Source organism: Carassius auratus, chromosome 17 (assembly GCF_003368295.1).
Source record: "Carassius auratus strain Wakin chromosome 17, ASM336829v1, whole genome shotgun sequence".
NCBI classification, from domain to species: Eukaryota; Metazoa; Chordata; class Actinopteri; order Cypriniformes; family Cyprinidae; genus Carassius; species Carassius auratus.
Window position 1 is genome coordinate 18,336,644 of NC_039259.1, and position 124,000 is coordinate 18,460,643.

At 36.9% G+C, this 124,000-nt stretch overlaps 15 protein-coding genes, 1 long non-coding RNA gene and 3 other non-coding genes across 24 annotated transcripts; 14 read left to right on the top strand and 5 right to left on the bottom strand.

Annotated features, from left to right (window-relative positions):
* Window positions 1–1,239: 1,239 nt before the first annotated feature.
* Window positions 1,240–11,295, top strand: rlf (RLF zinc finger). Its single transcript, XM_026286200.1, has 8 exons — window positions 1,240–1,549; window positions 3,705–3,859; window positions 4,033–4,114; window positions 4,959–5,094; window positions 5,368–5,570; window positions 5,666–5,802; window positions 5,935–6,076; window positions 6,168–11,295. The coding sequence occupies exons 1-8, from the start codon at window positions 1,334–1,336 to the stop codon at window positions 11,103–11,105; spliced, it is 6,009 nt and encodes a 2,002-aa protein (XP_026141985.1). The 5' UTR covers window positions 1,240–1,333; the 3' UTR covers window positions 11,106–11,295.
* Window positions 11,296–11,545: 250 nt separating this feature from the next.
* dynlt1a (dynein light chain Tctex-type 1a) lies at window positions 11,546–12,613 on the bottom strand. The gene is made up of 6 exons (XM_026286790.1): window positions 12,602–12,613; window positions 12,479–12,538; window positions 12,313–12,354; window positions 12,036–12,159; window positions 11,860–11,937; window positions 11,546–11,746 (listed from the first exon to the last, which is right to left on the bottom strand). The coding sequence occupies exons 1-6, from the start codon at window positions 12,611–12,613 to the stop codon at window positions 11,676–11,678; spliced, it is 387 nt and encodes a 128-aa protein (XP_026142575.1). The 3' UTR covers window positions 11,546–11,675.
* Window positions 12,614–13,140: 527 nt separating this feature from the next.
* Window positions 13,141–18,397, top strand: zmpste24 (zinc metallopeptidase, STE24 homolog). The gene is made up of 10 exons (XM_026286201.1): window positions 13,141–13,514; window positions 13,747–13,893; window positions 13,975–14,053; window positions 14,988–15,115; window positions 15,212–15,364; window positions 15,451–15,592; window positions 15,705–15,883; window positions 15,964–16,068; window positions 16,248–16,391; window positions 16,977–18,397. The coding sequence occupies exons 1-10, from the start codon at window positions 13,407–13,409 to the stop codon at window positions 17,199–17,201; spliced, it is 1,410 nt and encodes a 469-aa protein (XP_026141986.1). The 5' UTR covers window positions 13,141–13,406; the 3' UTR covers window positions 17,202–18,397.
* A 1,096-nt stretch (window positions 18,398–19,493) lies between these two features.
* On the top strand, window positions 19,494–21,367 carry atp5if1b (ATP synthase inhibitory factor subunit 1b). Its single transcript, XM_026286202.1, has 3 exons — window positions 19,494–19,641; window positions 20,124–20,236; window positions 20,867–21,367. Exons 1-3 carry the CDS (start codon window positions 19,573–19,575, stop codon window positions 21,006–21,008), a joined length of 324 nt encoding a protein of 107 aa, XP_026141987.1. The 5' UTR covers window positions 19,494–19,572; the 3' UTR covers window positions 21,009–21,367.
* A 460-nt stretch (window positions 21,368–21,827) lies between these two features.
* Window positions 21,828–24,084, top strand: rpl13a (ribosomal protein L13a). The gene is made up of 7 exons (XM_026286204.1): window positions 21,828–21,917; window positions 22,583–22,655; window positions 22,806–22,871; window positions 22,978–23,079; window positions 23,288–23,373; window positions 23,548–23,607; window positions 23,832–24,084. Exons 1-7 carry the CDS (start codon window positions 21,897–21,899, stop codon window positions 24,039–24,041), a joined length of 618 nt encoding a protein of 205 aa, XP_026141989.1. The 5' UTR covers window positions 21,828–21,896; the 3' UTR covers window positions 24,042–24,084.
* LOC113117967 (small nucleolar RNA Z195/SNORD33/SNORD32 family) lies at window positions 22,417–22,504 on the top strand. The gene has a single exon (XR_003294263.1). It is a non-coding gene; the product is annotated as a small nucleolar RNA Z195/SNORD33/SNORD32 family (small nucleolar RNA).
* On the top strand, window positions 23,128–23,203 carry LOC113117972 (small nucleolar RNA SNORD50). The gene has a single exon (XR_003294268.1). It is a non-coding gene; the product is annotated as a small nucleolar RNA SNORD50 (small nucleolar RNA).
* LOC113117969 (small nucleolar RNA Z195/SNORD33/SNORD32 family) lies at window positions 23,649–23,727 on the top strand. Its single transcript, XR_003294265.1, has one exon. It is a non-coding gene; the product is annotated as a small nucleolar RNA Z195/SNORD33/SNORD32 family (small nucleolar RNA).
* A 738-nt stretch (window positions 24,085–24,822) lies between the features above and the next one.
* On the top strand, window positions 24,823–26,624 carry commd9 (COMM domain containing 9). Its single transcript, XM_026286205.1, has 6 exons — window positions 24,823–24,937; window positions 25,045–25,170; window positions 25,495–25,634; window positions 25,717–25,751; window positions 25,877–25,980; window positions 26,166–26,624. Exons 1-6 carry the CDS (start codon window positions 24,887–24,889, stop codon window positions 26,301–26,303), a joined length of 594 nt encoding a protein of 197 aa, XP_026141990.1. The 5' UTR covers window positions 24,823–24,886; the 3' UTR covers window positions 26,304–26,624.
* A 525-nt stretch (window positions 26,625–27,149) lies between these two features.
* On the top strand, window positions 27,150–31,752 carry thumpd2 (THUMP domain containing 2). Its single transcript, XM_026286206.1, has 10 exons — window positions 27,150–27,401; window positions 27,588–27,720; window positions 28,065–28,282; window positions 28,569–28,646; window positions 28,831–28,883; window positions 28,955–29,042; window positions 29,429–29,503; window positions 29,601–29,715; window positions 31,107–31,227; window positions 31,319–31,752. The coding sequence occupies exons 1-10, from the start codon at window positions 27,204–27,206 to the stop codon at window positions 31,644–31,646; spliced, it is 1,407 nt and encodes a 468-aa protein (XP_026141991.1). The 5' UTR covers window positions 27,150–27,203; the 3' UTR covers window positions 31,647–31,752.
* A 910-nt stretch (window positions 31,753–32,662) lies between these two features.
* map4k3b (mitogen-activated protein kinase kinase kinase kinase 3b) lies at window positions 32,663–49,481 on the top strand. 3 transcript variants are annotated; one of them, XM_026286207.1, is made up of 33 exons: window positions 32,663–32,917; window positions 35,348–35,405; window positions 35,663–35,753; window positions 37,077–37,141; window positions 37,243–37,298; window positions 37,394–37,441; window positions 37,714–37,756; window positions 37,829–37,901; window positions 37,996–38,127; window positions 38,325–38,387; window positions 39,032–39,113; window positions 39,212–39,328; window positions 39,712–39,790; window positions 39,905–39,963; window positions 40,048–40,088; window positions 40,887–40,925; window positions 41,116–41,169; window positions 42,002–42,056; window positions 42,142–42,415; window positions 43,402–43,472; window positions 43,630–43,671; window positions 43,852–43,936; window positions 44,052–44,131; window positions 44,406–44,466; window positions 44,578–44,695; window positions 45,189–45,247; window positions 45,406–45,509; window positions 45,597–45,768; window positions 45,865–45,933; window positions 46,466–46,558; window positions 46,643–46,713; window positions 46,948–47,003; window positions 47,081–49,481. In XM_026286207.1, exons 1-33 carry the CDS (start codon window positions 32,822–32,824, stop codon window positions 47,166–47,168), a joined length of 2,694 nt encoding a protein of 897 aa, XP_026141992.1. In that variant the 5' UTR covers window positions 32,663–32,821; the 3' UTR covers window positions 47,169–49,481. The 3 variants fall into 3 exon arrangements, with proteins under 3 accessions (XP_026141992.1, XP_026141994.1, XP_026141993.1); XM_026286209.1 differs by having other exon boundaries at window positions 42,142–42,316; XM_026286208.1 differs by lacking the exon at window positions 41,116–41,169.
* A 342-nt stretch (window positions 49,482–49,823) lies between these two features.
* On the bottom strand, window positions 49,824–56,823 carry arhgef33 (Rho guanine nucleotide exchange factor (GEF) 33). Of its 2 annotated transcripts, XM_026286210.1 has the most exons (15): window positions 55,719–56,823; window positions 55,462–55,496; window positions 54,921–55,085; window positions 54,199–54,296; window positions 53,691–53,797; window positions 53,507–53,596; window positions 53,262–53,388; window positions 52,849–52,981; window positions 52,658–52,759; window positions 52,256–52,348; window positions 51,912–52,123; window positions 51,776–51,841; window positions 50,802–51,408; window positions 50,442–50,578; window positions 49,824–50,351 (listed from the first exon to the last, which is right to left on the bottom strand). In XM_026286210.1, the coding sequence occupies exons 1-15, from the start codon at window positions 55,738–55,740 to the stop codon at window positions 50,234–50,236; spliced, it is 2,112 nt and encodes a 703-aa protein (XP_026141995.1). In that variant the 5' UTR covers window positions 55,741–56,823; the 3' UTR covers window positions 49,824–50,233. The 2 variants fall into 2 exon arrangements, with proteins under 2 accessions (XP_026141995.1, XP_026141996.1); XM_026286211.1 differs by lacking the exon at window positions 51,776–51,841.
* A 132-nt stretch (window positions 56,824–56,955) lies between these two features.
* On the bottom strand, window positions 56,956–58,189 carry LOC113117500 (MORN repeat-containing protein 2-like). The gene is made up of 5 exons (XM_026286218.1): window positions 58,103–58,189; window positions 57,923–57,973; window positions 57,715–57,821; window positions 57,204–57,340; window positions 56,956–57,100 (listed from the first exon to the last, which is right to left on the bottom strand). The coding sequence occupies exons 1-5, from the start codon at window positions 58,107–58,109 to the stop codon at window positions 56,998–57,000; spliced, it is 405 nt and encodes a 134-aa protein (XP_026142003.1). The 5' UTR covers window positions 58,110–58,189; the 3' UTR covers window positions 56,956–56,997.
* Window positions 58,190–58,224: 35 nt separating this feature from the next.
* znf593 (zinc finger protein 593) lies at window positions 58,225–60,948 on the top strand. Of its 2 annotated transcripts, none has more exons than XM_026286216.1 (4): window positions 58,225–58,345; window positions 58,868–59,070; window positions 59,195–59,257; window positions 60,562–60,945. In XM_026286216.1, the coding sequence occupies exons 2-4, from the start codon at window positions 58,871–58,873 to the stop codon at window positions 60,686–60,688; spliced, it is 390 nt and encodes a 129-aa protein (XP_026142001.1). In that variant the 5' UTR covers window positions 58,225–58,345; window positions 58,868–58,870; the 3' UTR covers window positions 60,689–60,945. The 2 variants fall into 2 exon arrangements, with proteins under 2 accessions (XP_026142001.1, XP_026142002.1); XM_026286217.1 differs by having other exon boundaries at window positions 58,264–58,340; window positions 60,562–60,948.
* A 2,566-nt stretch (window positions 60,949–63,514) lies between these two features.
* selenon (selenoprotein N) lies at window positions 63,515–69,941 on the top strand. The gene is made up of 12 exons (XM_026286215.1): window positions 63,515–63,906; window positions 64,819–64,936; window positions 65,120–65,250; window positions 65,490–65,702; window positions 65,925–66,049; window positions 66,244–66,381; window positions 66,795–66,876; window positions 67,058–67,246; window positions 67,586–67,691; window positions 67,887–67,999; window positions 68,103–68,204; window positions 68,289–69,941. Exons 1-12 carry the CDS (start codon window positions 63,715–63,717, stop codon window positions 68,457–68,459), a joined length of 1,680 nt encoding a protein of 559 aa, XP_026142000.1. The 5' UTR covers window positions 63,515–63,714; the 3' UTR covers window positions 68,460–69,941.
* A 3-nt stretch (window positions 69,942–69,944) lies between these two features.
* Window positions 69,945–81,965, bottom strand: LOC113117497 (oxidation resistance protein 1). Of its 2 annotated transcripts, XM_026286213.1 has the most exons (15): window positions 81,725–81,965; window positions 80,622–80,842; window positions 80,360–80,523; window positions 79,781–79,848; window positions 77,922–78,074; window positions 77,617–77,748; window positions 77,334–77,515; window positions 76,772–77,091; window positions 76,513–76,660; window positions 76,205–76,373; window positions 71,781–71,891; window positions 71,534–71,686; window positions 71,252–71,347; window positions 71,080–71,153; window positions 69,945–70,985 (listed from the first exon to the last, which is right to left on the bottom strand). In XM_026286213.1, the coding sequence occupies exons 2-15, from the start codon at window positions 80,681–80,683 to the stop codon at window positions 70,850–70,852; spliced, it is 1,968 nt and encodes a 655-aa protein (XP_026141998.1). In that variant the 5' UTR covers window positions 80,684–80,842; window positions 81,725–81,965; the 3' UTR covers window positions 69,945–70,849. The 2 variants fall into 2 exon arrangements, with proteins under 2 accessions (XP_026141998.1, XP_026141999.1); XM_026286214.1 differs by lacking the exons at window positions 79,781–79,848; window positions 80,360–80,523; window positions 80,622–80,842; window positions 81,725–81,965 and adding an exon at window positions 79,509–79,609.
* A 271-nt stretch (window positions 81,966–82,236) lies between these two features.
* On the top strand, window positions 82,237–86,984 carry LOC113117501 (mitochondrial fission regulator 1-like). Its single transcript, XM_026286219.1, is given in 9 exon segments — window positions 82,237–82,409; window positions 82,964–83,093; window positions 83,190–83,297; window positions 83,543–83,652; window positions 83,774–83,985; window positions 84,167–84,292; window positions 84,295–84,318; window positions 84,321–84,528; window positions 85,082–86,984. Coding segments are annotated over 8 exon segments (915 nt in total). The 5' UTR covers window positions 82,237–82,409; window positions 82,964–83,078; the 3' UTR covers window positions 85,194–86,984.
* A 10,255-nt stretch (window positions 86,985–97,239) lies between these two features.
* On the top strand, window positions 97,240–123,953 carry LOC113117870 (SH3 and cysteine-rich domain-containing protein-like). Its single transcript, XM_026286791.1, has 10 exons — window positions 97,240–97,544; window positions 101,337–101,691; window positions 106,482–106,511; window positions 113,503–113,603; window positions 119,414–119,512; window positions 120,098–120,166; window positions 121,067–121,161; window positions 122,097–122,148; window positions 123,361–123,498; window positions 123,579–123,953. The coding sequence occupies exons 1-10, from the start codon at window positions 97,437–97,439 to the stop codon at window positions 123,675–123,677; spliced, it is 1,146 nt and encodes a 381-aa protein (XP_026142576.1). The 5' UTR covers window positions 97,240–97,436; the 3' UTR covers window positions 123,678–123,953.
* On the bottom strand, window positions 108,102–111,781 carry LOC113117502 (uncharacterized). Its single transcript, XR_003294169.1, has 5 exons — window positions 111,526–111,781; window positions 110,353–110,511; window positions 110,119–110,196; window positions 108,544–108,595; window positions 108,102–108,464 (listed from the first exon to the last, which is right to left on the bottom strand). It is a non-coding gene; the product is annotated as an uncharacterized LOC113117502 (long non-coding RNA).
* Window positions 123,954–124,000: the final 47 nt, after the last annotated feature.

The window sequence follows — 124,000 nt, forward strand, 5'->3', positions numbered from 1 at the left end:
GCTGGATTAATTTGATGTGTATAGGGATATACTGTCTGGCTTCCTAGTAAAAATGGATGAAAAAGCAACCCAAGAGTTTTTGAAAGTAAAAAGTGAAATATTCTGCAGTTGGCCAGGTTAATCTCCTGATCTCAACCCAGTTGTGGATTATTTCCACTTGCTGAAGACAAAACTAAAGGCATAAAAACCCACAAACAGACACTGGGGAATGTGTATAGAAACGGTATTAATTTTTGTTGTTGTTGTTCTGTTCTGGTGGCATACAGAACCGGAATTATGAAAATTGTGTCAGTGTCCAAATATATGCTTCTGTGTAATAAACAATTATAGAAGTAATTATTATGGAAGCCTACATGACTGTAGCTAACTGTGATTTAAGGTGATTTCCATTTCCCACACAACAACAGATGGGTGATGGGGATAGTGAAAGTAAAATTGGTTTCACTTTCAATTTGATCGTCCCTTTAACACATTCTCTTAGCTATAAGTAACATCAGAGTATTAGAAGTGTATTAGAATGGTAGGGTTAGAAGAAGTTTCACATGTACTTGCAAAATTATATTTAGTAGAATGTCTGTTGGGAGACAATCACAATAAAAAGTTATATAAGCAGACAGTCTACTAATACTCTGAGTAAAGGTTTAAAAATACAGGTTGTTTTTTTAGTCGCCAAATGAAACTCCACAATTAAACTAAAGACAAATGGGAGTGGTATTTAATTGTGAAAAGTATGAGGAGTAAAATTTACAAAAAAAACTACAGGCTATACAATAATTTGTCAGCTATTGATTAGAAAAAGATGGAGTTCTGAACAAGGGCAATTCATATGGGTCTGCTGTCTTCTCTGCTTTGCTGCTTTGTCCAATAAATTATTTCTGCAAGATAGAGAAGACTTTTCTTCAACATTTGGCCCCAAATTTCCTATCCTACTAAATGTACTCATTCTGGGTAAAATAAATTATGTTTTAGTGTACTACTACTACTAAACAATCCAAAAACTTTTTTATTTTGATTACCGTTTTAAGAGATAGATAGATAGATAGATAGAATCTAAAATCAGAAATTTACAGAAAATTGTTTATATTTTGCTAATTTTGTGAATTTCATAATTACTCTGAAAAATGTGTTTGAGGAAGTTAGTCTATTCATGCATTCCTTTGTCTTAAAGTAAATATAAATTCAGCTCCTTTTGTATAAATCCACTTGTTTTGTGCAGAATAAATCTTCAGAGCAGCGGGGTCAGCGTGTTGTGTGAGAGTGCACGTTTGCAGGGGGAGTTCCTCTCTTCAATCCACCTGGAGCAGAAGGCCCTTCTTCACTATCACATGACTGCATGTGTGCGTACGCGCCGTGGATGCCAGTGAACATGGCGGATGAGAGCGCAGAAGCGGAGCTCGACTGGAGCGGCCGACAGAGCCTGCTGCTCGACGAGGACACATTTTTTGCTATGGAGGCTCTGCAAGCCACCTTTCAGCAACTCGAAGCCGAGCTTCGGCAGCAAGACGTTTCTGAAGATTCGTCCACGGAGTACTGCAATAACTTCTGCCAGGTACGCGCTGCCGAAAACGCTGCATGCATGCGAATTGTTTATATGCAACGTTTCATAGCTGTGGTGGCTAGCATTAGCTGACAAAGATGCAAGTTGTGGCTGAAACCAACCATGCGTGATGCTATCTCAACGCGTGGGCCGTTTAGAGAGCCATGTAAACGCAGAACTACCACAAGCTAATTGTGTTGGCATGCACGCCCAATAACTAGCTAATTTGGAGGCGTTGCAAGCTTTAAATTAATCAATTCAAGTAGCAAGCTGTATTCGGTTGTCGGTAACATTAGCTAGCTGATACTGCATATAGCGTGTTGCACGGCTTCCCCTTTCCCTTGGTATTTGCGGCGGATTTAATCTTATTTAAAATTGCTTATTTGTGGTCTATAAAATTACATATATGAGATTTGGCCCATACGGCCTGCTTGGAACGGCATTTCCATGCATTATGGGAACTATCTTGAACTGGGAGGGGTCCAGCACGATAGTGAGGTGGGGCTCGGATGTGTTTATCTCATGCATGTATTCGGTCTCTAATAACTTTGATACCTCTGTCATGTGTCACTTCTAATCAACCTGGGCAGTGTTTGCATGCTTGAGTTCAAACTCAGACCCATTTGAAGAGGTCCAGTTCTCTTTGCATTCACACTCCGATCTATTTTTAGTTATGATTTGGTTTGATTTCCATTTCACACTGTTTTTGTGGAATCAGCCCACTTGAATATATTTGTTATGTATTATTATTGATGGTGAGTAGAGCTGTTTTTAGCCAAGGTAACAGTAGGCCTACTTGTTTGCTTTCAGTAATATGGTTGGCATCAATAAAAGATTGTTGATTTAATTAAACTACACAAACTAGGTTTATGTAGAGTCAAATTTCAGTGCTGCATTGTAAACTCTTTGCTACAAAAATATTAATACTTTTTTAGTCTACTCCAATTTTTGAGTATTTCAACAAAGTTCTGTTGAAACCCTCAAATCTTCATTTTGTCTGCTGGGTGCACACTGAGTTGTATATAAGTGTAGTAGTACAATAGTTTTTTTTACACTACTGTTAAAAAGTTTGGGGTCAGCAATATTTTTTTATTTTGAAAGAAATGTATACTTTTATTCCGCAAGGCACATTAAATTGATCAAAAGTGACAGTAAAAACTTTTAAACTCAAAAAAGATTTCGATTTAAATATATTTTGAACTTTCTATTAATCAAAGAATTCTTAAAAACACAAATGTGGTAAAGCAGCACAACTGTTTTCAGCAGTGATGATGATACATTTTTCTGAGCACCAAATTAATGATATCATCAAGATAATGAAAAGTCTCAGAAGGAAGCACCCAGTTGGTCTGGGGTGAGTCTGGATTAACAGGGCTATACCCAGTTATCCAAAAGAAGCTCTCCTAACCTTAGATTTATAGGTTAAATATGGCATGTTTCCTCACTCATTCTTTGTAATAAATATTAGCTGGGATTTAAAATCCCATAGGCTTGAGTTTTGTTAAAGGGTTGTTTGCATGTGTATGAATTATGAAGAACAAGGAGGTTATTTGGAGTTGCTCTATGCTCCAGTTATACCTGCTTCCATCCCTACGGTCCAATCAGAGCGCCTCAGCACAGATGGAGTGCTGTGAAAGTGTTGTATCAGGGGTTTCTCCTCAAATCCTCCCTTGTGTGTTGGACCGCGTGTTGGAGCCAGGCTCTCCAAAGACCCTTGTTGGCTCTCTGAAGAAGTCAAAACTCTTCCATCTTTGTCTTGTTTCTTGATCATAAAGCGCTAACGCTCAGATGTTTAGGGTTGAGAAGTTTTTTTTTTTTAAATGTTTTTGACCGAAATCTCTAATGCTCACAAAAGCTGCATGTAGGCTATTTGACCAAAAATGGCACAAGTTATACTGCTTAATATTTTTGTGGAAGCACTGATACATTGTCATGATTTAATGAATGAAAAGTTCAAAGAAGAGGATTTTGAACGGTTGTGTCCATCTGCACAGACTTTGTAAAATGGATTAGGATATACAGACTTTTATTGTTATTAGTGAATTTTAATAGGCCTATATGTTGGATATCTGAAGAGCAGTTGACTCTTAAATTGTATCTGTGTGGTGTTTAAATAGCTTAATGTATTGTTTTTTAAAGATCTTGTTAATTTCACTTATTCTTGTAGGCTTTAATGCATTACGCTGGGAGCAGGAATTCAGTGGAACACGGATTACCTCTTTTGGAGGTCTACTGTCTGTCAATCAACTGTTTTGCTGCTGCCCGGCCACATCTCACAGGCGACTCCCCCAACGTTGCCCTTGTGCTCAAAAGACTTGCATTGTAAGTGCAACTTTAAGGATGCTAATATATAAAGGTAGCCTATAACATAATACCCATAATTTGTCTCAGCAGATACTTCATTCTTTTCTCAATTGAAACAATTAAAATCCTGACCTGATCAAAGAGCATTAAATCCATATTGATTTTTTCCCAAATGTTGTGATCATCTGCAGGAGTTGCCTTGAATTGCTGTTATCAGTGCCTCAAAATGAAATACCTTTGGAAGCATGGCTGCAGTTCCATGGTTCAGTTCAGGTAAGATCAAATTATTGGGTTTTTATGTGCCAAACTAAATTTATTGTGTGAAATAGAACAAAAGTTAATTTTTTTTCTCAACAAAAGAGGAAAATTTAAATTTTCTGGATCCTAAAATAATTTTTATTGTGAAGATTAGAGGAACCTATTTTTAGGGGTCAAACCATAATTGCCAGACGCTTGTCACAGATGATGGTCAGTCTGTACTGTTGTTCAAGGACATTAGATTAGGCATGTACTCTTGGTGTATTAAACAGAAAGAGCGACATGCTATATAGATTCCCAATGTGAAATTAAATTTACAATCACTCTAAACAATACTGAAAAACTGTAGTGGCATTTTGCCTAACAATCAGTGTGCTTGCTGCACATGAAATGCAAGCAGTATACAGATGTGTCTCTATATATGTGACCATGGAACACAAAACCAGTCAGTTTTATAAATAAGCTTTCCATTGAAGTGTGGTTTGTAAGGATAGGACAATATTTGGTTGAGATACAAATATATGAAAATCTGGAATCTGAGAGTGCAAACAAATAAAAAATATTAAGGAAAATTGCCTTTCGAGTTGTCCAAATGAATCCCTTAGCAATGCATATTACGATTTAAAAAATTTTGAGATATTTATTGTTGGAAATAAAAAAAATGTCTTTATTGAACATGATTTTTACTTAATATCCTAATGATTTTTGCCGTAAAAGAAACATTTATCATTTTAACCCATTGTTGTTGGCTTTTGCTACAAATATGTCCATGCTACGACTGGTGTTGCGGACCAGTTTCACATATAAGATTTTTGATGTACATATCATTTTACTTAGTGTGGTTTGACTCTTTGTACAGGCGGCCCATGAGGCCATGCTGCAGTATGGCAGTACAGATTTGCATGCCCTACTGAACATTACAGGTGAAGGTGGAGCTTGGAATAATCCTGTCCTGGTTTCGCTTCTGACCGGCCAGTCAACAGATCAAGAAGAAGGTAACACTCCATTAATATAATTTTGTCCATTATACTCACAATAAATGTAAACAAACAAGCATTTCACTGCTTTCATGTAGAGAGTGGTTGAACAGTTTGTTGTTATTCATCTGTGTGGACAGGCTGACATTTTATTACAAAATATATTATGTTTTGTAAAATTAAGTTTTGACAGATAACATGTGATATCTAAAGTCAGACCTTAAGAAAGAGTTGATATCTGCAGATAAACAAATTCAGCTGGTTACTTATGATTGTCTTTCTTTGGAACAGTGAATGCCTATCTTGCTTTGGAGGGAGAAGGTTTCATGGAAATGCGCATCAAACACCTGGAGAAAGTAGGGGAGGTAGAGAAAGCGCTGATCCTCAACAAAGCCTGTGCTAACTGTAGCCTCCTGCCTAACCAAGCTACTTTTCGCCAAACCTTTGTCACCCAACTTTGCCAGCTGCTGCCTAGTGAGGAAGCAATTTTAGAGGTAAAGTACCCAGTTTTCTCTAGTTATTGACTCTGATCATGTTATGTTTTAATAATAAACTAAATTATTTCACTATCTCTCCCTTTGTCTTTTAGATTTCTAGAATAGATGCAAAAGATGTCTTGGACATTATTTGCAACATGGATGCTGAGGGGGAAGAGAGCACAGCTTTCATCCTGTGCACAACGTATTTTACACAGCAGCTACAGCAAGACAACTTGGATTGTTCCTGGTGAGGACCTGTTATATTCAAAATACATTGGATGTCTTTGTACTTGTATTTAGCTTTGTTCACTTGTGAAGGGATCACAGGAGATAATGCTAATACCAGATATTCCTGTGGTTTAATTCCTTTGTTTGTCAGGGAGTTAACCCTGCTTTGGAGCAAACTGCAGAGAAGAATTGATGTGTCCATTGAATCATTTATTGAACGGTGCCTTCAGTTTGGAGCCATTGCCAGGACTATCTACCATCTTCTATTCCTCATTCGTGTAATTCAGACAGAGGTGAATAGACCTGTTTTCTCCTGTGTTACTTGTTTAGTTCTTTTAACGTATGCTATGCTGTTCCTGACTTTGTCTTTTTGATTTTTTTCAGGCAGTGCAGCTTGGTTTAGCAGTTTCAGTTGAACTGTGTGTGAAGGCTCTTCGGCTTCCAAATCAAGATGTAGACTCAAAAACAATGGTCTGCAAAGCTGTTGCCTGTCTCCTCCCTGAGGATTTGGAGGTTATACGGGCTTGTCAGCTTACACAATTCCTCTTATGTCCTGCTCAGGAAGCCTTTGATGTCCTTGAGGAGCTCTACACCCGTCCTGATCAAAAATATGATGAGGAAAATGCCATTATACCAAATTCCCTGCGTTGCGAGCTGCTACTTTCTCTGAAAGCACATTGGCCCTTTGATCCTGAATTCTGGGACTGGAAGACATTGAAGCGCTACTGCAGTCAGTTACTGGGGCTGGAACTGGAGGAAGAAGTAGAAGATGAAGCAGTATCAGAGGAGCTGTGTAATGTTGGAGCAGTTTTGAATGAAGAGGCTTGGAAAGAGGAAGAAGGTGAAAGTGAAATTAATGTATTTAGCAGCACGGCGCAAGAGCAGACAGTGGAAAAAACAGAAACCGAAATGGGCCAAAAAGTCTTAAAGAAAAAAGACTCTGTGGATGTCTCTAGGAGATTCGACAAGCAAGAGAAGAATAAATTTTTCTGTCAGATATGCCATAAAGAAGTGGTTGAGACACGAATCTGTCACCATGCCAGAAAACACATGGAAGATGATGTGTGGACATGCCCTGTGTGTCTACAAAGGTTTAAAAGTAAAAAGGAGTTTGAGCCACACACAAAAACACACATTCAGATTCCTGCAGAGGGTCACTGGAAAAAGAAAAAAGTGAAAGAGAAGGTGGACCCAAAACAGTATTTCAAGGAGGATAGTATTGATGAGTTAGAGCCAGGTCAAATTCCTTTAGATCCTTCTCTTGCTATGTATTATCAGTCCACCCATGACCCTGTAGTATTAGAACATATATTAGAGAAAGCTGCTAGTGTGCCAGATAAGCAAGTAGAAAATGACTATATTACATTTGACTACATTAAAACACACTATAAGTTACAGAATCGTGATGTTTACCAGTGTCCAGCCAGTAACTGCTCAAAAAATTTTAAACTTTTCAAATATTTGGGTGTGCACATCAAAAATGAACATGATAGTGAAGATCCCAACATGAAACATTATCTGGAGATGAAAGACCGTCGGGAGAAGTGCACATTCTGTCGGAAGACCTTCATGACTGCCTTTCACCATCGCCAGCACCGTTGGGTCCATTATGGAGATAATCCCTTCATGTGTCTGGTCACAGGATGCGGTGCCCGTTTTGAGACCACCAATGGACTTATAGCACATAAGCATAGTCATGGGTTCCGTTTGTCCTATGGCTGTGAGCTGAAAGGCTGCAGTTTCTCCTATTGTGACCTCGGGCAGCTCTACCACCATGAGGCGCAGCACTTCCGCGATGCTGCTTACACTTGCACCAGTCCAGGGTGCAAGAACTTTTTCTACTCTCGCAAAGAATTTCTTCAGCACATGGCAACCCATGACATCACCTTTACAGAGAAAGACTTTGAGACACAGAGAAAAATGAAAAGGAAACTCTTGCTCCCAGTTGTGGAAAGCTCTGAGTCAAAGGCAGAAGTAGAAAATGGTGTCCAAAAAGGTTCAGGTTCTTCACAGCTGTTGGCCAACAGGGAATCTAAGGTCTCATTGACATGTGTTGCTGTCTGCTTTGATGGTAGGAAGTTTACGTGTGGCTTAAAAAGGTGTGGAAGGACATTTACTACTGTAAGAGAACTTCAGAAGCACTTGAGAATTGCTCATCCAGACAAATTTAATGAGGAGCAATTATGCAAGAAGAAAGTACAAGCCAAGCATTCTAAGACTCAAGCCAATGAATTAAGTAAAAGTGGTCAGGATAACACCGTAAGAAGGTCATCAACGGAGGAATCGAATCACGAAAAAGCTCCCTCACCTGCTCCTGAGTCCAAAGACTGTGACACAACCCTTTCAAGCGTGGAAATTGGTGCAGCACTAAGTGAGATCATGCTTGGATTGAGTCAACTAAGCCTTAATTCTCCCAGCACCAGATATGCTACGCGTAATTCACAGAGCATTTGCATGCCTACCTTGAAAGAAAGGTCACCTGCCAAAGCATCGAACAACAAAAATGAGATGAGATCTCGTGTATCGAGTAGTGATTCAAAAAAGCTGCCAGACAAGCCAGAATCACCACAAAAACGTGACAACAGTAAAGACCCTGAGAAAAAGCAACTGCAAAGCAAGCTCTCAACCAAGCCTTACACCTGCGAAGCCAAAAGCTGCCGCTACCAGAGTGTTACCACTTGTGCTTTAATGCAGCACTACATTAACATTCATGGCTACTCTGAGGAAAAGGTTAAACAGATGGAAGTGTTCCAGTCTCAAACATTCAAACCTTCCAAAATGCTTGACAGCACTGGAAACTCAGTCTTGGAGGACGATCAACCACACAGCGAGTTCCTTGTGCAGGCCACAACGAAACCTTACACCTGCGAAGCTAAAAGTTGCCACTACCAGAGTGTTACTAGTTATGCTTTAATGAAGCACTATATTAAGATTCATGCTTACTCTGAGGAAGAGGTGAAAGAGATGGAGGTGTTTCAGTCTCAAAAATTCAAGCCTTTCAAGTGCCATCTCTGCTCCAAGAGCTACAAAAACAAAAAAGCATTGAGGGTCCACTATATACGTATGCATCACATAAATAAAGCCGTTGTTGAACAGATGAGCTGCTCTTTTAAAAGAAAGCTAGCTGAAAAAGCACCTGTGGTGTCATCATCTAAGGTAAGGACCAGGAAGAAGTCGCAGTCTTTGAAGAGGGATGATGTTAAAACCCAAAGACGAGAAAAACACCCGTGGCAACAAAAATGTCAAAAACAAGATTATCGGTTGTGGAAGCGCAAGCTTCATAGAAAAAATGGACAAGCTGAAGAGAAGAGCCAAGTCCCTTCTAAAACTGATGCGCATGTAAACCACTCAAATGTTGATGTAAGGGGAAGTCGCCGCTTGGTTGCTAAAGGGAATCTGAGCTATATCCTCAGTAAATACAATAAACCCTTTCATTGCGTGCATAAAAACTGTAGTGCTGCATTCAATACTCAGAATGCACTTGTTGGCCATCTTCAGCTGGTGCATCACTATAACCGCTCACAGTTGTGCTTCCCATGTGAACACAAAGGATGCGATAAGCAGTTTAACAACTTGTCTAGTCTTACTAAACATTACCATAGAGAGCACAACAAGAAAATCACATCGAAAATGCCTTGCAAGTCTAAGAACATAGCAAAAAGACAAATGACTTCATCAGAGGAGCCCATACCGAGGTTCAAGTGTACATATGCGAACTGCAATGAGTCCTACCATCTCAACAGCAGCCTCTTGCGTCACACAAGTCAGTTTCACCAGAACCAGACTCCCCTGAATCCAGTTGCTACATCTGTGAACAGAGAGTTTAAATCAAGCTATAAAAAGCATGTTTTCTATAGGCACTGTGATCCATCTGATTCCCTTGTGGTACGTCTCCAGAGTACACCTAAAAAAGATGAGTCCAATAGTGGATGCCAAACCAAGTTAATCATCTCACCTTCTTCCCAGTTGTCGAAAGATTCCCAAAAGCTGCCTTTGAGGTGCTGCCTCAAAGATCAGGAAATTTCTCGCTCAGACAAGAACTTTGAGTCAATGGAAGAAACCGCAGAGGAGGAGCTGGAAGAAGTACCTAAGAAACCAAAAATCAAACTAAAAAGAGGATTTGACAGGATTGTCTTCCGAACGCATGAGGAGGCTTTGCAGATGTGCCAGGACCGCTGCTTTCCTGTGGCCTTCCCTTGCATGGTACAAAATTGTGACTCTGTAGTCATGAGCATGCGTAGTTTAAATCGACATTATATTAGTGTTCACAAAGTAAGACGCAAACAGTTGACTGAGCATGAGGACAAATTATGTTACACAGCTGAAAAGTTAGAGGAGATAATACAAAAGAAATCTGCTGTGTCTGCTATCCCTGATTTAACACGAATTCCAAATGGTGTCCTTAAAATGGAGTATCAGTCTGAGCCTGCGACCCCAGGTGGCCCATCACTGCCAATGAGCCTCCATTCAATCAAAACTGAATCAAAGGGGCAGGAAGTGATCGAGTTTTCTGGGGAGCCACTCCCTGACAGAAGTTTGCTTATTGCTGCTGAGGATTTGCTCTATGGCTCCCCGAAGTCAAGCGGGCACCCCGAAGAGTCAGTTACCGAGGAGAGTCAAAGGCACAAAGACAGTTCAGAGTTGGAGTCAACTGCACCTCCCCTAATTCGCCCTCCACCGCTTGACCTCTCTCCACCATCTACCCTCAGAATTGCTGTGGATGAAAGTTCATTTGAACCCTCTGGTAAAGACAGTAAATCTATTAACATTCCTTCTACCATTTCCATATCAGCTCCCACCCCAACTCGGCAGCCCCTCAGACGGAAGAATGAACTCTCTGAACCACCACCTCCTGTCCCTCTTTTACCAATCTCAAAGGATCCTGTAACTCACAGTCTAGCCCCACGGGCTTTTGACATCGCAACTTACAAACCTATGGGCTTTGAGTCGTCATTCTTGAAGTTCATTAAAGAGAAGGATGAGATCCAAATTGAAAAGCCGTGGACTGCTGTAGTTAATAAACCTGATCCTCCTCGACGGCGTGATTGTTTCCGACGAAACTGCTCGGTTAAGGAAAATACTCAGAGAGGAGCCCCAATCTCCCGAAGCCGCAAGTTTCACTCATCCCCTCTGAGGCACTTGATCTCTAAAGGAGAGTGTACCTCTATCCAGAATCTCCGTCTGATTTTGGAGAGAGCTTTAGGGGGCTGTGGGGACCAAGCTATAAAACAACTTCAGTTCTTGAAGCCTGTGGTGGTTCTAGAGAGGCCAAAGTCCTTTGCCTCCATTCTCGATCTCTTACCCTCTGAAACTAAAGCATAAGCTTCTGCTTTGCGCCAAGGCAGTTAAAACTGGCCCAGTTTTTTTATTTGAGAGACTTTCATAGTATTTTTTATATCGATGATACAATTTTGGTTCTTTGATGCCAGGGTTAGGTACCTTGATTGTGAAGTTGTGAATGTTTATATCTGTACATAAGGTAAAATAAAAAAATGACAAATGATTTTGAAAATTCATATTCTATTAATTGTGTTGTATACACATCAGAGAAATCACTGTAAATGACACCACAAGATCTATGTTATATATATATATATATATATATATCTATCTATCTATCTATATCTATATAGATATAGATAGATAGATATATACATATATATATATATATATATATATATATATATATATATATATATATATATATATAGATATAGATATAGATATATACATACACACACTAAGAAAATGCATATGCAGAATTAGAATTTCAGATAAATTTATTCAAGTTTTATTCAAATTAAACAGCGACATCATTGCTTGTTTATGAGGCTTACAAAAATGTTTGGAAACCACTGAACAGGAGACAGGCCTGCATGCTGATATTCATCCTCAAATGGCAAGCCCGAAAACACTAACTATGCAGTATATGGTTTTATTCTCCCATCGTATCGTGCAACTCCCTGTAGAAAAACAAACACTCATTCAAAGCAATTTCTCGATTATGCTTGGATTTGGGCCATTTTGTAAGAAAATGAAATCAGAAATACTTGCCCAGTCTTACAATATGTCTTACCATCTGTACTGTTGTCCCAGAAACACGAGCTGGCAGTGTGCAAACCTGCCCCATTTTTTTGGAGTATGATGCATGTCACTGGGTGAACAAACATAAGAGATTAAATCTGGGGGGAAATTACAGGTACTGTACCTTTTGCATAAATATTATTGTAGTTTAACAGCCTCTTACCATACCTATGTACTTGAAAGGCTTTCCTAATTTAGTTAGCTGGCTTAGACTTGACTCTACAATGCTTGACATCCACTGGTTGATTTGACTGTGCTGGTAAGAGCTGTTACCTATGGTGCTTTCAACAGCCTATTGTCAAAATAACCCATAAAACAAAAGTGATTATTGCAAAGTAAAATATTGATCATTTACAAGTATTTACTCCTGAAATTAAAGTAATTTAATTTACTGTCGAAGACTGATTCCATGTCTACACAATGTGGTGATGTAGTAGATTCTTACTTCTTTGATAACTGTGGTAATCTCATCCACAACAAATGTAGTCTGTGAATGAAAAGTAATTTATGTCGCAGCTTTGCAGTATGTTTGAAAAAAATTGAGTATCTCTACTGCGTACATTTAGAAGTGGGAATCACAAGTTACTATTATAATTTAGGTGCGAGTTTACCTCCTCAGCAGACGGAATCCTCGTCCATTGCTCGGTTTTATCCAGAGTGTTTTGTAGTGTCTATGGAAACAGACCAGGGTCACTCACTGGATAGTAAATCACGGCCACAGACTCGCTCCTCACACTGTTCTTCATTGTTTTTGTCTAACAAAGCAACGACGTTTTTGTCGAGGATGTGGAAGCAAATTCAACAGTTTTGAACTGAACGCTTTGACGTTTGCAACACATTGCAAAACTGGAAAATATTGGAAATACTTTTATTTAGCTTTCGTACATGAATGATACTGTAAACTAACAGATAACTCATACAAATTGCATCAAAGTTTAGTGATAGTTGAAGAAACAAACAAAATAAGTATAAAAACCTGGTTGCATAAAAGTGCCCAAAGATAAAAGGAACACACTCGTGCATTTATATTTCGAAAGTGTCTGAGAAATGTTCTTTTTATGATTACTCTTAATAATTTCTGTGTATTTATTATTTAGCCATGACTATCAATCTTGTACTGTATTAGAATAGTTTAATTATATAAACATAGGATTTGATTAATATTTGCTTGTGTAAATTGAGTTTATCTATAATTATTACCGGTATCTCATAAAAGGTGAATTTTAAATCTCTGAACCGTGCATTTCAGGAACGCGTTTCGTTCTGATGTTGTTTCGGTCGAACACAGTTTCTGGTTACACCTTATTTCCCATGAATGGGAAAGGAAGTAATAGAGCATGAGTTATCATTATTTGTGAATTACTGTTTGTAGTTGTTCAATATATGGACTTATCACATACACACTCTCGTAAGGTTCAAGTCTCGTTTTGGATTAGAATAGGTACGAAGATTATCTGTTGCCTTGAATGACAGCGGAATCACTGGATATCCCGGATCTAGTTAACGGTGCCAAAAAATAATAAACACCAAGTCGTAATAATGCTGATGGAAATTCTTAAATTACCAGTTGAAGACAAAATCTTTTACGCTGTCCTGGTCTTCTCATGGACGGTGTATATTTGGGAGGCCTACCTCGCATATAGACAGGTGAGAATATCGTTATTGTTTATCTTGGTTGTGTTTGCGAAAAGCATTTAAAGGCAGATGCTCATTTATGATTTTCTATTCTAATTTGTAGACTTTTTGTAAAAATCCAAATTTATATATCAAAACCCATCTCATCTTAGAGCTTTTTGCAAATGAAGAGTAATGTACTGCAATGATGCACTACTCTATGTACTATACTCTTGTATAAACAGACATATTTTACTTTTCACAGAGGAAAATCTACAGGACTACAATGCATGTGCCCACTGAGCTGGGCAAGATAATGGATTCAGAGACCTTTGAAAAGTCTCGCCTCTATCAGTTGGACAAGAGCAACTTTGGCTTCTGGTCTGGACTCTACTCCGAGGCAGAGGGCACGGTGAGCTTCATGTCAAATTAAATGTTTCAATTAAAATTAAACTGTTGCTTCCTCTTGTTTAATTTATTTCTGTTTTGATAGCTTATTTTGCTCCTGGGAGGAATCCGTTCCTCTGGAAAGTGGTCAGGGATTTCTCACCGCTCCATTTTTGGTTTTGGTCGCAGAGTATGAGGTATGTTATTCTCTGGAAACATTTTGGTGAAAAATACTCTTCTTGTGTGTGTGTTTAGATAATCTATCTAGAATTTGTGTCAAATTTTGGCCACCCCAAATTTTTCCTGTTCAATGTCCTACTTCTAACTGGTAATCCGTTTTGTTCAGTAATGCTTTTTTCTCATGTCTAATGTGGTGCTTTTACTCCTCTTCATGTAACTTCAGCTAAATTAGGCTCTGTGAAAACTGAAAGCTGCAATATCACTAAACCACTTTGAACAAGTTTAAAAAACATTATGCATGTTACGCTTGTCAACTTTGCAAATGGTGACAGAAAAATCTAGGCATCATCACACACCTCCAGACTTTCAAGTTATTCCAAACACAACAGACTCATGCAGAAACATGTGACTTGTTGCTAACTGATGCATAGCAAATGAAAATAACGTGTCCTTAAACTGGCTCAAAACATGTTTGATACTCTCCAACTGGATGGAATCGTAGATTGGAGCTAATCATACAATATGCAGGTTTCTGTCTAGGCCAAATCTGCATACCTGCTCTGATTTTCAGCAAATGGCATTGACTTCTCCAGATTGCACAAATCTAGGTAAAAGTCATGTTATGTATGTTTGGAATGAAACCCCATCATACTACATGCTGAATAGTGTACAGTATACACTGTGAAGCAGTAGGTATTATCCTATTATCACATGACCTCATCATTCAGCTTGTGATTGGTGTCCTGTTAACATTTTGAAAACAATAGTGGTTGTTTTCATTTTTAAGGCTTTTGTGTGTAAATGTCTTGCTTTTTGGCAGTCCAATCAAATTATTAGTCAAAAAAAAAAAAATAGATTGTTCGCTGCACTTTAGGAGTATTATACTAGCATACTATTCTGAACATTTTCAGAAGGTACTGCATTATTTCAGATGGTTTTCTTTCCTTCAGATCTCCCAGTCTTTGGTTTTCCTGATGTTGGCGACTCTCTTCAGTGCTCTCACTGGCCTTCCCTGGAGCCTCTACAGCACTTTTGTTATTGAGGAGAAGCATGGATTCAACCAGCAGGTAGATAAAAGCTTGCTCATATATATTTTCTGTCATAGCTGGAATAAAACTAATGGCAAGATGTACTGAAATGTCTCTATTGTCCCTACTTTATAGACAGTGGGTTTCTTCCTGAAAGACGCTCTCAAGAAGTTTGCTGTGACTCAGTGTATTTTGTTGCCAGTGACATCATTGCTCCTTTACATCATCAAGATCGGTGGTGATTACTTCTTCATCTATGCCTGGCTCTTCACACTCATCGTCTCCCTGGTCAGTTCTCCTGGCTTTTGCTGAATGTGTTATCCGTGAGAAAAATTAAAAGAGATTTACACTGTCCTTCTCATTTTGCTCTACAGATTCTGGTGACTATCTATGCAGACTACATCGCCCCTCTGTTTGATAAATTCACTCCGCTGCCAGATGGAGAGTTGAAGAGTGAGATTGAGAGCATGTCAAAGTCCATCTACTTCCCCCTCACCAAGATCTATGTAGTGGAAGGTACAGCAAACTATACTCGTCTTTTCATTTGTATTACTTTCTATAGAACTATAAATGTATGTGAATATAATCACCCTTTTACTAATATATCTGTGCTCTTTTTTTTTTCTAGGTTCAAAGAGATCTTCCCATAGTAATGCGTACTTCTATGGTTTCTTCAAAAACAAGCGCATTGTGCTATTCGACACTCTTTTGGAAGATTACTCTCCTTTAAATAAATCTGGAGAGAAAGAGCCAGGAACGGGAGAGGAGAATGAAGCAGCAGGCAATGAGAGCAAGTCCAAACCAAAGGTCAGAGGGTCAGAGCCAGAACACTAACAAATTAGATTAAACGTTTTATTTATTTTTTTACATTTTTTGTCTGTATTCAGATCAAGAAACAGGGCTGCAGTAACCCTGAGGTTCTGGCAGTTCTTGGACATGAACTGGGGCATTGGAAACTAGGCCATACAGTCAAGAACATTGTCATCAGCCAGGTGAGCTGCTATATCAGTAGTTTTGTCACTGCACATTTCTGCAATGTTGTCCAAGTAGAATCTTATCAGGTTGACAGTTGCTGATAATAAACATAACACACCGAAGGCACAGAACTTTAAGGGCGCGTGATCCGAAGACCAAAATTTGAGGATGTTAACGGCTCCCTGTTTCTTTACAGATGAACTCCTTCCTGTGTTTCTTCCTTTTTGCTGTCCTGATTGGTCGTAAAGAGCTCTTCATTGCATTTGGCTTTCATGACACCCAACCAACTCTTATCGGGCTGATGATCATCTTTCAGTTTATCTTCTCACCTTACAATGAGGTACATCTTGCATTTCTGTCCTTTCTTCTGTCTCTCTGAAAAATGCATGAGGATTTGTTTGCTAAGAATGCTTATTCTAACTTCTATGTGAATATCTTTGCTTAGAATTACATGCAGGACATTACAGTACGTTTGCAAATGACACGGTCAGTGTTTAGGGTAATCAAGTAGTGTATACAAGGTGTCGTATAGATATACTAGATTAAATCTAGGAGATTGGCATTTATTAAAAGTACAAAATATAATTTTGTAGCACTAGCTTGTCAGTAAAACTTGTCATGAGACAAAGAATTTTATCAAGACAAACTTTGAAGTACTTATTGTCTAAAATGGGTTCAGAAAAAAACAAAGTATTTATCACAAGTACATTTAAAGAATAATTGATAAAGTTGGATATATAAAATGTAGTCTTTTTTTCCTCCAAGTAAATATCTGTACTTATTTTATCATTTGTTCAATCTGTATCTGCCTGCCATGTAATAGCTGTGATGCTGATATGGTAATAAATGTAAAGAAACTAAATACAACCCTTTTCTGGGTATTCAGATGTGTCTGATCCAATTCACCTTCTTTTTCCCTCTTCAGCTGCTGTCGTTCTGTTTGACGGTGTTGAGCCGGAGGTTTGAATTTCAGGCAGATGCATTTGCGCGCAATATGGGCCGATCGTCTGAGCTGTACTCTGCTCTCATCAAGCTCAATAAGGACAACCTAGGCTTCCCTGTAGCAGATTGGCTCTTCTCTATGTGGCATTACTCCCATCCTCCCCTGCTGGAGCGGCTCAGAGCCCTCACTGGACCCAAGCAAGACTGACGGCTTTACAAGGGGGCGCCACTCACTCCCCCGAGAAAGGGTCTCTGTCGGCCTCTAATGGCCCTCTGATATCAATGCCTATTGCTCTCTCCTTCTCTCTCTTTTATTTCCATTCCTCTTCTTAAATATTTGGGTTTTGCCGTTTGTTTGTTATCGTCTCCTGGAAAGAAGTCTAAATTGATTTAAGATGGCTTCAGATTATCAAGATGTTAATGATTTTTGAGTCTTTTGAAGTTGTTCTTGATATAGTTTTGATTGTTTTAATTTGTTTATACATTTTAACTGTGAATTACCCCCTCCGGTTCTTTAGATCCATGCATTTTTACTTTAATTTTGTGTCATCCGATTGAACCGTGAGAGAGGGGAGGTTAAACATCTCAGAGGGGCTTTTAGTAATGTATGAAACCAAGAGATTCTTACCAAGAGGTTTAATACTGAGTGCCAGCTGGTGTACTTTAATGTCTGAAACTGGAATGAAGACTGTCCAGAATATAGTGAAGTGAAATGGATCAGATGACAGATGTTATGGACTACCCAATTAGACTTCTATTCTGAACTCACTTGGCTCAGTTAGGCCAATTAAAATGTCTATTTCAATTTGAGTTCTTTCAAACTTTTGAAATTATTTTGTACTTTTTTTTTTACCAATTAAAGGTGTTTGAACGTTTGTGTATATATTAATTTTTGTGAAATATAAGCAACATGCAAGGGCCAGGTTATAATATTTAATAAGTGGTTAGAAATGTTTGATTTAGTTAATTTTATTTCTGTGCCTGTATGTGCAAGATGTTGCTATGAGAATATGTGTAGAAAAATTATACTGTCACATTTTCCTCAGAGAATTGAAGCCCTTAATAGTAACAGCTCTACTAGCGGAAACTGCATTTATGAGGATTCTGTGAGTTTTCACATTAAGAATGTTACATTTGGCATGCAATCCTGTCAAAATGTTGAACTCTCACAGCTTTTAATGTGACTGATATGTAAATGGATTAATGTGGAGTAGAAGTGGCTTGAATAGTCCATAGAATGCCCACCTGTTGAAAATATGCCCTAAACCATAATAAATCCTTAGAGAGAGTTATATTGGCTGTATATGTTCAAACTTTCTCCACAAGGAATATGTCTTGTGACATATGGAATGTTTGGACTGGAAAGATTAACTTTTGTCACTATGAATAAAACGGATCACAATAGCTTTGCTTTAAGCTTGTTTATGTTTCCATTTAATCTTTCTTTTTTATCCGCAGGCTCTTTAATTGCTCTATTCACATCTTTTAGGGGTACAAAATTATCTAAGAGAAAAACATTTGTACATTTACATTGCAAATATGAATGTTGATTTACATAATTTTGTTTTTCAACAGAGATATTTGCTTTTTATTAATCTGCATAGAAAGATACATACAACTGCAATACAACATTAAACCCTGAGACTAATATTTTACAAATCTTAGCTTTTCTGATCATCCTTTTTTTTCTTCTTGCATTTATAACAGCATAGTTGTATATTAAAAGTGATATTGTCAATGTTTTCGAGTGGCTGTTAGGTCTTCAGAGATTTAAAACTCGTTAAAATATTTGGTTGGAGGCACGGTTTATTGTAGGTTATCAAGAATAAAAGATTATATACAAAATTTAATGTTCGGGGAATTAATACGTTTGTACGTAAGTGTTTGAATATTTTTGGTTACTCCGAATCACTCAGATGGTATTAATAAACTTCCTAATATAGTTTTCTAATGCCTTGTTTAAATTGTTTTCATTTTTTATTTGTATTTGATTTTTTTTTTTTTTCATGCCAGAATGTCTTGCAGGTCAAAGGGGTTGAATATGTTTGATTGCAACTGTACATGCTTGCGAAGTTGCATAGACATATAGGGCAAGCCATTTTTGCTTAAATGATTCCAAGGTTCACTTGTAGTTGCATTTTTACCAGCAATTGCATTATTACTAACAGCTGAATTAGAGAGCTCTCTAATAGGAATTGCGACGAGTAACGCTGGGAGTATTTTAGGCTAAAACGGCTTGCCAGTTGCTATATATATATATATACATACATATAGAACAATGTGAAATTCCTGTTTGCGGTTGTACTCTTGTCTGTCAGCGCACGTCAGCGCGCATTCAGCGGTTATGGACTGTACCATTGTCAGTTCCTGTAAAGAAATATAATGTATAAGCTTTTGTACAGTATTAAAAAAATAGAATAAACAAACTTTATTAATAACACCATAATACCATTGTATGTTAGTGTTTTTCCCCAGCGTTCACTTATTTTCCATAATAATGGTACGGTCCTGTTTTGAGCCAGTTACAGTGACAGGAGCGCACACTCATGTCACTACATGCATGATCGCCTGAAGAGAGAATGGCTAGATTTCTAAACCGTAATGTAAGGACTTTTTTGGCCACACAGATCAGGATGTCGTCCGACCAGGTAGATATTAATTTTTTGAACATTTTTGTCTTTCTTTAGCCTACAAAAGTTAAAATATAATTATTTTACCTGTACCGCGCAATGCCAGTCTGTTACCAATGTATTTCGTCACACGTGTTTGTTTTTAAACACGTTATATGTTTTTTTAACCTACAGCGTCGATTACAAGTAGCTATCAACCGTTTTTACCTGTTTTTATAATATAGTCTATGGTTTTAACGCAATAACACAACTGGAGCGCTTTCAGTATGCCCTTGTGTTATGACCCCTCTGTTTACATTCAGGATAATTATCCATTCTTTGAGATTGCACACTTTTTGGAGCAGTAGAGTCAGCATATACTTTACACACACACACACACACACACACACACACAAATATAGCTCAAAGAATGTATTAATTTCTGAAGGTCAATCAATGAACTAGTTACTATTTAGTAATAAACTATTCTATCTTGTGCAATTTCTCTCCCTCTGATGAAGCTAGGAGAACTGGGTAAAGGTGCTGGGAAAGGAGGTGGCGGTGGAGGTGCGGTGAGGGAGGCAGGAGGTGCCTTTGGCAAGAAACAAGCAGCTGAAGAGGAGATGTACTTCAAGTGAGTGGTTTTGCTTGAGCTCATTGTGAATTGTATCATACTAGATCTCTACTGCTGATATGGCTATTTTACGGTGGCCGAGAGAGCTCAAAGCGCTGCAACTTCAGAAAACACATGCAAATAGAAAAAGGACCAGCAAATCAAGAAAACATCTTTATCAATTTGACAACACACACGCTGCAAATGCTCACAATAATAATAAAAAAAAGAAATGCACTGCAAATAAATAAAGCACCTACAAATTAATTAAACAACTTCATCAATTTGACAACATGCGCACTGCAAATGGTCACAAGAAAACCAAATAAAACAATTTTTTACGTGTATTTTGAAGTGGTTTATTTGGTTGTGTTGTGAGCATTTGCAGTGCACATGTTGTCAAATTGATGAAGATAGTTTCTTAATTTGCAGGTGTTTTTTTCTATTTGCAGTGTGTTGAGCTCTCTCGGCCAGCGTACTATTAGCAAAATCAGCCCTCAATATTTGATTCTCCTATGTGCAGATTAAAAGCTCAAACAGTGTTGTATGCACTTTTTTACTTAAGAAGGTTTTATTTGGAGTTATTTAACAATTTGAAAGCTGCTTTAAAGTTTATTGCATGTCTTATTCCCCCCTCTATCACCCTCATAGGAAAAAAGAGCAAGAACAATTGGCTGCTCTAAGAAAACACCACCGGGAAGAAATCGACCACCACCAAAAGGAAATTGAGAGATTACAACAGGAAATCAGTCGCCATGAGGGCAAAATCAGAAAACTTAAACAAGACGACTGAGATCGGCGAATCGTTACATTACATTTCATAGACAAATATCCCACACATGTTTGAAATGTGATTAAATAATTATAGATGCTTTATTTTTATTAAGCATTTGTGATCTCTGCTCTCACGTATGAAAGCATGTTATTATACAGATATGGCTGGAACACTGAAAATATACATTTGTATTAAATCAGTACATTTTCTCCTCTTGACAATAAACATGAAATGGTGTCTCATATGAAATATGTTTTGGTATGAATAATGTTTACTGAACAAATATTCATTTAAGTACCAATAATAAATATAAGATACTTATAGTTTACACTGTATTTAGAGCAAACTGTACCAAATAAAATAATGTTCATCCCCTATTCCTGGAGGTCTCCTGCAATATATATTTTAGATCGGGGTCTCCAAACTCGGTCCTGGAGGGCTGGTGTCCTGCAGACCTTATCAACACCTGCCTAAACATTCAAGTGTACCTAGTAAGATATAGATTTGCTGGTTCAGAGGTGTTTGATTAGGGTTTGAGTTAAACTCCGCAGGACATTGGCCCTCCAAGGCCAAGTTTGGTGACACCTGTTTTAGATATTTGTATTTCTGATAGACCCATATCATGTATTTATGCTAATGAGCCAGTTAGGCTTAGTTAGGTGTGTTAAATTATAGGAACATCCAAAACATGCAGTATTATTGGTCCTTTTTTAATTTTGCTCCATTTGAAGAGCCATTGTAGCACATATGCCATCCAGCTGATGGCAGTAGAAATAAATAATCGGATTACAAACGTCCTCTGAAGAGCAGAGAGTCTGTTGCGTCATTTCCGATGACGCGTGAAGCCCCGCCCACGCCCCTGTCTTTTAGATCGGGCGGCCCCGCGTGTCTTTCTTTTCCCACATCATGGCGGACCGGTTCAATAAGGTGCGTTCGAGCGGTGCGATTTATATTATGATATCTCGCTTTTATTTAGTGAGCAATGTACTATTTGAGGGATAATGTGTAGGTAACGTTACCTGAAGCTATATGCGTTATAGTGTTACTCCATTAGACCCGGTAGAGCTATTATTTTTGGGAGAGAATTGCGTGTGTAATCGCGCATGCTGTCTTGCTGGAAGTTACAGGCCTGTAGTGAGCGTAACACTCGTGGTTCTACTAAAACAGCACTTGAGTTGCTGTCCATACTCCGGTACTCCTAAAAACAAACTGCGTGTGTCCTCAGAACATGTTACGTTAATTAAGTAACGTTAGGGATTCATGAAATCGTTTAGGCCTAATTAAATAGACGCCCGTTTTACCGTAGTGGGCTGAATTACTGCACCTTTGAGCGAAGCTCACAGCCTGCTGTATTAACACGAAATTACCACAATGTTTAAAAAAATTGTTGATTGCGTTAAATTGATAACGCATGTCAGATGTGCTTCTTGTCGGTGACGAGTTCGCAACCACAGTTTAGTATTCGAGTTTAACGACCATGAGAATACTTTACGTGCACTACCATCTGAGACAAAAAGCAACGTTGTGATGAACGCATATGGAGTTATGAATTTAACCCCTACTAATAAGAGAAATGTGGTTTAATTTCTTAGGTTCTGATCCTTGATGGCAGAGGCCATCTACTCGGTCGTCTTGCCGCTATTGTGGCCAAGCAAGTGCTGCTGGGTAAGTTTATGCTTTTTAAGAGGTTAATGGTCTAGTGTTTAAAAAGCCATATCGCATAAATAAGAACAGTTCATCATTGTTTTGAATCGGTTAACATTAGATGGAATGTTTTAAGAATTTTTAATTTTTTTTATAATGTTCTCCTTACAGGCCACAAAATTGTGGTGGTGAGGTGTGAGGGTATCAACATCTCTGGCAACTTCTACCGCAACAAACGTAAGTTTGTTGACCACCTATAAGTATGTTGTGTTTTCAATGCACTGACTTTATGAATGTGAAACCATTGAAAATTGGTGGTAAACAAGGTGTTTTGTTTGCACAGTGAAGTACTTGGCCTTCGTCCGCAAGAGGATGAACACCAACCCTTCCCGTGGACCGTATCACTTTAGAGCTCCCAGCAGAATCTTCTGGAGGACCGTAAGAGGTGAGATCTTTTTTTTGTTTATCACACACTTTGCAGTGGTGACACTTTAAACAATGATGAATACCGTTATCCCGAATCTGACTCCAGTTTGATGATAGCAATCTACGGATCTGACTACTGAGTTTGAATGTCACAAATCATCAGTTATAATTTTCACCCTTTCAGCTGATGGGTAGATGATTGAATATTGACTTTTTATGGTATGCAGGTATGCTTCCACATAAAACCAAGAGGGGTCAGGCTGCTCTGGACAGGCTGAAGGTGTTTGATGGCATCCCTCCTCCTTATGACAAGGTAGCTTATTCTGACTTTACTTATTTCACAAATAAATACTGTCGATGATGACTATAAACCGCCTTGTTTGACTGTTGGCTGAGAACAAATTCTATTCAAAACTGAGACCTCTTTGCTTCTTGAGTTGAGAACTTGTCCTTTTTCTTGCATCTCATCTGCATCTGTGTTCCACAGAGAAAGCGTATGGTCGTCCCAGCTGCTCTCAAGATTGTGCGTCTGAAGCCAACACGCAGAGTGAGTCTTTGTGGAATTTTCTTCAATATTTGAAACTGCTTTTTGTCAGTGATGTTTTTCTACAATAATTATGAGTTTAACGACCATGAGTCCACTTCATGCACTACCAGCTGAGACAAAAAGCATCAGATTCCTTTTATCCTGCTTAAATGCTTAAAACCTGTAGATTTCTGCATTGTTTTTGGTTTAAAAACATTGTATTTCCGATCTCTCGTTCATTGTAGTTTGCCGTGCTTGGACGTTTGGCCCATGAAGTTGGCTGGAAGTACCAGGCCATCACCGCCACTCTGGAGGAGAAGAGAAAGGAGAAGGCCAAGCTGCGCTACACAAAGAAGAAAGTTGAGATCAAGCTAACCAAGCAGGCTGAAAAGAATGTGGAGAGCAAGATTGCAAAATATACTGAAGTTCTTAAACAGTATGGTGTCCTTGTTTGAGCTGTCCATGCAGTCAGTCAAAATAAATGTTTATAGAAACTATTGTCTTGAGTTGGTTGTTTCATTGGATTAACAATTTAGAAGTGCTGTTTTTTTTCTATAAATTGGTGTCATGATTAAATATTTGTGGCTCCTTTTATATAAGATATTTGTATTCAATGATTTTTTTTTTTTTTTTTATAAAAGATCAATTCCTTTGAAAATGGTTCAGTATTTACTCAAATTCTATTCTTCTAAAAGTTGATACAACATCCATGTTGAGTATTTGGTTTATTTACACCAGAGGTGCCCAAACTCTGTTCTGGAGGGCTGCTGTCCTGCAGAGTTTAGATCCATCTTCAGTTAGACACCTGAACCAGCTGATCAAGCTCTTACTAGGCATACTAGAAACCTCCAGGCAGGTTGGAGCTAAACTCTGCAGGACCTTGGCCCTCCAGGACTGAGTTTGGGCATTACTATGCATGTGTATACTATAAAAATATTTAATGCCTATGATGAATGTGCTAGTTCATAATATCACCTCTCTATTTGTGTTGTATGTTTGTGCATTGTAACTAAAAAGGTTTTTATTTTTACGCCGTCACGACTAGTTGCACAATGTTTCTATTACTTAATTTTAAAATCTTTTCAGTCAGGGGGAAACTTCTGGAGCATTTGTGCCCCTCGAGGACATTAGAAAGCTATGAAAGGATATGTTAAAAGCCTGACAGAAAATCTAGCTCTAAATTAGTATTGGTAATGACATGAGCGTCAACAAATTACTAGGTATTTCCGTGTAGTGGGTCTTTTATTTTGACACTGGGTTCTGTCGTGAATTCACGTGACAGCGACTTTCAGACGGAAACATGGCTTTTCTTACAGAGGATCAGTTCACTGCTTTACAGCTGCTTTTAAAGGTATGCAATATAATACATTATCAGTTACTTATCCATATAGATTGTGTAAATGTCCGTTAACTAGACTGAGCTTTAGTGTATTCTGTCATTATTTACTCTTCATTCAGGCTCCGTCTAAAGATGCAGTTCGGCAGATCTGCATAGAGAGTTACCCAGCCGGAGCCTCCAAGTGTCAGTCTACAGTAGAAAAAACTGCGAATGCTCTCTCTGTGTCCAATAGTGAAGCGATGCAGGTGGGTTCGTGTCATTTAGTCTATTGATTACAAATATTCCAGCTCCGAGACAACAGTAAACAGCTCTGTTTGTTTACAATTGTTATCGGTTGTATTTTGGTTCAAGAAGTGTCCAATAATCAAAGTGTATGTGTGTTTTATGTTACTCAATTAGTTATCTATTCAACATATTTACTGGTCATGAATTTAACCTAACTCAAAAGTAAATTTTAGTCACAAATGTTACTGATGGTGGGATTGAATGGATTAATGTTAATGTAAAGCATACAAATTCATTTAAATGTTGCTTGTGCTAATATTTCCTTTATTTTTATTAATCTACAGTTGCTGACAGCTTTTCACATGCTCTCGCATCATGTTGTGTACCAGAATTTAACCTCTCCAGAACAGATCTTGCCAATTTTCCCAGAATCATTCCACTCGAACCTGAAGAATCTGATCACCAAAATTCTTTTGGAAAACAGGTGGATATATCTGTAATATTTTTACAGAAATCTGCTTGAGTAATTTACCCTGCTAACTGATTTTTGGTGTTAATATTTTTAGTGTCACATGGAGAAATGAAGCTTTGTCCAGTCAAAGTGAGTGAGATGATAATACAGTTCATCGTATCACAAGATGGTTGATGACATTTATTCTTTGCATCTGATCCATAATGAAAGCATTTTGGTGCTGTGAAGTTATAACATATGTATTTTTTTTATAGTTTCACTGCCAAAGCTGGTGGATTTGGAGTGGCGAGTGGACATGAAAACGGCTTCAGACTCCTTGAGTCGTATGGCTGTGCCAACTTGTCTGTTGCAAATGAAAGTAAGATACAGCCATATTATATGCTGTAATTTACATTTATGCTAATCGGATATGTATAAAGATAGTTATCTGTAATAAGAATAAAATATTGTTTTTTTCAACTGATATTAAATATTTTATTTAAGTTTTAAAGTAATGTTTTAATAAAACTTCAAAATCACTCTCACAACTCTGTTTATGTGTAGCTCCAGGACACTCCTTGCATTAGCGGCGGTCCAAGTGAGTCCACAGTTACAATGGAGCTGAGCAAAGAGACACTGGACACCATGATAGACGGTTTGGGTCGCATCAGGGACCAGCTGAGTACAGTGGCAAGGAAGTAGATCTGAATAAAAGATGTTGCCCGGACACCTGTCTGTGGACATACAGACTGATGGACATGGGAAAGATGTCAAAACAAAACAAAATGGACGTAAATAAAAAAAGAAATGTATACTAGGTTAACTGATTCAGTATGTAAATGAGTTTGCTCGTTTTGATTTGTGGTTTGTTTTTCATTTATTAAACATTGTTATATGAAAATTGTCCCTACTAGACATTTTTCCATTGCAAAACTACTTTTTATGGTCATGGAAAATATTCACAGCAATAAACTGAACAAAATCCTTATCATGTTTCTTTGTTTAATAAATTTACTCGATGAACCTGCTTGTTCTTTTACTTTACTTGCACGACATACCGCTGGGGGCTAATAGCTTGAGTGGGTTCGCATATATGTGAAAGGTTGGTGTGTTTTTAGCATATTTACCACCGAGGTACATTAAATACTGTTTCTGTTACATGTGAGTTAAAAGAGATGATCTAGTCTACGACATGGGAAGTCATTCTCGGTGTTATCTGACAACTGTGTGCATGGCCATGAGAGGCGCTGTATACTTAGTAGCTTCCCTGAAAGTGAGAAATGTGACAAAATAAAAGTGTAGGGTGGCAATACCACAAAACCCTTTACAATATTGTTTTTGAAATGAAGACTAGGCTGAATTCTTTAAATACGATAAATAAAATGTAAATAAAAACAAGTGGGGACAATAAAAAATAAGTAACTAAATAATAAGAGCGAAAAATGAATTGCAACATCAAGACACTTAGAAAAATTACATTGTGTTAAGAATATGGCTTGATGTCAAAGTTTCATACGTTAAGACATTAAGAAAGTCAGGAACAGGAGGTTTAATTTTGACACGCGGGTGAACCCGGAAGAGCAAATTAGTGTTTACAGTCGCATGCCGCTTGTATTTATTGTGTTATTTTTTATAAAAACTGACTATAAGATTCAACCCGCAATTAAATCCATAGAAAAAGAAGAAGAAAGTGACTATAACGCTCTCGTGGTGATGATGAGACGGCTGTACTGCACTGCAGGAGCGGGGATGGAGGAGCTGCTGGCCGAGGAGCTACAGCACAAACTCTGCGCCACTCAAGTACGTTATACGGCATTTTATTGAGGTTATTCACTATTTCACACCAAGAATGAAATGCAGAAGTAAATAACTAGATAATTTACTGTAAAGATGTTCTGCATGTGTATTTTCATCCACCTGTTATATCTCAACTTTCCCATGATGATGTGTTATTTGTGTTTTTGTCATGTGCTTTGTTTGTGTCAGGTGGAGCAGATTCCAGGTAGAGTTTTTTTCTGCAGCAATGCTGATCTACAAACCGTGACACAACTCAAGTCTGCAGAGAGGCTGTTTATCCTCCTACGCAAATCCGAAGCCCTCTCACTCCCCAACAACCCAGGTGTGAATCAAGGAGAATTCACTGTTCTGATTGGTTTAAAACAGGTGACATAGTAAAGAGAAAAAAAAAACCCAGCAACTTTTATTTAGTGTACAAAAATCTACTTGTGCAAATAATCACTGCCCATGCTGTCATGAAAACATTTTAGTGAATGTACTGTGAACCTTCGATTAAGTCTTATTTGTTTAATGGAAATCACACTTCATTCAGCAGGTTGTGAGAGACTTTCAGTAGATCATTTGCCTATTTACTGTAGGCATTCAAGAGATCAGAACCAGTGTACTACATTATACTGACATGCAGCCCATTTTACTGACTGATCTTCCCTTTTCTTCTTTTAATAGCAAAGGCAGCTGCTGTTATAAAGCAGAGAGTTGTGGGAGATCCAGACATTTGGAGGCAGACCTTCTTAACCTGGACAGCCCTGCAACAAGAGCTTCAGAGCAGCAAGCAGCGTGGACAGAAGAGAAAGAGAGAGGATGAAGAAGAGTGTATGAACACACCATCCTTCAGAGTGAGCTGCCGATGTAGTGGAGTCATTGCCCGCTCTTATACCTCTCAGGTGTTTATTTTGTAATATTTTTTCATGGTATGTTTTAATGTGCTCTGTATAATGCAATCTAAAATGCAGTCTAATTTAAACCTTGTAATAAACAGACATCATAAAGGATTTAAGCTAATTTTTACATGCAAATTGTTATGCAATATCAATGATATCAATTATAAAATGTAAAAACAAATGCTAAAAATAAGCATTTTCGTCAGTGGTCTCAAATTTGATTATATATTGATGAAAATATTAATCCATTTATAATCCTGACTTATTCAGTTTCTGTGTGTATGTGTAGAGACTGAGTCGTATCATTGGGATGGCCATCAAAGAAGATCTTGGGTGGAAGGTGGACCTAAGAGATCCTGTTTTTGAGGTATGCACACTTACATAATAAAATATAAAACACAATAAGTGCATAAACACACTGAACCATGGCATTCAAATGTTTATGCATAAATGCATGCAAACAAATACTACATATGCACTAATATGTTTACAATTACTTTAGCTGTGGTGGTTTAAATGCTACTATTTTGGTTGTCTCTTTGTTTAACTAGGTAAATGTGTATTTAAGCGATGACCACTGCATTGTAGGCATCCCTCTCTTGAAGTAAGTAACTGCCCATATAACATTTGGAAGTCTGTCAATTTAAAATCTAATGCAGTGTGTGGTTTCTTCAGGCATCCTCTGTCTAGTCGATCTTATATGAAACACAACGGGTTACGTTCTACGATAGCCTGGGCCATGAGCTCTCTTTGCCCTAAAAAGGTGAGGTCTAGAATGAACTTGTAGTAGGCAAATGCGCACATACACAGTAGAATCATTAAATCAGCAGCATTAGCACAGTAATCTCTAGTTCCTTAGAGTGAAAGTGGAAATGTGTTCATACCTGACAAGTCCTTATCTTGACTAGCATATTAAGAATAAACATTACCATTCAAAAGCTCAAAACACTTGTGCTGCTTTATATTTTTGTGGAAACAATGATACATTTTGATGAAAGGAAACTTCAAAAGAACAGAGTTTATTTGAAAAATAAATCTTTTGTAACATATGAATATCTCTTTAGTGTCGAATCGATTTGTTGAATTAAAGCTATGAAACTTTAGCATTTCATAGTTTCAGTGCTCTTCTCTCTCACTCTCTCTCCACAGCTGAATGATTGTGTGATTTTAGACCCAATGTGTGGAGTTGGTTCTGTGTTGTTAGAAGCAGCTCAGGAGTATTCAGTATGTAAACACAAATCACATACTCTAAATATCACATGCAAATTCTCACACACATCATTCACATCTGACTAACTTTATACATTGTGTTTGGCTTCAGAATGCTGTATTTCTAGGCATGGATACAGACTTGTTGCAGTTGCAGAAAGCTGCAGATAACGTCAAATCATCTGGAATGGAAGGAAGAGTGCAGCTACTTCAGTCTTCTGCCATGGGTTTGGACAAATTCTCTCCCCTTTCATCATCTCTGACCCTGTTTAGCCTACTTAAATTTGTGTCGGCTTTCAGGTGTTGTGCACATGTAAACAGTAATAAAATCAGCTGTAAACAGGTTTGAAAACATTTTGTGATCAGTTCAGAAATTTGTGTGACTATATTATAATGTTCATGCTATTGCATCCTGATGCCGTCTGGATAACAGGAAAGCACCGCCTAGCTGCACTAAAACTAGAGCTTTAAAGGAGTAGCTCATCCAAAAGGGATTATTTGATGAAAATTTACCCACCTCCAGGCCATCCAAGATGTATGTAAGTTTCTTTATTAATCAGAACAGATTTGGAGAAATGTAGCATTACATCACTTGGTCACCGATGCTTCCTCTGCAGTGAATGGGTGGAGTCAGAATAAGAGTCCAAACAGCTGATAAAAAACATCACAATAATCCACCAGTAATCCACACATCCTCTAGTCCATCAGTTTATGTCTGGTGAAGTGAAAAGCTGTGTATTTCTAAGAAACAAATCCATCATTAAGGAGCATTATTTTAATCCTTCGCTTCTGGCCGAAACACCAGTCCATAATCCTTAGTAATGCCTCCCCCAGTGAAAATACATCCTCTGGTGTTCTCTCACATCAAAATCCACCTTCATATTCATTTAGAATGGTTCTGTATTGTTTTGACTTGTAAACAGTGCTTGATCTGTATTTCTCTCTTAATTCAGACAATATGTGAACTTGGACTACCATAAATGTATCAAAACTTAATTTTTGATTAGTAATATACATTGCTAAGAATTCATTTAGACAACTTCAAAGGTGATTTTCTCAGTATTTGATTTTTTTGCTCACTCAGATTCCAGATTTTCAAATAGTTGTATCTCAGCCAAACATTGTCCGATCCTAATAAACCATACATCAATGGAAAACTTATTTATTTGAAAAATTTACGTTTAAGACTGGTTTTGTGGTCCAGGGTCACATATGACTTTTTCCCTGGAGAAAACAGTGTTATCTTGTTTTGGCCAGACACACCTGTTTGAAGTTACAGTAAAACATCTTAATGATGGATTTGTTCATTACAAACATTTTGCTTTTCACTTCACAAGACATTAGTTGATGGACTGGAGTCAAGTTGTGGATTATTGTGATGTTTTCATCAGTTGTTTGGACTCTCATTCTGACGGCACCCACTCATGCTAAACTGATCTATTAGTGAGCAACTGATGTTATGTTCAATTTCTCCAAATCTGTTCCAGTGAAGAAACAAACACATTTACATATTGGATGGCATGAGGGTGAGTAAATTTTCAGCATTTTTGGGACACCAATGTGTGCATGTAACTGTATATAAACTAAAATGGACTTGTCTCCTTTTTCTGTTTCTCAGATATCCCTCTTGCAGATGGGGCAGTTGATGCAGTGCTGTGTGATGTTCCTTTTGGCAGGAAGTTCAGCTGCAGCTCTGACATGCGAACTGCACTGCCACGCATACTAAGAGAGATGGAGAGGTCTCTTTTATGATCATATGTCTATAACTTCTCTGCAAATACCCGTGTTTTTGGCTGTAGTTGTATAGTCAGTGTGTTTTTCTTTTTTCAGGGTACTTCGTGTTGGTGGACATCTTGTTCTGTTACTGAGTTTGCAGCTTTCTGCACAGCTTAAGAAGACAATTTGCACACATGAACACAAACAAAATGTAAATTCCTCAGACACAAATAATCTTCACACTGACGCCTCAAATACACACAACGAAAGCACAGAAACACCAAAACCCTTAATGTTTCACAAATCAAGCTCTGAAATGTCAAATTCACTGTTATTAATTAGCTTATTACAAGCACAGAGGACACACAGGGTTAGTCTGGGCAGCACAGACGCATTTATACACACCTACACCAAAATAAAAACTCAAACACTCTCACACTGAAATAAGATAACCCTGATACGCTTTTGTGGACAATCAGAGAATTAACAACAAATGAGCAAGGTGCTAATAAAATCTATTTAAAAGATCCTCATATTGTCTTTCATTAAAAATAACTTTGTTATTAATAAAAATTACAAGTTTAAGTGATTATGATATGGTTGTGGTTTGTATAGATGAGAGAGTCTGGTTCACACTGTACTTTAATCAAGTGAAGTTTTTTTTGAGGTTATGATGATGATTAACAAAAATCGTATTCCTTCAAAATTAACAGTGCCTTTTTAAACACCTTCATTGCAGCTTTTACGCATAATTGTTATAGATCATTGGTTATTCAAAAAGTCTGTTTTTCATTGCTGATGATTATCTTTATATTTCACAAGTTTGATTTTTTATCTTTGTTTCTAATAATTGCCATTGAGTTTATAATATTGCAATATCAATTTAGCATCAAAAGTCTTTATATAAGTAGACTTTATAAACTGTTATTTTATCATTATTTATATACTATAGTATTAATTATTATTGTGAATTAGCTTTTCCTTTTATAAGTAAATTAGCTTTTTTTATATAAATTTGATTTTGATTTAGTTTTTATTGTTTTTTACATTTCCATATAGGTTTAATTAATTTAGAAGTTTAGTATTTAGTTTTTTTCCATGTAATATTTACTGCACATTGTTTTCATCTTTATTTAAATTACTATTATTATTTGGTTTTATTTATGTATAATTTAGTTAAAAATAACAACAGTCCTCTACCTTGACAACTCTGGACTCACTTTTCGTCCAAATTTATACTACGGGCTAATCTATTTCATTATAATTCAAACTGTTATGTTTTGTTTTAAATGTTTTGCCTGAAAAGAAAGCTTGTTAATTTTTTTTTTTTTTTTGCCGTCTATTGAAATTAAATCGACACATTTTAGCGTGGTTTACGTTTTCAAGCTGTTTCTGTTATATTATGCGTAATTTCTCCATCCTCGGGTCCTCGGCGTGTTTGTTGTTGTCAGGTAATCGCATTGCGCGTGCGCACAGGAGGCCATGTTGTTGTAGTTCTGTGGGACTGGACCGTCATATCCCTCCGTTACTGTATGTTTCTGCGATCATCACTCCCCTCCCGTTTTTGACATCGGGGACAAGTAAATAAACCGGAGTGCTCAAACGGTGACTGGCACAATGAATTTAAGCCTGGATCTGTCGCGCAGAAACCCTCAGGAGGATTTTGAGCTGATTCAGAGGATCGGGAGCGGAACCTATGGGGATGTGTACAAGGTAAACATCAACTGGGTCTCAGAACCTAGCAGGCTACCTACCTAGACTGCATTTTTGAGCATCACATAGGCTTTTCGAAACGTCAGAATACGCATATGGTGTACAAAAATGCTGTCTAGGTAGACATCTCACTAGGGATTAAGACACAGCCAATTAACTGAACGATGTAACCAGTGAATGCGGGAGACAACAGATGTATATTTATTCTAAACCCGAGTGTATCTATGTTTTGCTGCGAGTTTGCCACTCGGATATGGTGTAATATCCTGAAAGGGTGTACAGATCTTTGTTTTCTTACAGCACAGGGCCTAGCAGATCTGTTTCACCAGAGAGAGCCAGTGCAGCAGGGATGTCACACTCAAAGTCCTGCATCTCTTTATGTGACATAAACAAAGGCAAGAATAGACCAATATGTCGTAGAGCGCTTGTGCACTGGCAGACGGTCACTACTGAGGGCTGTTGCAAGGTGTTTAGTATCTAAGGGGGAGGAAGGTTGCAATTATGGTCTTAAGAAATATTAAATGTGTCCTACTTCCTTTGGTGACAGGAAGTGGCTAAACTTTAAGCTGCAAGTGTGTCTGTGTGAGCGTGTTTGCCCACAGCTATGTCCATCCTGTTTGTTCGTAATTGTTCCCTCTTCCTGGGGTTTTAGTGGAGTGTTGCGTGGGTGAGAGTGTGTGTTGGGTGAATGCCATGTAATTCACACACGGTCACTCAATCAGAGCCTTGATGTAGGTGGAGAATTGAATGGGTTCATCTTGACCTGTCTGAAATGTAGGACCTTAATAACTAAACCAACAAGCAAAATGTTTTTCTGCCAACTCTACTGAAACTAGACCTGAAGTTGGGCCTTAGCTCTACCCAAAGGTGTGAAAATATGATGTGGTTTCACAAATTCCCTGGCAGCGTATGCCCAGGTTTACCTCTGTAGTAGTCAGTTATGAAATCTGGTTGATTCTTGCAATATAATTTTGATTGCTTACAGTCCTCCTGATTAGATTGATCAGTTAGCTATTTTAATAAAGTAGAAACAACCCTGAGCTTATTTATTACAGGACAGTGAAATGCCTCACTGCGATCAGAGAGGCACTGTGTGAGTGTGTGTGTGAGTGTGTGTGTGTGTGTGTGTGCAGGCATGTGAAATTTATTTGATGTTCTCCTTGTCCTACTTTTGACAGCCATCACAGCAGTGTGAACATCAATGCACATATTTCACCAGCTGCTTCTGTTCTGTATTACTTGGAATGCTGAATGGAATTCCATATAAAACTGAGATAAAGTGTTGGAAATCTTTCTCTTTCTCTTTTGTGTCTCTGATGACATCATCCTCACTTCTGTTTGGCAGACAGATGTCTCTCAGTTCGGTCTTATAGATGAAGCCTTTGTGAGTGTGTTTGTGCTTTAACTTGTGAGAGAACATGCAAAATAGTGTGTGCGCGTGTGTGTGTGTGTGTGTGTGTGTAAGTGTGAGTGTGTTTCTAGAAAATTCTAGAAAGCTGAATTTTCAGCAGCCATTACTCTAGTCTTCAGTGTCACATGATCCTTCAAAAATCATTTTAATATGCTGATTTGATGCTTAAAATACATTTCTTTCTTGAGCACCAAAGTTGTGCTCCATGATATTTGGTATGTCTTAATATCTTGGAAACTGTGAAGGAAAAGTGGAAAATTAGAAAGAAAAGCATTTATTTGAAATAAAAATAGTTTGTAACATTTTATTAGTCACTTTTCATTAATTTGATGTGTACTTGCTGAATTAAAGTATTCATTTCTTTAATGGATAAAAAGAAAATCTTTCTGATCTTTGATCTGACAACAGTAGTGCATGTATTTGCATATAACAAGCATATCTCTTTTTTTGTAATTAAATTGAATAGATATATGTCGATCATGTGCTTTAATCTGGAAATATATTTGGGCATCTTTCTTATCTTTCTACTAGTCTGTGACAGACATATCATTGTATATTGAACTATTTCTGTTCTATGTTCTTTGAGGCAGTCAACATTTTCTAAAATAAGTGCTTTTTTCGTTTAAACAATCTCATTTGCTGTCTTTACATGTAATTTTGTATGTCAGCCACTGGATTGGTAGCATTTGAAGCATTAGTCCACTCTGGTAATTACCAGTTCAATGTGCATAGACATCTGTATGTATGGCACGTGGGTTAATTTTTCCAAAAAGTCTAAACAACAACATTGCTTTCAACATTGGTTTTTTTTTTTGCGGTCAATATTAACCAACTAGTGGTGTTCATTTAGGGTGAGACTGTCTGTGCTTTTGGAAACCTGTTTGATATCTCTTAGCTTTAATGATTGGCTGAAACAGATACATCTTTATAGTGAGTCAGATCTATATAACAAGTATAATCATGTTATTGCACAACTTTTGTGCTTATGTACTCACAACTCTTATGCTTTCCATTTCCAGGCGCGTAATGTCAACACTGGAGAACTGGCTGCTATCAAAGTCATCAAACTAGAGCCAGGTAAGCCATCCTAATGCTGCTGCACACACACACTACCTCTAGATAGTGCCCTATCACTGTCAATCTGTACCTGAATAGTTAAATATTACAATCGTGGTGTGTTGATGCATTGTAATGGTCTGACTGTGCATGCATTTTAAATACAGGCAGCATGTTCACACTCTTTTTAGTGCAGAATCAAAGTTTCCATGTTTGGGTCTATTTGCACTTGACATATTTCTTTATCTAATTATTTTTTTTTCAATTGATTTTTGCAGGAGAGGACTTTGACGTGGTGCAGCAGGAGATTATTATGATGAAAGATTGTAAACACTCAAACATTGTTGCATATTTTGGCAGTTACCTCAGGTACATGTACACACATGCAGGTTTTTTAAATATGTTTTATACATTTTAAATGTAGTACAAGCTTTTGGTTGTACATTTCAGCAGTCGTTTTTTAGTCGCAGTGAAGATTTTGTAATCTTACAAAAGATTTCTGTCTTTTTTTATTGAGAGAAGAAAAAAAGAAACACTATTTCCATTCACAAATACAATTTATCCCTTTTCCTCTTTCCCCCCTCCTTCCTTTTTTCTTTTAAACATATATGCATATGTGCACAGATGCATATACACATAAAAAAATTAAGAATAAAATAAAAACACTGATAAGAAAGTGGGAGAAAATAATTAAATTATATCACAAAGAACCGTGTATTAAACAATGAACAACCCCCCACCCACTCCCAGACTCAGCTCACCACGACCAACACACATATTAACGGTTATATATGCAATACAAACAGTACAACAATAACAGGCACACATTCAATTGGGTAGTACCACTAAATTAGTGAAATGGGAAATAAAGGGTTGCCATTTATGGAAAATTTTGACTCTACATCCTCTCAACGTGTATTTAATTTTCTCAAGTTTAAAAAAAATACATGATGTCTCTGAGCCAACGGGAGATAGAAGGATATTTAACAGACTTCCAATGTAACAATTATAAGCGTCTTGCTAGCAAGGATGTGAAAGCTATGATGTCCTTTTGTGTAGGGTTAAGTGCAAGTAAGGGGTCAGGAATCCCAAATAAAGCAGTCAGAGGGCAAGTTGAAGATTTAAAAGATAACATTAAAACATAATTGCTGTGCTTTTGATCTTTATATTCATTAAAGAATCCTGAAATGGATTTACACTGAAGTATTAAACAATAACTGTTTTCAACATTGATAATAACAACAATAATGACAAAAATTAACTTAAATATTAAATATTCAAATTAGTTCTGAAGCATCATGTGACTATGAGGACAAGAGTAATGGCTGCTGAAAATTCAGCTTTGCCTTGACAGAAATAAATTACATTTTAAAGTACAAAATGGAAAAATAGAAAACAGTCATTTTAAATTGTAATAATAGTTCACACAATTACTTTTTTTCTGTATTTTCAATTAAATAAATACAGCCTTGACAAACATAAGAGATTTCTTAAAAAAAAATATTAAAATATCTTACTGACCCCTACACTTTTGAATATTTGATTTCTCTTTCTTCATCTTTGTTGATATTTCTTCCTAACTGTTGTAGTACACGCCACAACCCAATTAATACAAGCACCGCTTTTAAGCTGTTGTGGCCAGAGTTGGTCTGACAAGACTTGATAATAGATGTCTTAACATCCCTCTTTCAGGAGAGATAAATTATGGATCAGCATGGAATACTGCGGTGGAGGCTCTCTCCAGGATATTTACCATGGTAACTAACTACTGTCACCAAAAACAGGAGTTTATAATGCATTTATCATGTTGAGCTGTTCAGCAGTATCTCTCATATACTTGTATATCTATCTCTAACAGTTACTGGGCCGTTGGCGGAATCCCAAATTGCTTATGTATGCCGTGAAACCCTGCAGGTATACACATACACATTTACTAATGTTTAAAAATACTGATATGTGACCGTTTAAATTGATTCAAGTGGTAAAATGGGTTTTGGTGTTCATTTCAGGGTGTTTACTATCTCCATAACAAAGGCAAGATCCACCGAGATATAAAGGTACAGACTGGACGTCAAAACACAATTAAATCTCACTTAAAGGAGGCCATTCCACACAGTGTTGACATAATTAGCACTCATGTCCCACTTGACAGATATTATGCAAAAGTTTTTTTTTATGGTTGTTTTTTTTTCTCTGAAGTCTGACATAGATTAAGATTTTTCTTTTTTTTTGGAAAATGCTATTCTTGAGACCAGGATTGTTTCAAGGCTGCTGTCATTTGTTGTTATCTTTCACAGTTGCTCACTGTGGCTCTTCTCTTGCTTTATAGGGTGCAAATATACTGTTGACTGACAACGGCTACGTTAAGCTAGGTAAGAAAACACTTTGTGAGCTTGCATTTAATAAGACTTCCACTCTCACACCTGCTGTTTGTCTGTCTCCAGCTGATTTTGGTGTTTCAGCGCAGATATCAGCCACTTTAGCAAAAAGAAAGTCCTTCATTGGAACTCCATATTGGTATGTCAGTCCTCCTTTGTCTTTTGTGTGTTAATAGTTTGATTCTAGTCACTGGGCTGTATGAATTTCTTTCTCATTATGTCTTTGTCTGCAGGATGGCACCTGAGGTGGCAGCAGTTGAACGGAAAGGTGGATACAATCAGCTGTGTGATATCTGGGCCGTGGGCATCACAGCTATTGAGCTGGCAGAGCTAGAGCCGCCAATGTTCGACTTGCACCCCATGAGGTGTGTGTCCTGTGTCTTGTATTGACTAAATGTCACTATGCTGCATCATGAGTAGTTTGGTGCAGCGCATGAAAATTAATTAGTTTAGTAAATAATACATATCACACAGGACACCGTCAGTATGTTTACACTCTCGCTTTCTCCTGCTTTTCAACATTTGTTCTTTTTGTCCATTCTGCTGTGTTTTTCCTTCTCAGAGCACTTTTCCTAATGACAAAGAGCAGTTTCCAGCCACCTAAGCTGAAAGACAAAGTAAAGTGGTAAGTATTTAAATGTATTTAATTTAAAATATGGTTTATTCCAAAGTGTGGGGAAGGTAAGATTGTTGTAGATGGTTTTTAAAGAGGTCTTTTACATAGCGAGGGTACAGTTATTTATTCAAACATACAGTAAATACAGTAATACTGTGCAACGTTTATAAAATGTTAATATATTTTAAAAATTTATCCTCTGATGGCAAAGATTAAGTTCCAGCAGCCATTACTCCAGTCTGTAGTGTCACATGATTCTTCAGAAATTATTCTAATATGCTGATTTGGTGTTCAAGAAACATTTCTTATCATTATTAATGCTGAAAACAGTTGCTGTAAGTGGTGCATTTTTTTCAGGATTCTTTTGTGAATAGAAGGCGCAACATCATTTGAAATCTTTTTCAACATTATAAATGTCTTTGTCAGTAATCAGTGTAATGCCTCCTTGCTGAATAAAAGTAACTAAGTTTTTTTTTTACTGACCCTAAACTTATAAATGGTTGTGTATTTTGAGTGGGATGGGTTCAATGCAGCTTAAGCTCTATTGATAGAATCTGTGGAAAAATGTAATTTACCACAAAATATAAATATAAATAAAATAAATACTTTATGATTGAAAAACACGCTCATTTGTTTTGTTTTGGCTCATGAAGGACAAATAATTTCCACCACTTTGTGAAAATGGCTTTGATCAAAAACCCCAAGAAGAGACCAACGGCTGACAGATTACTGCAGGTAAGATCCACCCTCCTTTTAGAGAACATTTATGATTAGCTCCAGTTATCCACCATCGTTCAATAATTTTTCATTGCATCGCTTCTCTCTTTCTGCAGCACCCATTCGTTACCCAACCGCTCAGCCGGACTCTTGCCATTGAACTACTGGACAAAGCTAACAACCCTGACCACAGCACCCACAGTGATGCAGAGGAGGATGACATTGATCCAGAGGTGATGTCATATATCTGACTCGTTCTTTACCTTTTATCCAGTGGGAAACCATGTTAGGGCTTTACACTGAAGCACTGATCTCTAATTGGTTGTTTCTTTAGATGTAGATCCTAAGTGAGGGCAGACAGTTGGCTCTGCCAGCTGCCAGGTACAAGTGTGTCCGGTTACCAATGCTGCAGTGTGCATTTGCGATTGTGTGTGTACTGTATGTGAATGCATGAGAGTTTATCGATTTTAACACATAATGTCAGTGGCTTGCAGTGGTGTCTTGAGGGAAGATTAGGGACTTGTAACAGATATTCAGAAAATGTATGTACTGTATGTTGCTAAGCCTTTTTTGCTTTCAAGTTTAAAAACTTTACCTGTGCTCTCTGTGTTTTCAGTCTCCCGTGTCTGTTCCGCATCGGATCCGCTCAACTAGCAGGAGCTCACGAGATGGAAAGACTCTGTCTGAGATTAACTGTAAGTCAAGTCTCGATTAGCCTTTGACTCACTGAACCGAAATAAGCACAAGAATTCTCAGCCTACTTAAAAGCGCAGAGAGAAATCTGAAATCTGTATGTGTCCCTCTCCTAGTTGATAAGGTGAAGTTCGACCCACCTTTGAGAAAAGAAACCGAACCGCATCATGAGATGGTTTGTGACATTATGCAATTGATTTATTGCTATTAAGTGTGTTTGTTTGGATGACGTGTCTGACTGCCTTTTTGATTCATGTAGGATCTACCATTAGAGCCCCAAAGCCTTCTGGGAAATAACAAGTAAGTGTTATTCTTTACTTGCAAGTTTATCAAAATAAGGAATGAATAAGGAAAAGCTTTGACCTCATTAATCAACAAGTTAGCTGATATATATATGAATAGGTCATTAGTCATCTGTCTGAATCCATTCCTAGTTTAAAATAACAAAATCTACTGAAGCTCCTCGTCAGCTGTACCATTTCTGTGCTCGTTTGACTCCTAGCACCTGGTGCTGAGGTGAGGTGGAGTTCGCGTTTGAAAAGTCTTCTGTTCGATGTGGTCGTAAAGACATTCTGCGTCTAAATAAATGCAATTCTTTTCAAGAAAAAAAAAAGAGAGGCAGGAGTTATGAGTGGGTTGGCCAACCATAGCTTCGCCCCTGGGTTAACTGTGTTAAATATTTTTAATGTCATTAAACTGGAAAAATTAATCACCCACATTAACGTGTGTGTGTGTGTGTGCGTGTATATATATATATATATATATATATATAATGTGTATATATATGTATTTCAGAGTCAGTAAGACACTTTGAATCACAAAATGATTCATAAACATGGTGGTATTAAAAGACAACAAAGAGGACCGTTAAGGAAACAACTAATTCTTGTCTCTCTCTCTCATTTAATGTCAAGTTGATTACTGCTTACAGTCTTCCCGACTGCCCTGGTATATATATATATATATATATATATATATATATATATATATATATATATAGTTGGATGAATGTTTTATTTTCATAACAAATATGTTTGTGTATTTTGTATATATGTGTAAAACAAGTTCTGTTCTGTCTTTTATTCATTATTTTTGTAGGAGTCTATTAAAATCTGTTGCTGAGGAGCTCAGTCAAAGGTACAGCCCCTCCTACTGTCTCTTTGATTGGTCAGCCAAACCTCTATGCAATCTAATCGCTTCTTCAGTCAGTCTCATCTCCTCTGCTTGGCACTGAGAAGCTCTTACTGCTGAGTGTGTGTGTGTGTGTTCTCTGTATTCTTCTCTGGCCCCTGTACCTTCTTAGCCTCACCCTCTTCATCTCTCTCAGGGGTCATGTGACACATTTAGAGGATGAGGAGGAGGATGAAGGTGATGATTTGCAGTAAGTGAGAGGAATATGTGATGTGAGATGTGTATCATTCAAAGACACCTGTGATCATCCGTGACTCCCTGTCTGTTCGTGTCAACCAGATGTGAGACTCAGATCGATGCGCTCGCTTTGTTTTGTAGTGTGTCTGGTTTGTAGTTGCTTGCTGGTGCACAAATGCATGATCGTTATTGAAATGCACATCCTTATTTTTGAATACATGTGCCCTCGTCGTAATCTTTATTGGAAAACTTTAACCTCCCATCACCCTCGCAACAACAATATCTTCTCTAAAGTGTGCTTTGGCGCGAAAGCTAGGCAATAAAGTCTCCTCTACAGCAACTTGACAATGAGCCAATCAATTCCAGTGTAAACATTATGTGTATGCTGTGGTAATTTGATCCGACAATTGTTTTGGTTTGTTTAATGTGATGAGCACAATATATATAGTAATACTTTCATTTTCAGTCCGTTTAAAGCTTTGAAGCTTTGTAGCTCAAAGTCCAAACATAGGACAATTGCAAATTGTGTTTCTTGGAACTTCAGACTCTAAGAAGTTTAACATATTCTCAGGCTTTGCTCTAAATTAGCTTGATTATGTGTATGTAGGCATATTTAGCACTCAGTTTGTGTGTCTTGTGTCCACATGACCTTTCTTTCTTACTTTCTTTACTGTTTTTGACATTGCATATAAGGTCTCTTTCTTCATCTGATTGTATCCCTTTATGTGTTTCCACCTTTCAAAGTAAATGTGCTGTTGGTCCTTGCATCCTGGTTTTGTGTTACCACGTCATGATTAGCAGTAATATAAATCATTACAATGATTTTTGTGTGTTTGCGTCTACAGCAGTAACTCCACTTCAACCATGAGGCCTAGAGTGCCACCTCCTCTGCCACCCAAGGTAAAACTTACACACACTTTTCTTATCCAAAACATAATGTGTAACTCCCCCTCACATCTCTCTTTTTCCCTCTATCACTTCCTAGCCGAAGCTTCTGTCTCCCGGTCAGAACAGTAGCACCTCAGAGGACAATACTGGAGAAGGGACCATTAAACGTTCCCCAGCTTCTGCAAGCTCCACCCCTCCTGTTCGGCCTGCTTCCTGTGTGCCCCCCAGACCACCACCTCCTCGCCTGCCTCCACACCGGCGTAGTAGTTTAGGTAACAAACCATCTGAGCATGGTCAGACAGAGCCAGCAGGGGATGATGGGATTTATAGGTTCTGGGAATGGCTTCATGATGAACAACAGGAAGAACAAAGTAAGCTAAGCACCGCCAACTTGAGCGTGCTCTTCTGTGATTGGTAGACAGCCCCGCCAGTCTTCCTCTATTCCTTGTGCTTTTAAAATAATATTGCCATTTGTTCAGTTACCCAACACAGATAGCTGTGTGTTAGCTGAGAGCCTCGTAGATGAATCAGTGTGATATAGTAGTAAGATAGTAGTAGTTGACAACCTAATTCACGTAATATTTTATGCAAATAAGTTAACTATCGTGCCCAGAATTGAAGCGCAGAATACACTTTGTACAGTCCAAGTAATTTTCATTGCCTAGTTATTTAGGATGCAGGCCAGCTGCGTCTGATGTACATGGGAAAATCCATTTTATTTTAAGCTTAAGAACGGACATGAACATTTTTTATTTGAATTTGCAAGGCTTATGGTTTTTATTCACTTCCAGTTATTTTAGCTATTTTGCTTGCACTACCGAAAAAAATGCTAAAAAATGCTTAAGCTCGTTGGCTAGATTGGTTAAAGCTGGAAGTAGCTGGTTTTAGATGGCCTGGTCTACTGGCTTGGCCAAGCTGATGTTTGGTTTTAGCTGTTCTCCCAGGCTCAAAAGTTGTCAAAACCATCTGTGACCAGGCTGAAAGACCAGCCATCCAGCTCTGAGTGGGGTAGTAATTGCAAAATGATATTTATTATCATAAATTTTATTTATTATCATGTACATGTGCATACTGTTTTATTAGCAAATGAATCTGAAGTCTTGCAACTTCTGGATACCTGAATTAGTTACTAAATTTCCTCAAAAACAGCTGTATTAAAAAAAAACACAAATTCTATGTACTGCTTGCTTTCTTCAAGTAGTATAAGTGCAAACATTATCAAGCAAATAGCATGTTTTTTTGTGTGTGTTTTTTTTAATAGGTGCATATAAAGAACCTAATTTACATAGGTGTGTCTTTGTTTTTTTGGTTTCAGTTTTCAAAGGACAGATGATATATTGTGAGTGTTTATGTGCAGGTAATGGAGTTTCTGTCCAGGAGAATGGAGAGAAAGAAAAACTTGCCTCCCTTCCTTCACCTAATCTAAAGGTATGGTTAATGCTCGCTTTCTCTATCGCTCTCTCTCTCTCTCTCTCTCTCTATATATATATACATGACATGGGATATATATATATATGCCATGCCATGTGACATGGGAAAACAAAAATAGTTTGATTACAGCGTTGATCGGTTTGTCTTTTTGTAGTTTCCCTTTAGTAATGGCCTTCCACCGACCCCTAAAGTACACGTGAGTTTTTTCTTTATCTCTCATCTTTCACAATTTTTCCTTTTTTTTCTCTTTCATACACACAAACATTGAAAGATGTATCAGCACACCTGGATTAACACAAATGTCATAGCAACTAAATTTAGACCGTTCAAACTTAGCTCTGCTGCCACAGTGTTGATCTTAGTTTCTGCTTTGTAGATGGGAGCTTGTTTCTCTAAAGTGTTTAACGGCTGTCCACTGAAGATTCACTGTGCCTGTTCCTGGATAAACCCAAACACCAGAGGTAAGAAACAGTTCATGTAGAGCTCATGCATTCTCAGATCACATGCTCCTGAATAACATAATTATAATAATTATGTTTTTCAGCTTTATAAGCTTCCCTTATTCCTCTTTTTCAGATCAGTATCTGATTTTTGGAGCAGAGGAAGGAATTTACACCCTCAATCTGAATGAAATCCATGAGAGCTCAATGGAACAGGTCAGGGCCTTTTTGTTATGGTTTCTTTTTGGCAGTGAGGTTCAAAATTAAGAATAATTTAAGCATGCTTGGCAATATAGATATGAAAAATCATATCATATTTTTAGCATTTTAAATCTGTATTTCAAAATGCAAAAAATATGGAAAAATGGCATAATGGATCATAAAAATAATACATGTATTTTATATATGTAATCAATTTTTATGTATTTCCTTGAAAAAATTAATCGAATGTACCATCATTTGAAATGTATTTATCTTTTATCACATACAGCTGGTTCCACGGAGGTGTACATGGGTGTATGTAATGAACAACTGGCTGCTTTCAATATCAGGTGAGAAAAAACCAAGAAGGAAAAGATTTACCATGTACCATTAGAAGTACATTTTAATGTTTTAGCTTTCCCATAATGCAATCTATGTGCATAAATGGCTGTTTTCCACAGGTAAAGCATCTCAGCTGTACTCTTACAACCTGACGATGCTTTTTGAGCAAGCTCGACAAATGCAGAAGTTACCTGTTGCCATCCCAACACACAAACTCCCAGACAAAATCATCCCACGGTTTGATTCAGACTAATCTTATCTACATTTATGTGTAGCTGTTTAGTCCCTCGTCATTTGTATTTTCAAATATATATGTAACCCTGGACCACAAAAGCAATCTTAAGTCGCTGGGGTATATTTTTAGCAATAGTGGGAAAAAAAAATTGTGTGGGTCAAAATTATTGATTTTTTCTTTTATGCCAAAAATCATTCGGATATTGATTTTCATGTTCCATGAAAATATTTTGTAAATTTCCTACTGTAAAATATAAAAAAACATAATTTCTGATTATGGATATACATTGCTAAGAATACAAAGAAAACTTCAAAGGCGATTTTCTCAGTATTTAGATTTTTTTGCCAAATATTGACCAATCCTAATAAACCATACATTAATGGAAAGCATATTTATCCAGCTTTCAGATTGACAGTTAAGACTGTTTTTTGTTTTACTGTAAATCCTATTAAATCATATCATTTGCATTTTGTCATGTTAATGCCTTTCTTTCAGGAAGTTTACTGTGTCCAATAAAATACCAGATACGAGGGGTTGTCAGAAATGTTGTGTAGGTCAGTACAAATGCAATCACATGCTTTTGATATTCTATTGTATGATCAGAAAGCTGCATAGTTTTTAGGATTTGCACATGAAATAATACATTGTATTTATTATAATGCAGTCAAAAATGAAACTTTGTATTGAAATGCTTCTGTATGTGTATGTATAGTGCGAAACCCATACACCGGTCATAAGTACTTATGTGGAGCTTTCCAGTCCAGCGCAATGCTGTTTGAATGGGTGGAAGCCATGCAGCGCTTCATGCTAATAAAGGTAAGTGAGAGAATGAGAAATCACACTGAGAAACACAAAGTGCATCCATGCACAAGACGACAATCCTGGGTTTTTGTGTGTGTCCAGAGCATAGACCTCACCCTGCCGTGTCCATTAGAAGTCTTTGAGATGTTGGTGGTTCCTGAGCAGCATTATCCACTGGTGTGTGTGGCAGTCAGTAAAGGAAGCCATCCTGATCAGGTGGTCACGTTTGGCACAGTTGATCCCAATGCCGCCAACCCAGCGTTCACAGAGCCCGGTCAGTATCTGTTCAAAATTTGACTTGGTCTGTATTTTCAAAAAGAGTGTTGCTCTTGGGACCTGTAGGAACTTTTGTTGTGTTGTGCTTTTCCAGAAACACCTCAGACGTGTGTCATTCATGTGACTCAGTTGGAGAGAGATACCGTCCTAGTGTGTCTAGATCGTAAGTCATTTCTTTTTAATATAATAAATCCTATAACAATATGATTATGTTTCTATTTAATATAATACTCTGCTAAAATAAAAATTTTAGAACAGTTTAAATAATAATATTCACTTATCTATATTATTTAGAACAATTGGTTATAATCATTATAATAGTATAATCTATTCTTCTAAATATAGATCAAGTACATAAATACATATTACAGAAAGGTTAAATTATATAAGTGAATTGTTATTAGGATAAACAATAAATGATGCATACAATACAAATAAAAATCCACTTAATTTTTACAAAACCACAGTTATAGCTATTTTTAACTACAATATGATAAATCACGTGTACATTAACCTGTCTCCTGATAAAGCTGTAATGGTTTCGTAATTCACACAGAATCTTTTTCTGTTGCTGTTTGTTTTTACCTGCAGCACAGATTCATGTTCAAGGATCTGCACAGGCTCTTGCATTTTCTTTATCCAGCAGTTCCAGCTCTAGGAAGCCATTGCTCATCATTGCTTTCTGTATTTTGCAGGGTGTATAAAGTTGGTGAATTTACAGGGCAGGTTAAAATCCAACAGAAAGCTGTCAACTGAACTCACATTTAACTTCCAGATTGAGGCGATAGGTAAGAACTGAATTAATACAAGCCTGAGGTGGGGATTTCATTGTGCGCTTTGATTAATAACAATGCGTTTTTCTCTCTTTCCAGTATGTCTGCAGGACAGTGTTTTGGCATTCTGGAAGCATGGAATGCAGGGAAGAAGCTTTAAAAACAGTGAGGTGTGTGGTGTGTGGTGTGTCTTCGGTTTTCTAAATTCAACTAGCTTTGCTTTAGGAAACAGGTGATCAAAATAGCTTGAATTCTGATTGGTTAATGCTTCCAACGTGAAGTACCACTGATCTAGATTATACATTCATAGCCCGTAACATAGCTTTAAAGTTCAGTAACATTAGCCATATTTTCTGGGCAAAACAAGGTTAAGGTCCATTGTCAACAACTGTTATCTGCTTTAGATTACTCAGGAGATCTCTGATAACTCGCGGATCTACAGGCTGCTGGGTGCGGATAGGTGAGAGCTCGCCAGAACACACATTGTGCCTCCGTGGGTCAGCACTGTTCTTACTAACATTTTTCTCTCTTTCTCAGAGTGGTGGTGTTGGAAAGCAAACCGACGGAAGATCCTACAGCTCAAAGTAATCTGTACATCCTTGCGGGCCACGAGAACAGCTACTGACAACACACTGCCTTAACACACACTACATAATGCATGCTACAAAGTACATGCTCCTGAGACTTAAACGCCTCATGTTCATTTATGAAGCTACTGAACAAAACACTACAAACAAAAAACAGCAAATCAACTCAATACATTATATCTTTTGGTATCGTACAGGTTTAACGTCATTTTTGGGTACTGCCAAACTGCGTGAAATTAATATAGATGCATTTCAGTGTCAGAGACCTTGATACACAACCATCAGTTCTGTGCGACTGAGATAACTAATGTGAAAACACAGCAGTCTAGTACAAAATATCATGGCTTTTTATATCAGACATGATATGCAGGTGTTTTACCATCTTGTTAGCTTTGTAGCTTTCAGTACTGCCTTGTAAACGGCTCCTCTCTGTCATGCTAATAACAGTTCACATGGAACGCATTCTCGCATTTAAAAATAGAAGAACACAAGAATGTTTACATAGAAAAACATTTAGTAGAATTTAACGCAAAAGCACGCTCTGTGTGAACCAACTGTAAGTCTAACAAACTCTTCTGCTTCTCTACATTTCTCTCTTTTGGCGTCCGCTTTTGGTGATGTTGTTTTAGTAAAATTTCTATGAAATTTTGCGGGCAAAACAAAGTCCATTGTCATTTCAATGTCACTTTCAAACCAGGCAATTTTCTGTTGGTCAGGGCAGCAAATTAATGTGACTAATTTTACCCCGAAGTGAAATCTTTGTGCGAAAATCTTTCACCCAAATGAGAAATTTGCTAAATATCTGTTAATGTAACTGCACTTTAAGGCTTCAGTAAGTTTTATGTTTCCTTATTAGCAGCACAGGTGTTTCTGTTGTTTTGTAAATTATGAGTGTTAATGAGCTAATAGGCTATTCAAACAGAATGCATTTTTGCATTAAAAAAATGTGCGACCCAGGGCATTGAAAAAAAAAAAAGTCCAGAGACACTTACGAAATCAACAAAAATCAACCTTCTTTTAACTTGAGAACCAAATTTTTAGAACCGAATGTCATTTACAAGACACTACCAGAGGTGCAAGAGTAAAGGTCAAGTCAGTCTAGCATATGTTTACACACAAAACAATGAATAAGCTGTGGAGAGAAATACAAAAACATGTTTCCTGCAGTGAACGATTTTGCGAATAAATGATTTTTAAGGTTTAATGATATTTGCTTATTAGTTGCTAGCCTGACTACGTCAGACTTTGTACTTCCGCTCAATTTTAGTTCGCTTCTGTACTCTACAAAGCCTACAAAGCAAAACGAAGTAGCATAGTTTGGTATTACCAGGCTAATTAGTTGCCAAATACAATGTTTGTTTGGATTGCATAAATATAAACTAGGGGGCGCCATGTTATCATGACATTATCAACTCGTGTTACTCAAACTGAGGTAAAGTCCTGAAGGATTTTTAATTACCACATCTAGTGGATTAAGCATTGAAGTATGAAATTAATTACAGCCAATATAAATATTTTCATCAAAGTATAATTATTCATGAATGATGCTAATTCATTCATACTGTAGTGGTATCCTTAACTCCTTTTTTATTATTAAAAAAAGTACTGTGGCTGTATCATGGTATAGTGGTATCAGATGGCAACACCATATACAGTATATCATGGTTCTGAATGATTACCCTAGTGACATACCATGGTATTTACATGGTACTCAAGGTGCTTCAAACAATACCATGGTATTACCATAGTGCAATGTCCAAGAAATCACGAAAATACCACAATAACAACATCTGTAACAACATCTTGAGTCACTTAATGCCAATGGAGTGATTTTTTAGAGTTTTTCTATTTCATTATTTATGCAGAAAGGCCAAGTGTCATGTTTTAGTTCCTTATCAAGCACTATTATTAACTACATTTGCTCACGTGTGCTGTGTGTGCACTTACAGGCTGTAATGTCAGTAGTAAGAGTTGAACAGATAAAGAAATCCTATTTATCAGGCTCATCGAAAACTGAAGATTAGAGATAACATAACGTCTTATGGATGCAGTATGTGTAAATATGAAATGGGACGTTTAGAATGTAGCCGTCTGTGAAGCTTTCTAGCATTTTCATCAGTTCGAATAACATATCTGAATACGAACTGTTTTTTTTCGTGTCAAAATAGCGAAGTTATGTTTCGTTCAGCCGAATGCGCCAATTTAGCATGTCGTGTCTACCTCTAACATGCATTTAAAAACTACATAAGATCATACGCCATTAAAACCCTAATGCAAATTAAGTATCTCCCTAGCAGCATTTTAAACCCTGGGCTTGTCACATGATCCATGCTCTAGATTTTTGTCAAGACCCAAATGAAACCGTGTCTGAGCCTAATCTCCAGTAACATTTACTCTATATGTTTGAAAGCTCATAATTGTGTTATTGGATGCTTTGAGTACAGTGTGTGTCAAACTACTCCATGTTCACTACAGCAGCGTTTTCTTGTGTGATGTGATGCATATGTCTTGTATATAGTGTAAAATAATTTGAGTTTTACAGACTGTATAAAGCCAATATTTTGTTTCAAATGTGAAACTCTTTTATGAGATTTAACACATTAAACCAAGGTGAAAAAAAAAAATCAAATACATCTGAATGGTGTTGTTATTTGTGTCATATATATACACACATTTATACACATAAAAATAAATGTTACCTAAAAATAAGATTTGCTTTATTATTATTATTTTAATTGCTACCATTTACATTTGCATTCAAATATATTTACATTTTTATTTGTATACAGCATGTATTTATTTATGAGTAATTAACATTATACATTGGATCAGATATAGAATGCATCCTGTCAGAGCGGTCCAGCATAAACTGAACAAAAGATGAATAAGTGTGTCTGTTTCTTTATATGTGCATGTATATATTTGCTTAAACAATGCAAAACAATGCAGCGATTCTCAAAATTCTGCCCAAAATTATATTGCTAATATAATTAATTTATCATGTAAAGTGTTTTATGTCTGAATGCATGAAACCTTGGACATTCAAGAGATATTTAGAGAGCAAACACTTCACTCCCTGAAGCAAAACCAGCAGAGAACCACTTTAAACAGCAGTTCCTCTGTCAATGTCTGCTGTGTGAGGGGCTTTGGTGGACTCCAGCTCTCCGCTGCTTTGACACTCAGCTTTCACTGTTGTCTTCTCCTTTCCATCACCACTAGACCTGACAAAAAACACAGAAAGTATCACAGCTTTAAATGTGAGGACATTTTGTATGTGCAAAGCAGCTGTATGTCTCCTCTTATTAACTCACTTTTTCTTAAAGAGCTTTTTGAAGGAGTTCCTAAATCCTTTTCCTTCTTTCCTACTGTGTTCACTCAAGGGGGTGTGGTCATAATCATCCGACACACCCCTCAATTTGAGCTCCTCCCACACCAGGCTTCTAGGATCCTGAGGAGCAAGCACAATGAGCTTTTAGTGAAAAGCTAAATTGTTTTAGTATGAATTTATTTAAATGTGAGTGTGTGTGAAAGCAATGTTTCTGGAAATTTAAAGGAATTTAAATTTTCTGCCTCTTTGCAACCCTATGCAATACAGTTGCTAAGGTGCTAATAATAGCCACCAATAATCAGTTTATATATGTGTGTGTATGTAAATGTGCATGAGTGTGTACCTTTTGATGTATTAGCCGTGGCTGCTCCTCTGTGTCAGTGTGTGTCTCATATCTGTGCTTTGGACTGCTCGGTCTCAGTCTTGATTTGACACCTGACTGGCGCTCTAGCCTCGGGTGGGCGGGAGTTTTTGACTGATGGGTGTGGCTATCAATACTGTCCATCTGCAGGCCGTTCAGTGATTTGCTCTTTCTCTGCACTGCCTGTAGAGGGCGTGGTCTCACAATATCTGCTGAGTCAGGTGACACACAGGCTCTGTTGGACCTATAAACCACACCCCCAGCGCTTCTCCCCCTACTGTGGGACTGTCGAGGTGGACTATGAGAAGGACTACAACGCACAAAGGCAATATCAATGCTGGAGTCCGAGGAATGAGACGGGCTTGAGCAGCGAGAGCCACCGGCTCCATAGGGAAAGAGCGCACCCAGAGCATCAGAGAGGACAGATCCCGCTCCCTCTGACTCTGGAATGCTGCGCAGAGGAACTGAGATGGCTTTGTGACGAGAGTCAGAGTCAGACAGGAAGGAGACAGGGGATGGGATTTCTGGGTCGTAGTGATAGGGTGCTGTTTCATAGTCAGGGTAGCGTTTGTTACGTCGAGAGGGATCACTTAAAATAAAAAAAAGACATAGAAAATGCATAAGGGTATTTCTTCTGTTCTGGGCACTTTTTAATGTTTTTGGAAGAGAGCTTTTGCATGATTGTGTTTATCTCATACTTAATCTCAATCACACTACTCACTAAATAGACTATTTAGTAGGAAATTTGTCAGTGTGTTGGAAATAACACCACAAATGTGGAACATGGAATAAATATATATTTTTATTTACTTATATAAGTTTTAATGACCATAAATCCATAAAGGACATAATGAATCATGGTTAAAATTACATAATAGTGCCTGAAGTAGAAACACCCATAAATTCATAGAGAGCTCACTTTGTGATATATTTGGTTGGTGTATCTATTCACTCACTTTTGTGCGTTGGTGTTGCTGTAATTTTTCTCATAGTCGACTTTATACAGCTGTCTAACTGTAGACCTGACATTAAAAACAAGAGCCAGTAAATCGTACAACACAAAAACATACACATTTGTTCATTGGACATTACCTGCTAAGCTCTTTTCGGGTGTGTGAGGGCCGCTCATGCTGTTGTGTGCACAGGCTGTGTGTGTGTTCTCGCAGGGCATGACTGTGTGTGAGGAGCTCCTGGTTGTGCTGTAGCAGATGGCTGAACTGGGACATGAAAGCTCGGAGCTGTTGCACAGACACCAGTAACAGGTAATAGTCTGGATGCTCTGACTCTGTCTGCTGCAGAAGACTCTGTAAAACACAGCAACATACAAATGGATACATATATGCACTTTCTTTTATGTAGCAAAGCTTGACCAAGGTGATACCATCACAAGTATAAAACATGCACAACTAATAAAGATGCCTGATGTGTTTGACTACCTGGAGGAGCGTATGGTATTCTGGGATACGTTGGACAGGTTGTAGAAGCAGAGAATGCAGAGATGGACATGTCTCATCCCCTGTGATATCACCCTGGATTTGAACACATACAACAAATTACAAAGCCGTTATATAGATTCATCTCAAATTTATCCAAAGTAACCTAAACTGATCTGGGTTTATTTAAAAATATGATTTCAATATTATATTATTATGATATAATTACTATTATTTATTAATATGGTTTAAATGAAATAGAAAATTTAATTCATAGGAACATAATAAACCATTTCTGTCATTTATCTTGCATAACACTTTCTATATGCCTTAAATATCAGCATATTAAAACAAATTACGTTTTTAATCTTGCATTTATTTAATATAAAATGTGTGTATGTATACCTCCAGTAAGCTGGCTGATTTAGAAGAGGAGAACAGACTAACAACTGTCAAACATTCTGGCAGGTCCCGTAGGTATGATACGTAATGATCCAGAAAATCACTCTGCAAAGCACACATTTGAGATTACATTGTGCACTTTAGGGTATGGTAGGATGTTAAGTTTAGCTCATTTTCGCTCTATAGTATTTTACTTCTTTGCTAGTGAGCCTTAGAAATACATCTCCCATGATTCCTTGCCAGTGGCTCTTAAGAACTCTCTCCTGAAGGAGGTGAAGGAGTTCCAGATGCTGCTGAATCAAGAAGCGTAGAGAGGGAGGGAAAGGCCTGAGAGTTAGAAAAGAGAATAAAAAACAGCATCATGTGCCTGAAATCACTGTTTTACAATACATTTTCTTCCTTAAAATCTATAATTACTAAGATCTACATGAAAAATATGCTTTATATTATGTCTGTTCCACAGCAGACTATTACAATTCACAGTCTCTGTTTAGCACTGAACTGAATCATTGTTGTTGCCTGTGTGATGATCTGCGCTATTGTAGAGGTCAGTTAACATTTAACATTGGGACAACACTACATGAGTGTGAGAGTGATACATATTTACCGTTTGTCTTTGAGGCTGATGTTTTCCGATCCATTAAAACTGATGTTGGCCTTTAACAGGAGTGAGAGATACGACACATACGCTCTCTCAGACTCCAACAGCTCCAGCGCGGCAGTCTGCCTCTGAGCTGAAAAAATGCAGGATTTTAAAACTGCTCATTCATTTTTCAGTTCTTTTCACTTAAATTATCATGACAAATCAAAAATAAAGCCATTTTCACTTTTATTCTGCTGCATATCACTCACTTGAGTTATTTTGTTCTTTCAAATCTCGGTTGTTTTTTCTCTCCCTCCACACTGGAGACTTCTTTTGACCGTCATGTTCAAGATAAGAGTCTAACCGCAAAAACACAACATATTATCATCTTATACACTACCATGATATCATTTCCACATACATGTGTTTTTAGTACAAAACTGTAATACTCACTCTGATTAGCTGACAGGCTGCTTATGTAATGCTGAATGAGACTGAGTTCTGTTTGGCTGTTTAGAGAGGCGTGGCCATCCACTGATCCCTCCCCCCTTGAGCCTTTCCTATCAATAATAATACCACATGTTTATATATTCAGATTTTACATTTAAATTTAGTCATTTACCAAATGCTTTTATCCAAAGTGACTTACAAATGAGGACAATAGAAGCTATCAAAATAAACAAAAGATCAATAATATGCAAGGGCCATGATAAGTCTTGGTTAGCCAAAGGCAGTACATGTAGCAAGGTTTTTAATGTTATTTATATTATAAATAAAAAGACAACAAGTAGATAGAATGGAAAAGAAATCTGGTATTAGATGCCTTTTTAAAAGAAAATAAGCAGTTAGAAAATTGAAAAAATTATTTCAAAAGATGTTATGTGCAGACTGAATCCCAAATGTGTTAAATTGGTCCTAATGTTTAATACAAAAAATTTAAAAAACAAAATTAAAAAAACACCTGTGTTGTGTGCTCTGCATAAGGTCCAGGTCTCTCTGCAGGTCTTTTTGGTTACTCCTCACCTCAGAGAGCTGCGTTAGAGCTGTGCTCATGTCCTCCTTCATAAACATACACAATAACAAAAACAAAAAAACAATATCATCAGAATAAAAGCAACATTTCAAAATGACAATGCATGGAAAAATACATGAAGTACAATTTAAAAAACATGAATTTTAGAAGATAACTGCAATATTATACTATTGTATATATTATATATATAATTTACTTTCTGAGTAACATACAATACCTTTCAATAGTTTGGGGTTGATAAGATGTTTTTACTTTTTTTGAAATAGGTCTGTCATGCTCAGTAAAAACTATGATATTGTGAAATATTGTTGCAGTTAAAAATAACTTTTCCCTATTTTAATATATTTTAAAATTTAATTTATTGCCGTGATGGTGATGCTGATTTTTCAGCAGCCATTCCTCCAGTCTCCAGTGTCACATGATCCTTCAGATATCATTCTGATTTGGTGGTCAATAAATATTTAATATTATTATCTACTTTGAAAACCTGTGGTTGTGGAAACTGTGATCTTTTTTCATGATTCTTTTATGAATAGAAATTTCAATCATTTAAATCATACTGACCCCAAACTATTAAACGATTGTGTATATTATTAAAATTATATTTTTTTAACCGCTCATTTTATATCTCACAATATAACTGTTGGAACCTGTAATGTGTTAAGTGTGTTTCTGAGAGACAGGATCTTTTCATTGGTTTCTTGTTGATAGGTAGAGACTTTCTCCTCTAGTCGGCTGTAGGTTTGCCGTAGTGTGGCAAAATCTTCAACCACACTTCCAACTCCCGATTTTAGCTCCACCCACATCGCCTGCAACTAAAGCAACATGTAAGAGGTCACCAATACTCAATAAGAGACAAACCCAATAGAGTGTTGAAGGTTAAACAGGGACAGGAGCTTCAGATCCGTCTCAATAGCATTAGAGAGGGTTAAGCTAAATGTGGCCTGAGTTCTGTCATGCTCTTCCTATTAGCAATTTAGTGTCTCAATGACTATTATTTTCCTAATAGCATTAATCTATGTGGGTGTGTGTGATTGTAATTAGAGATTGATGAAACAGAGAACTTAAAACAGAAAACCTATTTTGTCGCAGACGCGCACACCACACACACACACCCCAAGTATACAAAATCATGAGAAAAAAAGCTCTCACAAACTGGAAGTGAGTAAGAGAGAGGGCAATTTAGATTACCTGAAGGTCTATGGCATCTATGTCATAACCTGTACCTGCAAAAACACACAAAAATATAATTTCATGCAGAAATACAGACTTTCTCAAACAAAATTTGACAGAAACATGCACCTGAAAGAAATAAATGTTTCCAAAAAGTCATCCATTGAACTCTTAATTGAAAGTAAACTTCACTGTTAATGACCAATTAATCATATAATTAAAAAAGCATTTAAAAAATAATAATTTTTGCAGATTTAAAATCAAAGATGGTTTACCCTCTATTTTACCATTCTCCATGATCCGACAGTCTTCCAGGTCCAAATCCAGGACTGTCGTTTCAGATCCTCTGTGGTTTGGATCCTTTCTAGTAGAGTTTCTTTGCTCAAACTAATTAATTTTACAAAACAATTAAATGTGACACTTCTACGTTTTGATATGGTTAGAAATAACAGGAGAGCTCTCCGATTCTGTGACTTTGTTTTTCTATCACTTGTCTTTCTCTCTCTCTCATCTGTCCCACCTATCTCTTCCCCTCCTCTTTGAAACATGTGAGTCTGATGAAGTCGAGGACAAAAAGAGGCCTTGTTTTACAGTAAGTGGATGGATGAAGGAAGAGAGAGAGAAAGACAGAGACGTCTGTTAGCATATTTATGGTTCAGAATCAGACGATTAAATTTCCTCTTCAACCTTTAAGACCAATTTTCTATTTTACAATGAACTCTGTATGGGCTCTGGAAAGGATCTACTAGGCATATGAACAGAAACACCCACAAAATTATTTTCATAAACTCGAAAGTGAACATTGAGTCATACCCAATTTAATTGAGCTATAACAATGAAACAAATAAAACACCCTCAAGAAGTTAATGAGTTTCAAATGGAATCATGCACTGGAGCTTCAGTTTCATTTAATGCAGATTTACAAGTGAACTGAAGGGTGGTAGATCTCCAGTTGAGCTCTTGATCCACAGTAAACACGTTCTCACTCCAGAGGACAGGAAATTGAGCTTTACGGTCTTGAAAAACTCCTGACTTTTCACCGCAGTCATGAGCTCTGCTGCTGTGCGAGCTCGTGTATTTTGGTGATGCGCTCCACCAATGGCTGAAGCGTACACAGAGAATCACATTCCTCTCACCCTTTGCACTAAAACAATGTAGTGATTCTTTCAGAAGTGCAGTGTGTGGGAACATGTGGTCTTGATGTTCAGTGGATGCTGCTGGAACTGAAGTTATTTCATTGGAGCTCATCAGTGCCTCAGGGCTGCTAGCTGTGGTAATGCATCACTGTGTATCTAAGATCTCTTTCAATAGTTTCACGGGTGGTAATTCTTTTAACTTCAAGTTGACTCAGAAGCTTGCTTCATAATCTTGATAAAATGCTCAAATTGTACTTATTTTCACTAAATTCAGTGCTTCAGAATAACTTTTGAAGTTCAGTTTGGTCTAGTGATTGGATACTTAACAATAGAGCACTTACTGAATGCCATCTAATAAAGAAAAAAGACAGAAAATGTTTTTCCGTATACATTTAAATGGTGTGTGTTTGTGTGCAAGTCACACGTTGACTTTGAGCTTCAGTCCCAGTGCGGCTTTGTTATGGAACATCCCCCTCCACACAAGTCCTTGTGAATCTGTGAACTCCCCTTCACCTTCAAATCTGCAAAAAAGCAAATTTATGTTCAGACAATTAAGCCTTCCGTATGACAATATAGCCAATTCCAGCTTTGCGTATGTTTGCAGGACTGATTATAATGTATCACCTGTTGTTGTTAAAAGTTCCTGTGTATTCTGTCCCATCAGGAAATCGATAAGTTCCTTTGCCATGATACATGTTGTCTCGGAACAGGCCGCTGTAAAATGCCCCTGAAGGGTGCGTTAGAGTTCCTCTGCCATTCATCTGCAGGACACATAACACCAGCAACCAAGACACAATTACTACAACCATATTAAGATAAGTAATATATTTATCCAAGGTAGTTGTCACATGACTGAATTTACATTTCATCTCATTTGTTGCATATTGCACTCAAAACTGTGATAAATGCATTAAAATTAAATTAAAATTAATAAAATGTATGAATTTAATAGACGCTTTTATCCAAAGCGACTTACAGTGCATTCAGGCTAACATTTTTTACCTAACAATGAATGAATAATTCAGTGTGTCTATGAAAGGAGATCAGATGACAGCTTTAGTGCACATGTGACTAAAGTTTTTACTTACTTAAATATTGTAGTTATTATTATTTAAAAAATAAAAATCCCACAAACCTTATCATTGTCCCATTCTCCAGTGTACATAATTCCAGAGGCTGATGTGTGTGTGCCTGACCCTTTCCTCAGCAGCACACCATCTGAAGTACGACAACATTCGCCATCTAAACACAAACACACGAGTACACACCTGTTTAATGGGCTTAAATAAAATAAAATAAACGATAACATTCACAGACACGTTTAAAGCTGGCAACTAACTTACCATATTGGTCTCCATTTGGAAAAATATATACAATTTTAAGAATTGTAGTCTCTGCAACAAAATTTTGGGACAGCCAAAAAGAGAAAAGAAACGGAAGTTTAAGTTGTTCAACAAGTAACGTATTTATATTTAGAATGTATATTATGAATGATAGAAATAATTGTTAATTAACATATTTACCGGACATGATGCTGTGTTTACATCACGTCATTCAGGAAAGTTGCTGTAGGATCTCCTTAGCAACGGCTCAACAACTATGCTTCGTCGGATTCTTTTTGAGTCATGTGCTGTCTGGCCTTTATAGTTATACTGCCATCTGGTGAACGCGCTACGGATCTAGCGCACTCTGCCGACCCGGAAGTTATTCCAGTGGGTTCCCAACGTGTGTGTGTGGCGAGGCAGCTGCGAGTTAACACGAGTAAGGTAATAAATGTACAGACTTTACACATTGTTTAAAGTGGTAATACTGTGAGATTGAAACCATATTATTGTTAAACATCTTTTGTCGTCATGTTGTGTGTGTGATACATATATCTATCTATATATATATATATATATATATACATATATATATGTATGTATGTTTGTTTGTATGTACATACGTACGTATATGTGTTTACTGTTCATTTTGAGTCACACCATCAGTGTCATAGTAACGTAACTGATTTTCTCTTTGAGACATTTTAAAAGAGACCCCATTTCGCATGTTTTCAACTGGAGATTTAATTGAATCTGGTTTTACATGTTATAATGTGCGAGTTGACAGCTCAGTTTTTCTGTTGACAGATTTAGGGATAATTCAGACAGCATATTTTAGTTGTGATGTCATTAAAGTTACATCTTTTAGTGCATGTTTACTTTTGGGGAAGTCGAAGACCTTAATTTATATTTAAGTTCAAAATACGTCCACAAACTGTGGAAACTAGTTTCTCCTTTTGTTTTTAGATCATGGGAAAGTCCAAACAGGTTGGAAAGCACAGTAAAGGCAAGAAGAAGAACATTTCCAAGACATGGAAGACTAAACGCAGGACAAAGGACCTTGACCAGATCCATGCAGACATGATCCCTGTGAATGCTGTCAAGTTACTAAAGCAAGATGTAGATTATGATGTTACAGGATGTGCTCAGCATTATTGTCTGCACTGCGCGTAAGTCACACCTCACCACCCCAATAACATGACACTTTTTTTTTTTTAAACTGCTTACATTTTGTATATCAGCTTTTTAGAATATACAGCTTTTCATTTGAATTTTTTTCTTCCTTTCCTAAAGGAGATATTTTGTCAATTTGAAAACCCTGAAGGAGCATTTCAAGTCAAAACCTCATAAAAAACGGTGAGTCTGAACATTTGTAAATAATTTTTCCCCTTTCTCTTAATGTTGAATCTTTGGATCATACAGTTTTATGCAAAAGTTTGGGGATCCCTGATAATTATCATAATCTTAGTTTATAATCTGCTGGGCTTTCAAAGCAGCAACTTCATTTGGATATATTTTAAACCTTATGGAGACAATACCTTTTCAGTTCTGAAATAAAAAAATATGAATCAACAACAACAATGCAATGTGAATCATACCAAAAACACACAGGTGCAAAAATTTGGGCACCCCAAAGAAATAATGGCATCAATATTTAGTGGAGCCACCTCTTGCTGAGACAACAGCCTGTAGACACTTCTTACAGCCATTGATAAGAACCTGAATTCTGGCTTCAGGCATTTAGAACCATTCGTCCTTGCAAAATATCACTAGTTCAGTCCGGTTTGATGGCTGCTGAGCAAGAACAGACAGCTTCAAATTCTTCCATAGATTTTCGATGATGTTCAAGTCTGGGTTTTTGGATGGCCATTCTAGAACATTGCATCCGAGTCTGTGCATGAACTCCTTGGTAGATTTGGAACAATGCTTTGAGTCATTGTCCTGCTGAAACAAATAACCCAGGCATAACGTCAACCTCTTGGCTGATTCTTAAACATTATTCTTGAGAATCTGCTGATACTGGATGGAATCAGCAACCATCAACTCTTGACAAGGTTTCCAGTGCCGTTCCCGTCGCCTTTCATTTTCGAACTATATTTCTGACTGTGGAGGCAGAGACCTTAAACCTTTCATATAATTTTTGTATAATTCTAATTCAAATGTATGAATTATCCTAGCTTTCAGGTCATTAGAGGTTCCTATGTTGTTTATTTTAAGTGGAGAAAAGCAAATCTAGCAATTAGCTGCCTTAAAATACTTTTTCATGACTGTTTGCAGCATAGGTTCACTGAGCTAATCAAATCAATATCATGTTGTAAATAAGCAGTAAGAGACTACAGGTATTAAATCAACACAATTTACTTTTGCACAGCCCTTTTTTACATTCATCTTTATTCCATACAACTCAATACTGCTACACTAAGAATTTATGTCTGAAAAAAATCACATTATGCTACTTTCTCTAGAAAGTGAATGGAATATCACTACGATCTTTTCTTATAAAGAAAGAACAAAGTATTATCCAGCCTCAGAGGGGTGCCAAAGCTTTTGCATAAAATAAAATACATTACCTGCATAAATGCAAATAATAATAGGTCTGGGATTTCCATGTGTATTTAAAATGATTGTCATTGTAAAAGCTTTTTTTTTATATATTTAAGATTGAAGAAGCTGAAGGAAGAGCCATATACACAGGCCGAGGCAGAGCGGGCAGCAGGAATGGGCTCCTACATCCCACCCAAAACTGTAGAGGTTCACACACAGCAGGTCGAGGAAGATATGGACTGAAAGAGGACTTTGGCCTCTCTCGCTGTAGACTCTTGATTTTCTGGAAAAATATACTCTTGAGAAAAAAAAAAATACACTCTTGAAAATATAAATAATTGATATTATTTTGATGAATGTTCATAGACAATTCTCTGTAAATTCTGACTTGTTTGATTTTGGAGAAGTCCTGGAACAGGTGGATACGGTTTCATTCTTGTTGTGAAATTAAATTTGTAAAGTTTGCTTTCAACAATAAAAGTCACTTTGAATATTCTGTATAACCACCAGCTGCTTTTAAGTACTACAATGCATCTCATCCTTGTGGACTGTACCAGATTTGAAAGCTCTTGCTGTAAGTTGTTACCGCACTCTTCCACCAAGAAACTTAAAATTTGAACATGTCGGCGTGGATACAGTGCTCAGCATAAATGAGTACACCCCCTTTAAAAAGTACAAATTCAATCAGTAGCTCAATGAACAAAAGAACAATTTCCAAACTTTTCACAAGGCTGAGTTTTATTGAACACTTATTTAACTCCATAACATGAAATTAAAGGTTAATAATCTAACTTAGATCACAAAATCTTCAGTTTTACTCAAATTAGTTGAAGCAAAAATGAATACACCCCACAACAAAAACTACTAAATCTAGTATTTTGTATGAGCACCGTGATTTTTAAGGACAGCACCAAGTCTTCTAGGCATGGAACGAACAAGTTGGCGACATATTGCAACATCTATCTTTTTCCATTTTTCAAGAATAACCTCTTTTAGAGCCTGGATGCTGGATGGAGAGTGATTCTCAACTTGTCGCTTCAGAATTCCCCACAGGTGTTCGATTGGGTTCAGATCAGGAGACGTACATACTTGGCCATTCAATCACCTTCTACCGGTTCTTCTTCAGAAATGCAACAGTAGCTTTAGATGTGTGTTTTGGATCATTGTCGTGTTGGAAAAGTGCACGACGACCAAGTGCACGGAGTGATGGCAGCATCTTCTCCTTCAGTATAGAGCAGTACATTTTTGAGTTCATGATACCATCAATGAAGTTTAGTTCCCCAGCACTAGCAGCCCCACATAAGGACACTGCCACCACCATGTTTCACTGTAGGCACCATGCATTTTTCTTTGAAATCCTCACCTTTACGATGCCATACAGTTTTTAAACCATTAGTTCCAAAAACAGTGATATTTGTCTCATCACTCCAGAGTATAGAGTCCCAGTATTATTCATTTTTTCAGCATGGGCCCTAGCAAATTCTAGCCATCCTTTTTTGTGCATGGGTTTTAGGAGAGGCTTCCTTTGTGGATGATACCCATGCATGCCATTCCTCTGCAGTGTGCGTCGTATGGTGTCACGGGAAATGGTCACTCCAGTTTGGCTTTCTACTGCTTTAGCTAACTGCAGTGAATTGGCATGGCTATTTTCTTCAACCCTTCTCATCAGAAGACGCTCCTGTCAAGATGTTAGCTTCCATGGACGGCCTGTACATCTCTGTAAGATGGTAGCACTTCCAGCTTTCTTACATTTTTGGATCACTTTTGCTACAGTATTTTGACTGAAATGTAAAGCTTTGCTGATCTTCTTGTAGCCCTCACCTTTTTTGTGTAAAGAAATTATTTCCCTCTCAGATTTTGTGACATTTCTTTTCCATGGGGAGCCATTGCTGACAGCATGAAATGCTTTCCTTTAAGTAATGCCCTTTTAAAGTCACCTGTCTGCTGGACACCTCTTAAATGAATCCTTAGACTCACCTGTGGTTGAATGCCTGTTAATTAGAATTTTGTAGTTTTAAGTGTAGCTTTTCTCCTAAGACTATAATTTGGGTGTACTCATTTTTGCAACATGGGCTTGAATGAATTTGTTAGGAAAATCACTTTTTCTGTGTGCAAATTAAATCTTGTTTGCAATCAATTTTGTAGTATATTATCTTATAGAAAATGTTGATTCTGAAAGGAAACTAAAGGTTTTCTGACAAATGTAGTGGGGTGTACTCATTAATGCTGAGCACTGTACATGGTTACACATGGTTTTACAAGATAAGCTGTCCTTCTTGTAGCACTGCTGTAGGCCTCTTACATTAGGGACATTACACTTAATTGCTCTGGCCACATCTGCAGTCCTCATGCCTCTCTGCAACAGAAACATGGCATGTTCATGCAGGTGATCAGGGACCCTGGGCTTCTTCTGGTGTTTTTTGAATCAGTAGAAAGGTCTCTTTAATGTCCAATGCATTGTAAGCTTTTTTTGTTGTTGTTTTTTTATTTTTTCTGTCATGTGCACTTCTGGAACAATGACACGTATGTGTAAATTCTAAAATTAAGTCTATGCTAGTAAACTGTCATTGATATGAAAGCATAAAACTTAATCCAGTAATATGTCATGGGAAAAACATGAAAATGTGTTGAGTAAAGAGTGTGGGACCCTCAATTATGGTTTTATGCTTGGAATTACAACAGTTGTAATGTATAGATCCTTTCCCTGGTCCTTTATTCATCGTTTCCTAATCTTTAATAATATTTTAACTTAATTATCCCGTTCTCAGTTAATATTAACAGAAATAATTGTACATCAAGTATACACGCCTTGTTTGCGTGTGGTTGAAATGTCCTTTTCGTGGACATAACACATATTTAACTATTAGCACGAAGGACAAGAAGACAGATCCAGTACATTCTTTGGCCCCGAAACGTGTAATTACGGTCGTACATTATAAGCCGTTTCAAAACCTACTTGGCTGCCTTGCTAGAAAGCATTTTAGCCAACTTAGTCGCGTTCCGAACGAGCTCACTAGATTTGAACATACACCCATCGAGTACAAAGTCATGAATGTGCGCACTGGCCCTTTAAGAGCGACGGACGTGATCCACAAGCAGGAGAAGCAGGAGTGATTTCCTCTTGCGTTGCTACGATGTAACGGCTCACTCTAAACTCGAGACGAGCCTGTGATTACAGAGTGACTTCCCTTACGAGTTTTTATATCACCCTGTGCTATTTTTGTGGCCCAGTAGTGATTTACAGAGCAGATAGAGACGTTTATTAGAGGATGGCCGCAGACGTGGATAAAGCTCCTGCCGGAGAGCCAAAGGATGATCATGGTGAAGATTGCGCGACTCCATCCAGCAGACGCGCCCGCTCACGTTTCAAGCAGCTCTCCAGTTTATTTCTAATCGCTGCTGTTCCTTTCTTCGGCTTTTGCATTAAATATTACCAGGACACCCAGCTTGTGAAACGACATGTAAGTTAACACCAGTTTGGTCAGAATTTCATCGCAGTTTGACCCGTGAAGGAGGGATGCTTCTCAGAGCCGTGAGAGATCCTGCAGCTGTTCAAGCCACATGTAGTCCTTGCAGTTTGTTAAAATGCAATATGTTCATTCAGTTTTAAACAATGCTCTTTTAAGATACATTTTAACTATCTTTGCCACGTCTTCTTTTGTTATATGTGAACAGTAAACTTACATCTGGTGTTCCAGCTGCTTGCTGTTTTATTAGGGTTGGATAATTGCCACCGCTGGGCAAGACTGTTAGAACAGCAACCCCCCTTTCTCATATATTTGTGTTACTTCTGTGTCGCTTCCAATATAAACCAGATTCTCCGGGCTACCCTCATACTCAGACCGATAATATACCCAGACACAACATAAAAAGTATGTCAGGGATCTAGTTAAAAATAGAAACGGTAGACTTCATTGTGTCCCGCTGCCTTGGGGCAAGTCCTGCTGTCCTTTCTAGAGTACAACTCGTTCTTTTGAGTCGAATCTTTTCGATGAATCGATTCACAGAACCTATCTGAATGATTCAAAATTAAAAGTAGTAAAATCTTGTAGTTTTTATGAAAGTAAGTAAATAGCAATTTCATTAAACCATACAAATTAAATGTATTTATAAAAAAAAACACAAAGACGTATAAAAAGCATTTTATTAAGGCAGTTATTTTACCTCATCATGTATTTGTTATTCCGTGGTCCTTGACATTTTTAATATTAAATAAAATGCCACAATGTTAGGGAACAAATACATCCTGTGGTTAAATAATTGCTGAATTGTTTGTTGAACCATTTCTTTGTTCAAAAGAACTAATTCCAAGATGATTCTGTTTTTCCATCACTGGAGCAACCTGATAACAGATGATTTATTTTCTGTTGCAGGAGGCAGGATTGAAGGCGCTGGGAGCAGATGGACTCTTTTTCTTCTCATCCCTGGATACCGATCATGATCTTTATCTCAGTCCAGAGGAATTCAAACCTATTGCAGAAAAACTCACAGGTATTATTTTTGGTGTCTGTGCACTTGCAGAGCATTAACGTCTTTTCACAAGTAGATATTGTCTATCGAAGCAGAGTTAAAATGCTTCAAGGCTATGTTCTCAATCACTGTAAAAAACAGAATTCCTGCTGAGAGTTTTAAAGCATTGTTGCAATGCCTGATATCCATCTCTGTTGCCTGAAGGTGTGGCACCTCCCCCAGAGTTTGAAGAGGAGATACCACATGACCCGAATGGAGAGACGCTGACCCTGCATGCTAAAATGCAGCCGTTACTACTGGAAAGCATGACTAAGAGCAAAGATGGCTTTCTAGGGGTAATTTAAACATTACAAATGAATAAATTAATCTGAACTGCTAACAAGGTTATAAACACAAGGTGATGAATAAAAAAAATATTTTACAAAAAATACAAATACCAATAATAAAAAAATTAAATGTATATGAAGTTTCTAAGCTTAAAATAATTGTACAAATTATAGAATGTGGATTGTTACAAGTTGCATACCCAAAATGAGCTTATAAGGTAAATTGAGAGCAGTGTCTTTCTCATCAGGTTTCACACAGCTCTCTTAGTGGGCTGAGATCTTGGAAACGTCCAGCTGTTCCTTCATCCATGTTTTATGCCAGTCAGTTCAAGATCTTCCTGCCACCCAGTGGTAAATCGGCCCTAGGTGACACTTGGTGGATCATTCCCAGCGAATTGAACATTTTCACCGGCTACCTTCCCAACAACCGCTATCATCCTCCCACACCACGAGGCAAAGAGGTACAAATATACCTTTTAATTTCTTTTAAATGAGTTCAAATTAGTTTCAACGCTTGAGCTGAATCACATCAACAAAACATTTTTCATTTAATATTACTTTGGTCTAACCACATTATTGAAAAATGAATGATCTGAGGGTGTCGAGCTATTTGATTTGAGGAGACTAATTTCATTTCTGTTTAGTTGGTGGATAGATGATGTGATTATTTAATTTCCCTGCAGGTACTGATCCACTCTCTGCTGAGTATGTTCCACCCACGGCCTTTTGTGAAATCCCGCTTCGCTCCACAGGGAGCTGTGGCTTGTATTCGGGCTGCTAGTGATTTCTATTATGACATTGTTTTCAGGTGAGTTAAAATACAACATACTGTCATGTTTGAATAAAGTTTTTGTGTTAGATTTAAAATTAGATTTTCTTAAAATCAAGTAGAAGTTTACTTTGTATGTCACTTAAAGAATATCTGATTGTAACTTCAGTTTGAACTTTATTTTAATTTTGAGCCTCCAACTGAATCTTATCTTATTGTGTCACTAATTACAGAATCCATGCTGAGTTCCAGCTAAATGATGTTCCAGGCTTTCCATTCTGGTTCACTCCTGGGCAGTTTGCTGGTAACATCATCCTCTCTAAAGATGCTTCTCATGTCCGAGAGTTTCACCTCTACGTCCCAAATGACAAGTCAGTCTTCCCTCCACTATTCCTAAGTATAAACACTTTTAAGGTGCTAAATGTAGGGCTGCGTAATTAATCGTGATTATGATTTCTATTTCTTGAGACTATTTTAGTATAATTGCCTGCAATATTTGCCCTCTGGTTCCAAATCCATCCATGTTGATAGAAAATAGAAAAACATTGGCCACATTTAACTGTATTAGTTCTTAATAATGTAGAGACAGTGTTAAATAATATGACAAATATAATATGACTTGACATTAATTTTCATTTGTAAAAGTGCAATAACTATTCAGATTAAATGTAAAAGGAAATTGATCAATATTTGTGATTTTAATAATTGCAGTTAACCTTTTGTGCAAAATAATAATGTAACCATTATTCTGCAGCCCTAGCTGACTGAGTGTTTCATGTGGCAGGTCTCTGAATGTGGACATGGAGTGGCTTTATGGGGCCAGTGAGAGCAGCAACATGGAGGTGGATATTGGATACCTGCCTCAGGTGTGTGCTCATGTTTATGCAGAACATCATCTGAGGGTTTTGATTTGTGGTATGCATAATACAAAAGTGCTTTTCCTGACTTTTTCATGTACGCTTTTTAGTCAGCTTTTTGATAAATCAAAGCCATGCATTGTATTCTTACCTGAAATACACAAAGTAAATGGGCTGTATATGTTTACAGATGGAGCTGAGGGCAGAAGGTCCCTCCACTCCCTCAGTGATCTATGACGAGCAGGGGAACATGATTGACAGCCGAGGGGAGGGAGGAGAGCCCATTCAGTTTGTCTTTGAGGAGATTGTCTGGAGTGCAGAGCTGAGTAGAGAAGAAGCATCCAGACATCTGGAGGTCACAATGTACCCATTTAAAAAGGTGAGTCCCCTGACTATCAATCAACGTACCTTTTCTGTATCACAGATTCATACTTAAACATCTTGAAATTTGTTGTTAAGAGTCTGCCCTGTTAAATATGCTGATTAGGTATGTTTTGAAGCATGGCTGCTGGTTTAAGCTGGTCATGTGCTCGTCCTAAGAAACTAGCTCCTGCTTAGGACCAGTTTATACCAGCTCAAACCAGCAGCCATGCTTCAAAACACACCTAACCGGCATATGCTGGATTTTTCAACAGGGTGAACAGATGTTCTTTCAAGATATACATTTTTTTTGTTGTTGTCATTTATCAATCTCATCCGTTGGTTCTATTTTTGGAAGGTACCATATTTACCATTCAGTGAGGCCTTTAGCAGAGCAGATGCAGAGAAGAAGCTGGTTCACTCCATCCTGCTCTGGGGCGCCCTGGATGACCAGTCATGCTGAGGTAAGACACCCAAAAATGGGAATAACAAAGAATATGAACTACTGGAGCAGTCAAGTTTGGCCACAGTGGTCTGTATATCGTTATCTTGATATCTGCTGACAGTGTTATAGCTAGAACTCTATGGTTCTTTCAGCTAGATTAGATGTTTCTCTAATTTGCATTCTGTGCACTTCTCTTCCGCCTTATCTGCGCTAGGTTCGGGGCGGACTCTTCGAGAGACAGTCCTCGAGAGTTCGCCCGTTTTGACCTTGCTCAACCAGAGCTTCATCAGCAGCTGGTCTCTAGTCAAAGAGCTGGAGGATCTGCAGGTGGGGAGGAATTTGTGCATTTAATGGTCACATGTTGTTAAGTTAAAAGAAGTTGTCCTTATTTAGACTAATTAAGTGGTTAACCTTGTTTGACCTAATGTAGGGTGATCAGAAGAATCTGGACTTGAGTAAAAAGGCCCGTTTACATTTGGAAGAGTATACTTTTCCAGTGGAGATGATGGTGGCGCTACCCAACGGCACTGTGGTGAGTCTTCTTTAGCTCTCCTAACCAGCTGGGTCAGTCTGTGCCAACTGCTTGTTTCAATGGATATCACTCTAACTTCTCCAGGTCCATCACATCAACGCCAATAATTTCCTGGACCAGACATCCATGAAACCAGAAGAGGAAGAGGGGCCTGCTATCAGTTTCTCAGCAGGTTTTGAGGATCCTTCAACGTCCACATACATTCGCTTCTTACAGGAAGGACTAGAAAAGGCCAGACCTTACCTGGAATCATAAAACTATTTCTCTCCATTGGTGCACATTAGAGATAAATGAGGGGAGTATAGGAGGGAGAAAGAAGGGAAGCACTGATATCAGCTCTGTTCCCCCGTGTCTGATTTTAGGAACGGAATGTGGAGGAGCTGACACAATTTCTTCATTGAGTAGGCAGCTGGTGGCCACGTCTTAAGAGTGACACATTCCATGTAAAAAGTGCACAATATAACATCGTTATAACAAGAGTGTGATATGTCACACAGTGAACCATAAAGGGTGTTTAACTCTACACAATAACAAAATCTCAAAATCTCATATTTTTATATAGAAAATTTGCCAATTTTGTGCAAACCTTAACACTTCCTGAGTGACGAATGTCATTAGTCTGATCCATTGTTCAGACTAATGAACTGAAACAGCATTATGTGTTGTGTTGTATACTGATCTGATAAAACCACTTTTATACTTTGTTTCATACATAAAAGCCACTTATGTTTTTGCTGCATCATTTTTGTTTGTTATTCCAGATATTCCTGTAGGACACAGAACTTTGCTGGCTGTTGCTTCCTCGATTAGGCAGTTTGTGATGGTCTGGTCTGAAAGCCCAATCAGGGTGAGAGCAGACCTGATGTTGTTGTTTAAGTCTGTGGAAGCAACGTCTGCTTTTCCGTGTCTGAACAGAATACTGGCACTATGCTAAAACACACACAAAGTGAAGCTTTGGATTACAGCTCAACCACACAGCTGCAGGAAAGCTGCCATGGGCTCTAATATATCACGCCTGAAATCCACTTTTGTCTAAGGGTGGAGGTACGCAATGGTCAGTTAGGAACATCACATTTTTGTCTTTTATAAATTAAATACAATGCAAAAAGCTTACATGCCCTCACTTCTGATTCTTTCTACCACATTTAAGCTGAAACCAGAGTAGAAACATGATGGAATACTAGATTTAAAATGTAAGCTGGCATGTTGTTCATTGTCTTTAAATGGTGCAATACGTTATTAATCTTTTCAGCAAATAACTTTTGCACTACTGTTCAAAAGTTTGGGATCTGTAAGATTTGTTTAAATGTTTTAAAAATGAGTCCCTTATCCTGACAATTAATTAGATCTAAAATACAGAAGTATTTTAAAATATTACTACAATTGAAAATATCTCAGTGTCACATGATCCTACAGAAATCATTCCAATATGCTGATTTTCTGTTCAAAAACATCCATATCAATGTTGAAAATAGTTGAAGACACCGTGATAAATTTTAAATGGGTGAAATAGATGACTAGAATGTTCAATAGAAATCTTTTGTAAAGTTATAAATGTCTTTACTGTCACTTATGATCAATTTAATGTGTCCTTGCTGAATAAAAATTAGTATTGTTATGACCCCAAACTTTTGAATGGTAGTGCATGAAATACCATCCCTATAACTGCAGTTTGTGTAATGCAATTCTCTACTGGCGTCAAATAAATACAATGTGATATTTTACATATAAATAAAACTGTTGTTGTTAATCTGATGTTTTATTAGGTAATGATTTAATGAACACTTTCAGTATCAAGTGACTGCATTCTCACATGTATAAATATTGCATTGTTTTGTTGGACTGTAATTTTTTTGACTTGGTGAACTGATGTTATTACCATTGTAAGAGTTATTTACAGAAAGAAGATTTTCCTACAGGCTAGGAATGCATCCACATGGGTATTGATAATTTTTGTCGATGTCTTAGGAAAGGTTTGTTGGACCAAAAGCCTCTCAAGACTTGAAACATGCAACTCTGGGGTTTGTGTGATGTTTATGGGCATGGTATTCAACCCAAAGCCATTTCAGTCTTGGTTTTGTTTTGGCTTGAGTGATGAGAAACCTTTTCCGTGTGTAAAAGTACAGCTGTGGGTTTAAACTAATGCCTAAACCAGTGTTTATAGCTGATGCTGTGCTTACTAACAGCGGACTAGGCTTTAATCAGTGCTATTTAGTCAGGGCATTGAAGTAACACAGATAAAAAAAAGTCCCTTATTACAATACTATCTAAGCTGTAACCAGAGCTGCAGTAACATTGCAGGATCCACGATCAACCTCTCCAGTACAAACATGTACCGCTCCGATAAATGTCCTCCATTCTGTCCCAAAATTCACCTAAAGATATTATTTTTTGTACATGAAGTGCACACATTTAAACAATGAACGACCCAAATGCATCCTAATCACAAGATGAAACTGATTTTTTTTCATCATGATGGTAAAGATGTTAGGTGAGCTTTCATTCCCTTCATGCAGATTATTCAGTGTTCAGAGTCTCTTTCCTTTGATTTACAGGTGTCAGTAAAATGGAAAATTAGTTTATCTGTTAATGGCCATATTTCCACTAAATCATGATGTTTTAGATAATTTTCAATGCTTGTAGTATCAGCCGAATGTCCAGGCTTCCAACTCCAGAACTGTGAAGTCATTGGTCTCAGACAGGCTGCAGTTATTAAAGGTGAAACAGGGGCTGCTTCTGCCCAACAACAACCTCTCGTCCACCCACAAACCAAAGTGACCACTGGGATGAAAAGAAACAAATTCCATTCATGAGTCTAAAATTTTGAATGAGTAGTATTCAGATTTGCACATTAACATTGAGTACTAATATGTACCTTCCTCCTCCAATGGCAAAAGAGTCCAAATCTCCTTTGATGAAAAATGAGTTTTCTCCAGTCCAACGGAAACACTTCAAGGAAACAAATGTCAAGTTGAAGGTATTGTCATTGTGAACCAGTCTTATCTGTTTTCCTCAATGATAATAAATATGTCTTTATTGGAATTTACCTTAAAGCGTGGATGAGACAGGAACAGGAAGGTCTCTCCAGTACCATAAAATGCTTCACTAGGATGCAGCGGATGTGAGAGAAAGCTCCCAAAAACCTGAGTAGTAGCAAAACCACTTAATAACTAACCAAAACAGACTTACAAAAGTAAAACATCTGTCTTAGGTCAAAATTACAAGTGGATGCAATATATACATTTATTGTGGGAAATTAACATCACATGAACAGTGATCATCGACCTTAAGCTGTCCATTCTGATTAGGGCTGTGAAAAAATGTATGACCTGCTGGTTGTGGTCCTTGATGAGAATCAGCACAGGCGAGTCGGTGGTGCTGAGTTTCCTGTAAAGAGTCTTGAGGCTGGCCCCGTGTTTGTCCGTGCTGTAGGACAGCTGCCATGTGTATCCGATTGTACGAGGAGGCAGCTCTTTAGAGATCTGAGAGAAAGCATTTTACTACTGATTAAACACAGGTCAACGCTGCATGAATTTAGCTATGCATTAATGTTCATATATGCTATTGTGACCTGACCTCTCTAACTTGTTGGGCATCCAGGATGACACTCTGGTTCAGAATGTGACTCAAACCTTCTGGTTCAGTAGAGACAGAAGCTTTCGGCGCACTCTCCTCCACTGACACCATCTGTACAGGAACAACAGGTGTATGACTCACCAACTCATACATTACTGTTTAATAGTCTGGGGTCAGTATGTTTTGTTATTTTTTATTATTTATTGAAAGACATTAATACTTTTATTCAGTAATGATGCATTACATTGATCGATAACAAAGTGATAATGACATAAATACATTTTGGTTCTTTTACATTTTATGTTCATCAAAGATTCCCAAAAAAAGTATCAATGTTTCCATTCAACATAAACAATAATAAGAAATTCTTCTTGAGCAGTAAATCAGCATCTTAGAATGATTTCTGAAGGATCATGTGACACTGAAGACTGAGGTCATGGCTGTTGAAAATTCAGCTTTGGGAATGAATACAATTTATAAAAACATTCATTTTAAACTGTTATAATTAATATTTTACAGTAATTTGATCTTTAAAAAAAAATCTTGCAGATCCTGCACAAAAATGTGCTGCTCTTATAAAGATGACCTTTATCCGCACTTTCAACACTGCCATGTGTGAAAGAAACAAGAACAGCTGATGCTTATAAGCACATTCGTTAAATTTCCATTTTGAAATAAAATGTTTTATACAGTTTATGGTTGGCACTGGCAGCGCTACAGTTGTTTGACATTGTTCTTCTTATATCTTTCCGGCAGTGTAGACGCTACTGGCCTCCACAGGTCAAAGTTTGAACTAAATTCTTACATAGTCCTGTATTATGCAAGAACTGATGAACTTCTTCAGAGATCAGTTTATGTATACAAAAAAGTATCAGAAAAAAACTCCAAGATATCCCAATTTAGAAAAAAATGCCTTTCTTTCAAATAAAGCTTCCTACATTCCAAGAAAACATGACCTACTGTTTCAATATTCCCACATTTACATAATCCAGTTATAAAGGTGCTTCTCAATATATTAGAATGTCGAGGAAAAGTTCATTTATTTCAGTAATTCAACTCAAATTGTGAAACTCATGTATTAAATAATTTCAATGCACACAGGCTAAAGTAGTTTAAGTCTTTGGTACTTTTAAATGTAATGATTTTGGCTCACATGTAACCCACCAATTCGAGATTTCAGCAAATTAGAATACTTCATAAAAGCAATAATAATAAAAAAAAAACATTTAGTGAATTGTTGGCCTTATGGAAAGTATCTTTATTTACTGTACATGTAACTCAATACTTGGTAGGGGCTCCTTTTGCTTTAATTACTGCCACAATTCGGCGTGGCATGGAGGTGATCAGTTTGTGGCACTGCTGAGGTGGTGTGGAAGCCAAGGTTTCTTTGACAGTGGCCTTCAGCTCATCTTCATTTTTTAGTCTCGTTTCTCATTTTCCTCTTGACAATACCCCAAAGATTCTCTATGTGGTTCACGTCTGGTGAGTGCTGGCCAGTGAAGCACACCAACACCATGGTCAATTAAAACCAACTTTTGGTGCTTTTGGCAGTTTGAGCAGTTGCCAAATCCTGCTGGAAAATGAAATCAGGATCTTCAAAAAGCTGGTCAGCAGAAGGAAGCATGAAGTGCTCCAAAATGTCTTGGTAAACAGGTGCAGTGACTTTAGTTTAAAAAAAAACACAATGGACCAACACCAGCAGATGACGTTGCACCTCAAATCATCACAGACTGTGGAAACTTAACACTGGACTTCAATCAACTTTGGCTATGAGCTTCTCCATCCTTCCTCCAGACTCTAGGACCTTTTTTTCCAAATAAAATACAAAACTTGCTCTAATCTGAAAAGAGGAATTTGGACCACTGGGCAACAGTCCAGTTCTTCTTCTCCTTAGCCCAGGTAAGATGCTTCTGATGTTGTCTGTTGTACAGGAATGGCTTAACAAGAGGAATACGACAGCTCAACTTTCTGTTAACATGCTTGGATACAGCACTCTGTGAACAGCCAGCTAATTGGAAATGAATTTTTGTGACTTACATTCCTTGTGAAGGGTGTCAATTATTGTCAGAGACCATTTTGAAGGCCCAGGAAACCTTTGCAGGTGTTTTGAGTTGATTAGCAGGTTGGCAAGTCACCATATTCTAATTGGTTGAGATCGTGAATTGGTGGGTGTTTGTTAAATTTGAGCCAAAATCAACACAATTAAAAGAACTAGGGGTGCACCGATCATTATTTTTCATGGCCGATTCCGATACCGATTTTTTACAAACAAACTGGCTGATTCCGATACCGATTTCCGATTTTCTTAATTCATTTTTTATCTTTAAGCAACAAACAAGAAAGAAGGAAAGTGTGCATAAACAAGATGTTTATTTGTTATTTAATAGGCCAAACTGGCTTTTGGCTATTGAAAACAATAACTGCCACCATCTGAAATTAACAGCTACATTACAGACATCAGCATTTAGCTTTTGTTTTTGAATTGGGTTGAAACTACAGAGAACTGGCCTTAAATTTAAAGATTAACTGTAACCATGTGAAATTAAAGGCAATAACTGCATAGTTCTACAATTCAAACAACACAATCAACACACATTCAATAAGATGTTTCTTGATCAGCATTCAGTATTTTAGTTTTTAAATTTGGTTTTAAATAAAAAAAGGTCTTTACCAGTGTCTTTATTTACAGACTAAATAAATGTATGCTATATAAATAGATTATTCCAAAATGTTAAAATCAAATAATTTTGGTGCGAATAAAACAAAGATGCAAAGTGTTTCCATTTATCCAATTAAAAAAATTAGGGTTATGATTCACATCTATATTTTTTTCACTTGAGCCAATGAAAAATACATAACTTATTGTCTCAAGTAAAAAAAATACAGATGTGAATCATTACCCCAATTTTTTTTAATTGGATGAATGAAACACTTTTTCTCAGTGTGCTACAGCAGGTGATTTTTAAATCAAATTAAGTCGATGTAATTTAAGGTAAAATAAAAATAATCAACTGTCGTTTACTTCTGGCTTTTCAAACATGTATGCAAGTTCCACTTTACAAAAAAGAAAGAAAGAAAAAAAAAAGTTTTGTCCGTTTTGTTTCTCATCCAACACGTAAGAAGTTGATCTGAACATCTCTTCACGGTCTACTCGTGTTCAGGGCGCGGACCGGTAACAGTAAGCTTGCGCAGCTTTAGTACGCGCAGAAAAGGGATCTGGCTGATCGCTTCCTGCTATCTGTGCCTCAGACATGAAGTTGTGCATTTCCAGTACTGATCGGCTGCCCGTGTCCTGCGCACAGATTTCGAAATACTTCCACACAAATGACATAGCGAACGATTACAATGTAGTCTGTGTACGCGGCCGCACTTCCGGAAAAATCGACCTAAAGAAGACCAAAAACCGTCCGATTGCCGATCGCGTGTTTTAAGCAAAAACCGTCCGGTTCCGATTTATGGCCGGTCAACCGGTGCATCCCTAAAAAGAACCAAAGACTTAAACTATTTCAGTCTGTGTTTACTGTATTTATTTAATACACAAGTTTCACAATTTGAGTTGAATTACTGAAATAAATTAACTTTTCCTCGACATTCTAATTTATTGAGAAGCACCTGTATGCTTTCTAGGCACCTAACAGAAAGTGATACTGCAAGCAAACCCAACTCTAAAAAAACAATCAAGATATCAGATCAAACTTTAGATTTAAGTGCTTGACATTCATGGCTGTTGGTGTTGTAGTATAAAACAGCTTTAAAAAAATTTTTTATATGACTAGACTACACCTTTAAATGACATTTTCAAGTGTATAGAGTCTGTGTTTAAGGCCACCAAAACAACACCAAGTTGTTAATAAATACAAGTGAGCTAAAGAGATGAACATTTCAAAACTGTGATTTTACAGATGGATGTGTGAATGTTTATTCCTTATTCCTATCATATAAATATTTCTAACTAACTTTTGTGAAAATAAATGTTTAGCACGTATGTAGGAGCAAACTCAAGATTGCTGGTTAATAACCACAAGATCTAAAGCGGAGTTAAAACTAAAGTTATTTACATCATTTATATACATAAAGACTTAAAATACTTTTCAAAAGCTTAGAGTTGGTAAGATTTTTTGTATTAATTTTTTTTTTACGTTTCTTAAACTCACCAAGGCTGCACTCATTTTAATCAAAAATAAATCAAACAGTAATATTAATAAAATATTATTACACATTTTTTAAAAGGTAATTTTATTTCAGTTTTTTTGTGACTTCATTGTCAGAGAAGCAACACTACAGGTCCACGAACATATTTGAGCAATTACCTCACGAGCTCAACAAGTGAATTATGACATTAACACATCATTCGCAAATTTGCAAAGTGCAAAGTGCAAAGTATGAGCTGTTTGTTCAATTCATACATTTAGTAAATGACTGACCTCCCATTCCTCCCCAGCCTGGCCTTCTCGTGGAGATCCCTCCTCTTCCTCCTGCTCCTCCTCATCCAGAAGCACAAAATCCTCTTCATCTGCTTCGTCCTCTTCTCCTCCCTCCAGAATGCACAGGTCTGGCCGATGCTGGCTCAGGTAAGCGTGGAGCTCATCTGACCTAGAGCACAAAATATCAGACAGAAAAAAGAAGTTGAGATGAAGCAGCTTGTGCTTTATGACATTATTACCACATTTCTGTCTTTTATTGCTGTTCATTTCACCAGGCGGCCTGTGTAGCCTTGGTAAGGCTTAAGTACCTTTCCTGCTGCATGGTGAACCAGGCATCCCTGGAGAAGATTTTAGGTTTAGAGAAAGCCTTTTTCTTTGCATGCTGAAGCTTCTGTCGAATTCTCACAAACATCAGAGATCCGTTTACACCACTGCTAGATGTAGCAGCACAAGTACCTGATGAGTAAAAAGAGCTATAACTATAGTAAGTGATAAAAAGAGATAATCTTTGTTTTTATTTGTACTTAGTACAAGTTCAATGTCAAAGTTCTTGAATAAAATGATTACCTAACAATTGCCTTTCCAAATATGATTTCTGTTCTGCTTTCTCCATGTGTCCGTATTCTTTGTTCCCTCTCATAATGCTGTCTTGTCCTCCACAACAGAAAGTAGCAGCCGCTGTTAGCATTCCCCCAGACTCTGATGAAGTCAGCTGTTTCTCAGTTTCAGCCATGTCCCCTGCCTCTCCACCTTCCTCATCTTCTTCCTCAGGATTTTTTGTCGGACCATGTGAAACAGAGGACTTGGGAGCAAGAACGGCCTCTAACGCTGACTGATGGGTTTTCTTGTGCTCTTTTTTGCCCTCTGATGGCTTACAACGGTTACATCTGGAAAATAAAGTGATGATCAATGTGCTTGTGCAGTGAAGGGAAGACAAAAAATAATCAAGGTGTGGAATTTTAAAATGTAGCCTGGGGGTGCTATATATAATATATCGGTGTGTGTAATGTTAAAATGTTAAAAAGTATGAAATAATCTCAGTAAATCTCAAGTATGTGCTGTAATAAAATGGCAGGAAGCCAATTGTTTCATTTTGGAAACCGCATCCAAGCAGTAAAGCGGGAAGCACCTGTGTGTCTTGTTGAAGTGAATGTGAGAGATGTCCGTGTAGAAGGACACTGAGGTAAGATCATCCACAGAGCAGGAGAATACATATTCTTCACAGCCATTCTCCTGAACAAGTGGTTGAGACTTCTGAGGGTCAAAGAAGATCTTACTGGACGTCACCAGTAATATTCCAGCGACCACACCCTGTGAGACAAACAGCACGGAGAGTTAGAAGTTGAGCATGCTGTATTTTAAGAAATGTACTGGGAATACAGAAGAGCATAACATAAACACAACATTCTCACCTTTCTGTCTGTGATGTAACGAGAGAATAGTTTGAGGCAAGACAAACCAGCTGGCCCCTCCCCCTGAGAGCATTCAGATGGGAGAGCCAATAGACATACATTCCCATCAGGTAAAGGAACCGCCTCCACATCCTAAGAGAGATGAATAAACCTCACACAAAACAAACCTCACAGAAAAAGCCATTGTGAACCACCACACAATGGCATCACAAAGAGCATAAAATGTCTACAGACCAGCTATATTGAGATTTACCATGCTTATGCATTAACAACATTTACAGTTTCTTAACATTTTACTCTCTTACCGTCAGCTTGTCATATTCTGCATCTGTGGAAGGAGACACAAGAGTTGCGGTTCCCACAACACCAGCGTCGAGCGCAGGATCGAGGCTGTGCTCTTGTCTAGAACACGGGTAAGAAGCAGTCTCCGCAGAAGTTGAGGCCTTGTTCTTGGGTAACTGTTTGAGGTGGTTCATAAGGAAAGACATAGTCACACTGAAAACGGTTTAACTTCCCTTCCTTCCAAACCGCTGTACACCCCCTCATTTCCTTACTCATAGCCCCGTGACACCAGATGACTGGATGGAGTCACAGCAACCAAAAACTATGAGCCAATCACAAAGAAGCAGAATTCATGCAAATGGGATCACAGGAACGCTGACAGTTCCTGTCATAAATTATTTTCCTAGATTATTGTCTTCCTTTGTATTTAAGTAAATAGCAGAACTGTCCTGACAGATCTCATAAATAAAGCACAAAATGAATATGGGCTTAACTGTCACTTTTTTCAAAGAACATGAAAAGTAGTATACAGTATATGGGCCTGTGAGGTTGAGTGGGGGACACTTACTAAACTCAGAGAATATTAGAAAGATATCTGAAGAATCTTGTGACACTAAAGTCTGGAGTAATAGCTGTTGAAAATTCATCTTTGCCACTACAGGAATACATTTCATTTTTAAATGTATTACAATAAACAGTAATAATACAGTAAATGCAAAATATTTGATAATATTAAAGTTTTACTGTATTTTCATCAAAGAATCACAACCTTGGTGTCAATAAACTTCTAAAAAAAAACAGTGGTGTATAATAAAAGTAAATATAATAAAATATGATTTAATATGCATAACAAAAAATTAATAGGGACAACATAAATAAAACGTCTGCAAATCAGTTATTATTATTATATTTCTGGTTTTATTCTTTCCATGAACGGAAAGGTGGAGTTATTTTTGGTCTTTGTCACATAGATCAATGAACTCTGCGCAGAGTGTAATAATATATGATCATCCAAACTCACATTTTTTCAGTTTCTGTCGCTTTGTTACAGACAAACTGTATCCAAGCATGCAAAATATTGTTGATAACATGCAAATCACAAATCCACACAAACGTCTGTTGTTCTTATACTGGTCCCTAATGATTTGCATAGTTTCAACTTTAACTTCAAATTTTAACTTTAAACCTCCAGCACAACTTTCAGCACTTTGACAATGATTCCTAGACTTGAAACTGTTTAAACCCAGCTTACTTCATAGCATAATACAGGGCAGTTCGTATCCAAATGGCAAAAAAGTTAAACTGAGAATATTAAATTGAGGAGTGTTGCAACAGATCTGGTGGAGCTTCAATAACCATGGACAGAATAAACTACATTTTTAAACATTGAATCTCTATGGAACGCAGAAATATTCATACAATATTTCATCTCGCACATAAGAAACTAAATGGACATGAAGAGAAGAGAAGAGAAGAGAAGAAGAGAAGAGAAGAGAAGAGAAGAGAAGAGAAGAGAAGAGAAGAGAAGAGAATTTCTTGGGTCATCAGATTTAGCCAAGGTTATTGTGCTAGGTTTATTAATTTATTTTAATTAATAAAATATTAGTTACCAAATTCTTTGCAGTCGATATTCTCCCAATATATTTGTCGTAATCTTTCCATGTTCTCCCTGAAATATCCATTCAGACAGTTCCACTCGAGTTATTTTACAGTTTGACTAGACAGCGTGGGGTGTTTCAGTAACCTTTGTTCTAAAGTTATCAGTAGATGACAGTAATGTATGACATAACGTTGGCTGTTATATTTATGGTGACTTCTATCATTTATCAACAGGAATATGAAGGCGATGGAGTGTGTGAATAAGCTTAAAAACTTTACTCACTCCATCTTCATGGTCCCTGCATGACTCCAAAGTCTTCGCTGTTGGATCTTTAGCAGGAAACGCAGCCTCTACGAAGAGAAAAAGCAAAAACACAAGTTGCATCGACTAGAGTGAAAGCAGATGTGTTTGTTTCTCAGTTTGTTTCTTCAGCTGTTTAAACTAAAGACACACAGCAAGAAGTAACTCATTTTAAACCTGTGTGTGACAGTAACAGTTGAATTATCAATGTTGACTTTTTTTGTTGCTTAAATATTTTTGTGGAATCTGCGATACATTTTTCAGGATTCATTTAATATAATGTTTTTAATAAATGGAAATATTTTGTAACCTTATAAATGTCTTGACTGTCACTTTGGATCAGTTAATGCAACGTTTCTGAATAAAAGTGTTAATTTCTTTAAAAACTAATCTTACTGACTCCAAAACTTTGAACAGTAATGCAAATCCTTACACTTTAATCCTAACTCTGTTTGCTATAATAAAAAAATCACTTTAAAATCAACACTATTAAAGTATAATATGGTTAGGTGGCTTTCAAATCAGCTAATATCCAATCATTGTAAATGGTCATTCACATACCCTTTAGATAGTACTGTCTCAGTTTGGGGTTCCGGATTTGGTGATGTCCTGTGACACACTCCTGCCCAACACTCTTCCCCAGTGCAACCTGTGTGCCAATGGGACACTGAGCAGTTATGAAGCCTGGAGGCTGCGAAATTCCAGCCGGCAGCTTTGATCCCAATCTAAAGAAAAATAATGACACAGGTTTCTTTATGAGCTTGATCTAAATATTGATGATTTATTTTATCCATCTATTCCTTTAGATGAAGCCAAACCCTACCTGTTCTTAACATTTCCAAAGTAGCTGGCCCTGCTCTTGTTTCTCTGAGCTCTGTGGTCCATGAGGTTTGACTGCTGAAATTTAAAAATGGCCAGTCGAAAATGTTTACCCTTCCAGGGCAAGAATCAGTGACAGAACGATTGCCCACTGCTGTGTCGGCATCTGGAAATGCTCCTCCTTCTCACCATCCTCATCAGCATTCTCTAAACTCTACAGAAAACCTGCAATATTGGAGGGAGAAGGGAAATTTATATTTGGTTTACTTCACCTTATTTATTTAATGTACTATTTTAATATTTAGTTGATATATATGCATCTGCAATTTGGTAAAGGGTAAAAAAACATGCCATGCCATGTTGACTGAAAGAAATTCTCTATTTATATCCAAGCTTCACAGACAAAGCTTAAGCCTAGTCCTAGACTAAATGTAAATCTGAGCCGTTTCAACTGCAAGAAACTTTTACTGACTGATCTTAAAACATGTCAGTGCCTTTGTTTTGTCTTAAAATGCACACCAGTAATGCATTTTTCTATGGCATGTTTATAAATATAATTTAAATGTCCTAATTGAACTAAGGCCTAATCCTGTTTTAGCTTAATGTCTGTCTAATATGAAACCGGGCCACAGTCTATCAAAAGGCACAGGTAGGCATATTTATGCATTCTGGCCTACTTGAGCTCAAAATTACAGCAAATGCCAGTTCCAGTAATTATGTGGTTCATCCACGATACACAAGATTCTAAAAACAAATGCTTAAAGCACCTTCTGTTATTTAATGCAGAAGCAATTTGTGGATTGTTATTGTCTAATGTGCTGCTGCAGGCCCGAGCTGCAACACAATCAACGTCGCACTTCTGTGTCTAGCAGTCACATTAACACACATATATACATTAATAATAAACACTTTAATGTCCGATGTCACCCACTATTGCCACATCCTTTATAGATGATTGTTATGCGTCCTGATTAAAATTCTTCAGCACAGCAGTAATCCTAATGATGGACCGCTTACTGCGAAAGCATTTATGTATTCCTCTAAACTTGTCACTAAACTTGAGTTATAAAGATATAAAAAAGCATTAAATATATGCATTTGTCTTACCTCGGTCTTTAATAATGTGATATAACGACCAGCCGATCGGGAGACTTCGCATGATGCTCTGTCATGTGTTTTGATGCCGCTGTAGTGAATCTGTCACCAGCCATTAGATAACAGACCTCTCTTGAATTCCCATTATAAGCCAAATGCCGTTGTAAAATGCACCACCAGAAAAGTCCCCCCTCTATTTGAATTTATATATCTACATTTGTTTCAGTGTAGTATGGCTAAGCAGATATATCAACTTTATCTGCAAGGTGACTTTTATTTTATTTTATTATATTATATTTTTATATATTTATTTAAAAAAATGCACAACCAGACTCTTCCGTCTTTAAAATTTTAAAAGCATAAAATATATTTATATTTATATAAACACATTTTTTTAAAACGGTATATTTGAACTTTATGTGCTTGTTTACTTTTATTTTGTATTTAAATACTGGTTAAAGACCAAATTTTATTGGACTGTGAGGTAATAAATGCAGAATTCGAACCAATCAGAGGACGATATTACCAAATGCACTTCCGACTCATGAACTCATTCAGCCGGGGGCGCGCTGACTGTGCTGCTAACAGCTAATCAGCTAGCGGAGCAGGGATAAACAGAGCCGGACGATTCACAACACACAGTAAACCAGAGTAATCTGCCCTAGTGTAAACAACTGATATAATCTGACCACAAACGGTATGTCTTATAGTTCTTCTAAATGCATAATTAAAAGCTGCCCATTATAAGATCGTTTGTTAGCTATTATGCTAAATTGACGAATGAGGGTCACAGAACGCCTTTGGTCTAGTTACCTTGTTTAGGGTTTTATCGTATTTCTGTTCCCAGTTTGCACTGTTGATTTTTTTCTAGCCTATATACAATAATCGTCTGTTCATGTAATTGCCAATTTTCTTGTTTAATCTTATATTTATGTATATAATTGTATCAGTCTACTTTATCTGATTATTTACTTCTTGGTTTATAGTGTTGATTAACGTTATGTGTATAGACAAATTGTATAATAGTGATTTAGCTTCATTAAAAAATTAAGTTACACTGTGCTTAACATTTTATTTACTTTATTCACAAACTGTACCATAAAGGGAGCACTTAGTGTGCAACAGCTGCAAAAACATAAACTGTAGTCTTTTATACTATAGGCCTACATGATTTCTTGACCAGCATTCACGGTGGTTTTGCCCATGAAATAGAGAATATTTTACATTTTTCTTTCTTTTTCGTGTTTCAAGGCAAAGGAACTCTTATCCCAGATGACCATGTTCTGTGTCCTATAATAAAAATAATAATCGAAACACTACTATACAATCCAAGGCGTCTGTGCTTTCTCTCTTCACTCTCAGCAAAATGGAAACGGAAGCTGTAAGTAGATAAACGTCTAAAAAGCCTTTGTAATCATGTTTTGTCAATGTTTATGTATATTTTTCGAATATTTATTTTCTTCTGCTTGCTCTTCAGGAGGTAATCCCTATTTGGCAAAATAAACCACATGGATCAACTCGTAGTGTGGTGAGACGAATCGGCTCCACACTGCCTCTTAAACCCTGTACCAGGGCTTGTTTCCAGGTATGAAAAAAAAAAAAAAATTCATATAAACACACATGATGCACAGCACTCAAGACAGTTAATGTTGTAAATGTGTTCTCATAAGCTTTTCCAAAACACATTAGCTGTCTGTGGGCTTTCTTGACCATGTACATTAAAAATGCAATTTTTTTTTTTTTATGAAACATAATGCTAAGTTTTAAACCACTCTCTATAGCAAAGACAAAAATGAAATTGGTCAAGAATTTCTTGTTTGTGCTCTCCAGGAACTCCCAGGGCTCCCGCCAATGCGTTCTATGGACGGTCCTATGGTGCCTACATTGGCAGATATTGCCTGGATCGCAGATGACGAGCAGGAGACATATGCCAGAGTCAGGTAAGCAGTCTGTTGTGCTGGTTCTTCTGAATTTATATTTGGTCTTATGTAAGATATAAAGCAGTATTGGATCCTCAGATGGGAGTTAATCTTAAACCAGTGCTGTCGTGCTATTTGTCAGGAGTGACACGCGTCCCCTGAGGCATGAGTGGAGGCCAACGCCGCTGCTGGTTATGCACAGGAACTCGTCTGTGCCAAACTTCAGACGTGAAGGCAGGCGAGTCGAGGGTCTGAGGAAACCAGGTGTAACCACTTTTAACCGGACAACAGCTTTACAAGATGAGCTGAGTCGACTCCGAGCCCAGATCGCCAAGATTGTCGCTACAGAATCAGGTTGACTAAAGCTCATTTATTATCTATCATTTAAAAAAAAAAAAATTTAGTTTTCAATTGGAATTTGCCTTCAGGCTTAAAATTAGGATGTGTCTGTGGCAATAGAAATGTAGACAATTTGATGTATTTGCTTGTAAATGTTTTGTGTTGTAGTCCTCATGAAAAGTTTGAATCGTTTCAGATTCGAACCCCATTACCCCTGACCTGCTGTCCCCTGATGACACTAGTGTGGGCTTTTCCATGGCTCCTTTTGAGACTGCTGCTTACCAGCCTGCCCCCACAGCCTCCTTTGTCATCAGTGATGTCACAAGGAAGAGGAGGAAGAAGAGGAGGAGAGGAGGAGGAGGAGGAAGTGTCAGAGCTAGTGCCTGATCCTGTGCCACCAGTTTCCATGACTGCATCTGCAACTTTTGATCTCGATCGCCCTACTATGGACTTCCGAGAGCCAGAGGAGGATACTGTGTCCCTTTCAAAATCAACAAGCTTCGCTGATGTCATGGACATCCTGAAAGATATGAACCGCATGAAGATGAGCAAGGACCGGTGAGTGCAGTTTTCTGTGCTGTTCTTTAGAATGTTTTTGAAAAAAAAATTTTTGTTGTTGTAAAGTTCATTCATTCTTTGAGTGTAACATTTATGTTATTATAAATGAATAATGATGATCTATTATCTATTAGTTTGTTATTCTTTATTGTCTTTATTTATTAATATAGTAAATTGTTATTGTGTTGTGTGATATCAAAACAAGATATATTGATATACGATAAATATAATTTCTGTGGATTATACATGTTTTTTTTAACATGTATATAATGTATTGTTATGGCTTTAATAATATATTAATATCTATTATTGTTATTAATAGAATAAATAGCGGTGTTAATAATGATAATGGTGTATTAATGCATATTATTTTTTTTATTAATGATTGATTGATATTATTAATATAGTAACTAATGTTATACCATCTATTACATTTGATATAATAATACTAATAATAATTTTAATGAATATACATAGTGTATTAATATGAATGTTCTTTGTTATGAATAAATATAGTAAATTATGTTATTGCATTTTTGTGTATTTTCTTTAGATATAACCGTGGGTGCACCTCACTAATGGAGGTAGATTCTGCCTCTCTTATATCTGAAGCATTGCGGAAGAAATTCATTCTGAAGGATGATGACATCAGTGTGAGGAAATAATCAATCATCCAAACCCTCACAGCAGACTCTCCATGTAAGGCTAAACTGCATGGAATGCTTTTCTCTTTGGTTTAAAGTTGGAGATTGAGATACAAATCCAAGAGAATAAAACATGGCTTTTGAATTTTTATGTACTTGAATCTTATCTTTTTTTCCTACTGGGTCAATAGTCCCATGCCTGTGGACCGTTGCCGTGAAAACCCCATAAAGCCTCTCAATAAACCCAATGGACAACTTTTGTGTTCCTCAGCGCTCCCACAATGCTGCACTGTGGTGACACGTCTGGAAGGAAAAGAAGCAGTTCTCGTCAGCTCATACACACACACACACACACACACACACACACACACACACATTAGAAATTTGTTGGCTACTCAGTGCAAGTTGGAGAGTTTGTGTGTGTGTGTGTGGTCCATAAGCATAGCCTTGATCAGTGATCACTGAGCCTTTTTTGTTCCATCATAGACTTTGTGAAATCCAAGCACTACTTCCTGGTTTACCCTTAATCTTTTTTTGTCAATTTCAATAGGACAGTAATATCTTTAGACCCTTTAACAAGCGTGCAATTCCACACTATACTATTCAAGCCATGAAACCACAGAAGAGTCCTGGAGGTGCCCAGTCCCAGTGTATCTACTTGTAGATGTATAGTTGGAGCTGTAGCAGTGTTTCTCTTGCCTTACACGTTCCCTCATACAAACCCTGTAATACTTGAAACCATTTTGATGCGTGATCTGATGTTACAATACTGACATGCGTTTGCCTCTATTTAGAGACTAAACAAAAAGAGGTTCTTCTATTTAAAGGGTTTTTGGTGTGTCCATGTGCACTGAAGACTTTGTATTGCGTTCACCTGTAATTAGCGCTCTGTGATGTTCCCTTTTACCCTACAGACCTTTGAAGTGTATATTGTACCAGAACACTGATGTGGTTTAGCAACATAAGTTTGAATTCATGATGTGTGTGCTTTATGTTCAGGAAGTACATGGGAAATAAAATATTGTTGGTTTTTGCTTGTCAGGCAGGTTGTAAATGTTTCTGTAAAATCTGAATAGCATGTGTGATGTGGTGTTGGGTGTGACTAGAAGCCAGTTTTGGCCTCATGTTTTATATGACGATGAAGGATGCTTTTTTTCCTTTTGCAAAGTGTAACAAGAAGCTATTTTAATGCATACGTTGCTTTGTGCCACGGTTGCTCGCTAAAGTGGGAATCAAGCCCAACATGTGTTTTTTATTTGTTTCACATTCTTTAGACATGCCTGCAGCCTGGTTCCATCAGTCTTACACATTGCATTAGAAGAGAAATTTGGTGTTTTTAAACGTTTTTTTCTAACTCCACAATGCTCCAGTGCAATGAAATGCTTTTATAGTTACCTTCATAACATCAATAAAAGCTATGACTACCTAACATTATTTTTTTTCTAATTTACAGTACAAATGGCTTTTTTCAGAGTTACATTAATAAACAAGTTTGTTACAGTCAATGCTAATAGGTGAATAGAGCTGTAATATCAACTGTTATATATCACACACTTGACATACTAAGGTATGTCCGTGTACCTGTCAGTAACAGGTAAAATGTGTGTGTGCTGCTCTTCCATTCTGACTGCGGTTTCATTTATATTTTCAACCATAGAAAACACTGCAAGTTTGCTTTGATTCAGGCCAGTTTTGCAGTGCCATGTTTTTTTAGAAAACAGAAACTTGTGTACTTGTGTTTTCTTATTGTCAAATAAGAGAATTCTATTGACTCCTGTTTATGCACAAGAGGAAATAAATGGTTTAAAAGCATTTACTTTGTCCTCATTGACGATCATCAGCCACACGGGGGCGACATTCTCTACAGTATTAAAAGGAAAACATTTATACAACCTTACAATACTTGCATTAAGCAAGTACTTTTAGGACTTTGGAGGCTCATGTGACACTGAAGACAGGAGTACAACATTACTGGAGTATTTTAAAAATGGCATTAAAATATATTGAAATAGAATACATATTTAAAATAGTTTATACTGTATTTTTGATGAAACAAATGCATACTTGAGCATAAGAGACTACTTTCAAAAACATCTAAAAAGACCCATTTTATCTAATCAGATCATTTTCCCGCGTAGATGTATTAAAAAGCTCTTGCCATCAGGTAAACACCGAATGCTCTGTCTGTGACATTATAGACCACAGCAGAAAACAACACAACTCTGTGTCAACATGTCTCTGGCCCAAACCTGCAACCAAAAACTTATTTTGCATTTTTTATTAAATCATTTATGCTTTTATAAAAACTCAACCAAGGATTTTTGACGTGATACAATACTGTAATTGTGGTTCTGCAGTTCATGGTAATAAGTTGCATTATTTATGGTAATGCTCACAGACAAGGTGTATAGTCAGACATTTTTAAGGTTGTAATGAATTGTTTATGATTTCTCAAGTCTCGAGATCTTCCTTGAATACCACAGTTACTAAAACGCCACATTTCCTGTTGTTAAGACAAACGGTTTCTCTTCTGTGATACTGACACTGATAAATATGCCAGCTAGGAGTTCTGTCAGGTGAAATGATGAGATTGCTCCACCTCTACTACTGAATCTCCTGCGCTCATCAGTGCACGTGGGGCCTCGCATTACTCTCCAGGGACACCCATGACTTCGAAGATGCTAGTTAACCTCCTTTTTTAATTTTTTTCTCAAAGACCTGATTTGATTCAGGCCAGTTTCAGTGTTCAGTCTATTTTCTGTGGCAGTCCTTGGCCTACTTTATTACACCTCACCTCTGGAAAGCAGATTCTGTCTATTTTAGATCAGAGAGGATTTTTAGACGTCTGTGGAGATTTTGTTAAATGGAGTCCAGTGACACAGTGGCATTGTTTGAGACTATAAATATTGACCTTTGTGTGACATTGACACACTAATTTAGCCTGTTGCTTAAAAGTTTCACAGATCATTTCCCGGCTGCTAAATCTACATGTTGAAACTTTTACAATGTTACATACTGGTCAAATTCGATTAACTTCAGTTATTGTTATGTTGCTAAGAGGGAATTTGTCAGAACAGCTCTCTCAAAACTTTCTAGTAAGAAAATTAATTACTGTACAATATAATAAATCTCTACAGATTTGATAAGAACAACAAATAAAGCATCTTTTTTCTTTACTTCAGTCACAAGTATAGCTAATTTTTTATCCGTTTTAAGACCAGAGTGTGTCTTTGGTGTCAGATGAGTAGTTTGTGGTCTCATGTTGCCAATGGAGTAGTTTTCACCCATAATGAGCTGGTGATTCAACAATGCAGGTAGGTACCTTTATTGAAACATTGATGAAGCACAGAGTCTGTATGGTTTAAAATGGAGCTCCAAGAATCCAAACCAATAAAATAATTTCCTTAGTAACAGAACGGGGTCCGAATGCTGGCTTTATGCTTTTAAATGTGCCAGTAGTGGCATAGAGGCCTATGTAAGTAGTGTAATGGGCCCAGAAGAAAAGACTCAAATTTCCTATGCGCCTTCTGTATGAAAAATGTAAAAGTCTTCAATAATAAATTATGCATTTTTGAACAGTTCAGGAAGGCTCTTTTATGGCTGTACATTGCAAGATCTCATGAGCAGAAGAGTTTCTTCAACAGAGTGTGTGTGCTCATATGTGTGAATTGATGGCCTGATTGAGACCTTGATCAGATTCTCTCCTTCTAAATTTTTTTACCCAGTTTTCTTTTTCAAAGGCTTGCATCATACACAGATACATTTTCCATGGTCTGTGAAATTACAAAAAGATTTATGTTCTGTTAAGTCTGAGACCACGTTAAAAATCTTTGATTTAAAATCCAGTTTAACCCTGCAAATAAACAAAGTTTAATGATTATTTGCAAGTATCTAAGATTCTTTACTATTTCTAGGTCTATAATCAAATCAATATATTTATTTACACCGTAAACTCCTTAGTAAAAACAGATGCACTTCCTCCACTGATGAATGTTTTTTGGATCATCTCAAATCATGCTGGAGAACATTATTAAAAGTTTTTACACAAAACTTTGGGAGTTTGAGTACAAACGTAATTAAATCAAGTGAAACAAACCAGAAGATATTCTGAAATTCATTTGAATGTTCTTTGTAATATTTATTTAAATTGAATTTTATTCTATTTTCATTTTTATTAATATTATTTTACTGATATTATACATAAAAATAAAATATTAAAAATGCATACAGAAGAAATATTATTAGTCATCTTATATTTTTGTACTCCACTGTTTTTTTGTTTTTTTACCCTGAATCAATATGTGTGTATCCATACACTGTAAGATTACAGTAACCTACACAAAAAATTGTCTTTGCTTACATTCACACCAAACACACTTGTCAGTCCGGCATCCTTATAGCTGCACAAGGTTTAATCCTTGCATGCTTGAATCCAACATGTTTTATCTCCCTGACTGTGAATGGCCTTGTAGACACTGGTGCGTCAACAACACAATCAGTGCAAACATGTTCTTTGTGCACTGGATCAGAATTGTTGCCATGCACAAATGTCATGTATTTGTTTCTCATGATGCATCACTAGACACAAGGATAAAGAGGTTAGTCTGCTGCTCTAAATAGAACGATAAACACTCTTTGTCTTTCAAAGCATTCCAAGTGTTGTTCAGCTGATATGTGCTTGATGCGGAGGTGTGTGTTACATTGGGAGATATCAACAGTCTCATATGGGTTTGTCTTGTGCACTAAATAGAAACGATAAACACTTTGGGTTTCAATGTGTTCCAAGTGTGTGTTAGCAGATATGTGTTTGATGTGGAGGTGTGTGTTATATTAAGAGACGTCAACAGTCCCAGACAGTGTTTAGAAAACATACTATATGTCCTAGTTTCACATGTCTGTGATTTATTGGACAGTTTTCTGATCTTGATACTGTTTTTTTTTTCTTGCCTTATAAACACATACGTCTAAATTTGACTCTCACACCTTTTGTAGTCAGTTGCATGATTAAACGTCCTTTCATCCTTGAATTCAGCCATCTGCCTCCACCCATGCATCTGAGGAGGAAGGAGAGACAGACGGAGAGGGTGAAAACAAACTAGGTGATTTTCTTGGCATGTTATTATGAATTACTGGCTTCGAGATTTTTATTGTTCCTGATCAAGTTTCGAAACCGACAAACAGCTCTAGAAGATCAAAGCTTGCCATGAAGCTTCAAGCTGATCTGATCTTTGGATGGCATCATCAAATGCCTTCTGAAAGTGTCACATTTATCTTCCCTCTTTCAATTGTATTGGAGTGAGAGATAATGGGATCATTTCACAATGGGTGTTATTGCTTTTCTAGAGCAAAGGAGGGAATGGGAGATTTTGGATTTGGGATTGGAACATAACACAGGTTTAACAGTCAAAATTCTACAGAAGCATGTTCTTGAGATAAAAAGTTGTCCCAACATAAAAATAGTTGTCTAATTATTACAAGCCATTTTTCTCAACAGACTCATGATAAGATGAAATAACTGCTTGTTTACTTAAACAGAAACTTAATGATATTTGTGCATTTTCAATTTTCAATGTTATTTTTAGTTAGCCTACAGTTACTGCTGCTGTCGGATAACAGGTCGGACATGTCAAGAAAACAACTTTGTTGTGTTGAGATCAGAAGAATATTGAGTCATGACAATGAAAAACAACTGAAGTCGTGATCACAAGAAAAGTAATAATAACCCATAGCATTTAAGGTCTTCCGTAAGATTGAAACAACTGCAATAAAATGTTTAGTCAGTTCATTTGTTTAAGCAGTTAATTTTAAATGACACTTAATCATCACATATATATTTTCCAACCTGCTATAAAATCACAGACTGTGCCGTGAGTCAGTCTTTCCATTAGAGCTGACAGCTGTGCTTTGTTAAAAAAATAAAAAAAATAAAATAAAAAATCAGACGGAAATGCAATTAAAAAAAAAAAAATTCAAGCAGTAGTCATAATCATTATGTAATTGTGCCCAGAGTCACCCACTCACTTCCACCATATACTGTACACACATGCATATGCAGTACTCAATGCTACATTTATGTACCAGTGATGAAACAAATGCAAAACATTTGAAATATTTACATGTCTAAGTGCATTCTAGAAAACTCTCTGTACACGGCATCTTCTTGTGAAATATTATACGTACTGTAAACCAGGCTTTAAAATGCAAACTGACTTACCGAATCAGAAATTTCACAAGCATGTTAAGTAATACAAGACCTAAAACTCTGCTGAGCTACAGCATAACACTCTGTTGCAGTGCTTTTGCTCTGAAGCCAGACGGTCCAGATCAAGAGTTCAAACTTAATTAACACTGTTATGGTATTGGTTTAGCCTGCAGCAGGGCTGCATAAAGTTTTCCAATAACTGCTGCGGCAACCGTAACAGATGTACTTCATTCGAATAAATGATGCATTTTGAGAAGTGATGTAATGTTCATAGTATAATTATTGTAATGGTGTAACTGAGAATCTTTCCATTAGACCGGTTGAAACAGAATCGGAAAACATCTATGAGAAAGGGTGGATAAATCAATAGGAAAAATAGGAAAATCAGATGGAAATGTGTTTCTGAGAACAACAGATTTTAGCTGTTTGATAAGGATAAGGATTTCTTGATTTTATGTGTATGTATTCTTTTTTTTTTTTTTTTTTTTGCATTATAAATTAGAATTAAATTATAAATTTATAAAATATAAATTATTTAATATGTTAATAACAATTGGAAATTTGCTGGATTATGGATTATACCAGCATCAAAGATTCCAGTTCTAATCAATAAACAGGAACCATTACCGATAAACCTTGTCCATCTTTTTTGCTTTTTATTCAACTGTACTGTAGACCCTGAGAGCTGCACAATATTTCACAGGAAGCAAAAAGCAACCAGGAATTGGAGTCTAATTCTGAATGCATAATCTTTACAGTCATGCTGTGCCATTAATGAGCCAGCTGTGGGTCTTGCTCTTATCTGCGCTAATAAAACAAATAGATCTTACAGTAAGTCTTTAGGGGCCTGTTGGATTCTGACGCATTAGCTCATGCCTTTTAGAAGCATTTTAGATAACAAATGCACAAAATAAATGAATCATCAAGTCACAATAAAAAATAATCCCCGCTCCTTTGGGATTCTATCTGAGTGTAACTTGCTTCTAAAGGCTAGAGTGCACTGTGGGATAAAAGCAACCCATACTGCACAGGTGGTTCCAAGCTGTCGCAAATGTGCATGGATGCAAGTTTGTGAAAAAGCCTCTGCCAAGAACATATGTGTGACAGAAAGGATGTCCCTCTGGTAGACACAGAGAGTGCTGTTTTTAGCTCCAGTCTCATTAGCTGTGGCCTGAACAAGCAGAGCGGTCTTAGGGGTTCATTGTGCGTCAGAGTAGCGCTCATACTCCCCAGACAGGAGGAAACATTCTTTACTCCCTGACTCAGTCCACCGAACAGGAAATGATGTGCTTCATTAAGGTGCTTTGATGATACAAATAACAAAATAGTTGAGAAACAAACATATGCGAACCATCCAAGTTCAGCAGATCATACATTTATTTTTACAATTAAAATTGCACAACTAAGGCAACAGCTTGAAGGCTTGAGGTAGCCTTAATTATAAACAATATAAGAAATGTAATTAAAATAGATTCTGCCCATTTTTCCAGCTACTTTGATTCCAGAAATATTTTTCTCATTCAATTTTCCCACAGTGATTTTAAAAAGTCTTCATTTTAAGGGTTATCAGTGATGAATCAAATCAACCAGCATTATAGCCTACATTTTGATTTGAAGCAAAAAAAAAAAAAAAAAAAAGACAAAGAAAGGCTTTAATGAGAGAAAGACCTAAAATCCTAAATGAAGCATTGTGAATGACATAAATTAATAAATTTAAATTTAAACATATAGATAATATAAAAGTAGTGTAAAAGAGATGAATGGGATTTTTTACTTATTTTACATGATAGGACATCACAAGCCCACGCGTATCTGCAAGCAATCTGAAAATATATTAACTTGCCCTAAAATGAAAAGAATACCCCCAGCATACTGAGATTTAGAGATGGCCGTTGAAAGCGAAGAACTTTACCTGAAGAATCATTACAGTGTTAGTCATGACTCCCAGCCTCCGTTCCCCCGTTCTCTTGCTCTGTTTCCTGCTGGGATGCAGGCTTTAATCCCTCATTAGGGGGCGGTTTAATTGGTACTAATGCTTTGGAGAACTTCTCAGGAAATCCATTTAGCACATTCCCGAGTATTCCTGCTGTTCCGACTCCCTAGTGGTACTAGAGGACCCTGTTCACCGTGTGGGCGTCTTGTTTTGGGTTCTTATCGAGCCAAGCTTAACATCTAAACTGTTTAATTTCATACTCTTTGTGAAACATGTGTGAAGTCATTATTTTGTTAATCTCTGAAAACAGTAATCTATGCAAAATCATTTTTCACAATTAGAGAAGGGAGTCAGTGTATGTTCAATCAAATCAACAAATCTTTAGATTGTGGGTCAATGAGTCCACAGGACTAGCGCCCTCTGGTGGAGCCAGAAATATCTGCTGTGCTGTGTCTTTCTCAGATTTGAGGATCTCATCTATGCACACTGGCCAGACCTTCACCTGTTTTAGAGGATATGGTGTGTTGGGGTTGTTGTATTGTGTGTTCAGCTTCTTTAAATGTGTGTCGGGGTTGTTTAGTTGTGTGTTTAGGTTTTTAATGTTCATTGAATTGCATTGTACACTGAGGCCGTTGGATTGTGTGTTGGGATTGTGTTGCAGGTGTTTGTGGATGAGCAGCTAATGTTTTTGCAGTATCGCTCTTTTTTCTAACTGTACCTTTAGATTAAATGCTTTCTTTAATTTTTATTCTACTGCATCAAAGAATTAGCATTTTATGTTTTCTCTTGGCATCTGGATATGCATGTGGCATTTAATATTAGTATGTTTACATTAAAATGTTCTTGTTTTCTGCTCCCTGCTTTGATGTACTTTGTTTCATCCAGAAGTGTTTAGAGCAGAAGCATGGCGACCTGTTTCATCTCTCAGCCCTGGTGAAAACGATTAGAGTAAAATGCCATTACTGGCAGAGGTGTGTGTGTGTGTGTGTGTGTGTTTTCCCTTGAAGGCATTTTAACAAATGTTTGTGACTCCATGATTCATGTGGAGCTTCGAACAGAACAGATGGAAAACACGGAAAGCAGTTTCATCACACTCTTGCACCGAGAGTTTAAGATTTCCCACAGTTTTTGTTTCAACGGTAGATGGAAGAGTGACGGTTCAATGAGGCTGTGCACTGAACTGGCATGAAATCTAACAAATGACCATCATTTCGTATGTCACATTAAACTGATTTGAGGATGAGAAAGTACGATATTCAAAAGCATGATTCATGATTCATTAGGCTAACAGAACATGAAGATACTCTACTGATCAGACTATTGAGATACTGTACCGATCATCTCTTGTTTTATGATGCTGCTGTCACACCTCATGTGGGATACCATTAAATATTCAGTGTCCTAGTGGATTTCTTTCTGTCTGTCTCTCTGTCTCTCTCTCTTTCTCTGTTTATGTTGAGTCATCTGACAAACAAGCAGCGAGTGCAATTACCTCAGTCCATTATTCAGATGCTAAACTTAGCAGGGATCAGAGGTAAAACAGATGACAAGAAAAGATATTGTTGAATCCATATATAACGTGAGCCATAGTTATATTTAGAGACGGATCAACACTATTTTAAGGTAACGGCTCAGAGGGAAGTGCAATAGATCAAAAAACTGTTATTTATGCTTGAATATGTGATTGATTCGAAGCCATTTTATTTTCAAAGCAATGCCAAATCTGCCTCCGATTACTTCTTGGTATAGACTCAGCACTGGGGAAAATGTCTGAGCAGTGATTGCATATGTCATATTGTAACCAACAGATGAAGCGCTTATTTTAGACCGAGGAGGAATTTGCTGAAAGAGACCGAAGCGTGTTCACAGCTGATGTAATTCATTAGTCTGAAAAGTACATCATGATTCCCTGAGTAATGTTTGATTGAGAAATGATTGAAGAAGTGCTAGATTTCCTCCTTCGTCTAAAATGGGCTTATCATTCTGGAATTGATCTGACCTTGCTTTGATTGGTTTAACCTAAGAAGGACTCTCACCTAATTAACTCCCTTAAAAGTTCTAAAATACAAATATTAACAATATTATGGTCAGTATGGGGGGAGGCTGAGCCATGATGTGTAAGTACAATAATAATTTAACCCTCCGTTCAACTTGAAACCCTGTTACTATTAGAGAATTGCAAATCATCTTATAGAAATGTGTCTGGCATATGTGGCTTATTAAAATATTTGAGATTCAACAGCAGTCAGATCATGACAGACTAAAGTTGAAATCTCCAGGAGAATATGATGCTGGTAAATACTGGGGTCACTGTGCAAGATCTTGAACTAACTAATAGAGTAAAACCCTTCTGTCCTCTATAATTAAGACCCTGCTTTCCTTCCCCATGGCCTTCACTCCTCTTCTGCAGCTGGGGGTGAAAATTACAGCCCTTCCTCACTCTCCTACACTGCTCTCTTATTCTTTCTCTCATATAAATGAGATGCCATCTGTTGCCATCACAACTGATGGATCATTTTTTTCTACATCTGATGTCACTGTAACACATTGGTCATTCTTGCTTATTTTTTTGCCAAATCCGTGAAAATAAATGGTGGGATTAAGTGGATTTGACACAGGAGATTTCTAGAATGAATGAAAACGGCAGAATGTTTGTGAGCCCTGGATCCAACAGCTCACAGGATATTGATGTAAGAATCTCTCACATATGGTGAGACTAATTAAATAATGATGGGAATTAATCAGACCAACAAACTTGACAAATATTTACGAAATATACAAAACTCCAGAATGCTCCAAACAGTTGCATCTGGTGTCTTTACACAGCTGAGTTAAGGCTGCTCTGAGCAGCTCTGTGGCCCATTTACATACAGTAAAATCATGTTAATTTTTTTGTAATATTATATTTTTCTTTTCATTAATTTCATGTTTTAAAATTCATAAAGTGAACTTTTGGCACTCAAATATCATTGTCTAAAAGACTTTATAAAATTTTTTGTGAAATATTCGTTTTAAAAAAAGTTACAAATATTGACATTTTATGAATGCATAATATTTAAATTTTATTGTTATAGAGTAAAGCAAATTCTCAATTTACATTACTCTGAAAAAACCTGTATTCAAAAGTTGCATCCCAAATATACACTATACGATATGTAGGCCTACTTGTGTATTGCTCACCCATCATCTTGGTATTTAAAGTGCACATTTTCTTTTTGGGCTTTTCAATGTGAACAAATTACTCACACTATTTATACAATAAAACAACAAAGAATAGTGCATAAACTGGGATGCACATTAATTTGAGCATGTACAGAATGTTGTTTGAAACACCCCTGACTATAAAGTGCAAGCCATGACATTTGCAAAGTCTGGTAACCCATATTCAGGATCGGTGCTCTGCATTTAACCCATCCAGTGCACACACATATCAGTGAATAAGGAACACACACACACCTACAACTCCTGCCAGCAGTAAGACTTAAACCTGTGATCTTCACATTACAAGTCAGACTCTCTAACCATTAGGCCACAGCTGCTACTACATATATAAATCCTACATAAGTAAAAACAACAGCCTATCTACGTCTCTTTTCCACCCCCCAAATTTTGTTTAGAATTTCTTCTTTTCTACAAAGGCAGATCCTCTCCAAAACCCCTATAAACAGCACTAGATCCAGAAATAAAACAAAAACAGTAGCACTACCATTAACAGTATTATTTTTAGATTCACAATTAATGGATAATTGTGGAGATAGGAACAGAGGTGACAACAGCCCGCCCGCTCACTAAAAATCTAAATTGGATCCATTAAAAAAAAAAAAAAAAAGGTTGGAATTTTATCAAATCTGAACTCCTCCTATAGCGGTTTCTGATTGGCTGATCCACAGCCTGACAGTCAAATCCAGTAAGTCTGCTGGACGAATCTGACTAATGAGGTGAGTTCCTCTCGAGCTGACTGCGTCTCCACTATGCAACATACAAACTGATGGAAAGTCTATAGACGAGTGCGGTAATAGTACACCGTTTATTCTCCGCGCATCGGCAGTTCTGAACTTCCAGCTCAACTCAACATGTAAAGCGCGACGGGTGCCCAGACACAGACTGGTGCTGCTCAACTGTGATCAACATGATTCCGCCAGCGAACATGATCCAGGAGGACATGATGGGCAAGGAGAGCGAACGGGAGGACCGTGAGCCCCAGTCACCCACATCCATCAGCCAGCACGAGTCAAAGGTTTGAAACTCACATCTCATAGAAACATCACTCACAGAGATTATTATACTCCTTTTAGCGTCTGATTTTGCCGCTGTGTCTTAAACTTTGACATGATGTTAATTTGCTCGTCTACTGCAAATTGAAGTATTTGGAGGCTAGCACTTACCTCTGTGTCAAATACAAAGAGTGTCGTCGTTACACATCTTGAAACACTGAGAGGTGTAGACTACTAACAACATACACCGTAAACGTGGGCGCTTTACATTTAGTTTAGTACATTTATTATGGCAGGCTAAACAGATTTACTTGTACAAATAATTATGTCACCCCATCACCTTGCTCAACCTTGTTTTATTTAAAGTACGTTAATTTAAAAAAAGGTGAACAAACATCAGTAACATTAAAATTACATTGTAAACAAGTTTTATGGGCCTGCATAAGACTATAGGCTAACAAAAGCAACAGATGGACCAGTTATGTCATTTACATATTAGACATATATGTGAAATTTATTTTCTTTTCTTTTGCGACGTCAGTTTTTTTTATTTCCACAGAGTCATTTCTGCTGTCATGTTCACCCCTGTATTTTATTTCTAAATGGTTATGGTTAATACATGGTTTTTACAGCTCACTGTGTAGGTTATTACAACGACACTCATACTGTCCAGTTTTCGGTCAGGTATTCACCTATCCTGTGAAAGTAGAATGAAATATTTGACTCAAATGACCTTTGATAATATTTATAAATTATGCATCTGTTGCTTTATGTCTACCAATAACACTGTGCACATCTCCAAAATAATCTAAATTCAGAAACCACCCCATACACTGGCCATATTATCATTAATATTAAATTGTTTATTTGCAATAGGGCTAATATGTGGCCTAGTTGAAGTTACTTTTGCAAAGATATGTACACATAAAAAATGTGTGATTCTGTAGTAATCTTTAAAAATTATTATTTAGTTTCAGTCGATTTGTTGTGTGTGATTTTAAGATCTGATGTGTGAGGTCATAGCAGGTGGGTTTTTTTTGTCATGGAGTTCGAGCTCATCTGTTTTTCTGGGTCATCTGTTGCCCATAGTTCTACATTCAGCCCTCAAATGTTGGACGGTCACTGTGCTTTTAGAGCTCTATGCCAGTTGGGAATTTTGTACATTTATTGTCTTTAAATCAGAAGAGATTAAGTTCTGCAAGGCGGTAAGTAGTGCTTTATTTATTAATGTAGTTATTCAGAAACAGATTCATTATTTAAATTGACTTTGTGTCATTCCCCTCCTTTCCTAAAATGCTGTTTCAGTCAAACTGTGTGCACTGAGTGTGAAAGTTTTAAATGTGTACATTATCCATGGCATTAAGTTGTTAAATATTGCTTTCACTCATCGGATGAGTCTTGAGAGATTTGTGTGTAATTGAGAGCTGTTACTTTGAGCAGTGGGATCACTTACAATTTGATGTTATTTACTGAAGCCCTGTGGAAATGTATTTAATCCGATCATAAGTTGTTTGAAAAAGGACATTTCCTTTTGAAATGGAAAGAATCTGAAACCACATTATATTTGATTTATGACCAAAGGCTAGTTTTCATGTCAGTTCTTTTGGATGTCCATTGCAGTATTCACTTGAAAATATGCAAAAATAAGAATGTAATAGACTGCTAAAAAGAATATGACTCGTTATTTGTTAATGGGAGACTTTAATGCAAAATAAAAAATATATTCATAACTTAATCTCCAGTGCTGGTTGCATTTCACAGTTTTCCAAGAAGCAATAGGCTCTTAGTAAGAAGTCAAACTATCCTGCAGGGTTGTACATCTCGTTTGAACCTATTTCTAGACTAATAATTAAGATGTTTCTTTTAGAGAAGAACTTGGTCCCAATAATCAGAGACTTTCATCATTATTTATGAGGGATTTTATTTGCTATCAACCATCTTAGAGCTAAATTACTAAGATCAGGCCATATCTGTCCCAATTAACATATTCATGAGCACATGGCACCTTGAACTGATCCAGGAACACCTTTTATGACTAAAACCCAAAGTGAATTTTTAATCTCTCAGTGTTTCTGGTCTCCAGTGTGACTTATTGCTCTGTATTCATTTGTGTTTGATTAGATAAAAATGTGTTTCGAGTAAAGCGGGCCTAATAAAATGTGTCCCTCCTTCTCTAAAGACAGCAATCTTGTGCTGAAAAAGACCTGACTTCCACCTTAATCAGCTCCATATCTCAGATTTGTCCTTCAGGGTAGAGCAGGACGCACATTTGGTGCTGACAGCAGCAGAATTGAATTCTAATAGATGTATAAGATTCGCGATTTTCTGCTGGAACTGCCCATTATTTTTGGAAGTGGTACTTTCAGTGCCTTTCTAATTTAAACCTTCATATCCCGTGTGAAATTTCTTTAAATTATTTAGTTGGTCTTTTATAATGTCCATATTTAGGTCAAATTTCTCTCATTAACCAATTGGATCTGTGCAAAAGGGAACATCTGTTGACAGTTATATAGCTTCATTTCTAATATGTTAGGAACCTAGCCTCAAAATCTTAAAATGAAATCCTAGACATATGCATTTTCAAGCATTAGTCTCAGGTATTGATTTTTGTGTGTGTGTGAGTTCCTGTTTGATTAATTTTATTGTAACTGTCAGTCATAGTGAGACTTGAGCTAAATGTCAATGTTTCTTTCTGTTGTTTACAGTTAGTTCTGCCACAAAGCAAGTGCCTTGTAAATGTCAGTAAGTACTTAAAATATTTTTTTAACAAACAGTATTTGCACCTTAATAACTCATTTGATGTTATTTACAGGGATTTCAGGCAGAAGAGCTGCTTGTGCCTGTAAGTTGACAGTGAACTATGAGCACTGATGGACAGAAGCGGTGAGGGAGGGACTAATCGATCAATCACTCTCCATTGGCCATCAGAGATCAATAGGTCATCGTCATACACAGGCATGCAGCTCACTAAACACACTGCACTGATCCTCTGCTCTTATTGGTGGATACATAATGTCAGAGGACTGTCCAAATGGGCAATATATATAACACACACATACAGTACACACACAAAAAAAAAAACATATATAGAGCCCCCACCATAAGGAGAGTTATCATGCCAGCTAATAGAACGATCACTTGCATGATCAGGCCAGTAATGCAGTGTCACGAAACCTTACATTTGTTGTTCTTTTACATGTTTTTTATATCTTGCAAACTAAAACCGATAGCAGGGGTTGAAAATGTTGTCATTGTTTTTCATGAATTCATAGCTGTCTATGTCACATGTGATTTGTGGAGTTGCATGTCTACCCTTGTCTAACCTTTAGTATTGGGCACTTTATATATTTTTTCTGATTTGAATAAGATTTCTGTGCACAGTACTTTGGGAAGTAGTGCAGGTTACTGTGGCCTAGAGGACATTTTTAGTAGGCAAGGATGAGCCTGGTGGGTGTTGTCAGCTAATTTAGAGGGCTGTCAGTGTATGACTGATATCATGGGTAATGTGCACCGCACAAAGATGTCACGTACCAAGAGACATGACAGCTCATCTTTCTCTTCGTTTCCTCTTTTCTCTTTCATTAACAGAACATACATAATCTGTAATTTTAGCCTTGCTGAGTTAGGTTAACATCTGATTGCTGGAGAGATGGTATAATCATCTGGAGGTTGTTTCAGTGAGAATGCCCTCATTTGACACCTGCCAAGCATCAAAAATCACCCACTCACAGAGTTTAATGCTCCGGGGGCTGTTTACGTCATATGGGGTTGAGCATTTGTCTAAATCAGATGCTAATGTTTTATGTTTGTTTCAGCTGCAGAGGCTAAAGCGATCACTATCCTTCAAGACCAAGAGTCTTCGCAGCAAAAGTGCAGATAATTTTTTCCAGCGGCCGATGGAGGATGTGAAGTTTCAGACCGAACTGCTCTCTGATGTCAGCAGCAGCACAGGTCATCTGAGCACCATCGGCATGTCCGTCTCAGCGTCCCCAGCGATGTCACTTCCTCCACCACCCCCTCCACTGCCCACCGTCATCCCGGGCAACCTGCCCATCACAATCTGTTCTCCATCCCGTGCCCCACGCCCAGCGGACCCCAACGCACACACGTTTCTAGAGCACATCTTCAAAAAGCCCCATTTCTGTGACGTCTGCAACCACATGATTGTAGGTAAGCGGACGTTTTTATCTTTATGTGACTGACGACAGCTTTGCAATCTCATTACAGATAATGCTTATTTAGACAGGGGGGGCTATTTTGATCTCTAACATAATGATTGTAGATTAGATGACTGAAGGCATAATCTAAAATATTCTATTACCCATCTGTTGTCCAGCCTCCAGACGCTAAAGTTTTGTTACTGTGGACGACGCCAAAACACAATGATTTGAGGATTTAGAAAGCGGTGAACAATGATAGAGTGGCACGACGTAATGAGTTAAAGACTCCATGAGATAAAAATCGAATGATTGTGGCTGAAGGTCAATTAGATTTGAGGCCATATGTGAGAGCACTCCTAAAAGCTTACAAAACCTGTAGCACATATACTCTACTGTTCACTGGATTGTGGTCTGTAAGTAAAAAGGTCAATTGTTCACAAATACAGTAAAAATTAGGGTTGTAATGATCAACTCACGATATGATTCACAATACTGATTTCACGATTAAAATTTATTCACATAAAAAAATAAATAGATTTAAGACAATTTATAAGTTAAAGGTGACCTTTTATTATTGCTTGGACAAAATGCTGCACATTTCTTTTGAAATCTGAATTGTCGAAATATGTTTCTTAACATGAAAACTAAATTAAAATGTAAAAAAAAAAAAAAAAAGAATCAAACAAATAAAATTTTTTTATAGTTATAATAAAATTCTAGCAATATATGTTTCTGTGGGCAGTGGCTATTTAAACAAAAAGGAATAGTCCCACCTACAAGTTCTGCTTAATACAAGTGCATCAAAATAGGATTTATGGGGACCTCTCAACTCTTTTCTGATTTTTTGAAAATGTTTTTAAATGGGTTATAACTTTTTTTTAAAGTCTGTCACCAAAATGTGTTTTTATCGTTGGAAAGGGTAGTCAAGACAGAAGTAAATCAAACTGAGGTGTAATGTAGCTAATCGAATTCTTATGCCCCCCTGAGCATCATCTGTCCAAACTGGATTTTATATCATATAAATCATAAGTTAATTTATTAAAATTAAAGATAAAGAGTTTTAAGATAAAGAGCACTACTTACAGTACATGTGGTGTTTAAAAGCATATGTGCTCAGCTGAGCCTGCATTAGGGTATTTGTGGGTTTTTCCTAGAAGGCAACAAGGTTGTAGCTCAGCTTTCAATTTTTGTATGTGGTGAGTCGGACGATGTCCACCTGTTTGAAAAGAGACCCACAGCTTAAGGGTGAACAAACACACACGCACACACACAATGTATGGCAACACTTTATTAGGGACCAGTTCTCACTATTATCTAGTTGGTTATTAGCATGCATATTGTTTAATAGTACTTAAAGCACATATTAGTCTGTAATATATTCTGAATAGTGTTTTATGTTTTGAATGTACAATGTGTGTGAGAAAGAAGAAGAGTGTGTGTCTGGTTGTGGCTGGCATATGGATCTGTCAGGCCTCATCACCTCTTTACCTCACTAACACTCCCTCAGAAGAGCACACTAATGAGGGCAGGGCTCCAGATCCCATCCTGGCACATCCTTATGAAAAGGACATCAAGAGGCCAAATCATGCATTTCAAAACTTTGTACTAAATTTAGAGAAACCTGAGCTTACACAGCATTAGATGAGGAACGATCTGTCGGCTCATTATCCCACAGCATTCTAATTACTGCCATGCATGAAGGTGAGTTTTATGAGATCTCACCAGTTGTCTGGAAAAAATACAGAGTTGAAGCTGTAGTTCTTCTGCTTATGTGTGGAGTCTCAATTTCCTGCTGTGACTAATGGGTCATTACTAAATAACAAACCCTGAAATCTCCTCATATGGATCGGATGTCATGACACCTGTGTGTGACCCAAATCTCCACAGGTTGATTAAATATGAGCCCACGTGCTGTTGACCCAAATCTCTGCCTTTGGATCAGATATCAGGACACCGGAATGAACTGGGTTTCAGCATCACGTGCCTTTGTTCCATGCTTGTTTGTGATAGCCAGTAGTGGGGTGATACAGATACCTGACCTGTTGCTATGTTGTTGTTGTTGTTTCTTTATCACGGCATCATTTATTTTTGATTATATATGTTTTTACTTTAACTTTTAGATTTTATTGTTTAACTGGTCTCAGAGACTCTCCCTGACTTTTAATCTTAAACTATGAAAATCCATTGTAAAATAGAAATCTATATATATTTAAGAGTAAAATAAACATAAACCATTTCAGTATTTATTTTGTGAAAACTATACATATTTTATATACATATACAAAAAATGTTATAAAATAAAGAATCACAACCACTACAACTAGCATTTGGAGTTTTCAGTATTACTAAATAGAGATCGACCGATATTGTTTTTTTGACAGCCGATGCCGATATCTTGGAATTGACATGGCAGTGGGGCCGCTATAAAGCCAATATGATTTTTTTCATTATTATTATTAATATTTAAGAAATGTTAAATAATTTGACAATGGATTAAAAAATAAATGTGTAAAAGAAACATGATTATACTTTAGATTACAGTATTTTTCACACATAAATAAATAATTAATAAAAATATAATTAAAAAGTAAGTAAACCCCGTAGCCAACAGGGCACTCAGTATTCTGGGAAGTTTGTTTGCACTGGGAATCATATTTTTCATATAAAGCCAGGGTAACACAGCACTCATTTTACATACAGCACACAGTTAAATGACATGAATATGCATTTGCATAAACTGCAGCACAATTTGAAATCACAAGTTTAAAGTTTAAAGCATTCAATTCACATGGACTGACCATCACACAAAGAACACACGATCATGCTGGATAAAAATGCACACTTCACAAGATCTCAAACCTGGATTAGAGTTTGTAAGGTTTGTGAAATGAAATGTTCATTAATCATTCAAAGATTTGTTTAAATTATGTAAATGCATCTTTGCTTAATGCTGACTGTAAACGAGAAAATATTATAATGTTTGCCTTTCTATTACTAATAGGCCTAATATAAAAGCAATCATTCTAATACTTACTGTATACATTCATTTTAATGTTTGTTTAACTGTTCTATTAGATTAAATATCGGATTAAATATTAAATAACTTTAGCAATAGTTTAGCCATGGCCGATATATCGGTCCACCACTATTACTAATGTTAACTTTCTTTAAGTCAGTTGCTTACCGAATATTTTTTTTATCGGTGTCCATTTCCAGTTCCAAAAATAAAATAAAAATATTTTACAAAAATTTAAATTATTTTGGTTGCATGTGTTTACACAATTTTAGTGTATAAATTAAGTAGAGGGTCTGTGTAAAATGTGTCTCTTCTAAAATGCCAAAATTAAAGAAACTCCCACTAAACACCCACTTAACTGTGTGGGTAAAAACTAAAGGAATTTAAGAAATGTTTTAATGGTCATTTTGTGCAGCTGTAAAGATATTTGCAAGATGCATTTCATTCAGAATGAACATTTAACAAGTGTGTTCTGTATTAATAATACTTCGTATTGAGCTCATTTCAAAATGTCAGTCAGCAATTTACATAGCATTTTCTGGATCGGAGAGCAACACGTTTTTCATGCTGATGTTCTCTCATGTTTGGCTAAAGCAGAGGCATCTATTTCTAAAGACACAGAAGCCATGCTGTATTTCAAAGTATAAAAGGAGGCTTAGCATATTGGGAATATGGTTGGCTGTCTGTGTGGGTGGATTCTCAATCCCATTGGGCAACTGATGACATTAACAACATTGAAATGAAGTCCACATAACATATTTTGCAGCTTTTGCAAGTGTTGATGAATGATGCAATCATTTTCCTCTTTTTCCCTTAGGGCACACAAGTCCAAAATGAAGACCAAACATTTTATGACTTTGATCAAATATTCTAATAGCCCTTTCATGCATTTTAGTGAAACTTTGCCTGAACTAGAACTTAGTTGATGTCGTTTTCATTCGAAATGTTCTGCCCTGCATCACCTCTCAACCCAAGACAAAGTACTCAACACATAAATACTCAATCATTAAACACATTAAAGATTTTTTGCTGAAGTGATCAGCACAGGGAGGCATAAGAGAGTCTGGACCGAGCATGTGATCTTTGATTAATCGATGGATGGCTGGAAGCAGCTTGTTGTAGCAGACAGGGGTGAATGAGCCCAGTGATTCAACACCGGGACCTGATGTTTTCACCCTATTAATCATTTCACATTCATATTTTATTATTTAAAACAACATTTTCATTCATCATTTTAAATCTTAAAGTCACTCCAGAAGAGAAATATATTATTTTCAATGATTTTGTCTTGTGTAGTTAAAAGGATATTTCACCCAAAATGTAAATTCTGTCATCATGTACTCATTTTCTTTCCATCTTTAATATCTTCTGCACATGTTCTGCAGAAGATATTCTGCTTTAGCCAAAAATGAGCGAACATAAAAGAAGCTATTTCTCAAAATATCCTTTTCTTTTTTCGTAATGAAAGGCCAGATTTAGATCCCATAAACTTCGATTGAATGGACAAAAAAACTACACACCACAAAATATCTTCTTCTGTGTTCCACAAAAGAAAGTCGTAAAGCTTAGGAATGACCTGGGAGTGTAAATGATAACAGAATTTTGGTGAACAATCCTTTAAATGCTATTACATCAAAGAGTTCAGAGATACGTGTTTTGAAAATGGAAACCTTTAATGAGCTGTAACTAATGCCGTGTTGCCTTGTTTGACCACCATTTTATTTTTATATTTCAAGAAATAATTGTAATGCAAGAGGGATTCTCTCCTGTAATTTTTTTTTTAGCTTGCCAAGGGGGAGCAGGCAAGGTGTTCGGTAAGTCTGTTCTGTTTGATGATGAATTGAACTCTTTAGAAACTGAATGAAAATAGATAACTCCCTTCACCCACCTCCAACCCACCCTCTTCCCGCTTCTGTGCTCATAATGACTTGTTCAGCAACCATTAGGAAATGCATATGATGAAGAGGCTCCTCATATGCTTTCCAGACCAATGCTTAATAGAATTTTCCCCCAGAGTGGTCAATATCAATACCCTTATTCTATGATGGGATTGTTTTTTGTTTCTCATTACTGTCACAGGAATATAGATTGTGTTACTCTGTGTGTGCTGTTTTCCAGAGCTTTGCTATGCATGCTGTTGTTATATACTGTAGATGATGGTTTACTTTGTTCTGGTGGTTAAATGTTAATTAAAACATCTATTTTGTGTGCTTGGATATAGTGGAAGATACAGATGTTTTTACCAGTATTTGGCTTAAATCTCAATAAAGTGCTGCTCGCTTTTGGGAAGCAGCTGGAAAGGTGACTTTAACATACAGTAATTAGTATTTATTTTCTTACCACAACAAAAAATCTGTTTATGTTTATCCTGCTGCTGCACAAAGGCAGTTTTTTAATTTCTGAAAGCAATTAAGCCTGATTAATTCTCCATTACCCAAAGATCATCCAAAGAAGCATGCATCAAAGTGTTGCATAATTTGCCATGGGAAAAGCTGTTTATTTTGGTTAATGAAACATTCAGTTCTATCTGTAAGAAATAAACGCAATTTTACCTTGAGTTCACCCCTGAGTTATCATAATGGGAGGAGTCAGAGGCATCTATGGATTAAAGAAGTTTTTATTATTATATATATTTTATGGCACAAGAGTGTTGTTACTGGAAGAAGCAGAAAATGGATTGTTATATATAACATGCTCTTGGTGAATTTATTTTAGCAATTTGTTTTAAGGCTGTACAATGAATCGAAATTAAATAGCAAAGGCAATAAATCATGATTAGGCAGAAGCTGCGATGGTCATGCTTATCTTTCAGTGAAGCACGGTTCTATGATCAGTAGAAAATATCCATCCAAAGGCCAGTTATGAAGTGAATTTGGAGTTAAAATTTTTAAATGTGGTATTTTCACGTTTTCAGATGGAGCAGTATTTACTACACACACTCAAAAAAATGACTCTTTAAACTTACTTAAGTCAATTATGGACAGTGGTTCCACACAACCAAATTGTGTTTTGATAACATTAATGGAATTTTTTGAATCTATGCAAACTCCTTGTGTTGTGACAACACAACTGAATGAGGTAGAATCTATGTGAAATAGTAATGTTCAACCAACTCAATTTATTGACTTTGCTTCAACTTAAACTGGTTAAGTTAACTCAACATGTTTTGGTTTATTACAATCTAGCCAAATTTGTTTCACTCTATCAACATAAGGAGGTTTGTTTCAAATTACTCATTTCAATTATGGACAGTGGTTCCACACAATTAGTTCTAGTTACTTTAACACAATATTTTCTTTTTGAAGTTACTCCCTTCAACAAAGCATTTTTTGTATGTTTTGTCTTGTAATGAGACAAAAGACAAGATGTCACAAATGATCAAAGTGTATTTGTTAAACAAGCAATAAATAATTACACACAGTAAAATACAGTTTAAACCACATTACAAAATTACACAAAATAGCAAATACAATTCTAATTGGCATTCATGGGCAACCAATCAAACCTTATTCCAGGAACAGGAACTGGCTCCAGAAATAACTTCTTCAGTATTCCAAATGTGTACCTGAGTTCAGGAGGGTTGCTCAAGTTCAGTCCATAAATCAGTCCCAGTAACATGGTTTTACAGACTGTAAACTGCTATAGGTCCTGAAGAACTTTATCCTTTAAAACTCCAACTTCTGCTGGACTGTCTTCAATGATGCAGCTTCAAATAGATTCCCATGAGTCTTCTGGATCACCTCCTGACTGCTGGCAACGTCTGTATCCTAGAAGTATTTAAAAGCATGGAGAACTCAAATTATTGTGTATTAACTTTAACAAATCATTTATTAACCTTGAACTCACCATATACTCCATACTGCTAGGGTCTTCATTTGGATACTTCAATTTCATTAGTCTGAAGATGAAAACAACAAAATTTAGCCTTTGTTTTTTTTTTTCTAAAATTACATGAAAAAAAGTCAGTCATTCATCTTCTTATGGGAAATCCAGGCAAGCAGTCAAGATGGGATTCTAACAAACATTACAGTGGAAAATGTTACACATCTGGACCCTGTATGGTTAACAACAGAACTGGAATGTTCCCAGACCCAGAAACATAGTAAGGACATCAGTAAAACAGTCCATGTGACACCAGTGGTTCAACCATAATTTTACAAAGTAAACAAAAATACTTTTTTGTGCAAACAAAATTAAAACAGCGACTTTATTCAACAATTCTTCTCCAAATCGCATCTTCCACCATTATCAACAGCACGTAAATAATTCATGCACATGGTGCTGCTGACCTACAACACGCATGCACTGAGCCTTGATTACACGCAGAGGAAAGCAATGTTCATGCCTCTTGTTACTCTCCATAATGGCAGAATATGTGATTTGGAGAAGAATTGTTGATTAAAGTCGCTATTTTTGTTTTCTTTGCACAAAATGTATTCTTGTACCTTTGTAAAAGTGTGGTTGAAGCATTGATGCCACATGGACTGTTTTACTGATGTCCTTACTATGACTCTGGGAACATTTCAGTTGCATTGCAGCCTTTATGGAGGTTCAGAAATCTCTCGCATTTTCATAAAAATATTAGGGATGCACCAATTGACCGGCCATAAATTGGAAACCAGACGGTTTTTGCTTTAAATACGCAATTGGTAATCGGCCGGTCTTTGGAATTTTTTTCAGCCGATTTTTCCGGAAGTGCGCCCGCGTGCTCCGACTACATTACTTCTGTGTGAAAGCAAACACATCCCGGGATTGATTCCAGCATTGAACTCGGGTCGGGGACGTAGTAACATTGCTGGGTTCAATCCCGGGACAAGCGCTGTGTGAACAAAAGCCATTTCTAATGCCGTGTCGTAGTGATGACATTATCGTGTGACTCTTTTACTGGCTGTTTTGAAGGAAGATCAACGTTCACTGAAAAAAAAAAAAAGTGCAAACTGTATGAAGCAGAGATCAGTTAGTTCCTCACTTTCCACGGTGACACAGAGATCGTTCACAAGATTCAGTGAAAGTATTACATGCCTAATGTTTTCGACTCGTACATTACACGTCACGCCCTGATGTCACGTGTCGTTACGGGATCTGTATTTGCCGGAATCGCAGTGTGAAAGGGGCTTTATTGAGCTTTCCCTCAATTTTGGACTGTAGACTGTCCTTCCTTCTTGTTTGTTGCTTAAAGATAAAAAAAAAAATCGTCCAGTTTGCTTGTAAAATAAATCGGTATCGGCCATGAAAAATCATGATCGGGGCATCCTTAAAAAATATCATAATTTGTGCTCTGAAGATGAATGATGGTCTTACGGGTTTGAAACGACATGAGGGTGAATAATGACATGTTTATTTTTGGGTGATCTAGCCATTTAAACACACCTGAACCAGCTAATCAAGGTTCTTGGGAATTTTAAAACAAAAAAGTCTTACCTGAAGTTCCAGGCAGGTGTGTTAGAGCTGAACCCCACAGAACACTGGCTTTCCTAGAGCAGGTCTGGACACCCCTGCCTTGCATCAAAATAAATCAGTTTATAGATATACCACATATTTTGTATTTATTGTATTAATAAACCTTATCTTATCTGTCTTTTTTTGTCAATTTCCAGTAACCAGTGAGAGAATAATGTTTTAATACAAGGTTGTGTTGAGTGCAGTTGTTCTTACCTGTGTAGTGGGCACCAAGAGGGTTTCAGTATTTGTCCAAGGTCTCTTCTTCAGTATGAAAACATCTTCGTAAATTTTGCAGTCCGAATCAAGTTTGGCAAAGATTGTTGATTCTAATGGGCCTATGGTAATTCTGGATGTCTCAAATTCTGCACAAACCTGTACACATGAAGTGCAATGTGTTACAAAAAAAAAAAAAAAAAATTGAACAGCAAAAACCAATTCAATGATCAAAATATTAAGTGATTTATTTGTGTGAGTGATGAATAGTGTCATGTTTACCATTCCTAAAGGAGGACCTGATTACATATCTGGAGCATATGTATAATGTGAACAGCTCAGAGTAGTGTCTGGTTTAAAGTCATTGTATGACCACACCGCCATGTTCATAAACAAAGCTTCAAATACTCCCACTGTGCTGAGCCAGGGCTCTCAAAACTCGGTCAACATCTCATGGTTGGACATTTATTGATTATTTATCTTTTTAAATTAGTTAAAATATACATATTATAACAAATAAAGGTAATTACTTCCACTTTTTAAAGTCATTATGTATTACTAATACAATTAATTTATACAAATATATTTGGCACACAAAATGAGATAAGAGAGAAACTCCTATTCGCCATTTGATTAGTTATATGAGGAAGTAGCTGAATGACAAATCATTCTGTCTCTTAACATCTCTTATTGTAAGCCATATGTATAATATAAAGTAAAGGTAAGTGATAGGACGTTTTATTTTTGGATAAACATTTTATTAATAAATACAATCTCTCTTAAAATACCTTATTGGGTTATGATAATCAAAACAGTTTGGTTTGATCTAGCGCAGAACTAAGACTTTAATGAAATATTTCCCCCACTTATAAAATTATTTTATTATTAGCTAGCTCCATACCGGAGAGCTGCTTTATAAAAGGAAATCAAGTTATAATTCTAGCGACACTTACTCTGTATTTTCATGTTTAATATTGAAAAGCTATCGATTGCATAAAGGACTGTTATATAAATAAACGTGACTGGACTTTTCTTTACTGGAGTGCCTGGAGAACCTCAGAGTTCGTGCAAACATCCATATCTCTGTGTTCTTAAGAGCTGCTTTTACATCGCGGTCAGTTTTTTGTTGTGTTTATGCAGTTATTGAGAGGAAGGCGTGCAGTATATATTTACATATTCATCCAAGGTTCGGATCGGGTCGGTTTGCCTCAAACTGAAGTGCTATCTTCTTCTTTTGAATTGAATCAGGAGAGTGTATTACAATCTTGCGCTACAGCGCCACACTGGTCAAACTGCATTAATGCAGGCTTTCAAATCAGGCAGATACGAGATCAAACCACTAACGTTACTCAAAAACATTTGCTGAAAATTTTATTTTTATCGTCGACGTTGTCGATAATGTCGAGTAATTGTTTCAGCCCTAGTGTATATATATATATATATATACTAAAGTAAATACATTACAGAGAGTCGTGCGCTTTCACATCTCCCAACGCTTCAAAATCATCTATTAACGGTGCAATAAACCGATTACACAATACTAGACTGCAAAACAAAAGCACCTCAAAACAGAAACTCTAAGAGAAATTAAAGACTTTGACTTAACACAATAAAAACTTTAGATTTTCTTACCTGACTGATACCTCTTGCTCCCCTCCACACCGTCATCAAATGCGTTGGAAATCGTCACTTCCGGTTTTTTTTGAATCACGAAATTAAACCCTTTACGTTACTTTAACGATTGATAATTAAGTAAAATTTAAAATTAAACATTTTAAGTTGATTAAACACAATACAATTGTGTTTTGTCGGAAAACTAAATATATTTGTGTTGTTTTAACAAAACATATATGTGTAAAACGAACAGTGCCGGAAAACCATTTTTTTGAGTGCAGTGCCGTAGTTCACGAAGATACGCAAACAGCTGTAATTATGGAGAACGAGTTTATTGATTTCATAATCCTACAATTAAATCATCTTCGATGAATGTGATTTTTCATAGCTTGTCAGAAAACTATGACTGTTTAGTAAATGCTGCTCCACCTTAAAGAAGGTGATGGAAATTTACTGCTAATCACAGAACCGGCTTTACTGACTAAATGAGCATGACAATCGCAATTAATCATGTTTGATTAATCGTGCAGCCCTATTTTGTTTACAGTTTGTTTGCAGTATGATTGACAGAACCTTAGAGTTTTACAGCTTGCACATTGTGACTTCTGTGGTGGAGATCTACATTCTCTGAATTCAAGTGAACTCAAATGTTATGCACAAATATCGATATCAGGCAAAGCATACACATATAGCTTTCTTCTGTCTTTCTTCCTTCTACATTCTTTTTCCCTCTAAGTGTCTAAATCAATGAAACCGTGTCTCTGAATGCATGTTCTGAGCATCAGGTGTTGGGATATCAAATTGTGAAACTGAGCAAATATAAGAGTAGGATTTCTTGGAGTAGGTTTTATTGGATAGTGTCTTGCACATTCGTTCTCAAATCTTCGCTTTGCTCTCGTTTGTCTTCAGCTGTTTCTGTTCAGCTTAGCATTAACACCTGCATTTTCCCGTTTCCAGTACTACCAATAAGTGTGAATTCTGCAAGTGTTTCTGTGAAGTGGAATTTAAGAATATTCTTATAAGCAATCTTCTTTTTAGGAAAAGGAAATATAGGCCAGAATGATGACCAACAACCTGAACACTTGCAGAATTGCTCCCCACACTCTTAAAAATAAATGTTCCATGAAAAACCTTCAAAATCCATTAAACCTTTCCATAGTTTTCTTTGGGAAAACACTCTTTAGATAACTCGAATGTTCTTCACACTAAGAAAAAAAGTGCACTTTTGGAACATTTTCCCAAGTGTTTGATATTCTAACCCTTCACTAAGAACTTCTGACAGAATTATATGGAATGTCATGTTAAACTGCTGTTTATGAATTTATTGTGGATGATAGTAAACAAACTATTGCTTTTGATAATAGAATTTCCCAACAAAACTGCACTTGTGGAAACTTTGACCTGTATTTGTTGATCACTATCTGTTGTTTAGCAGTAATATACCATTGCTTTGTACAAATAACCTTTATATTCAATAAGTTTGCTCTCAAAAGACATTTAAATCTGATATTAACTGAATTTGACCTCAACTGCTAGGCACCAATGCTAAGCTGGGCCTCCGGTGCAAAGCCTGCAAGATGGGCATCCACAACAAGTGCCTGGATCGAGTTGGACAGCAGAGATGCATGGGGAAATTGGTGAGATATTTTTTTTTTACTTTATTTGAATTGAGTGCTTTTTCCCTCACTTTGAAATTGAATGTGGAACTAAACGTATTCAGTGTTTGTTCGTTTGTTAATGAGGTTGTCCAATATTTGTTTATCATATGAAGAGGCTAATTAAGACATTACATAACAGATAGTGCTGCAATGAAAACACACTTCTCCGGTCTCCACTGATGGAGAAACCAAGTCCATACTTATAATTTGCAATATCACTTTCTTGGTGTTCCTCTGGCAGTAGGTGAAGATTTTTAGTGTGAGTGTTAAGATATGATACTCTTCACAGTGTTATTTTTGGTGATTTGAAGGTGTGATTCATCAGTCTCTTTTCCTTCCATGAATTTATGTGTGAGAATGAATGTTAGTGATTCTCCGGTGTGAACTAGAGAAAGTGAGAGAGAAGAAATATGGGAAAGTTGATACAGAATATCAAGATTCATCTATCAAGTAAACACCTCTGTGCTTTGCTCAGGGGACCCACAAGTCAAGACTCTTCTGGGAAATTCACACGCCCCCTCCACACACAGGGAAAAAAATGGCAAAAAGGAAAAAGTGCTAAAATTTCCATTGCTTTTCCCATGGCTTCAGTGCAGTACCGGAGTGAGTCAGGTTTCTCAGAGAAGGACTGAGTGACCTTGAGAACAAGTTCAGCTTTCTCAAAACCTATTCCTATGTAGAAAGAAGCCATAATGCTAAAGACAGAATTGCTAAAATAAAAGATTGGATTAATAATGACATCAAGATATATTTATATATGTGCAGAATAAAATGTTTAAAGGGGCCATGACATGGATGTTTGACCTGTTTACTTACAATGTTAATAGTTTTTTTGCAAAAAAAAAATGTGTAAAAATGATTATTTTCAACCCTCTGTTTTTAAGGGGCGTGTCCTTTAAGCCTTCTCAATAATCAGCCAATAACCAATAACCAATCTTATGATTGGCTGATGTCATTGCATAGGAAGCGGTATCAATGCCCCCATCCCCCCCCCCATTGCTTTTAGGTGTTTTGACATCATGATCAAAATAAAATGGTCATTTCCTGACAATGCATTATGAAATAATTTACTTGTGGTTTGTGATGCATCTGCAGTCAGATCTAGTACCACTTCATCTTTCAACAAATGTTTCTTTGTGAATTCTCTATGACATTGTGCCTCGTTAACAAAACAAAATGCTCTGATCAGTCCTCTGACACGATCCAGGGTGCTTATTGGTGGAGAGGACACAGAGGGATGAAGCCAATCAGTGTATGGGGATGATTAAGAGTCCATGATGGTCAGAGGCCATTGGGCAAATTTGGCCAGGATGCCGAGGTCACACGTCTACTCTTTTTCTAAGGACATCCTGTGATTTTTAATGACCATAGAGAGTCAGGACCTCGGTTTAACGTCTCATCTGAAGGACAGTGCTTTGTATAGTATACCGTCTTTACTATCCACTTGTTCCTTATGTTGGGATTCTTCTGATATCTATACAAAGACGCGAACACTCTCAGCATAATCAAGTGTCAAGCCGCTGAGAGGCTGAATGCCAGTGGGCGGGGCCTATGTTGAGAAGGTGACTATTCGTCAGTGTCTTGCTGGTACAAAGATCTCTTATATGGCAAAAGATCAAGACAATTTTGATTTCTCATGTTTTGACCCCTCTGTTCAGAAGTTTGGGGTCTGTAAGTTTTTATTTTTTGCATTTTTGAAACCCTAATTGTGAAATGTTATAACAGTTAAAAATTACTTTTTAATATATTTGAAATGTTACTTATATCACATGGTCCTATAGAAATCATTCTAATGTGCATTTTTATGATCTTTTTATTGATTTTTGAAAGAAGAACACAACAGAGCTGTGGGTAGAATGGCCTTTGACCAGCGTTTTTTTATTCTTAGAGTCCAGCACTTTTGGTTCTAGTACTATAGTATGAGCTCATCAACACAGGAAGTGGAAAAAAAATGCTGTGATGGCACTTCAGACCATTTGGTGGGTTGAGACAACAAGTCTCCCAATGATGTAGTGGGCTCTCACAGATGGAAAATCTAGCTCTGGGGGGGTCAGGATTAAAAAGAGAACAACTCCCCACAGGATTCGCTTCTAATTCCACTTTTGCTCTAAAGTGGACAAGTTGCTATTTTTAAACTCTGCTTATTTCTCTTGGCTTGTCTGAGCAGTGAGAACCATTGAGCTATGAGTGCTTTTCAGAAAAGAGTGCTTAACTACCAGCATGACATGAGCTGAGTCCTGATTGTCAGTCAACCGTTACAACTCCCATTATGTGCAAGTGAACATCGCATGGTGTAGCTATTATTGTTCTTTTAGTTGGTTAAGCAAATTAATCACATGGAAGTTTTTCAGTGGAGTCACTTGATATTTTAGGGCGCTCACAGACATGGTGCACTCTTGTCAAATGCATTTATTAGCATTTACTTCAGCACTGAACATGTCTCTTTACACGCTTTCTCAGCGAGCTCATGGAGAAATGTGACGTACTGTAGCAGCACTAGAGAGCTTCTCTCTGGGTTCGAGTGGTACTTAAATTAGTCCCCAACCTAACGAAGAAGTCTTCAAGTAGATTTGTAATGCTGATGGCGTAGACACCCTGCCAGGACTCAAGACAACAAATACAAATAAGGGAATATTGAGCCTGGCTTCTTTCTTAGGTCTGTGTGTATGTGTGCTCCTGAATGCTAATTAAGCCATAGGAGCTCGTTTTTTATTGATTAGAACCACTGAATCCCAGTGTTAATATATCTTAAAGGGTATAAAATCATTTGCCTCATTACCAGTCATTTATATGAACTTATTGACTGCTATCAGACTGATGATGTATTCATCATTAAAGTGTTGTTATCCTTAAGGCATGACAAAGCAGGAGTTTGACCAGACATGAATCAAATACACACTAGTAATGCAGCAGTAAAACAGGACACCTGACTTTACATGAGAACACAATTAGAGACGTTTGTCTGTGTATATACTAGTCTATATGGCTGAGAAATATATAGGTAAAAATACACCTCAATTATTTTTCAGTTGTTTAATGATATTTGATACATATTCTATATATATGTATTTTGCTGTTAAATGGCTCATAGGAACCAAAACATCATAAAATAATCACAGCAGTTCTTTACAAATGAACACATGAAGAGTTATATTGAATAATTTTAATTTATATTATGCATCAATGACAATACATAATGAATAGCAATATTTACGAACTACGGTATTTATGTACTATTATTGCTAAAGCACTTTAATAGATGCAGAGATGTTCATTGACATTTTTTGAGTGATGATGCAAATGAATTGTTAAATGAGACTTTGAATCAGTTAACTGCAACGACCAGTTTGAAATTAATCTGACACATTAGTTGTTTAGTCATCTCTGTAATGAACAGTGTTTGAATGGCCAAAACTGTCTACTGACAATCTGTATGAATTCCAATGGCCAAAAAGCACATTAAATTTGATGTGGTATTGTGTGTGTCTGAAGCTTGTGTCAGATGCGATTCTCACTCCTTTCAGTTTGAATCGTCTTGAAATTTCAGCATGCTAGCTGAGATTAAACAAAGAGAGGCACTTAACCTGAAACTATTTTTTTAGAGTCTACAGTGCCAATGAAAGAAACAAACATATCTTGTTTACTTTACATCTGTATTTGATGTTAGTTTTATTTCATGATAATATACAGCTAACATTTTTCAGATTGAGAATAACTAGTGTTTTTAAATTATTTGATTCCCTTCTTTAGACCATCAGAAATCAGAAAGAGCTTTATTACCAAGGATGTTTACACACAAGGAATCTGACTTGACGACAGGAGCTTCCAGTGTAGAAGAAAAGTACAGACATAGTGCTGACATACATGATAGTGCAGACATACATAGGGATAACACCATAGGTATGGAATAGCCTGAAACACTAATATAAGATAAAAAATAACAACCTGAAATTAAAAAATTTACTACATACTGAAATCGAAGTATAGGAAAAACAGCTCCTACTGCAGCCACAGTGCTGTCCATGATGGTCAGTGGGGGGGAGAGCAGGGGGGTTCCCTCCTGAAGTCCACGATCATCTCCACAGCGTGTTAAGACTGCACCAAGACAGCCAGCTCTTTAACCTCCTGTCTGTAAGCAGACTCGTATTTATTTAAATGTTTATTTTTATTTTATTTGACCTTTTTACATTTACTCGTATTTATTTAGCATTAATAGATAGTGTTTTATCTGTTGTATGATTTACATGCTCCCAGTGAGGTTACAAAAATGCCCCATGAAAATCAACTCTGGGTATAAAAAAGTAAATGAAATCCATTGATCCTGTTTGTGTGATTGCAGCCCTAAAGGTTTCCGGAAGATACTCGAGCTCCCCTCTGCTGATTCAGGAACAGTTTGGCTGTATTAGGGAGGTGATGCCTATTGGTGAGCAACAATGCAACATTTATTCATTCTTTTACATCTGCACAGTATGCCATAGCATCACCAGCTTGAATATCCTGTTCACTGAATATTTTGTAGTATTTTGACATATCTTTTGTCCTAGCCTGTTGCAGTAAAGTTGACCCAGTGTATGAGACTCTGAGATTTTGGAACCTCTCTGGCACAAAAGACCAAGCGGACCAGTGGATCAGAGTCACCACAGAGAAACTCTGTAAGAAACGCTTGTTCAGGACTCTCACAGTTTTCTTAACCTTTTAAAAAATACATCGCTCCAGTTAGTGTTTCTAAATTAATTATTTAAAATATCATTTTAAACTGTTTTTGTGACTTGAATTTTCAAATATTCAAAATAATATGTATTTTTTGGAAGTTGCATACTCTTATTTGATTGTGCATGTGGCAGTTTGAATAAATATAATAGTGTATGTGTGTGTGTGTGTGGTGTGTGTGTGTGTGTGAGAGAGAGAGAGACTGGTCATAGTAAACATGAATCCATCATTTACCTGCAGGCAATCTGCTTCAGTTTAGGCTTTTAAAAAGATTGATAATGCATTTTTAAAATGTGTTTCTGCTTGGCTGCTTGTGCAGAGAGTGAAGCGCTTGTGGTTAAAAATGGTGATGATTATTATGATTCATTCATAAAACACTCAAGAAAATTAAATTTAATCTCCTTGAGCTGCTCTCTGCTCAAGTCCTTAATTCAGAATCAGGTCCATTATTTCCTCTCTACACAATACTTTTTTTGTTCTTCTATTAGAGGCATTTATCACAGTTTCGCAGTTTCTGTTATAAAACAAAAATGTTGTCAACCATTATTTATTTATAGCAATGTATTTGGTCCTTTTTTTTGTTTGTTTTTCGCAATTGTAGTATGTTAATACAAATTTACATTTTTTTTTTTGTACTCACATTGATTTTATCTGTGTTGTGCATGTGAATGTTTAAACCATTTAATATGCAGTTACTAACGGTTGTAAGGGAATCTACAGGGGCCCAGATGTAATGTTTTACTGCTTGAAACAAACACAGGCACACAAACACACCCTGGAAGGAAGTGATGGTCAGCTTCAGATAATGCCCCTCTAAAGCAAATATGACCAAAAAAGGGAGAGAATAAGAAGAAACGAGAGAGAGAAAAGAACAGAGGACACAACATGACAGAATGAAGCTAGGATGAAAATAAATCAAATTATTTACAAAATAAAGATAAGTTTGTTTGGCATTTAATAGATGCAACTCTTCTGGATAATAAGCCGTTTAATATTAATCTTTTCATGTTTATCAGACAAAGACATTCTTAGGACATGTGTAATGTGAGAGAATTCATGTGTTGTTATCATTTGTTCAGACCAGTGACGTGGCTCAGGTGCCAGAAGAAAAAGACGGCCCACAGCAGTCGAGCTCACTCACCAGGAAACCCAGTGACAACGGTAAGATCCCTGTTCGAGTTATGTAAAAAAAAAGATTCATAGTAAAATAATTATATTCAATAGTTAAATTCTACAATTTCCTAATCAAATACATGTTATATTCATTTATAAGCACTAATTTTATTGTTAAAGTGTGTCTAGAATAACCCCACCTATGATAAAACTGACCCAACAGACGGAGCTCTTGTGATCTGAATCTTCTATCCCACAATCCTTCTTTTGACTCCAAACTGCTAGCTTCTGATCAGACACATTGTTGAAACTCATTAGTGCTTATATAACATAAACACCGATTGGATGGACTGTGATAGTATCAGGGAGATGAATGGTCTTGATCCGGGTGGTCTCTGGTTCATCACAGATTGAACCCCAGCTTCAGTGAATGCCCACGACTGTGTGCTCTGGGAAGAGAGAAAGAAATGGTAATCCTCTGGTGCCACATAGGTGCCAGCATGACCGAGAACTGGTATTTTTGGGTAATCAGTCCACCACTCTGAAAATGACCCACTGCATCATTCATTTAAATTAACCTCATGCAGGTTTATTCTGTCACGAATCAAACAGTTTTTACTCCTTGATTTTTCTTGTGTTGTGTGTTTTAGTTTTTTTGCACCAGTGGAGAATGGACAGAACATTTTCATATTGCTGAAAGGAAAACAGAAGAATCACCTGTAAGCATTATAACATCTCTTTATGTAACACTTTTGAATAAGATACATAACATTTTACTAAGCCATTATCCTGTGTCTATAATCAGCCTACACTACCAGTTTTCGGGATTCATTGATGAATAGAAAGATATAAAAGATCGCCTTTTAAATGAAACTTTTGTAACATTATACACTATTCCATAAAAAAAAAAGAAAATGAATACTTTTAATTTAGCAAGGATGCTAAACAAGTGATAAAAGACATTTATAATGTTACGAAAGATTTCTAATTCAGATAAATGCTGTTCTTCTGAACTTTCTATTCATCAAAGAAAACAAAAACCTAATAGCTACTGAGCTTTAGACAGAAGTCTTAACAACTAGTCCTGGTGTCCCTTGTTTGTTTCCTTCTTAAAATAATTTTTTTTTATGGAGATTTCTGTGTAGCACCATTGCTTGAGACAGAGGTCATGATATTTCGGGCCTGAGGAGAATTATGCTTTTTATAATGATGCTTAGTCAGAATTTTAATTGTGTGGTGTCGATCCTTTCTGATGTTAATATGAAGCAGCTAGCTTCACTTCATTCACTCATGATTCTGTGTGAGGATTTAATGACATCTGAACTCAAAATTTCCCAGGAGCTGGTGGAAAAAGTCCAAAATTTAAGTAACACCCCAACCTTAGCCAATATTTAAATCCTAGTAATGTTTGGATTGTGGAATAAATCTTTAACTATAACTATATCTTCCTGGCTCCTGAATTCATTTTTTCACATAAAGGCTTGTATTTATATCAGACGGAGAAATATTCACTGTAAAGAGAGTAACTAGCCCCGCTGTCCCCTGCACACATTTTCAGAAGTAGTGTGTTGATTTGTGATGTCTCTTCCTGTTTTTGTCCCTGTGTGTTTAAACTGTAGTCAAACCGAGAGCTGAAGAGGGACCCTCTGCAGCTCAGTACTTATGTGGCTTTGTTTGAATTTACCCCCCAAGACAACCAAGACCTAGAAATGAGGTGAGAAGAATACATTTTTAGCTGCTGTTTTATTTATTTTGTGGTATCAACAGAAGATGCTAGTATTTTATTTAGTAACAGCTATTACGAATACACACTCACTAGAGCAGCACCAAGTTATTCAGTGTCACGCTGATTTGAGACTTCACACCTGTATCATGTGGTCATTTCCCTTTTCCAACCCAATTAGTTGTCATGGCAAAGCGCTGTCTGCTGGACAATATCCCGGTGATAACAGTTCACTCAGCATTTCTTAATATGCAGAACACATACTGTGTGCTTACCTACACTGCACGCTCTTGTTTAAACATGAATATTGATGGAAAAATGTTTTAAAAGTTTAGATGCTGACCTTGTGATTGAGGTGCAGTCAAACTTGCTTCAGCTTTTGTTATGAATACGGCAATAGAACAGGTTTTCTATTTTAATAATAAAAAGATAATGAATAAATGAAAGTGAATGGTGCACAGTATTACCAATGTAAATTTGCAATAAATGCAGTCTGTTTTGGTTCTTCATAACAGGCTGAATGTGGACTTAGACATACAGTGCTATAAATGAATAGCATTATAAAGTTAAAAGTCCATGAAAATTTAAACCTGTGGATCTGCCAGAGGAACAGCTTGTTCTGGTACTTTGATTGTGACTGCTGTGAGACTGATTCTGATTGCTCACACACACACTTCTCTTTACAATCATTCACACAGCAGCACTTTTGTTTCTTTAGGTTCAGGTATGATTCTCATAACATAACATGTTTTCTCATAACATAGTTTCATTCTGACCTTATGTAATGGCATGAAGCTATCGCAGAATTTCAGTGCAGCCTCATCAAGGCTTACATAATCATAAATTAATTTCAAATTTTATTTCCTACTATTGAAAGGGATGTTAGGTCTTAATGTCTGTCCTAATACATACTTCTCTCTTTACAGACCCGGAGATCGAATAATCCTGGCAGATGATTCCAATGATGACTGGTGGAAGGTACAATTATTACACATTTGCAGAATATTTGATGAAAAAAGACTTCAATGGTTAAACCTTGATTGTCTCCAAAATGTGACAGTCGACATCAATGAAGGCTGGAAACTTTTAAACCACTTTTCAAATCTGAACTGATTTTACTAGGCATTATACACTTGCCGACTTTACAAATGGTTACAGATAAACACTGGGTATCACATACAGTACTAAATGACTGAGGATCACACATTTCCAGACTTTAAAGTTGTTCAGAACACAGCAAACTCATGTAAAAACATTGTGTTGGTTGAAAAATATATAACATATTTGATATTCTCTGACCGGATGGAATCTTTTAGCCTTGTTCAGACTGTCAGTCCATATCCTGTTTTTGTGAATTTGAGTTAATTGATTGACTGTCCACACTTTGTATCGCATCTGTTCAGATATGATTTGTTTATCCCATGGTGCTCTTTTATTTTAGTGTCTGCATTGATTTCTATAGCAATGATGTTGTGTTGGTATGGCTATGCTAATAACAACAATAACAACAATGACAACGTGATGCCATCGCACTGGTTATATTACGTTTTATGAGGCAGCAGCAGAAACTTAGGAAGCTGGAATGTGTGGCTTTATTCTATGCTGCTGTCTGTCATCTCAAAGAGGTGTGTAGACCAGCAGTATATTGTCATTTTCTGCTTTACTTGCACTTTGCAACAGCACAACCTTGTTTCTGCAAGGACATTCAGCATGTTTTCTACAAACAACATCTGATGTGTTTACATTTTACATGGCACGAGAAAGTCACAAAATCTGATCTGAGCGGTCAGACTGAAACAGATCTTGATTTTAATTCTTTGGTATTCACACTTGTTAATAAGATCGCATTCCAAACGGATATTTCAAAATATTTCAAAACCGAATACATAGAAACTCTAATGGATTAGTCAAATACAGAAAATGTGAAAAACCATTTCAGTGCTCTTCTCCAAGCATTTACAATTTCATGAGGACTGAAGCTTTCAAGCTTAAAAAGGACACAAAAGCACCATAAAAAATAAATGAAGTCTACATGTATTTTATGGTATGTGTGTGCTATATTCCGAAAGTTTAAAGCTTTTGTGTGAGAAACAGACTAACATTTATGTCTAAATTATTGACAGTATTTTTCAAGACGAGTGACTGTGGGTTTAGATTTTTGCTCTTGTGTATTTTGCCAACATTTTCCAGGGTGTGATTGAAGATAGAATAGGTTATTTCCCAGCATCCTTTGCGCATCAGGTGAGGGCGGGCGACAGGGTGTTCAGATGTAACCGAACCTTCATTGGCTGTAAGGAGCAAGGGCAGATCAACCTGAAGGAGGGACAAGTGAGTAGCCTCTAATAATTTCCAACCCGGATTCTCGTCCCAGACAGCTTGATAATGCTGCTGTATCGACACACTTTCAGATTTGTGTCAGCGGTGAGGACGAACACAATGGCTTCATCAGAGTAGCGAGTGGGAAAAAGAGAGGATTCGTGCCCTGTGATGTCCTGGAGAATATATGAAGTGAAAGAACAGAGAGAAGAGATGGTTCATTTAGAGAAAAGGAAAGACTTTCCAGCACTGTTTGAATGATCTATGGATCCACCTGTAGTGTGGGCAGACGCTGGAGGGCTCGTCAGGACTCTGTGTCTCCCTCAGTGACAGAAAGAAGAATGGACAATGATTTCAAAGAGTATTTGGACATCTAAGTTGGACCTAAAAATGTGTATATTTAATCTCATTTACTAACAAAACCAAACCATCTGCAAACAAATGCTGCCAGAGAACTAACGCTACTTTTTAAAGCTATTTTTTCAGCCCGTCAAACATGCTGAATGAAATCGAA

Coding starts and splice junctions, on each gene's coding strand:
- dynlt1a (XM_026286790.1), bottom strand. Junction 12,355..12,478: donor GGATTCCGTCTGCTGAGGAG/GTAAACTCGCAC, acceptor TTTCATTCACAG/ACTACATTTGTTGTGGATGA. Junction 11,938..12,035: donor AAAGCCTTTCAAGTACATAG/GTATGGTAAGAG, acceptor TTGTTCACCCAG/TGACATGCATCATACTCCAA.
- rlf (XM_026286200.1), top strand. CDS start 1,334: ATGTGTGCGTACGCGCCGTGGATGCCAGTGAACATGGCGGATGAGAGC. Junction 1,550..3,704: donor ACTGCAATAACTTCTGCCAG/GTACGCGCTGCC, acceptor TTATTCTTGTAG/GCTTTAATGCATTACGCTGG. Junction 5,803..5,934: donor GACAACTTGGATTGTTCCTG/GTGAGGACCTGT, acceptor TTTGTTTGTCAG/GGAGTTAACCCTGCTTTGGA.
- thumpd2 (XM_026286206.1), top strand. CDS start 27,204: ATGCCGCTTGTATTTATTGTGTTATTTTTTATAAAAACTGACTATAAG. Junction 28,283..28,568: donor CCCGCTCTTATACCTCTCAG/GTGTTTATTTTG, acceptor GTGTATGTGTAG/AGACTGAGTCGTATCATTGG. Junction 29,504..29,600: donor AAGCAGCTCAGGAGTATTCA/GTATGTAAACAC, acceptor GTTTGGCTTCAG/AATGCTGTATTTCTAGGCAT.
- LOC113117497 (XM_026286213.1), bottom strand. CDS start 80,683: ATGGACCACAGAGCTCAGAGAAACAAGAGCAGGGCCAGCTACTTTGGA. Junction 77,749..77,921: donor CAGAATATGACAAGCTGACG/GTAAGAGAGTAA, acceptor CATCTCTCTTAG/GATGTGGAGGCGGTTCCTTT. Junction 71,687..71,780: donor ATGCCCAACAAGTTAGAGAG/GTCAGGTCACAA, acceptor GCTTTCTCTCAG/ATCTCTAAAGAGCTGCCTCC.
- rpl13a (XM_026286204.1), top strand. CDS start 21,897: ATGGCGGACCGGTTCAATAAG. Junction 21,918..22,582: donor TGGCGGACCGGTTCAATAAG/GTGCGTTCGAGC, acceptor TTAATTTCTTAG/GTTCTGATCCTTGATGGCAG. Junction 23,080..23,287: donor CTTCTGGAGGACCGTAAGAG/GTGAGATCTTTT, acceptor TATGGTATGCAG/GTATGCTTCCACATAAAACC.
- arhgef33 (XM_026286210.1), bottom strand. CDS start 55,740: ATGGAGAATGGTAAAATAGAGG. Junction 53,389..53,506: donor GAAAGAACAAAATAACTCAA/GTGAGTGATATG, acceptor GCATTTTTTCAG/CTCAGAGGCAGACTGCCGCG. Junction 52,982..53,261: donor ATCAGCCTCAAAGACAAACG/GTAAATATGTAT, acceptor TCTAACTCTCAG/GCCTTTCCCTCCCTCTCTAC.
- znf593 (XM_026286216.1), top strand. CDS start 58,871: ATGGGAAAGTCCAAACAGGTTGGAAAGCACAGTAAAGGCAAGAAGAAG. Junction 59,071..59,194: donor CATTATTGTCTGCACTGCGC/GTAAGTCACACC, acceptor CCTTTCCTAAAG/GAGATATTTTGTCAATTTGA. Junction 59,258..60,561: donor TCAAAACCTCATAAAAAACG/GTGAGTCTGAAC, acceptor TATATATTTAAG/ATTGAAGAAGCTGAAGGAAG.
- LOC113117500 (XM_026286218.1), bottom strand. Junction 57,822..57,922: donor TCCAAATGGAGACCAATATG/GTAAGTTAGTTG, acceptor GTTTGTGTTTAG/ATGGCGAATGTTGTCGTACT. Junction 57,341..57,714: donor GAGAATGGGACAATGATAAG/GTTTGTGGGATT, acceptor TGTGTCCTGCAG/ATGAATGGCAGAGGAACTCT.
- zmpste24 (XM_026286201.1), top strand. CDS start 13,407: ATGCTGATGGAAATTCTTAAATTACCAGTTGAAGACAAAATCTTTTAC. Junction 13,515..13,746: donor CCTACCTCGCATATAGACAG/GTGAGAATATCG, acceptor TACTTTTCACAG/AGGAAAATCTACAGGACTAC. Junction 15,116..15,211: donor AGCATGGATTCAACCAGCAG/GTAGATAAAAGC, acceptor CCTACTTTATAG/ACAGTGGGTTTCTTCCTGAA.
- atp5if1b (XM_026286202.1), top strand. CDS start 19,573: ATGGCTAGATTTCTAAACCGTAATGTAAGGACTTTTTTGGCCACACAG. Junction 19,642..20,123: donor TCAGGATGTCGTCCGACCAG/GTAGATATTAAT, acceptor CCTCTGATGAAG/CTAGGAGAACTGGGTAAAGG. Junction 20,237..20,866: donor GAAGAGGAGATGTACTTCAA/GTGAGTGGTTTT, acceptor TCACCCTCATAG/GAAAAAAGAGCAAGAACAAT.
- map4k3b (XM_026286207.1), top strand. CDS start 32,822: ATGAATTTAAGCCTGGATCTGTCGCGCAGAAACCCTCAGGAGGATTTT. Junction 41,170..42,001: donor GATGAAGGTGATGATTTGCA/GTAAGTGAGAGG, acceptor TTGCGTCTACAG/CAGTAACTCCACTTCAACCA. Junction 46,559..46,642: donor CTTCCAGATTGAGGCGATAG/GTAAGAACTGAA, acceptor CTCTCTTTCCAG/TATGTCTGCAGGACAGTGTT.
- LOC113117870 (XM_026286791.1), top strand. CDS start 97,437: ATGATTCCGCCAGCGAACATGATCCAGGAGGACATGATGGGCAAGGAG. Junction 121,162..122,096: donor AACCAAGACCTAGAAATGAG/GTGAGAAGAATA, acceptor CTCTCTTTACAG/ACCCGGAGATCGAATAATCC. Junction 123,499..123,578: donor TCAACCTGAAGGAGGGACAA/GTGAGTAGCCTC, acceptor ACACACTTTCAG/ATTTGTGTCAGCGGTGAGGA.
- commd9 (XM_026286205.1), top strand. CDS start 24,887: ATGGCTTTTCTTACAGAGGATCAGTTCACTGCTTTACAGCTGCTTTTA. Junction 25,752..25,876: donor TGAAGCTTTGTCCAGTCAAA/GTGAGTGAGATG, acceptor TTTTTTTTATAG/TTTCACTGCCAAAGCTGGTG. Junction 25,981..26,165: donor CTTGTCTGTTGCAAATGAAA/GTAAGATACAGC, acceptor GTTTATGTGTAG/CTCCAGGACACTCCTTGCAT.